Consider the following 144,179-nt stretch of genomic DNA (forward strand, 5'->3'; position numbering starts at 1 on the left):
TCCCCTATATCAATAGTCAGTTTTGTTTAGCTTAACGCTTCACTGTTATTTTACCAATATGCAGGATAGGGAGGATGGCCCTGTAGGCCCCCCTGGGGACTTTCACACAGATAATCCTGAGGGTGCTATGGCCTCTCAGGAGTTTCAGGCCATGCTAGAGGCCACTATGGCTTCTTCAATACAGAAGGCTATTGCCTCAGCCATGGGGGCTGTTTCCTCCTCATTCTCACAGTCCCTGCATTCTATGGTTTTACCTACTATGGTCCCTACTACCCCCCTAGGTGTGGGTTCCCCTTCCCCTGCTCAGACTGTGCCTGGAGCCCGTAAGGCAAGGGCTAAGTCTAAACATGTTGGCTCCCACTCTTCTATGCAGGTGCTACCTGCCATGACTGACACGCTGGAGGCGGTCACAGATAGCGCGCACCCCACGCGCAAAAGAGCCCCTGGCCGGGCTAAAAAGGCTAGGTTATGGAAACGGGCTAGAGCCCTTGATGATGGATCGGATTCCGATCGGAGTGTGGAGGACGAATCCGACATTATGGAGTACGACTCCTTTGATGATAATGACTCTGGCGAGGATTTGCCCCCTACGGGCGTAACCCCCTCGGGGTCCTCTGCCAAGGACCGGGGTCAGTTATTAGGCCCCTCTGGGGACGCCAAGGCGATCCTTGACCCACAGGGTAACCCCCTGTTTGATCCTGACGACCTGCGCCACCCCCGGTCCGCTGAATGGGTCCCCCCGGATCATATTGCCCAGTATGTGGCTAAGCGCATCCGCACGCCCCTTTCTAGAGAAGGACGCAATAAACTGCGCGCCGAATGCCCACAACCCTCCCTCCCGGGCGCTGCATGCAAGACCCCAGACATTGATCCGCAGATTGCCCAGTTTTTGAATAAGTCGGGGTGGAAACCTAAGAAGGGCCTTGACCATTCCCTAAAGGGTTGCCAGGACAAGATCCTGGATACGCTGGGACCCCTGTCGAAGCTCTATGAGCTCTTTGACTCTGCTAGAGCGGGAGACTCTGTTTTGGATGTGGACGTGGCCGTAGGTTGGGTCCAACGGGCGATATGCCTACTGGGGAACGCCAATACGGCGATGTCCGCAGAGAGGCGTAAAGCGATCCTCTTAAAGATAGACCCTAAACTAGCCACTATGACTGTGGCGGAGCCTGACCCGACCGATGAGGGTTTGCTGTTCGGCACCTCTTTTGTTAAAGACATGGGGTCTTATGTCAAGACCTACACTGCCATTGACAAGGCACAGGCGAACATGAAGCGCGTGTTTGCGCCTAAGGTTTTCGGAGGGGCCGGGCGTAGCAGGAACCGTCCACCCGGCCGTGGTTTCCGAGGCGCATTCCGCGCAACCAGAGGTTCCTTTTTTCCCTCCCGGGGATTTCAGGACCAGAGAACCCCTCCCTTCTTCCCAGCCAGAGGTCGGGCTTGGGGCTTCAGATATTCCCGCGGTGGTAACCCCAGCAGACGTCCTTATGGTAAGTACCCTTTCTTCCCCTGCCATTCAAGTAGCGGGGAGGCTGGCACTATTTTACCGAGAGTGGGAAAATATCACCTCGGATGCTTGCGTTCTGCAGTGCGTAAAGGGGTATCGCCTAGAGTTTGTTTCCATGCCTGTCCAGTTTTATTCCCCCAGAGAACTGTCTCTTCCACCAGATCAGGACGAGATGATCTCCGCGGAGGTCATGGAAATGTTGTCCAAGGGCGCTATAGAGGAACTGCCGTTCGCCGCCAAAGGCTTTACGAGCAATCTGTTCCTGGTGCCCAAGAAAGGGGGCGGAGTTCGCCCTGTGATAAATCTTCGTCCCCTCAACGCCTTCCTACGTTACCAACACTTCCAGATGGAAGGTATACACTGCCTCAGAGACCTTCTACGCCAGTCGGACTGGCTGGCCAAACTGGACCTAAAGGACGCTTACTTCACGGTCCCCATCGCTTTGGAGTTCAGAGACTATCTCCATTTCACATGGCATGGGCGTCGCTGGCGCTTCACCTGCCTGCCTTTCGGTCTCTCCTCGGCTCCCTGGTGTTTCACCAAGCTCATGAAGCCGGTAGTGGCGTTCCTTCGAACCCGCGGGGTTCGTCTCATTATCTACCTGGACGACATTCTGATTTTGTCCCAATCAAAGGAGGATCTCCTTCTTCACCTGGAGTGGACTACCAACCTGTTACAGAGGTTGGGTTTTCTGATCAACTGGGACAAGTCGGTCCTAGATCCCGCCCAGTCCATAGAATTTCTGGGCTTCAGAGTGGATTCCGTCCAGCAATTTCTGTTCCTACTGGGCCCCAAGGTGAAAGCCATCCAGAAGGAAATTCGAAGGGCTCTTCGCGTCCCAGATTTGTCCGTCAGACAACTGGCGAGAATAATTGGCCTTCTCGCGGCCTCTATTCAAGCGATCTTCCCAGGTCCACTACATTACCGGGCCCTCCAGCGGCTCAAAGGGTCACACCTTCGGTCAGGTCACTCCTACGAATCTCGGATACGTCTGGACACGGAGTCCAGGGACGAATTGGTGTGGTGGTTGGCACACATGGAGGCGTGGAACGGGAGAGCCATCTTCGGCTCCATCCCGGACGTAGTGATAGAGTCCGATGCCAGCTTACACGGCTGGGGTGCTCGTTGTGGAGACGTTTCCACAGGAGGCAGATGGTCCGACATGGAGAAGTCGTTACACATCAACTGCTTGGAACTCCTGGCAGGGGCATTCGCGATCCGCAGCCTCACCCCAGGGCGGGCGAATTGCTGCGTTCTCCTCAAGATGGATAACGTGTCGGCGGTCCGTTACATAAATCACCTGGGAGGTACGAAGTCCAAAATGTTGGCGATTCTAGCAAAAGATTTCTGGCAGTTCTGCCTCTACAACAACGTCTCGGTGACGGCGGAACACATTCCGGGTCTGGACAATTCGGGAGCGGATTGGAATTCCAGACACTTAAGAGACTCTGGCGATTGGCGTTTACACGCTTCGGTGTTCCAGAGCCTGGACATGTTGTGGGGAAAATTCCAGATGGATCTGTTCGCATCACGGCTGAACACTCAGCTGCCGAAGTTCTACAGTTGGAGGCCGGACCCGGCAGCGGTGGCGACGGATGCCTTTCTCCAAGATTGGCCGCAGGGTCACCTGTACGCTTTTCCCCCGTTCAACATGATCGCACGCACGATCTCGAAACTGGTTCGCCACGACTGTCGTGTGGCGTTGGTCACCCCTCTCTGGAGATCTCGGCCATGGTTCCCTCGCTTGATGGAGTTGTCCATAGATTTCCCTCGGTTGATCCCAGTCTTCCAGGACCTCCTTCTGGATCCGGATGGGAACTCGCACGACCTGGTGATACAACACCAGCTGCCCCTGATAGCATGGTTCCTTTCAGGGGACCTTGGGTTGTCTCAGACGTTCCACAGACAACTCTCCTGCTCCTCGATAACGCCTGGGCCCCAGGCACACGAGCAGCTTATCGAGCTTCATGGAGATCGTGGTCTGGTTGGTGCATGGAACGGGCAATGGATCCCGTATCTGCCCCTCTACATTTGATCCTGGAGTTCCTCACGTTCCTGTTTGACTCGGGTAAGGCATACCGCACGATCAACCTATCCCGCTCGGCTATTTCGGCCGGCACAAGGGTTTGGATGGTTCCCCTGTCGGCAGACATCCTTTTATATGTCGCCTTCTCAAGGGTATTCGCCTTGCCCGTCCTCCTCGGCGTCGTTTCTCTGCCTTTTGGGATGTCAACGTGATGTTGCAGTTCCTCTCATCATGGTACCCTAACCAAGAATTGACTTTAAAACGATTGTCATCCAAGCTGGTGATGTTACTCTGTTTGATCTCTTGCAAGAGGGTCTCTGATGTCAGGGCCCTGGATTGGGACGCCGTTGCATTCACCCCGGAAGGCGTTACTTTTGACATATCCAGGAGGACGAAATCTGCATCCAAGTCGTTTACATACCCTAGGTTTTCTGGTTGTCCGGCACTCTGCCCAGTGGATTGCGTCAAAGTTTATCTGGATGCTACACGTTCCCTTCGCTCCGCTGATCTACATGATTTGTTCTTATCTTTTAAGTCACCTCACCGGCCAGTTTCGACACCTACTCTGGCACGTTGGGTGCGTTGGCTACTATCTTCTGCAGGTATAGACACCTCTGTTTTTACGCCTCATTCTGTGCAAGGCGCGATGGCTTCGAAAGCATCCTCAGTCGGATGTCGTCTAGAAGACATTATGCGGGCGGCGGACTGGTCCAGAGAATCGACCTTTCGAGATTTCTATTTCAGACCAATTGAACACATCGCATCTCGAGTAGTGGCACAGCTTTGAACTTGCATAATATGAGCCTCCGTGTCTTTAATAAAATTCCCAGATTTTACTAGTAACATGACGTAAAGTCATGATTTTATTAAAGACACGGAGGCGAGTATTATTCCCGCCCACCCTCCCGGTGTGGATTTGGGAAAGGAGATGCTTCGGTGATATTCAGGTATGTTTTTTCAATTAGGTCTGTATTTATATCATGTTTTTATATAATGTATTTTTTATCATGTTTTGGATGAACGTTTTTTTATGCTAGTTTCTAATTTTTATATATTTTCTATTTCAGAATCCAGTTTTTTATGTATGGCTCCTCACAGTTATGTTTGGTAAGTCTAAAGTTTTGAGTTTGGAAATTACCGTATTTTTCTATCTTTTTTAGCTTGAAGTTTCGCATTGTTTCCCGTTTCCTGTTTGGATCAAGTGGGACATCGTTTATCTTACCTGGTCTTCGGTTTTCGCAAGAAAGAGGGGGATTGTGGGAGACACAGGACTTATATAGCTACTTCCTCTGTTATGTGATTGGCTGCCTGTTATGCCTGTACAGTTTTTTCTTTCATTTTGACAATATTTATATTCCTCTATCTTTGCTGCTGAGGAAATAAAGAAAGAGTTATGCATAATACTCGCCTCCGTGTCTTTAATAAAATCATGACTTTACGTCATGTTACTAGTAAAATCTGGGAATTCTTCAATATATTGTAATTATTGGTAAAAAAAATAATTGGTAAGTCAAAGAAATTCCTGTAATTATCTGCTGTATGTATATGTCTAATGTGTGTTACTTATGCACCATTTTAAACCAGAGTTTTGTTTTTTTTTCTTTAGAACTGCAGAAAATGTTGTAAGGATTTGTAAGTAAAGGATAATAATGTCAGTTATGGAAGGGTTCTACTTGTTTGCTTAAAAACTTGGCAAACACAGTAGGTCAACAAAAAAAAGGCATGTGACTAGTTTTTAATTTAAACTTTATTTATCAAGAAACAACATATACAGAGCCGAGCAACAGAGAGACAAGACATAAACAGAACATGAAACAAAGGAATAAAGTATATACACTAAGAGAATACACGTATACTGAGATAGTTCCAGGTGAACTTCACAACCACCTGTGGAAATATATAGCAAAAAGACAGAAGTGGAAACCACCCAGAATACGTATAATGAATAGAATACAAAGGGACAACCTGATATAGGTCAAATTTCCTTGAATGGGATCTGTGTAAAAATTGAAAACACTTTCATAGCGTAAAAAAGTAAATATAAGTAGTGTTTAAAGTGAGATATGAAATGCACTCACAAACAAACGATTATTCAGGCCTTTCACCCTCTCAGGGGTAGTGTGATGAGTAAAGATGAGTAAATCTATTAAGAAATAGATTTACAGGGTCTCATCTAATCATTTCCTCAAAGGTTCTCTTCGCTGTCGAAGTTTCTTCAATAAGACGCCATGATTTTTCTTTGTCTATATGTATGTATATATTGACCTAAATGTAAATATGTGGAATATATATTTTTTATATATTCTTTTATATATTTTTTATATATTTTCTATACCTATTTTTTATGTTTATCCCTTACTATAGTCCAATCTCCTGATTCACTTAAGGAAGCCATATAACCAATTTAATCTACACCCATAATTCCTTGCACATTAATAACATATGATGGGTATACATGACCCTTTAATTGAGCCCAATAATCTGTTTCACATATAAGAACCCTATAATTAAATTTACATCCAGTAATCTTGCACACTAGTAACTTATTATGGGGCTTCATGTCCCTCTAATTTGGTCCATATTAATTGGATTTTAAATCCATCCTTATTTATAAACTTATATTTACATATGGTTGGGTATACATATATAATTTATATTTTACTGTTAATTTTGTGCTCATGTTCGTAAATGTGTACACATATTGAGATGTAGAGATATATCTAGAATATATGCTGTAATATTATTGGTAATTCTGCCACTCTATTAGATTTTGTAGCAATATGTGCTCGGTTTTGTTCTCAGGCGTTTTTTCGCCTTTCTATGCCTTTTGTCCCCTACAGGCAACGGTCTTTTCAGTTGACGCATGCGCGGTCATTACGCGCATGCGCACTATTACCCGGAACTGTTTTGAGAAGCTCCTTGTATTCCGCGCCGGATTTCTGCGGTTCACAGTGAAACGCATGTTTGATTGCATGTGTACCGGATCAAGAAGATGATGTTGAAGGGTACAAAAACCCTCAGAAGTGGATCCACAACTATCCCTGAAGAAGTCCGACATCCAATAGGACGAAACGCGTTGGATATTATTACACTTCTTATGCACTTATATTTGTTTTTATTTACTTTTATTTTGAATGCTGTATCTTCTCCCTGACTCTGGATTGTGGATACTCGACTATCACCACCAGGAGTTCCATATGTTTATGGAGAGATGCCTTTTTTATGCTGCTAATTTGTAAGTGCAATGAATAAATGTGAATTTATATATTTCTAAACATACTTCACTATATTGCATTTTTTACATCCACATATATCGTGTCGGAGGACATCTTTACTCATCACACTACCCCTGAGAGGGTGAAAGGCCTGAATAATCGTTTGTTTGTGAGTGCATTTCATATCTCACTTTAAACACTACTTATATTTACTTTTTTACGCTATGAAAGTGTTTTCAATTTTTACACAGATCCCATTCAAGGAAATTTGACCTATATCAGGTTGTCCCTTTGTATTCTATTCATTATACGTATTCTGGGTGGTTTCCACTTCTGTCTTTTTGCTATAAACAGAACATGGCTGATAGCATGTACTAAAGTGACTGGTGTTATTCTGTATTTCTGGGATTAGCCAATAAGTGGCAGGCAAGATGTTGTAGAATTGAAGATTATGCTAGCGCTAGTGTACTTATAATCTTAATTTTAATAATGACAGGAGGCGAGTATTTTGCTTAACTCTCTTTACTAAAACTCCATAGCAGTAAAGAAAGTGAATAAACGTTTTAACCAATCAAAATGCAAATAGGGAGTATATTATTTCAGTCAACAGGCTCCTCCCCCTCTTTCGGAAGCGAACATCGGAACAGGGAAGAAAATAGTCATAAAGTCTGTAACGAACATCCGTAAAGGAATCCAACGGGAATGATGAACTTCTTGGGTTGATTAGGAAGAAAAAACAGGCACCAACCGGAGAACTTCCGATGCTTGGTCTTTATATGATGAGAAATATCGTTATGGTCATGCCGTAGATGTTCCAACTTCTTTCACACTTAAACTGAAAAGAGAATATGAGAAAGGTTAGGCACCGGTCTTGAAACTGTTTGTAGTCATGACAGTGATCCATCGGATTACATTGGAATAATTTAATTTGTATATTCAGTGTATAGACTACTAGTAGTTAAATAGGCTAATGACAACAGTGACTACCTTATGAACATAAGATTCAAGGAGTTATGAAGAAAAACAGAAGAATGAAGAAATGTAGAGAAGTATGATTAGAGTATGAATAGAGTAGTTCCCCTCCTCCCGGGTGGGAAGGGTGGGAAAATACTCGCCTCCTGTCATTATTAAGATTATAAGTACACTAGCGCTAGCATAATCTTCAATTTTATCACATGACAGGAGGCTTCATATTTTGCATTTTTAACGCTGTAGAATCAGAGACATGGCAGCACTGGAATTCGGACGGAAATAGAAGGTGCGGAATGTAGATTCCCTAGACCAATCAGCGGAGCGTAGGATATCCGTTAAGGAGGCACCCGCCATGAAGGCTGAGGATGCTGCTGCTCCGCGTACTGAGTGGGCTCCGAATGTAGTGTCCACACCGGCTAGCGATAGTAACCATCGAACCCATCTTGCTAGGGTGGTGGAAGTGATGGGGACATGTGGTCTGACGTATGATACTAGGAGTTGACCTGATGGTGTAGACCGAAGAGGTAGGGTGGTTTCCACGTACTGTTGTAGTGTGGAGACAACGCAGAGTTGCGGTTCTGTGGGGAAGAAAGGATAAAACACAGATGTGGAGTCCGTCTTAGTGCGGCGAGATATCCGGAATGTAACTCCTTCTGGAGAGATTGAGAAAGCGTCTATGTCCAGTGCTCGTATGTCTGACACTCTGCGGAAGGAGACCAGGCAGAGCAAGACTGTGAGTTTTGCTGATAATTGACGGAGGGAGAGTCTGTCGTTAGTTGGCCAGTCTTTCAGGAATCGGAGGATTACGTCGACGTCCCAGAATTGAGAGTATTTGGGCCCTGGGGGACGTTGTAATCGAATGCCTCTCAGGAGTCGGCATACAAGTGGTTCTTTGCCAACTGGAATCCCTTGTATGGGGACGTGGGCCGCTGAAATAGCTGAGCGAATTACATTAAGTGATCTGTAAGAACGTCCTAATGAGAAAAGGTGAGATAGGAAGTTCAAAATGGCTGAAACAGGGGCCGTAAATGGATCGAAGTTCCGTTCCAGACACCAAGTGGACCAGGAATTCCAGGCGGATAGATAGCATCTTCTGGTTCCGGGTGCCCATGAGTCCCATAGCAGTTCTTTAGCAGCCTGCGATAGTTCGCCGACTTGCCAGGAGTCCCTGAAAGCGTCCAAACCACCAGATGGAGATGGTTGTCTAGGATTAGTGGATGAGGGTTGCCTTTTGGATCTGTTAGAATGTATTGATGATGAGGTAGTAGAAGGGGATCGTGGCATGATAGAGCTAGGAGATCTGGGAACCATGGTTGTCCCCTCCATAGTGGAGTGATGAGTACTAGTGAGGTTTGCTGATTCTTCAGATAGTGTATGGTCCTCGCTATCATGGCGAAGGGAGGGAAGGCGTAGGCTCCTGTGATCGGCCAAGGTTGTAGGAATGCATCCACTGCTGCGCTCTCCGGGTCCGGGAGCCAGCTGAAGTATAATTTCGTTTGTCTGTTGTTGCGGGACGCAAAGAGGTCCAAGTGGAGTGGACCTAGGCGTTCCGCAATGCAGCTGAAGATTTGTGGATCTAGTTTCCAGTCGCTGGTGTCCCGCCAGTGGCGTGAGAACCAATCCGCCGTGAGGTTTGTCTCTCCTGGGAGGTATTCCGCCGTGAGGGAGATGTTGCGGGGTAGGCAAAAGTCGAAAATTTCTTTTGTAATTTCTGATAGGAGACGTGAGCGGGCTCCTCCTAGGCGGTTGATGTAACGGACTGCGGAAATGTTGTCCATCCGGAGTAGGATGCAACAGTCCGACTTGTCCTTTGCTAGGCTTCGGATCGCGAAAGACCCGGCTAGGAGTTCTAGGCAGTTTATATGTAAGTTGAGGTCTTGGGATGTCCAAGCACCTCCTGTCGATATATTTTCGCTCGTCGCTCCCCATCCCCAGAGGCTGGCGTCTGATTCTAATATCATGTCGGGAGCTTTCCCGAAGATGGCTCGGCCGTTCCATGCTTCCATGCTGTCCAGCCACCATTTGAGTTCGTCTCTGACTTCCTCTGTCATCGGGACCGGCTGATCGTATGAGGGGTTTTCCCTGAGAAAGGAAGCTTTGAGGCGTTGCATTGCCCTGTAGTGAAGTGGACCTGGAAATATAGCTTGAATGGAGGCCGAGAGAAGCCCTACGATGCGTGCGAGGGTGCGGAGTGGAATGGTGTGGGAGCGGATGGCCCTGCGTAATTCCTTGCGAATGGCTGAGATTTTTGCCGTCGGTAGCCGTAGAGTGCTGGAGGTGGAATCTATTTCGAATCCCAGAAATTGAACTGTTTGTGATGGGGAGATAGCTGATTTTTGAAAGTTCACTGTGAAGCCCAGGGATGATAGGAGATCCGTGGTGTAGCGTGTGTGTTGTATCAGTCTGAGTCTGTCTGAGCAGAACAGAAGGAGGTCGTCCAGGTATATAATGCAACGAATGCCTTGAGCTCGAAGATGTGCGACCACTGGTTTCAGCAGTTTGGTGAAACACCAAGGGGCCGAACTGAGGCCGAAGGGGAGGCACGTGAATTGCCAGGGACGGCCTTGCCAATGGAAACGAAGGTATTGTCTGCAGGATTGATGGACGGGTACTGATAGATACGCGTCCTTGAGATCCAGTCTCGTGAACCAATCCTTGTCTTGTAGGAGGTCTCTTAACAGATGTATGCCTTCCATCTTGAAATGGTTGTAAGTGACGTATTGGTTGAGTTGTCGTAGGTTTATGACTGGTCGTAGATCGCCCGTTTTCTTCTGGACTAAGAAGATGTTGCTGAAGAAACCTCGAGGTTCGGACGCGGGTTCTATCGCGCCTTTTGAGTATAGGGTTTGTAGTTCTTCGTTGATGAGAGATTTGTCTGTTCTTGAGCAGTTGATGGGACGTGGTATTTCCGTCTGTCGGGGTTGGTCTACGAAGTCTATGACGTAGCCTCGTACTGTCTGTAGGATCCATGCGTCCGTGGATATTGAAGTCCATTCCTGGAAGAAAAGAGATATGCGACCTGCTGTATGCATTGGAAGGGAAACATGAGTGAATTGGTTGCTTACCTGCGGAGAAACGTGCTCTGCCTCGAGTGCGTGGTCCGCGACCTCTGTCTGCGCCTCGTGTGTAGGAAGATGGTCGGTATCCCATCTCTGGGTAAAAGGGCTGTGGTCTTGTAGCTCTGGGGCCTGAGGGCCAGAAGCGGCTGGCAGCACGGCCCCTTTGGCGGCCAGCCCGTCCAAAAACACCCCTAGAGGGGTTTTGTCTAAAGACTCTTCTCATTGATGATTGAGCCTTGTTCAGGGATGTGTAGACGTTAACATGTCTGCTTAATTCTTTGAGAAATTGTTCTCCGAAAAGCTTGCCCTGTGCCATAGGACCTAACTCCTTGGTGCCCAACTCCACCAATTTCCCGTCAATGCGGAGAAGTGCTGCTTTGCGTCGCTCAGATGATAAGGCGACATTGGCATTACCCACAAAACAAAAGCACCTTTGTGCCCATTCCCGCACGTCATGCGCCCATTCGCGCACCATAGTAGGGTCAAATTGATCGGCTTTGGCTAGAGCGTCATCAGCCAAGTACATAATTCTGGATAGTGGTCCCACCGAGTCCAGAAGTTTATCTTGAACCCCTCTAAACCCTTTTTCCACGCCTTTTCGTGGGTCACGGCCACCTCGTGACATAAAAGTTGTCATCACTTGGTCAAATTCTGGCGTGTCCGCCACGTGGTCGGGTAGAAAAGGCCTTGGGCATTCTGACCTCAAACGGTTGCGGACCGTTTTGTCCATGGGCTTTCGTAGCCAGAGGTGCATAAACCTCGCTAGGTGGTCAGGAGGTGTCCAATCGCTTGAGCGAGGGTGTCTAATTTTTCTTGGGTCAAAAAGTTTTTGTCCCAGTGGGTCAAGGATGGTGTCTTCATCCTCTTGCGGGTTATCCGCATTATCTTGGTCTTGGGGTTCTCCCATGAATGTGTGTTGCGGAAAAAATGATTGGGATCCGGAGTCTGAACCCCAACCACCTTCATTAGAGTCTGAGTCGTCCGCTTGCCATTCATCTAAAATGGCCATGGGTTTAGTTTGGGACTGTTCTTCATCCGAAGAGTAGTCGTGTTGGGGATTCGTGATGGTGGCAGAAATGGGTTTAGCGCGTTTAGCGGGGTTTTTATTTTTATGTGAGTGGTCTTTTTCGCCTTTCCACTGGCGTTTGCCCGTGAGAGTTTCAGGGCTTTTGTGAGATTCTTGTGCATCAGAATCGGAGTCATGGCGGGATGGGTGGGCTTTAGATGGTTTCCTCTTGTCGGAGCCAGAGGCCATCATCTTGGAGAGGACTTTCTCCATTGAGGCAGAAACGGCCTCGTTCACCATATTTTGGAGATCTGTGGTTTGAGAGGTCTCCATGGTGTCTGGGTATATGATTGGCACAGGGCGTGGTAGAGGTCAGTCTGCTGTATTTTAGTCGATATAGACTGTAGTAATATCGCTATGCAATACCCCAGCAGGGTGCAATAACGTAAATTTTGTATAGTAGTACAATCGGGACCCCAGCAGGGTTATTAGAATAAATAATAATAATAATAAAACCGAGTACCCCAGCAGGGTCTAGACGGTATAGTAACTGGTCAGATGTAAGCCAGATAACCCCAGCAGGGTTGTAATAAAATGATACCCCAGCAGGGTATGAGTAGTGGTATGTTGGAGATTAAGCTCCAGCAGGATAGTAATCCGATTTATATAATCACCCCAGCAGGGTGTATAATGTCCAATGTAACCACTAGGCCCCAGCAGGGCAAATAGACCACTTGTTGGGATTTTAAATGTATTCTGGGCCTCACCCAGTATGACAGAGGTGGCCACAAAGCGACCTCCTTAGCAGCACAATATATAGGGCAGCACCCCAGTCAGGCACAGGTTAATACCTGATGTGCCTTTAAACAGCTTGAGTGACTGACCTCTTGTAGCAGACTGTAGGAAGGCTTGCAGTGTCTGTTGAACTTGCCGTTCTGAGGTTTTGCGGCAATTTGCTGCGGTCCTAAAATGGCGGCCGTAATCTCGCGAGACGCGGGATTAAAAATGGCCGCCGCGAGAAGGAAGCCGCGGCTGAAATAGGGCCGCGGAAAACGCGGCGGAAAATAGCCTCCGAGCGGCGGCAAGGTGGGGAAAAAAGAAGGATGCAGGGAAAAACCCAAGCAGAAAGGAGAGAGGTAAACTACCACTAGGGTGAAGTAACCCCGGTGGTACTAAACATAGGATAGATAGTAGGATAAAAACGGTTTAGAGACTACAGAAAATAGCAGAACTATATAGATAATGAAAAAGTTAGATAATAAAATAGTATATATGAGGAAAAAAGGTAAATAAAACATTCACATGAGGTAAAATAGGGAAGAGCCAAAAACTCTGACCTGTCTGCGATGGAGCAGTAAAGAAAGAGGGGGAGGAGCCTGTTGACTGAAATAATATACTCCCTATTTGCATTTTGATTGGTTAAAACGTTTATTCACTTTCTTTACTGCTATGGAGTTTTAGTAAAGAGAGTTAAGCAAAATATGAAGCCTCCTGTCATGTGATAAAATTTAGTTTCCCATGATCCTTTGGCTGTCTGTGCTGTAAAAACATCATTAGATTAGGGAAATTAAAGTTTCCCTCTCTGTCTGCTTCTTATGATGAAACAATATGTGCCTCCTTTAGCATAGATCTTTATCTATATCTCTTACTTCATAGTCATAGGATGACCTGACTTGCATGGTGTTAGCAGACAGGTAAATCTATTAAAGTCCACTTGGCTCCATACTGAATAGGGCAAAACCACCGTGTTCTGTATGTTGCTATTCAGACTGTAAGATATGGACATCCAGTAAAAAACAAAGAAAAAGTTACCTGCGCTCTCTCCTAAATCCCTATGTATATTTAAACAAATGTAGGTTATTTAGTTACTCCAATGGCTATTGGAGGGAATGCCCACCTGCCCCGTCAAGGCAAAGCCCGTCAGGTGGGTCCTACACTGACCTTTCACCTTGCTTCCTTGAGCTTCTGTCAAAGATATCTCTAATTAGACAGAGAGGGGTATTTTTTTTATATACACCCCTATATACTTATTAACCCTTAATAGGGTCACCTACCCTATTTGGATCAGCTTTAAGTCAAGACTTACTGGATTTCAAGTCCATCCCAGGAGAATGTGTACTATTACAATACGTAGATGATTTGTTGATAGCAGCAGTTACAAGGGAAATATGTCAGCAAGCAACACATGATTTACTGCACATTCTTTGGAAGGCAGGATACAAGGTGTCCAGGAAGAAAGCCCAGTTGTGTCAACCAACTGTCAAGTATCTGGGATTCCATATCTCTGAAGGTCAAAGGATAATGGGGCCAGAGAGAAAAGAAGCTGTATGCCAAATACCAACACCCAAGAATAGAAGACAAGTGCGGGAATTCTTGGGGGCAGCAGGCTTCTGTAGGATATGGATTCCCAGTTATGCGATATTGGCGAAACCTCTTTATGCGGCTATAAAAGGTACAGAACACGATCCCTTCCTGTGGACCTTTGAACAGCAAAAGGCATTTGAAGATGTTAAGAAGGCATTGATGAGCGCCACAGCATTAGGTCTACCTGATCATACACATCCATTCTACTTATATGTACATGAGCAAAGAAGATGGCTGTGGGAGTATTGACACAGTACTTGGGATCATGGCAACGACCTGTTGCATATATGTCCAAACAACTGGATGCAGTGGCCAGTGGTCTTCCACCTTGTCTAGGAGCCGTAGCTGCCGCGGCCCTGCTGGTAGCCGAAGCTGATAAGCTCACTCTGGGTCAGGAACTCTACGTGCGAGTCCCGCACGCAGTACAGACGTTGCTAGACTATAAAGGTAATCATTGGTTTAGTAATAGCCGCATGACTAAGTACCAAGCTATGTTATGTGAGAACCCGAGAGTGCATCTTGAGACTGTTAATACCTTGAATCCAGCTACCCTTTTGCCACAACCTACTGAGAGTCAACATGATTGTCTGGAGGTGATGGATGAAGTGTTCTCAAGTAGACCGGACCTTCGTGATTTTCCCATCCAGAACCCTGATGTTCAGTACTATACGGACGGCAGTAGTTATGTGAAAGAAGGAATTCACTATGCAGGATATGCAGTGACAACCATAGACAAGGTGATAGAAGCTCGGCCATTGTCAAAAGGAACATCGGCACAGAAGGCAGAACTAATTGCACTCACACGAGCGTTACAATTGGCTGAAGGATTAAGGGTGAACATCTATACGGACTAAAAGTATGCGTTTTTAACCACTCATGCCCATGGAGCCTTGTATAAAGAAAGGGGACTACTGAAGTCAGAGGGTAAAGAAATCAAGTACGCAGCTGAGATATTACAACTCTTGGAAGCCGCGTGGGAACCGAAAGAAGTTGGTATCATACATTGTCAAGCGCATCTGAAAGGTGATGGAGATGTAGTAAAAGGAAATCGGATGGCAGATAATGCAGCCAAGCGTGCCGCTGAATCAGGACAACAGGAGTATGTGGAACATATAGCTGCTCTTATACCGACCCCTCTGTCTCAATGGACTCCAGTTTATACAGCTCAAGAAGAAGAGTGGTTAAAGACTGAAGCTGGGAAGTATTTGGAGAACAATTGGTAAGTTATATAACAGCCCTGGTTTAGAGTTAGTACTGGTTATATCACAGCACCTGGTTTAGAGTTAGTATTAGTTATATCACAGCCTTGGTGTATACCAGGTACTAGTTATATCAGAGCCCTAGTTTAGAGTTAGTACTGGTTATATTACAGCCCTGGTTCAGAGTTAGTACTAGTTATATCAGAGCCCTAGTTTAGAGTTAGTACTGGTTATATCACAGCCCTGGTTTAGAGTTAGTACTAGTTATATCAGAGCCCTAGTTTAGAGTTAGTACTGGTTATATCAGAGCCCTAGTTTAGAGTTAGTACTGGTTATATCACAGCCATGGTTTAGAGTTAGTACTAGTTATATCAGAGCCCTAGTTTAGAGTTAGTACTGGTTATATTACAGCCCTGGTTCAGAGTTAGTACTAGTTATATCAGAGCCCTAGTTTAGAGTTAGTACTGGTTATATCACAGCCATGGTTTAGAGTTAGTACTAGTTATATCAGAGCCCTAGTTTAGAGTTAGTACTGGTTATATTACAGCCCTGGTTCAGAGTTAGTACTAGTTATATCAGAGCCCTAGTTTAGAGTTAGTACTGGTTATATCCCAGCCCTGTTGTGCAATGTGATACAGGCTGTGTAGTAGAAGTAGTAGTTCCTGTTCCTGTTGATCCCCAGAGCTGTGACGTAGTTGCTCCCTACACTGGCAGATTCTGTTCTCCAGCAGCCAAGCGGCCACGCGCTCCTTCCCTCTCCCTGCTGACAAGCGCGGAAGTCACGTGATCTTTCCCCGAACCGGCTGACGGGAGTGGGCGGAGTCTGTCAGGGAGGAGGAAGAGGAGGTGAGAGCCCTGAGCTGGTAATACCGGAGCGCTGCGGGATCCATTAACCGCACACAGCCGCAGCATTACCCCCCGGAGCGGCCTGACTGACATGCTGGAGAGTGCGAGGCCGGCGCGGTGATCCGTGTCCCCGGTTTGTGGCGGCTCGCGGTGCGGTGAGTGCGGTGCGGGAGGCCGGGTGTTGAGGCCCAGGATGGCGCAGTGCCTGCTCTCCGTGTCCGAGTTCCTGCAGGGATCGTTCATCCCTCAGGTGGCGGCTCTGTGCAGCGAGGAGGCGGACAAACTGTCCCGGAAAAACCAACTGACCTTCTGTGAGCTGGTCCGGCCATTCTGCAGACTGAGCACTGAGGGTGAGTGTACACTACCTGCACTGAGTGAGTGCGCCCTGTCCTGTCACTGAGTGAGTGCGCCCTGTCCTGTCACTGAGTGAGTGCGCCCTGTCCTGTCACTGAGTGAGTGCGCCCTGTCCTGTCACTGAGTGAGTGCGCCCTGTCCTGTCACTGAGTGAGTGCGCCCTGTCCTGTCACTGAGTGAGTGCGTCCTGTCACTGAGTGAGTGCGTCCTGTCACTGAGTGAGTGCGTCCTGTCACTGAGTGAGTGCGTCCTGTCACTGAGTGAGTGCGTCCTGTCACTGAGTGAGTGCGTCCTGTCACTGAGTGAGTGCGTCCTGTCACTGAGTGAGTGCGTCCTGTCACTGAGTGAGTGCGTCCTGCCACTGAGTGAGTGCGTCCTGCCACTGAGTGAGTGCGCCCTGTCCTGTCACTGAGTGAGTATGCCCTGCCACTGAGTGAGTATGCCCTGCCACTGAGTGAGTATGCCCTGCCACTGAGTGAGTATGCCCTGCCACTGAGTGAGTATGCCCTGCCACTGAGTGAGTATGCCCTGCCACTGAGTGAGTATGCCCTGCCACTGAGTGAGTATGCCCTGCCACTGAGTGAGTATGCCCTGTCACTGAGTGAGTGCACCCTGCCCTGTCACTGAGTGAGTGCACCCTGCCCTGTCACTGAGTGAGTGCACCCTGCCCTGTCACTGAGTGAGTGCACCCTGCCCTGTCACTGAGTGAGTGCACCCTGCCCTGCCACTGAGTGAGTGCACCCTGCCCTGCCACTGAGTGAGTGCACCCTGTCCTGCCACTGAGTGAGTGCACCCTGTCCTGCCACTGAGTGAGTGCACCCTGTCCTGCCACTGAGTGAGTGCACCCTGTCCTGCCACTGAGTGAGTGCACCCTGTCCTGCCACTGAGTGAGTGCACCCTGTCCTGCCACTGAGTGAGTGCACCCTGTCCTGCCACTGAGTGAGTGCACCCTGTCCTGCCACTGAGTGAGTGCACCCTGTCCTGCCACTGAGTGAGTGCACCCTGTCCTGCCACTGAGTGAGTGCACCCTGTCCTGCCACTGAGTGAGTGCACCCTGTCCTGCCACTGAGTGAGTGCACCCTGTCCTGCCACTGAGTGAGTGCACCCTGTCCTGCCACTGAGTGAGTGCACCCTGTCCTGTCACTGAGTGAGTGCACCCTGTCCTGTCACTGAGTGAGTGCACCCTGCCCTGTCACTGAGTGAGTGCACCCTGCCCTGTCACTGAGTGAGTGCACCCTGCCCTGTCACTGAGTGAGTGCACCCTGCCCTGTCACTGAGTGAGTGCACCCTGCCCTGTCACTGAGTGAGTGCACCCTGCCCTGTCACTGAGTGAGGGCACCCTGCCCTGTCACTGAGTGAGGGCACCCTGCCCTGTCACTGAGTGAGGGCACCCTGCCCTGCCACTGAGTGAGGGCACCCTGTCCTGCCATGCCCTGCCACTGAGTGAGTGCGCCATGCCCTGCCACTGAGTGAGTGCGCCCTGCCACTGAGTGAGTGCACCCTGCCATGCCCTGCCACTGAGTGAGTGCGCCCTGCCACTGAGTGAGTGCGCCCTGCCACGCATTGTCACTGAGTGCACCCTGCCACGCACTGTCACGCCTATGGAATATCACCGTGTTAATGCACCCCTACTTCGGGAATGTCACCGTGTGATCGCCCCCCTGCCGCTGTGAGCGCACCCCTGCCACTGGAATATGACTGAGGCTATCCTGCCACTGGCATGTCACAGTGTGAGTGCACCCCTGCCACTGTGAGCGCACCCCTGTCACTGATATATCACTAAGTGGGGATATCCTGCCACTGGCATGTCACAGTGTGAGTGCACCCCTGTTACTGGAATATCACCAAGTGGGGATATCCTGCTCCTGGCATGTCACTGTGTGAGTGCACCCCTGCCACTGTGAGTGTACCCCTGTCACTGGAATATCACTATTTGGGGATATCCTGCCACTGGCATGTCACCGTGCCACTGCACCCCCTGCTACTGGCATGTCGTCGTGTGAGTGCTTTTCCTTCATAGAATGCCCACTCAGGTGTCCAGCTTCAGCAGGTTGTCACCTTCCATTTCCAGCCTCACATTGCTACAGAATGTCTTCATTCTGCTATGCAGTATTACTTGAGTAAACGTACTGTGCATTAATAGTAGTGAGGTTGTAACTTTATGTATAATAATGACTGTGTTGTGTCACTGAGTGTGTTCACTATCAAATATCTCTTAGAGATTCTGTTACGCGTATACTTGCTGAACATTCGTGAAGAGTTGGCAGATGTGCACTGTATGGTCTGTTCTCTACTGAGAAGGTGTATGCTCATTCTGAATAATATGCCTTAAGTCCAATTTTTAAGGAGAAATTCTCAAGATTAAACTTTAAATTGAAAAAAATTGTGTTGCAAATGTAAGAAACAAAACATAGTCCTCCTACACCATTCAATCAGTTATCAGCATAGTCCTTGAGAAGGGAAACGAGTCTTACAGGTAATTCTCATGCCCTCCTGTCAAATAATCTACTGTATGTGTGTTTTCGCTGTGATTTCTTCTCTGGTAGATTTCTTCTTTTTTTTTATTTTTATTTTTTAAAGGGTGTCGTGTAAGCTACAGTAAAATAATAACATGCTTATGTTAAAAATCAATGTATTTTCCTTTATTATAGCCACCAAATGACCGACCAGGTTACTCCTTTTGCAGTTCTAATAAAAGCATGTTGACAATTTTAGAAGATTTAATTTATTTTTTAGCTGTCTGAGGGTGATTGGAATATTGCTGATCTTCTCAAATACTTTGACTCTGTTTTATGGCACTACTACATTGGCAATGCAGCCTTTGATGGTGTGTTAAAGGGACACTGCACTGCCCAAATAAAAAAACAGTTTAGTAGATACCTCGCAAATAAAAACAAGTATGCATTTAATAATGCATATTTTAATTGGGAGTCTATCTGAAAAAAAAAAAAACATCTTGCAAAAGCTGTGGTTCTTTTTCCTGCTGCATTTGCAAGCCCCTTTCTTCTCCAGACTATCTGTTGCTGTCCAATCACAGACTTCCCAATGCAGCTCAGTTGAGAAGTATTTGCAAGGTAGGTGCTCTGAGCAGTTGCTGCCTTTTGAGTTTAGCCCTACTGACCTAAACAAACCATGAAATAACAGGATCTGTTGTAACAAGGTTAATTCATAAAAGTGCCGATTTTTATTGAGAACTGCACTTTTTGTAAAATGGGAAAAAAAAAATGACACACTCTTAACAAATAAAGCATTTCAGCAAGCTGACATGCTTTAAGGGTCCAGAGTGTGTCCTTTATCTGCTTAGGGGAGTGTTTACTAAGCAAGCACTATTGAGTACGAGAATAGGGGCAGTGGCCGCACTAGAGAAGAGGTGAGTATTAACATAATTTCTTTCTGAAGGAAATAAATATTGTTTTTTGGATAAATTACATAGTCATTGCTTTAGGAGATAATCTATGTTAAGGTGAGGAGGAACCAGAAATACCTCTTCCTCATACTTACATCCCATCTTATTTTTTAAATCTTTGCTGGTATATCATTGATGTAACAGTAACAACTACAAATGCGTATACTCAGCCTGCTGTGGAAGACATCCTGTACCCCCTAGTGTGCAATTTTGCTAGCTAGGAATCATCTGATGTGCAACTTTGTAGGGGCAAATGGTTGTGCATGGTACGGTACTGTGCTCCTCCTGCAATGTGACTACTGCAAACAGTTTGTCCTGGTGAGTAACATTAACATTTAAGCATTCCTAGTAGTATAGGAACTAAAATGTTGAGCTCTGCTAATATCATTTTTTTTGTAGGACATGGCTTTCTCATAACTCATGTTTTTGATTGTAAACTTTTCATTATGAAAACTTGTTGTTTATCATAAAACACTGGCTTTGTTAGAGGTGCAGATTATAGGAATAGCGTTGTATTTTTCGTGATTTACCCAATCCTAAAATCTAAACATTCTCCCATAAATGTATTATTTGGTTTAAAATTTAGTTCATTTTTGGATTTTTGGATTTTTAGTTATGAGTTTGAGCATGGTTGTTTTTAATTTCTTTCTCTTCAGTTCACATGCGAGATCCCAGCAACCAGCCTCATGTCATAAAAAACTTGAAGATTGCAGTTAACAACATTGTTACTCAAGTTCCGCAGCAAGGAGCGATCCGAAAGATTCTGAATGATGTTGTCTCAGCTAGCCAGCCTGCAGAGGGTTTAGTACCAAATGTGATTACTGCTGGAGATTATGACCTTAACATCAGTGGTATGTATGCAATTATATCAGTAAAGCAAGGTGGCAACACAATTATGTAATGGATCATTTGAAAAGAATATTGATAACAGTTCCCAACGTATTGGCGATTCATATGCAGGAATTAAAGCAGATCTATCACTTTGTTTTTTTCCTTCCCTGCATAGTTTTGGGGAAAACCCCACAGTGTAGCTCTGCTTAGGGTATGGATGGCCAGTGGTAAGTAGACCAAAGTAAATATTTACTTACCTGAAACTGTACCTCATGGCTGTCGCCATCATCTTCCCGAGGGACCTTCTTCAGCTCCTGGTGCTCATCTGCCAGGAGTTGTATCACTGCTGTACTCTTGCGCATGCATATGAGTACAACACTGGGGTCTGTTGAGAATCCTGCAAGGCTGGGTGAGCTGCTATAGATCACGTCATGAATGTTTGAGATAATGCATGAATTTGGCAGCTTTGTAAACCTCAACACGTAATCCCTACTTTTTCTTATATCTCTGGAGTGAAATTCCAACTCGGTCATAGATTTTATCTTTAAAGGGACACTCCAGGCACCCAGACCACTTCTGCTCATTGGAGTGGTCTGGGTGCCAAGTCCCACTACTCTTAACCCTGCAACTGTAATTATTGCAGTTTTTTATGAACTGCAATAATTACATTGCAGGGTTAACTCCACCTCTAGAGGCTGTCTACTAGACAGCCACTAGAGGGCACTTCCGCATTTATAGCAAAGATTTTCTTTGCTAGAGCGTCGCTCATTTCCCCATAGGAAAGCATTGAAAATCTTTTTCAATGCTTTCCTATGGGGAGACCTAATGTGCGTGTGTGGCATTGCTGTGCATGCTTATTAGGTTTCCTCAGCCGGCGGGCGGGATCAGTCTCGCCCACCGGCTGACGCGATTACTGGGAGGAGCGACGCCGACCCGAAACCACCGCTGAGGGACATCGGCAGGGTCTCAGGTAAGTGACCTGAAGGGGTATTCACCCCTTCAGCTACCTGGAATGGGAGGTGGGAGGGAGTGGGTACCTGCAGTGCCAGGAAAACTGATTGTTTTCCTGGCACTGGAGTTTCCCTTTAATGAGGTTGTTCAGGTGACAACTATAGCTCCCTGCAGCCTTTCTCATGTAAACACTGTATTTTCTGAGAAAATACAGTGTTTACATTGAAAGCTAGGAACACCTCCGGTTGCAGTCACTCAGAGTGAACCAGAGGGACTTCTGAGTGGATGGAGGCATAATATGCCTCCATCCACTCAGATCTGCTGTGTACGAGCATCCTGTGATTCAGTATCTCCACCCTCTGCATGCAGACACTGAACGTTCCTCATAGAGATTCATTGATTCAATTCATCTCTATGAGGAGATGCTGATTTGCCAGGGCTGTGTTTGCCCCTGATCTGCCTCCTTGTCAGTCTCGGCAAAATCCTATGGGGAAGCACTGTGATTGGATCAGGCTATCACATGTCAGCAGACTTCTTGTTTTTCCTGAGTCTAACAGCATGCAGATTTACAGCTTCTGTCTTGAATACAGTTAGATTTGTACTATATTTATGGAGGCATGAGGGGCCCAGGGGGGCTAGATGGTCGTGTTAACACTATAGGTTCAGGAATACATGTAGTTGCACTGGTGACTATAGTGTCCCCTTAACTGTTGTGTTGACTGGACATGTAATTCATATCAACTTCATTTTTTCTTTAATTGAAAGGACCAGAGTCGACTTTGCTTATTTTACTTTTCATTGAAACATAAACATTCATCAATGTTTGCTGCTAGTTACATCTTTCACAGAAATCAAAGACTAATTGTAAGCAAACAGACTCGCTCACAAGAGTGCCAAAGGCTAGAAGTATGCAGAGGAGTTGAATTTGTTTAAAAAAAAAAAATCTACTTGTCCACGGGACTAAAGTATTGGCCTAATCTACTTTTTATCATAACAAGTTACTTGTCCTGACTTACAAAATAATATATTTTTAAATTATTTTAGAAAGCTTGCCTAGAGTCCTTGGCTTAGTGTCTTAAACTCTGCCCACTGTAATCTCTCACTCAGTTCTCTGCCATAGTGTGTGGTGTTGGCTGGCTGTGGGTAGTATGTGTTGTGTGATTTGGGCTGTCTGTCAGTAGTCTATTCTCAGGTCTCAAAACGTACCCTTCGCAAAAAGGACCTATACAGTTTGTGAATTAAATTGCTATGTAAAAAATCAAGATATCTATTGACAGTGTGAGTACTGAGCTATGGGTAGGTTACATTTGCTAGTGTTATATACAGATTAAATTACCCTAACACTCCCATGTCACTTTGGCATGACTGGTTTCAGTATATTGGTTGGTATTCTGCTTGTACTTTAAACATATAATAGTATGGCTGGATTGACTATGATGATTTTCAATATTGTAACCCTCTGTTTTTAAACATGTAATATGTACTGCTATGTTTATAGAACAACATCATAGATAGGAGACTGAAGTGAGTTCTCAGTCTTGACAGCTGTGTGGTTTTTGACAATGCTATTTGAATTAACCCTCTGAAACAACCTTTTGTGCAAGATGTCAAATCCTTGCCTTGATCAATTTGATCACCTTTCATGTGAAGAGCCACAGAAAATATCATCTTTTTGTGTTCTGTGCTGGATAGACAACCAATTTACTGACTGGGCCGGCTAATGTGAATTCTGTGCAATTTTTGTTTTGCAACAGTTTGCCCGTTTATCAGGGTTTCTAATGGGCCCTGAGGCTCCTGCCATGCCAGGTGACATGCTGCAGGAACCGTAAGCCTATCCAGTCGCCATTCATTGACTGAGCGCATCAGCTGCCTGTTATCAACCAATGAATGCCACATTGTGCATGACAATTTGCACATCATTGACATTAGCCACCCACAATCTCTTGTTCAGTGTTTGCTAATCACAACTCAATGATGCGGCCAGAGGTGGAGTTAAACCTCTTGCAGAAAAACGGGTTAAACTCCATATCTGTAGTGTTTCATACTGAAATGCCGCAAATACAGATTCCAGGCAACATGACCACTTCAAACCACTGAAGGAGTTATGGTGCTTGGAGTAACCATTTAAAGGGTTTGTAAAAACCTTTTTTGTGTAAAACAGAATAATGCCCATTGGCATTTCCCCTCCCCTCCCCCTCAACAAATGCTCAAAAATAAAGATTCGCTCACTTAAAAGGGATACTATAGTGCCAGGAATACAAAGCTGTATTCCTGACACTTTAGCTCCTCCTCGCCTCCTCCTCCCTCGAGGAGGGAGGGTGGGTGATTTAAAAAAAAATAATACAAAAATAAAATGGAAGAGGGTGGGATTGCTTAATCCCTCTGCGTCCTAGTTACAGAGCAAGCAGGAGAATCTGCCTTCTTATGCTGTGTGGAGACCAGCAATAGGTAAGAGGCGGTCCCGGGTGGTCCGCCAGTGGAATTGCAAGCTCGGAGCTTGCGCACGGTGGTGGAATGCACGCCCACGTGGCCTTACGTTCCACCAGAGTTCCCGAATGTGCTACCGCACATGCGCAATTCGGAACTTGAAAATTTGGCGTCAAAGTCTTAAAAATGGTGACTATTAAAGCCGTGCAAACCTTCAGGGCAAACTTGCTTGTTGTCTGGAGAAGGAATACCGTGTCACCAGCACCCCCACACGGTTCAGAGGTTTTTTAAGGTAGGATATGTTTTAACTTTTCCTTAGGCATCTGTCCGTTTTCTTCTGGATTGGTAAGTTTCTCTAAATTGTTTTATTTATTGCAGATGTCTAGCCTGTCGTCTCCTAAAGAATTAGACAAGGAGAAAATGTCGGCACCTGCACCCATGAAGGCTATGTTTTAAATGAAAACATAACACCCGCTCAGAATGCACTACTCCACTCACTGATGGGTGCAAAAAGAAAAAGTGCAATAACTGCACTTCTGAAGATTTGGAGAAATCTAAGCAGCAGTATATGCAGAAATGTCTTACCTGGTTCCAGAGTAACCTTTCCCAAACATTTGAATCTTTTAAAGAATCAGCTAAAATGCATGTTCCTTCTCAAGAGAAACATTCAAGAAAACGTAAGTGAGAAAGATCTCCCTCCCTGTCCGAATTATCATCAGGAGAATGCTTTGATACTGCATGCTCATCAAATTCTAGTGAGGCATCTAGTGTGGAAGAAGGTTTTCCTGTCGAACACCTGAAAAGGTACATTAACCCCTCAAGGACCAAACTTCTGGAATAAAAGGGAATCATGACATGTCACACATGTCATGTGTCCTTAAGGGGTTAAAGAGGTATCGGCAGTGTTCTATGAGGATGATGCTACAAAAAAGATTAAGGGTTTTCCAATAGACCTGAAGTTATTGGAATTTGTGCATTGAGAATGGAATAATACTGAGAGGGCATTAATTTCCAAACATTTTAAGGAGCTTATCAGACAAGAAGGTTTATGTTGGGAAGAGCTACCAAAGGTAGATACGCAAGTCTCGCAACTGTCCAAAATGACCACACTATCCATCAGTGAAGTATCTGGCCTTAAAAATCCAATGGACAGAAGAGCGTAAACGTCATGCAGAAGAATCTTCCAAACAGCAGGGTTTCAAAGTAAAGCTGCTATTCAGGGGTATCTGTCATGAGAGCACAGAACGTTTGGCTTCAAGAAATTGAGAGCTGCCTGATGGAAGGATCGGTAAAAGAAATTCCTCAACTTTTACATAATATAAGGTTAGCTAATGAATTTATGCAGGATTTATCCAAAGGAAGGCCTGAAATTGTCGGCACGTTCAATGGTTCTTGCTTCAGTAGCCAGAAGGGCTTTATGGCTGCGTTTGTGGTCTGCTGATACAGCATCAAAGGCTTCTTTATGTTTACTACCTCTAGAAAGTGGGAAATTGTTTGGTTCCTGACTAGAAGAAATGATTAAGCAAATGTCCGACACGAAAAAAGCTTTACCTCAGGGAAAAAAAGATATGCGCAACATTTTAAGATTCCATTACCAGCTTAGAAGATCTGTGAAGTTTGATAGGAATCAATTTTATTTTTTATTTTTTTCATAGACCAACAAGAGACTTCAAGTTTCAAGACAGAAACTCTAGCAAACAAGACAAAAAGAAGAGGTTCTGGCACCAAAGTAGGTGGACGGATACAACTTTTTTACAACGCATAGGAAGAATCAACATCAAACCCATGGATTTTGGGAGACCTAAGAGGGGGCTACAAAATCAAGTTCTCAGAAACTCCAAAACCTTGTTTTCTCCTGTCCTCTTACTCATCTCAAAAGAAAAAGCAAGCTCTTTGGTCAGAAGATATGGCACTGGTAAAAAAGGGTGTGATAGAAAGAGTGCCAAGACGTCTGGAAGAAAAAGGGGACCAGATTCTTCCTGGTCCCAAAGCCAGATCAGTCCTATTCTGGACCTAAAGAATATCAACAAGTATATTCCGTACCAGAAATTCTGGATGGACACGATTTACTCTGTCACTCACTTATTGAACAAAGGGAATTTTATGGCAATTTTAGACCTGAAGGACGCCTAACTACACGTTCCCATGGCGGTTACAATAAGGAAGTATCTAAGGTTTTCAGTTCACTCCGGTTCCATTATCAATCACTTCCAATTCAAAGCCCTTCCCTTCTGGCTCACATCGGCCCCAAATTTTTTTTCCAAAATCCTTACGCCATTAACGGCAAGATTAAGAGAAATTGGTGTTTCTTTAATCCCATACCTAGATAACTGGCTTATCATAGCCAACTCAAGAAGTCTTCTGGAAAGGGATCTTCAAACAATGATGCACATGCTCGAAAATCATTGTTGGATTATCAATTTAAAAAAAATTCCCAGCTCTTGCCAACCCAAAAAATTCAATTTCTGGGTTTCATCATCGATGCCAAGATGTTTTCTCTGCATCTCCCTCTGGGAAAAAGGCAGAAGATAGAGGAAGACGTTTTGTTTCTTCAAGAAGAATATGTTTACTCCATAAGGCAAGCAATGAGTGTTCTGGGCACTTTGACATCCACAATTCCAGCCGTTAGATGGGCCAGATTGTCAATACATCCACTTCAATAGGAAATCTTAGTTTACTGGACAAAAAGGGACTAAGATCTACATGCAAATTTCAGCCTTTCGACCGAAACCTGAGAACAGCTATTTTGGTGGAAACAAATTCCTGTCAATAGGTTTTCCTTTCCAGCTTGATGGCCTGGCTGTTGCAAGGTTAAGCAGGGCATTCCAGATAACCGGTTTCACACTATTCTAAACGCCACCAGAGCTTCTACATCTACTATTTGAGGATTTGGAACAAATTTCTCCATTGGTGCGTTCAGCATAATTGCTTTCGTTGCTGTCCCTCTGTCAAGACAATTCTTCAGTTTCTGCAAGAAGGCATTGAAAACGGTCTGTGTCTCTACTTTAAAGGTTCACATTGCGGCCTTAAGCCATTGTTTGCTACAAGAGTTTGCGACATGTCTGCTGATTAGACGTTCATTCTTCTACAAAGACCACCTCGGAAATTTAAGTTCCCTTCCTGGGATTTATCTTTGGTGCTACAGTCTTTATGTGAAGCTCCATTTGAACCACTTGATTATCAAGTGGTCATTAAGAATTTTATCTCTGAAGACTATTTTCCTGCTAGCAATTACCTCAGCTAGGAGAATTGGGGAGATCCAAGCCCTTTCCTCTTCATCGGAATTCACGATTTTCCATCAGGACCAGGTTTGCATACTAAGCCTTCTTTTTTACCGAAGTTCTTTCAAGAAAATCTCTTAATGAACTTCTGGTGCTTCCATCATTCTGTAGTTCGGGAAGTTCGGATCAAGAATGGAAGTGGCATAACCTGGATGTTCACAGAGCTCTTCTGATTTACTAATCCCGTTCAGGAGAATTTAGGTCCTCGGATTACCTGTTTATTAATTTTCAGGAAAAAAAGGAGGGTATGGGAGCATCTAACACACTTTGGCGAGCTGGTTAACAAGTTGGCTTATGAATTGCACGATGTTCAATTACCTTCCTCCATTAGAGCACACTCAACCAGAGCCATGTCCACTTCATGGGCTGAAAAAAAACGCCTCTCCTGAAGACATCTGCAAAGCGGCAACATGGTCCTCTTTTCATACACTCATCAAGCACTATCGGCTAGGCATCTTCTCGTCCTCTGAGGCTGCTTTTGGGCGCAAGGTGCTGAAAGCTGTAGTTTGCTGAGACCCACCCTTTTAATGTTCCAGGGATCTTGTTATATCCCACTGGTACAGCCATTATATGCCAGGAAAAACAGAAATTTTACTTACCGTAAATGATTTTTTTCCCTTAATATAGTGGCAGTACAATTCCCTCCCTCTTTTGATAATAAATTTATATTGAGTATGATATGGCCTATTGTGTCTTTTCTTGTCATTTACTGACGGTCTTGGGGTAAGTCTGGGATTTTAAAGGGGAAGGAGAAGGGACTATTTAAATGTTTTTATTTATTTATTGACAGTCGGCTTGTCCATCAAGGGCAGGCTTCCCCAAACTCCGGCCCTCCAGATGTTGCTGAACTACAACTCCAATGATTCTCAGCCTATATATTTCATTCGTAGAATCATGGGAGTTATAGTTCAGCAACAACTGGAGGGCCAGAGTTTGGGGAAGCCTGATCAAGAGGATACAAACCCACTGGTACTGCCACTATATTAAGGAAAAAAATAATTTACGGTAAGTAAAATTTCTATTTTTTTTTTCTCCTTTTATTTTAATCCTCTATTCCTTGATGCAGAGTCACCTGTAATGCTCTGTTTTCCTTTATACCCAGTGAGAACATCTGTTGCAATTAATTTTATGTTGACAGCCAAAATATTGAAAGTAAGAGCACACCAAAGTTTGGAGGGTAGCTTTTCTTTTGAATGGAATTTTTTCAATTGATTTTTGTAATTTATTTAAAAAGTAACCATTCCTTTTCAATTGGAATTCTTTACTTTGTATTCAAATGTTCTATGTGAACATCCTACTGTACCACATGGGTCCAACCAGCCTATACAGAGTAATGTAGACTTTATTTTGCTATCAAGGAGGACATGCATCCCTTGATAATTATTATTCTTAAACCAGCAAGCAAAGACTTCTAACCCCTTAAGGGCCAAACTTCTGGAATAAAAGGGAATCATGACATGTCACACATGTCGTGTGTCCTTAAGGGGTTAAACAAATATACATATGAAAATAATGCAAGAAAAACTTTTAAAAAGTATGTAATAAATGTTAATAAACCAATTATACAGTTAATCAGATTGCATAATTAGACCTGCATCTCCGCCAGGACAGATTGTGCAGCCTCCCCCTTTCCCTGTTACCCACGTAGCGTAGTTTCTGACCACTCCACTGAACGAAACATGGCATCATTGTGTGGCATCAGGAGATAGAAATCACTCTCCATATCCTGCTCTGCCTGATCAGACTCTCCTTTTCCATTTTGACAAAGACGCATTGTAGGTTCGAAACATTGTTTCAAATAAATGTGCCTTAGTGAGCTTTGGAGTGCGTGCGTGTGGGTGTTTGTGTGTATGTATCATCTCCTTTTTCCCCTTATCAGGATGTTGCAAGGTAAAGAGATCCTCGAACTGCACTTCCCAGGGTTAGCATACTGAATGATAAGAACAGTGTACCCTTCATGGAGCATAAAAAAAACAAAACAAAAAAAACAGGTAAATTAAAAATAAAAAAATATATATTTACCTGCTTTTTTTCTGCCTGCAGAGTGAGGCCAAAGCTTTTGACTGAGGCAGTTGTCTCAGTGATGCATGTATGTTTAACGTCAAATAAAAATGTATCATAATTATTGTTTTGTAAACAGTACACTTGACTACTAAATGTAGTCGCATATTTACATCCAATTGAACTTTAAAATAAGATTTATTCTAATTGGGAATCAGTTTTATGTGCATCATAGCTAATCACAAAAAATGCTTTACTCTAGGCAAGAGCTTTTTGTTGACAATTTGAAGTGTTTGAGAAGTTATTCCTTGCAGCGTTCTTCTTGGTCACTGTCCTGTTTACACGTTAGTAAAACGTTAGTAATTATGGTAAACTCATTTAAAATGTACACTGAATGCAAATGTTTGAAAATGCTGGAGTAATTTAGCGAAGTTAACAACTGTGTATTTTTTTGCATGCCATTTTGGAAATGGTAAGTTTGCCTAGTTTTTAATTACGTTATACTTTTTCTATTAAATTTTGGTAATTGTTCTGTGAATATATTCCTTTTCAAAATGCCGTTTTTGTTTTTAACGTCTGCATGTCAGTGATTAAGAAGTTCTGAAATTGTTGCCAACAATGTAATAAATTACATGCACCCCTTTCAGAGCTCTGCGAGGCTTGTTGTGTAAATTAAAGGAATACTCGAAAGTCCATAGCCATTACGTTCTATTGTAGTAGTTATGGAGCCAGGAATGCTCTGGCGCCCTCTTAGAGTAATCTGTCAAACCGTTTTTAGAAACCGGACCTTGCTGATGCTAGTGAGGATGGCCTTGCTTAGCTCAGTTGAGCTAACTGGATTACTCGGCGGGAACCAATTAAGTTGTCAGACTGTTTTTAATATGGTTTGTCAGATTGCTCAGGAAGGGCGATCAGGCACGGGTGCCACCATAACCACTTTAAACATTTAGAATCTCACATAACTTGTATTTACATTTTATTTTTCCCCTTGTGATGCTCTGTTTTCTTTTGATATGCATATTAAATGTTTGGCATCCCTATTTTTCCTTTTCTCTCTATGCTGACAGCTAGGTACAAAGGGCAGAATTAATGGGGAGCTAAAATGGAGGCGCTTACTTCTGTGATAGACAAAAATATTGTGAATTTTTGCATTTAGCTTTATTCATAATAAATGTATCAGATAAGTAATATCCCTGAGTGGGATATTCAATTAGTGCAACCACATTAGTGCAACATTAGTTGTTTGGTTTCTTTGTGTAACAATTTCACAAACAAAGCCTGAAAATCACATTTGTCATTGTCTGCCACTGAGTGCTTAATAATTGCTCATATTGTTGGCAGGTGTCAGTAAAAAAGAAGGTACAAAATCCACAACTCTTTAGTATTTTTATGGAGTGCAATACATTTCTATTTCAAGTCCATTTTAACATCACATTATTTTTTTTTAAAACACCAGAAATTATTTATTTCATACATATTTGATATATTGCTTATTAATTTTTATAAGTCTGCTCTGTGGTGGACATACAAAGAAGTTATTTGTAATAAATTGCTGTTGTGTTTTCACATTTGTTTTAATTGATATTTTCCTCACTGCTTTTTTAGGTGTTTATTTTCTTGGACTCTAACAGTAAAAACGCTGCTCTTGATTTCAACGACAATGACATCCTAGGCATTTATTTAATCATGGTTCCGAAAAAGATTAACATTTGATAGAGTTTTGTGTATTAGAATTTGTTTTCGGTTAGCAATAAAAACTGATGATTTAAGAATTGCTATTTTGAGATCAAATTAGGATATGTGTATATTTTAGAACCATTTCAAACAGAAGACTTACTGTTTTATTTAATCTTTTTTATTTGTTTTCATTTTTGACTATGTTGCAATTCATTCACATTTTATTTTTTAGTAGATGGCAATGTTTAATCGCCTTATAGCAATAAGGACACAGTGGAGACTACAGTTCCCATAATGTCCTTCTTATAGGCTTAAGAAGTATCAGGGAAAATGTAGTCTTCAAACACCTCCAGAGCCAATAGTAACTAATTTTCCTAAACATGGTTCATTATGAGGCATGTTTGTAAACCCATATAAACATCAGGAGTTAGCATTTTTTTTTCTTTTTATAGTTTTCATTTGTTTTTTATTTATTTTTATTTTTGTGCTCAATAATGCCATGTTTTCTCTGTCAGATCGTTCTCTTAAAGCTAGTGTTCCTTGGTACCATAATTGGAAAAACACATTGACGGAACTCAGCAAGTGCAAGTTTTATTCAGGTATTATTGTGACTGGAGCCTTTACCTAACCCTTATCCGTGTATCCAGTCTTCCTTTCTTCATCAATGTGCTATCCTCGGACTATCTAGCAACCTCCTAATCTAGTTGCTTAATTTGCCACGTGTCCAGAACTAGCAAATATTGGTGATGGTTACCTATAATCCGACAATAATTATGCCAATCTACTAATGTTTACTCTTTTGGAAATTAATTTATTTTGTTTTTTGGAATGATTTGTGACATTCGTTTTATATCATGTAAGGAACTATCAGAGCATCAGTTTGAAGTATCTCCTAAAAAAGACAAATTGTTAGCTGTCACAAAACTCATGAATATGTTTATTGCAATAGTAATATATTGTTTACCATCATGTAATTAGATTAAGCATGAATGTTTACATATTCTGTATGATCATATTTTGTAACTGTTGTATGCCAGTATCATACTAGCTTTTATTGTTAGTGGAACTCTTGAAAATTCATTTACCTAATCTCTTTATAAACTATTTTATCTGGAAGAATTCAGCAATGTTTCTTTCACTTTATTTATACATGGATATCTGTGCATTAATTTTATTCTGTTGTGTGGTTTAAGGGCCAAAGTTATTTCACAGCTGCAAAATTTTATACTATCAAACAGCATGCAGGATCCTTACAGACAGTGTTGGGTCTAATGCACACTCATCAGGGCTGTATTTCCAGTTGCCTGTTGACGTTAGTGAGTGGAAATTATGAGCCCATTAGTGAAGTGCAGAGTCTGGTGAAGCACAGTTTTATATTTTGTACAGAAGTCATGGTGCTTCTATACTTTGGTCAATTGCCATTAGCAGTCTTAAAGGAACACTGTAGGCACCCAGACCACTTCAGCTCACTAATGTGGTCTAGGTGCTGTGTCCCTTTTGCACATAGTGCTGCAATGTTAAACATTGCAGTTCCGGAGAAACGGTAATGTTTACATTGCAGCACTCAGTGGAGGGCTTCCGGAATTGTAACAGACTTTTGGTCCGTTATCTGACACTGGATGTCCTCACGCTCTGCATTGATTCAGTGCTCTCCTATAGGAAGGTCTAATGCACATGCGGAGTTTAATATATTTTAACACTTTCAATTTCGAATGGTTGGCCCCTTAACCTAAATGCAGATAGAACCCTCAAACGTAAAAAAAAAATACATTTTAAATAAATACATATATATATTCACAATCTGCTTGCACTCACTGGAGTCAAATAACCTTTGCCAGTTGCTGTAATTTGCAGTATTTTCGCATACAAAAATCCATAGATGGTCAGCACTCAATGGTCTTGCAGTTGTTAAACGTAACTTTTATTGCAGCATCAACGTTTCAGTTTAAAAATATAAACTTTCATCAGGATATTCTATTTTTAAACTGAAACATGATGCTGCAATTAAAGTTAGGTTTTAACAAATGCAATACCCTTGTGTGCTGCTGATCATCTGTGTGTGTGTGTGTGTGTGTGTATATATATATATATATATATATGTATATGTATGTATGTATGTATGTATATATATTTATATGATTGCTAGCTGCACACGGCTTGTTTTATTCTTACTTTTGAAACCAAAACAGCACTCTCTACCAATGAATTGCAACATAAGAGCTGTATTAATATTGATTGTCAATTTTTTTTTTATATATGAATGGGGAGCTACTGCCCAGTGTTCTCGAACCCAGTCCTCATGGACCACCAAGAGTCAAGGTTTTGTCAGTATCTCCACTGGAATAAAACAGGGAAATACATAAATCCTGGACTGGTGGTGGTCCATGAGGACTGGGTTGGAGAACACTGCTCTTCGCTCTGCGCTTCGTGTAACTGTTTCAGAATTCTGTCTGAGAGATCCTACACAATATTTGGCATTATGTTGTGGCTGATCAGTGTATATAGAGTACCACATTATCATTTTTTGCATTGAAGTGAATTTCAAATAAAAAGTCAAAATAGCCAAACTGGAAAAATTCTCTAAGTCAGCTATGCTTCCATTTTGACTACTATAGACTAACATTTTAAATTCACTTTAAATTCTCACTCTAGTGAATAACCCTGCATATATGTATTGCAATGTTTAGTTCCCCCATGGAGTCTTTATCAAGACCAAGAAAATATTACGCTTAAGATACAGTTTGTGTGTATCATAACCCATGTTTTGATAAAGGAAAAAGTGGTTTTAATGATGGTCAATGCAAAACTATGCCTTTGCTAATTTGTAGATTCAACATGGCATAATGGGGAACATTGTGGAATTCTTCCTGAGGCAGGCTTTTTGTAAAGTTTCCCTTGGGATGTGCACAACCATTAACTGCACAAAGCAGTTTTGATTCAATTTTGATACAAATTGTAGTGGCAGTTTTTCTTTCTAGCCTTTTCAGCATGGAGAAGAAGTATAATTGCACATTGTGGTGATGACAAAAAAAATATATAAAATAAAATTAGAAACCATAAACCTTCCATGTATCTCATAATATGGATTCAGTGTTGTAGAGGATTGTCCTTCACAGATATTCTAGCTAAAATCATCTGGTTTATAACTTCTTTCCATGCAATTTATCACTCCCTTTTGTACTCTCAATGCTATCATTTGATATATTGTTTATGTAACGTGTCCTTAAATTATCATTTTTATTTCTTTTTGTGTATGTCTGTTACAGCAACTACTGCATGGTTTGAGTCTTACCGAGAGAGTTTTTTCCAGTGTATGCCAGCATCGGACCATGAATTCCTAAACCACTATTTGGCATGTATCCTGTTCACTTTACATTTATTCTCTGCATAGCCTGGAAAGATATCCAGAGTGTATTTGGATAGAAATGGAGTTTAACAATTATGGGTTCAGTGTGGTTTTTAATTAAGTTTGGAAGTTTACTAGACTTTTTTGTTACTGCACCTGTATGGTACACTATAGGCACCCAGACCACTTAATCTAATATAGCATTGATAGTCACACATGCACACACTGACACACATTTTCTTATAAACTCACAAATTAACAATTTTATTTTAACTTCTAAAACTGAAGAATAAAAGTGTGTCAGGCGCTTCTATATTCTAGATGTTAAATGAATGAGAACTGATATAAAGGAGTGTTCCCCACCACTCTAAGTAAAATCTACAGTTCAAAACATAAAATATATACCAGTGTCAAACACCCAAGTGTCATAAAATAGAGTAAAAAAATTTATACAAACGCATGTAAAATTCGTGATTCTACAATAAAAGCAGAAAAAATAACAGTGTATACTGTAAATAATCACACACAATAACACTGGGTAGGTGTTAGAATCTGACTCACATGGTCCAGAGCCGTGCCAGGCTCTGTCTTAGAGGCTCAGAGGTGCCAAATATGGCTACTGGATCCAATTGAAGAGGTCAGGTACATGATGGTATTGAGTTCCACAAAAATAGATAATCTATTTGTACATATAGTACATTTAATTTATGTCCAGACAGCCTCCCCTTACCTTTGGGATATTTCCCTGGGGTCCAGTGGAACTTCTCTGATAGCCTTTCTGCAGTTCCTCTCTGCTCCCTCTGTGGTAATGCCGGGGCTGGAGTGGTGTCCTCTCCCGACATCACTAAACAGCGCGTTAGGGGAGCAGAGAGGAACTGCTGGAAGATTACTGTATCATCACGTGCCACCTCCCACACTACCCCGGACAGGCAGCAGCTTCCTGCGATTACATGTGAAGTCTATTCTTTCTTAAGCTTTTTTCAGGAACAAAATTTGCCTGTGTGAATTTGCCGAAATGAAATGCACCAGAATGCAATTTGCTTGAAAATTTCGAATTTTCTCCCGAATGTAATGCGCCATTGAATCTAATGCCCATTCAAATTTTGGAAACTTTATTTTCTAAAAAAAAAAAGGTGCTCATTAGATTCGAGTAAATACGGTATGCTATATTGTATATTTGCTATTTATTGTGAGTCCTATTTTAACTTCCTTGACAAGCTTCCTTAAGGTATGTTGGTAGTGTCTTCACATGAACCAGAACCTGTGGAAGAGTTTCTTAAGTTGTCACAAGAGCAACATCGAATTCAACACAGCAACGATTATTCATATCCTAAGTGGTTCACACCCAACACACTAAAGTATTATGTTCTGCTGCATGATGTCAGTGTTGGAGATGAGCAGAGGTAAGTGAAAGGCTTTATTATATAGTTCACACATATGTAGTTATATGTATTATATTCTGACGATAACTCAAGTGGAAACTGTAACACAAAATGTATGTATTCGTGACATTATTTGTACTCCTAATTAAGTAATTTTTGCAATTCACTAGAGAAACTTAACAGGTGTTCTTACTTGGGTTGTTTGTGGTATTAATATTAAAAGAAGGATGAAAGATTCAGATATTTTGCTTTAGAACAGTACACAAAATCTTCATCAATCTCCCAATGCTACAGTTCCCAACAGTCAACTTGACCATTACATGAAAGTAATTGGACAATAATGTCAATAGTTTGAGACTTGGTGACCCATTTTCTGCAGGAAACAAAGTAGCAGTACCCGTATGTACTTAACTCATAATAGAATGCAATCCTCTGTCAGTCCTCCCTCTCTTTTGGTTTTCTACTCCACTTCATTCTTATCTGCCTCATTCATTCCATACCTGTGCAATTCATCCTCCTCTCACTTTTTATTCATCTTTTCCTCCTCATAAAAATAGAGGAACCACTGTGTTCTCATTAAATTCCCCTTCCAATACTTACCTTCGAATTAAACTGCTTTGTTGCAGTCAAAATTATTATTGACAGACAGTGGAAGACCTCTAATTTATTCCAGAAATCCCACTTGATCAACCAAATTAGATTTCAATTAACAATGGAAAAAGATATGACAACAAATACGACAAAATTCCTCCAAAAAAAGTGAATGGTATTCTGATTGGCTTCAAAAATTCTCCAACATCTAATTCCATTTGTTAATTTATTTCTGGTTTGGTTGTTCCTCTCCATTCGTTTCTAAATACATAAAAATATATATAATAACAATAATTGGTTTCAATCTGGGTGATCTCAGTATTGTTATATAGTGATAAGCTCTGTTTTTTACTAGGCTTTGATACAGTATTAGGAAATCCTCTCTGCTCTTGTATAGGTGGTGGCCTATCTTTATTGTCCTGTTCTAGTTACTCTGTGTATTTCATATATTTTGTACAAAAGGGAAGACTCTATAGCAAATGATTGATATCAAAGGTTTGTCTTCATTATATTAATTGAACACATTTTGTATAAAAATTTATTATAAAAAAATTCCCCTTCCAATTAAATTCCAATTTCCAGGTGGCATTCTTCCTACTGTGGGGATATTTATGGGATAATAATAGTAAACAGTTGAGAATTACCCACTATTTTAATTCTCAGATCCCAAAGATCGTTATCGTGTAAGTGAAATGTATTCCATATCAATAAAATCACAATTTGTTATAAAAATAGATGCAATTTATTTTTATATTCAAATAATAATTAACATGCGTGACAATAATCAATAGAAATTCAGTATAACATGAGTATGCAATACAAATGGCAATACAAAAACATTTCCCAATGACTAAGACAAGATTTATGACTGTCTTCACAGAGAAAAAGAAAGTTTCACACAGAGAGAATAGAATTCCTCAGAGTGCAGCGTAAAGTCATAAAAACTTTAGCTGACAGAACAACCCTTTCAATGCTGGCTAGACCTCTTCTAGGCATTTAAGATCTATTCTTATGTAATTTTAAATAAAATAACATTTAAACTAGTTCATTAGTCACTTCCTGGGTCCATCCAATAAAAAGAAATCTACCAAATTCTACAAGCTGATTTTTGTTTTTAATTTGCCTAAACAGATATTTAATCTTATTTTAGAGCAAATCAATACAGCTGGATAAATATCACGATATGCTAACATGTGATATGTCACATTATACATACTTATCCTAATTCCATCTGCAGAATGGAATGGTTATAAATCTATATTTTCCCTTCGTATAGTGGCAGTACTTACAAGTGGGATGTTCCTTAGGATTCTGGACAAGAAGCTCCCCCTTCTTTAGAATTTAAATGCTGTGCTCCGCCTGCTGCCTCCATATAAGCTGTAACTCAGAGACACTCACCAGTTCTTCTTGTCCCGGCAACGGGACGGACAGGTTCCCCCACAGTGCAGGTGGAGATTTGGTGCGTTCAGCACAGGTTGCTGACCGGGAGGTGAGTGCCCGATAGTTTCCCGGGCGGGAACTGAGCGGCAACAGTGCTTCCGGGTTCGCGTTACGGAACGTGACCGGGTACTGTCTTTTGTGGTTTTTTTCTGACTGAGTTCCCAGGCGGTTCTCCTTCATTGCTCATTACGCATGCGCACAGCGGTGGAACGCACGCCCGGGAGGCTTTGCGTTCCACCAAACACAGAATCACGCTACTGAGCATGCGCGAAACGGTGTTTGGCGCCAAATTTAAAATTTGGATACATGGCTGTGCAGGACCTTCCTGACCCCAAGGGTGGGTGTACAGTTCTGGTTCTCCGTGTCACCTGCCCTCCTACACGGATCTTAGGTGATTTAAGGTGAGGTTTAACTATTGAACTCTCCTTTTTTTTTCACCTTTTGTTTTTATGCATGCTTCTAGAATAAGTCCTATGTCTCCAGATAAGACAGATATAGACAAGATGTCAACTTCTGTTCCAAACACCACAAGTAAATCTAAGCACTTATGTTGTCTGGAATGTGCGTTACCTCTACCTGACGGATGTCGCAAAAATACATGCAATCAGTGCGCAACGGATCGGCTAGTAAAAGCCGAGCAGACTGATATGGCATCCTTCCTGGGCTGGTTTCAGGAAAATTTGTCCCAGACATTTGAAGCTATTCGGGAGAAACTGCCCACACAGCGTAGGAGGAATAGATCTCCTTCTGTGTCTGACGTCTCTTCGCCTTCGGATATTTCCAGCCTGGCTTCAAGTGTGGAGGAGGGGTTTCCACCAGAAGAGCTGAAGAAATGTATTAAAGAAGTGACGACGGAGGTACAAGAAACTGAACCTACCAAGGGTAAGGTTAAAGGTTTCCCAATGTCTCCTTAAATCTTGGATCTCCATCATAGAGAATGAAAGAATCTTGAAAGACGTACGTTCAAGTCAAGCTACAGTCTGGAGAAAAATGGGAAGATCTTCCTAAGTGGATGTTCAGATTGACCAGCTATCAAAGAAAACCACTATACCCATTGGCGAAGTCTCAGGGCTTAAAGACCCAATGGACGAACGGGCCGAAACTTCGTGTAGTAGAATATTCCAGGCCGCAGGATATCAGTGCAGAGCTGAATTTGCAGGTTCAGCGGTCCTCAGAGCTCAGAGCGTTTGGCTACTAGCCCTGGAAGATTCCATTATGGGAAATCTGATACAGATCCTTCCCATCTCTTGTTCCTACTGAAAGATGAGTTTTCTTTGTTTATCAGCGAGGATTATGGGTTTGTCGTCAGTAGCCAGAAGAGCTCTTTGGCTACGAACATGGACAGCTGACTCTGCGTCTAAGGCATCCTTATGTGAATTACCCTTTGAAAGGAACAAAAATTTTTTTTTATTTTTTTTTTGGCACTCCTTTGGAAGACATTGTTAGACAGATGTCTGATACGAAGAAAGCCCTGCCTCTGGATTCAAGAACCCAGGGATATTAAAGTTTTCAGTACAAGGGTCAGAGGTCCTTTCGTTACCAGGGCGGTTTTGCAGGTTTCAAAAGCATGATGGCCTATGGCCATACCAGCCTGAAAATCCCTGATCTCGTCAGATCTCAGAAGCCATCCAGACTCGGGCCTGGTTAGTACTTGTATGGGAGACCAACTATGTACCTCAAATAAACAGCCAGTGGTCTTGACAGGAATCCAACAGGCATGACAAAAGAGGAAGTTTTGACGCCATAAGAATGGGAGGACGCCTTCGGTTCTTCACCCAAGACTAGGAAAGAGTGCTTCATAGGTGGATTACAAGAACCATTTCAGAAGGTTACAGAATAAAGTTTCATCGAAACCACGTCCATCCTTCCTACTGTCAAGCTATCCATCAAGAGTAAACAAATTCTCTTTTTCTTTAAGAAATGTGGTAGAGAGGTACCCAAACGTTGGGTATGTCAGGGAGTTTACTCACGCCTTTTTTTCTGGTTCAAAAACCAGATGGAAACTGGTAAACACCTGCTTACCATGACAGAAGTTCCGTATGGAACGTTTTTTGTCTTTTGACACACATTTTACAAAGGGAGATTACATGGCAGAGTTGGTTTAAATATGCTTATCTCCATGTACCGGTTTCAGAATCTTCCCGGAAGTTTCTCAGGTTTGCGGTTCTAGCAACACTGGCTTGTTGGTCTAGTGGTATGATTCTCGCTTCAGGTGCGAGAGGTCCCGGGTTCAAATCCGGAAGTGCCCAAGCATTCTTGTTTCAAGAAAGCGAAGGATTCTCCATTTACATTTAAACTCTTCCCTTTGGCCTGTCCTCAGCTCTTCGAGCTTTTACGGAAATCCTGGCATCCATAGCAGTGGTTTTACGTCTGAAAGGTATCTCGATTGTTCCATACCTGGACGTTTGGTTCCTGAAGGCCCAATAAAGACAACTGCTAAATCTTCATCTCACGATTACAATGAAGGTTTTAAGAGATCACGGTTGGATCCTGAACCTGGAAAAATCCAAGCTGACGGCGTCACGAAGTCTAGAGTTCTTGGGTCTTAGAGGAAATTCACAGTCCCTCTCTCTTTTTCTACCATTAGTGAAACAATTGAGGATTTTAAAAGCCGTATCAAAGCTGCATAAAAACCTAAGTTCAATCAGAGATGCTATGAGGTTCTAGGCCTCCTCGCTTCTGCAATCCCAGCAGTGGCTTGGGCAAAGGCAGAAGCAATACCATTGCAATGGGACATCCTTTCCCAATGGACACGAAAACAGGGAGATCTAGACTCTCCCTTCCACCTATCCAAAAGGGTGAAAGGACTCCTGAACTGGTGGAAAAACAGAAGCAAAATCCCAAAGGGCCTATCGTTTGCTCAGAAACAATGGTTTATGATATCCACATATGCCTCCCAGATGGGTTGGGGCGCCCATCTAGCTTCTCAGTTCCGTCAGGGTCTTGGAACAGAGTGGAGTCAGGCGCTTCCTGAAGTTTCAGGGATTAATGCGGTTTGGAAGGCACTGGTTTCCTTCCGTTCAGCCATCACAAATCAGGCAATGAGGATTCAGTCAGACGACGCCACTACAGTGGTTTTTTTCGCCAGGGTGGCACGAAGGTAAAAGCTCTTCAAAAGCTCTGCTACCTCATATGTCTTGGGCTCAAGCGAATCTTCTCGCTATATCAGCTACCCAGGTCAGAGGGTCTCTAAAATTAGTTCAGACGGCCTCAGCCGTAGACTTTGGTCCCAGGCAGACTGGGCACTGTCAAGCTAAATTTTTTGGCGCTGGGTTCACGCTTCGGCAGGCCGGAGATAGACCTGTTTGCCACAAGGAGATACAGGAAAGTTCAATGTTTTGCTTCTCTCCATTCAGGAGAGTACCCAGTTGTCCTAGACGGTCTATCGATACCTTGGTCCTTCGACATGGCTTATGTTTTCCCTCCTGTCGCTCTTATACCACGGATTGTTCATAAGTAAGATGAAGAAGGCAAGTAATTGGCAGTCCTGCCCTTCTGGCCGAACAGGAGTTGGTTTTCGGAAGTGGAAAACTTGACAATCTCACGTTGGCATCTCCAGTCTCTTCTCAAATATTGGAGAATGTGACTCTCCCCGTGGAAACTCTGGATATTTTTCACCTGACTGCATGGTTGCTGCAAGGGTGATCCTTCAAGGCCATGGTCTCTCTGACCTTTATGTGATGTGTTGCTGTCTTCTGTCCGCTGGTCCACTTCGTAAATCTATTTCAGAGTTTGGATGAAGTTCAGAACCTGGTGTTCACTTCGAGGTTGGATCCGGCCAAAGCCTCTATCCCGGAAAGTCTTTCTTTTTTGCAAGATGGGTTTGAAGCCGGCCTGGGAGTTTTACGCTCAGAGGCCAGATTTCAGCTCTAAATCACTTCCTGGTTCGGGGCTTTGCCTCAAACCTGCTTTTTCTAAGATTTCTTAAGTCCATAAGGCTTAAGAGGCCTCCTAAGTAGTACCTTTCCCTACTTGGGATCTGTCTGGTGCTTCGAGCCCTTTGTGAACCACCATTTGAACATTTACTGGAGGTTCCTATCAAGTTTCTTACTTTCAAGATGGTTTTCCGGGTGCCTATCGCCTCTGCTAGTTGAGTAGGTGTGATCCGAGCTCTCTCTTTCTCTCCGGAATTCACCTTTTTCATCGCGACTGGGTGGTCCTGCACACCAAGCCTTCTTTTTTGCCTAAGGTTTTTTCTGGTGCTGCGATTACCAACCTATTGTCCTACCGGGGTTTTATCATTTTCCTACGTCGGATCTGGAAAGAATGTGACATCTCCTAGATGTTAGAAGATCCCTGAAAATCTGTCTTCAGATGACTCAGGGATTAGATCCTTAGATCTATGTGTATTCTTTCATGGCGCTAACAGGGGTTGTGCTGTCTCAGGGCCCTCTTTGGCCTGATGGCTAACGTATACAATCAGGTTGGCTTATCAATCCAAAGGGATTCCCCTTAGTTTCCCTTTAAAGGCTCGTGCCTCTAGAGCTATGACGACCTCCTGGGCTGAAAGAGCAGCCGCCTCACCTGCAGACATCTGCAAAGCTGCTGCTTGGTCTTCCTTCCATACTTTTATCAAGCATTGTAGGCTGGACGTATTCTCATCATCTGAAGCTGCTTTGGGCGTAAGGTGCTACAAGCTGTGGCCTGCTGAGTTCCCACCCTTTGTTGTTTGCAGGGGTCTTGCTATATCCCACTTGTAAGTACTGCCACTATACGAAGGGAAAAACAGTAATTTTACTTACCGTAAATTCCTTTTTTCTTAGTATAGTGGCAGTACTGGCTTTCCCTCCGCTTTCAAATAGATTAAATTCTATGCATCATTCGGTCTCCGTTTTGGTTCTTTTGTATTACTGGTGAGTGTCTCTGAGTTACAGCTTATATGGAGGCAGCAGGCGGAGCACAGCATTTAAATTCTAAAGAAGGGGGAGCTTCTTGTCCAGAATCCTAAGGAACATCCCACTTGTAAGTACTGCCACTATACTAAGAAAAAAGGAATTTACGGTAAGTAAAATTACTGTTTTCTTAGTTAACTAAGATTTCTGAATATTGAAATCTGATCGTGATTTATCCAGTCATATAGCATGCTATTAGAAAAAAAATTAATTAAAATTAAGCCAGTATATTTACCAGTTAAATAGATATTCTCACCAGATGTTCTCAGGTAGCTAAGTGTCAAGGAATGTTTCTCTGTCTTTTCTTTCTTAGCCTGCTTCCGACTCTTTTGCCCCGATTGCTTTCTCTGCTCTTGATTTTCTTGATTCCCTCTCTCTTCCCCTTGTCTTAACTTTTTAAAACTTTTTACCTTGCTATCCAGCGATCACGGCCCGTAGATCAAGGAACCTGAAAGACTACTTAGTTCACAGCTTCCTGGCTCCTATTCCAACTGAGCCTAATTGGCTCACCAACACAAAGGGCACTTACAGGTGTGGCCATTGTAAAGCCTGCCCGTTCATTACCCCCTCCAAGTCAACTACGTCCACGCAATCAAAAATCATCATTAAGACCAACGCACTGGTCAATTGCAGTACCACTCGTCTAGTATATCTGATCACATGTACATGCAACATCCAGTACATTGGCAAAACCATTCAACCTTTTCGTCGAAGGATCCTCCAGCATATTAATTCTGTAAAGAACACCATCACACCTACCCCTGTGGCAAGGCATATCATAAACTTTCACCAAGGCAACACTGACAATCTGAAATTCCAGGCTATTGAAAAGCTGATCCCTAACCCTAGGAAAGGGAACTTCAATCAGCAATTACTTCAAAAAGAATCTAAATGGATATATTCCTTTAGAACCCTCGCCCCTCAGGGACTCAACGAGGAGTTCAACTATACACCCTTCATACATTAACTATATCCAATTGCTATACCTCTAGATTCATGCAAAATTTATATAACTCTCTCAGTCATCATGACTGGCACTTCATGATCATAATTAATTATCTATACATATTATATTACAAATCTCAGTATTTTACCAATTATTTTTATTGATCCTTTGAACATCATAATTTCTTCTAATTATAAGATCTTTGCAGAAATTACCAATAACCAAGAACGTCTATTAATATATAGCATATATGCCATTGATTTCCCTATATGTTTGTTGTAAAACGTATTGAACATGAGATAATGCACCTCATGTTCTCTTCATGAGACTACGGTATCGATTAGTATACCATACCTAACATCTTCCAGACCCCCTAGAAAAGAGGACAATCTTTTGGACGGGTTTGTGGCTGCATTATTATTATCATTATCCTTATGGATCCCCCACGGTATAAATGACCTCCCAGTATAAATACATGTACATTTGGATTATATAGGATACTTAAACATCACATATTATATGTTCAAACGGGATACTATTTACCACGACATATGGATGGGATCTAGTTATTTACCGATGCAATAGCCATATACATTGCAAGCATCACAATTTGCAAATAATGTATAGAATAACGGTCTGAAACAAGCCCTTTACGTCTCATGCTTTACAAAACATATCTAATTCTGTGGATGTAACACTCTATCATGTGAAGGAGCAGAATTTATCGATCGAGCATTATGAGCTCTATATATATATGTAACAGGTTTTAGGTATGTCACTTACTGTGTACATGCCTTTTGCTCCTCTACATTATGTGTCTATTCATTAGATACATATCGGCATATGGTTTTTCATTGTTTGTGAAACACAAAGCAAACAGAATTGTACGGAGTATTATGACTTCTCTGGGCCACCGTCTCCCGTCAGACCTGACTGATGACGTCGACGTTCTCGTGATTCCAATTATAGGTTTGGGCGCCCTATTTAATAGCCCACTGTTACACGATCTCGTTCCCCTTGAAAAGCCGCCTTACCGGCGAAACGCGCGTCGGGGTTTTTCTGGTCTCTCCTAGCATTATACTCTCTGCACCAGCAGCTAATACCTTAGAAAATTCTGATTACTAACGACATTACTATAGGTCGTCGGTGTATCGGGAGGGACAATAAGGTTATAACCACTGACACGGATTGTGGTTATAACGTCATACATGTGTTTAACACATGCATATTGGACATCTGATAATACTTTATAGTGTTGATATCCAAGTTATTTAGACGCAAGCCAGCTAGTGATTTATAAGGAAGGTGCCCTTGAAGGCACAGTTAGTACTTACTAATTTGACTACTCTATGATTAATTGAATTTAAATACCTCTCTCCTTCTGTACCTTTCCTTTTTTCTGCAGTTAGCTCTCCCATCTGGCAGGTGCCCTTGAAGGCACAGAGATATATATTTCCTTTTTTCTCTGTCTTTTCTCCACACCATATTTGGGGTAATTTAAATTTACTACCCGGAGTAGGGACCATTGCAGTAATCGAACGTATCACTACCATAGCTTGCAGCCTATTATAACTCCAAGACAGCACTCAGACAGCACTGATTTCCCGTTGTAATTCTAATTACAGTTGATATATATATATATATATATATTTCTTCAATTTGAAACCATATCGAGATATCATTAACCTTAACGGAAGAGATATTACTCAGACGGCTTAAGTCTCATGCACTTTGTTTATAGTTACAGAAAGTATCTTATGCAGCTGGACGAACTGCCACAAGTACTACTAATTGTAAAGGTGGAGACATTGTAACAACTGATCTGAGTATATCTGTGAGCTAGGTGCTGTTGACTGTCCTTTTAAACCTTTTTATTTCTGCATAGCATCTCTGTGTGCCCCTGTATGTATCGGTACAGACGGCTCAGGAGTAGATGTATGAAATAATCACCTTGTATCTTGTTCACCAATAAATATATTTTTTATTTTTATTTTTACTTTAAACCAATATAGCTGTATATACCAATATATACTCTATAGGCAGTGCTCTTTGCTCTTTTTGTTCACTAACTTTTTAAAGGGACAGATTCTCTGTTTGTCACTAGGTATAGACCAATAGAAAATTAGGTGTGCTTACCTTTTAGATAACATTTTAGTATTTGGTCTATAGAGGGCAGTCTCGCCCCACTAAACATACCTATCCAGGAAAGAGTTAACTTTTCCTGGTGGCTATTTTGACGTCATTTAGGCTTATCTATATGGTTTCTATAACTCACGTTTTCTGTCAGATCAAACAATTTCTTTGGGCTTTCTTCAGACTATGTGTCTCCAAATTCTGCTGTAATTTCTAATATGACAGTTATAACTCAGTATGACCTCAAAACTTACAATGGGACTTTGTACATATAGAAAGTAAAATTAAATGATTTAATCTTCTCTGTCACCTATGTCTGGGTTTAGAATTTATTCTATTCCATTAGCATTTTAGACAGCCTCTTATCACTTGGTTTGTTTATACTATACATTCCTTAGCTCTGGCAAAGTGGTCAGTTTTACAGAAGGGATTGAAATCTTGTGTTTTTTGTTAACTTGAAAATAACAAAATGGAGTCTGGTCTGTTCAGAGTGACTCAGAATATACACTTTTAATTTCTATCATAGCACAAAATGTCTGCCGATATAAATACCCTGACACTACCCAACAGCTTGTTTCTATCTCACTGGTAAGGCCATTTACAAACGGCAGCCTAAATAGCTTTGAAATACAATTCTTATATATTGAACACATACAACGTTCTATTTAAAAATATGTTGGTGCTTAAAAGATAAATAAAACTCATACCGCCTACTCCCTACAAATGGGTTTACTAGTAGTAAAAATTATGTTCAATATGCAAATTCTATATAATTAAAAAAAAAATAAAAAAAATAATGAAGATTTTTTTTCACTATTATGGTGTTATAGAGCATTTGGCTAGTCCCTCTGTCAGTCCCCAAATTCTAAAAAGTTTTTTTTATCACTCTCTATGCACAGATCAATTCTAAATATCTGCATACAGAACTATTTCTATGTACACAGAGTCCCTCTGCTGCCTACACATGAAGATAGTAAGTGCCCTACCAAAGTGCATGTCCCCATAACCTAAAAAGGATTCTGCATAACCTGAATATTTCCCTGCCTCCTTAGATTAAGGGTAGCCAGTCTCCAGCTTTCAAACTTTACCTCCAAAATGGGGAAGGAATAAACCCAAGCCCCTTACTACACTTCCATAAAATACTGATGACCACCATCCCACTTAGACATTCCAGAAAAGAGGTTAAGGAAGACCAGATTGGTTGCTTGTGTTTTAATAGCCTGTTTACCTCTCAAACTGCTTAAATGGTTATTTAGCTGGTTTATGTTACTGTCGTTTTTTTTAATAGGGCTGATTCAATTTATGAAGAAATGAAACAAAGGTATGGCTCTCAAGGTTGCTATTTGCTCAAAATGAATTCCCGAACATCCAATAAAATACCTGAAGAACAGATACCTGACCCCTGGAGTCAGTATATCCAGAAAAACAGCATCCAGAATCAGGTATTTTCTATAAAGTAAAATTGCATTTAGAATTTTCAGAATTTTATAAGGGGAATGGATGACATTACGTGAATTTCAAATTCATTTTTAGGTCGATTCGTTTTCAGGGGCACAATCTAGCTGTCCATTACTCTAACAGTTGTATGCATTTTTTTGTATCACGCACCAATTTTTTTCCTGGCACTATAGGGTCTTTGGGGCCCCCCTCCCGCCAGGCTGAAGGGGGAGGAAGGGGCTAAATTCTTACCTTTCTCCGGCGTCGGGCTCCCTCGGCGCTGGGGACTCTCCTCGCTCTTCAACATCATCCACTGAATGCGCATGCACGGCAAGAGCCACGCGCGCATTCAGTCAGTCCATTGGAAAGCATTTCTCAATGCTTTCCTATGGACGCTGGCGTCTTTTCACTGTGAAAATCACAGTGAGAAGCGCGAAAGCACCTCTAGCGACTGTCAATGAGACAGCCACTAGAGGCTGGATTAACCCTAAAGTAAACATAGCAGTTTCTCTGAAACTGCTATGTTTACAGCTGCAGGGTTAACCCTAGATGGACCTGGCACCCAGACCACTTCTTGAGATGAAGTGGTCTGGGTACCTATTGTGATCCTATAAAACTATAAATGTTTATATTTGTAAAATACTTTAACTACAATCCTCTAATGCTTCCATACATACTTACCAAAACAGTCCAGATTCTTAATTTAAGCTAGATCAGCAGCCAATCACTGTTTAAAGCTTAACCGGACACCTCAAATACAGTAGTGAAGTTAAAAAAAGAAAAAAAAAAGTAAGTGTGCACAATAAATGCATACCGGTTTCAGTGCTCTGCAGGCTTCCCCTGAAATTGAAACCTATTGCAAAGCAGACCGTTCTTGTCATTGGGCAATTGTGGGGTAAATTTAAACTGAACTATAAACAAACACTGTTGCATATATTTCCTTTAAGGAGTCTTATGAAGATGGGTCTTATCCAATTGTCTCCAATCAGAATTTGGAGCATGTAATATCTGTGGATGGGTTGGAACACTCTATGAAAGGTAAACATTATTATTATAGCTCTGTTCTGGATTTGCTTTCAGTAGCTGCAGCAAAAAAATTCTAGTTACACGTTCTTTGATACATTTTAGCCCTCTCTGTTTAATGCATTTGGCCTGTAAGTAGAGATACTATCGAGTTTTTCATAAATAGTGAATCTAATGCTTACATTTTCCTCCGCAGAATCTTTATCAAATAACTTTAAAACCCACCCACTTCAGCTTGACCAGCTAAGTGACTCCAGCTGTATTGATGGCATTGATAATAATATATCCCCTGGCTTAGTCAATGAGACAAAGAAATCAGGTGCAGGATCACCGCATGGGACTTGTTTGACTCTTACTGACCATGATCGCATTAGACAGTTCATACAAGAGTTCACAATTCGAGGGCTTTTACCGCACATTGAAAAGACGATACGACAGCTGAATGACCAGGTTAGTTAGATGATGTTGTTCTGTGTGTCTGTTTTATTTTAATAGAACAACTCATTTTTTGTGTCAAAATTTTTTCTTTTTTTTTATTATTTATTTTATAAATTACTTATTTCCTTCAGTTAATAAAGTATAATGATGTTCTGTGCCACACAATAGATATTTATATGACCAGCAGTACACGAGTAACCAACATTTGGCTGCTAGAATTGTAATTTTTATTTTTAAATATATACTTCAGCTTTTTTTAAAACTTTGTTTAAAATGTGTTTCTTTTTATTTAAAATTTTTCCATATTCTTATTAATTCAATTTTTTTTTTTTTTTTTTTTTAAGGGACATGCATGACTTATTTTTTATTTTTTATTTTATTTAAACCAGCAAGCAAACGCTTTTACTCAAGAATACAAAATAAATTAACCCCTTAAGGACACATGACATGTGTGACATGTCATGATTCCCTTTTATTCCAGAAGTTTGGTCCTTAAGGGGTTAAAGGAAGAAAAGTTTGAAAAGTATGCAATCTGCGTTTAGAAACTTACTGTTAACTATATCAGTTTGCTTTCTTTGGAAGGCGTCCGAGCTAGGGGAGCATATTTAGCCATCCCCTGCCTCACCCACACAATTATTCACTTATCTCAGTTTCACATGAACTAGCATTAGCCATGCATGACAAACTCATGTGCACTCTCATAACTTTTGCAACAAGAGAGCTGAGAGTCAGTGAAACAATGATTAGTGACTCATCCCCTGGAAAAGAAAAGGTTAAATCTCCCTAAGGGGCAGACCAGTGGGCGGAGCAATAGTCAGAGTAACGTGTTACCAAGGAAACCCGTTCATGTTACCAAGGCAACTGTTCACTTTCCCCAGTTTAATATTTGTAATAATGTATACTATGACACGTTTTTGACAAAAAAACAAAAAAAAACAACCAATAAAAGCATATCATAAGTCACATTGACCAAAAAAAAACCATAAAAAAAACTATATATTGCATATATAATATATATTCTCATTTGGTTGTCCAACCCATGAACATGTAAGGTTCACCCACATGGGAGAGGGAACAGCCTTTAAATACAAAGAACTCTTGTTTACAACTTTGTATCATTGATGAAGCTTAGCACAGGAGAAATGCGTTTAAACAAAGTTGCTATTTAAAAGGACAATCTCACTACCCTGCCTTGCTGACAAGAAAGGAATTTAAAGGATCACTTTAGTGTCAGGAAAACAAAGCGGTTTTCCTGACACTATAGTGCCCTGAGGGTGCCCCCACCCTCAGGGTCCTCCTCCCGTAGCGCTGAAGGGGTTAAAATGCCTTCAGCAGCTTACCTTAATCCAGCGCCGGGCTCCCTCGGCGCTGGTGACCTCTCCTCCCCCGCCGACGTCAGCTCCCCCGTCGCAGATGCGCCTCTAGTGGCTGTCCGGAAGACGGCCACTAGAGGCTGGATTAACCCCAAATGTAAACATAGCAGTTTCTCTGAAACTGCTATGTTTGCATCTGAAAGGTTAAAACCTGAGGAACCTGGCACCCCAGACCACTTCATTAAGCTAAAGTGGTCTGGGTGACTATAGTGTCCCTTTAAGAAAATGTGTACACTATAATTGACTTTGGCAGATGACCGGAAAGTGAAAGAACTATAAATTGTTTATTTTTTAGAATTTTTTTTCTTTTTTTCAATACTTTATCTAAATTTTCAATTACATAATTTTTTAGAAATTTTTATATCTGTAATTTAAAAAAAAAAAAAAAGATGTGTCCCACAGGGCCTTCATATACCCACACAAAGATGGCGGCGCCCAGGACCTAGGTCCGGGCACAAAATAAAGATGCAAAAATAGGTAACATATTTATTATATTTATATTTATAAATATTTTATATAAAACCAAGAGGGCTAAACATACATACATTATAGGGTGCTGCTGGGGTACATTAACGTTGTGTCAGGCTTATGCAATGTATGATCATATACAGTAACTAAAACCCCATTATTTTTTGCCTAGGTGAGGTGTTTTTAACCCCTTAAGGACCAAACTTCTGGAATAAAAGGGAATCATGACATGTCACACATGTCATGTGTCCTTAAGGGGTTAAATAAAACTATTACAACCTGTAAGACTTGCAATCCTTGTTTAGTGAATAAGCAAGTGCGCTGGATTGTGTAATCTGTATGTTATATAAACACATTTTATATGTGCCCCCTTCTCCCCCTCCCCCCAAGTATGAATCCTGGAGACGCCACTAGTTACACAAACTATTTCTGTACCCTGACCCCCATCCCACCCCCTTGACTAACATCAGAATTCCACCAAAAGATATCTCTAAAATATTAGAATAATTATAAGGTATAGCCTTTATTGAGCCGCTTACGGACAAAACAAAACAAAGTGTAATAACAGTGAAACACTCGTGAAAATACAAGTGGATTAAAAACTGGGTAGATGCAATATGGATACCCTCTGGAGGTGATGGGAGTGGCAAAGATATCCAAAATAAAGTTTAAAGTGAGAAGTACAGTATGTAGTACAGTATATAATAGATCGAATATCACACAAACCCCATTCCTCTAGACAGAGGTTCCAACAATCTGCAGGACTTAATAAATATCCCGGCTATAGAAGTGAGTCCACATCTATTCCCATGGATTTTAGTAAGGCATACAAATTAGAGTAAATAAATAGTATCCATGTGCAGTAAGTCTGCCATGCAGTATTTATCTAAATTGTTGCAAGTAAAAAGGAGTCTAGATTGGACTGAAGAAGGGTGTATATATATTTTGCCACTCTGTACTTAGATAGAGTGGTAATACATAAGAAGCTGTGTAGTCAGTATATATACACAGTATTAGCTACTTAGTAATATTAGTTACTGATATCCAAATGTCTCCATAGGGTTATGATATCTTGGAGATAAACTTGATAACAGACATAAATAGTTATTCACTTGGTGGAGACAACAGTGGAGAGAATGTCTCAATATACCAGTTAGAGCACAAATTCATAGGTATATCTGAAAAAGTGGTTTAACAGAATGCACCTGAGGGTTAGTTTGTAGGTGTCCCATAATGATAAATGAATGGGTTAGGATACGGACCCCATACATAAAAAGGCTCCCGCCAACCAAACAAATTCCTCCCAGGGACAGAGACCACTTAGATAAGTATACACCAAAAATAAAGAATACTGGCACTCACCAGGTTTAACTCCTATATATATTACACACTGCTGCTTCAAGGCAGCCTAACACTATATGTGAAAAAACAAACTGTCTAGCTGACTGAAATGAGTAGCTCAATCTATCTCCTAGTATTGCCACTAGCTGCTGCTAGAGAGACAGTCTGATACTAAAATGTCTGAGCAAATAGTAAAGTAAACTCCTTAGGTACTAAATCCCCCAGCATTAAATAGCCGTCTGCATCCCCCAGTAGTAAAACAAAAAAACGGCAAACGTTCGACGCGGTTTTCGGCGCGGTCACACGCCTTTATCAAGAGCTCCTGGCACAGCTGAGGGGAGGTAAGTATATACCGTGGAAAGTCCCGCCCATGCATCCATGCGCTCCAATCAGCTTGGTTGAGGATTGGCTGGGGGCGGGGCTACATCCCGATCGAGTCCACCTCATTCAGAAGGTTTGTTCATCAGGGTGTCACGTGTGTATGGGCTGCGTTAGCTGTCACCATGGTGACGCGACCAGCCATACTATGTGCGCACGCAGTGCAGGTTGTCCGTCTGCACAGAGACCTCAATTTAAAGGTCCATCACCTTCATTGGCTACATATATAATAGCCATATATTAGCCATGTATCGGGAGTGGGTCAGGGTAGTCATTAATAATTCTCCAATAGAGAGGATCCACCTTGTTTAAAGGGGCATCTAAACTGTAAAAAGAAAATACACATAACTAATTCTATTTAGCAGATATGGCTAAGGGTACCCTTAGGTCACACACAACATTAACAGTACGCCATATAAATTAATTAGGCTTGAGACCCAATTAATTAAGAATCCACCGTATGTATTCATTAGATATAGCTCCCAAAACGGCAGGATAGTGACAGATTATATAGTTTACCCACAAATGAACAAAGATGTATTTATCTATGTGTTCTATGGTCATAGTCTCAATGGACTAGGCCAGTGCCAGGTTAAGGCGTGAATACCAAAAAATTATAAGTAATAATCAAAAAATTATAATTGTATACAGACAATATGTGTAGGTCATCAAAAGGATTTTTTTAATATACATTTGTGTAAGGGGCAAAGTACTTGTATAAGAAGTGAGACTTCAGTAAGAAACGGGAATAGTATAAAAGAGCAAGTCGGTTGTGGTGTGCCGATACCGACGATACGGTAGGCCTGTAAATAAAGAGGGCCCACCAAGTAGTATGAGAGTAAAGAAAAGGAAGAAAAAGAAAGAAAAGGGTGTTGAAATGAGGAGTGGGTGGGAGGGGCATTCAGACGCTGACCTTGATCGGTAAGGAGTCAGGTAAGAGGTGTAGCTTATATAGGGGGTTGAGTTAACTTAAGCCCCTCCCACAAATACAGGCCAAACGGCCTTACTACTTGTGTAAGGGGCAAAGTACTTGTATAAGAAGTGAGACTTCAGTAAGAAACGGGAATAGTATAAAAGAGCAAGTCGGTTGTGGTGTGCCGATACCGACGATACGGTAGGCCTGTAAATAAAGAGGGCAAAAATGAATAACAAAAGATTTATTACAGTCAACAATATATACAATTTATCCAGATATGGCTTTAAAAGCATTTCTTAATTCTTGTGTTGGCTTGGGGATATATGTAGTATAGGCGGATGATTTCCAACGTCCCAATGCCTTGATGACGTGTACTGGTACGTTAGCGCTGGATGCGGTGGAGGCTGCTCCTATGCGAAACGAGTGACCAGAGTAGTGGGAAGGTTTGAGACCCAGCATTGTTAGCAGGGATCGTATATATCTCATGAATGCCGTGGTGGTGAGTACTGTGTGTTGTAGTTGGAATAATGGTTGTGATGGTAGTGCTGTGGTGTTAAGAAGATAGGAGTCTAAGGCTGCTACTGGACACCATTTGTTTAGGGTAGGGTAATATGTGATTTCTACTGGGTGCGCAAGTTGGCTTGTCTTTGATTGGGGTAAAGAGAGTATGTAGTGGTCGCCATGTTTTATAAGGTGTTTGTGTAGCAGGCACCTATCCTTTTGGTCAGTTGTGACGGTGGTGAACTCCCTTGGCCTGAGGAACCCGTAGAAGGCTGTATACATGGCTGTTTTAATGACTGTGTTTGCGGTAGCGTGAAAAGGTCTGGAATCTAATAGGTCGGATAATGACTGGAAAAGTTTCTTGTCAATGGGTAAGCGTTGTGGTGGTCGTGGAGGTACGGATTTCTGGATACCTCTGAGTATAATTTTTACCTGGTATGATGACATGAAGCTATGTGTGTTAGGTTTTATGGTTAGCATGTGGTGTTGTATGCCGGTAAGATATAGTTTAATTGTGTTATATGATAAGTGTAATTTGAGGTGGCAAAAGGAAGCGAAAGCTATGACGGATGTCATGACGAAAGGTTGTGATATGTTGTGATCTGCCAGAAATCTATTATAGTGTGAAGGCTCTGTTGTATGTCGCTTGAGTGTTGTGTGATAGTGCTAATGTGGCTAGATCCCTGCTATGCTCCATTATAATGTCTAGTCCATGATTAGTTGTGAGAACGGGGGTGCTACTGTGGCTGCTTGAGCTGCTGACGGGTGTGCTTGACGAAAGTCCTGAAATTTAAAACGAGACAGGCTGTCAGCTGCTACATTACTAATACCTGGCACATGAAAGCAAACCAAGTAGAAGTTGTGATATGCTGCCAACCACGTGAGTCTTCTAAGAAACCTCATGATTGTAAGGGATGATGAACGGCCTTTGTTTATTATGTGACATGTGGCTTGGTTATCTGAGTGGCAGCGAACAGACAAGCCTGACCATTGATGTCCCCATGCCACCGCAGCTGCCACGATAGGGTAGATCTCAAAGAGGGCTGAGGTTGTGAAAAACCCTTCAACGTCACGGACTTCTTCTGGCCATGCGCCCCAAAGCCATTTGGTACCGAAGATGGCTGAAAAACCCTTGTTAGATGCTGCGTCTGACCATACGGTTGGTGACGTCTCTGATAATGCGGGGAGGAACAGACTTTTACCGTTCCAGCTGGTCAAGAACCTCCTCCACATCTGTAGGTCTGCTGTGGCTTGTAGGTCCATGGACAGTCTGTGGTTCTCGTGTTGAAAGTGGGGAAAAAGACAAAGTAGTCTGGATATGAAGACCCTTCCTTGAGGGATGATGCGCATGGCGAAGTTTAATGAACCTATAAGGGACTGGAGTTCCTTGCGGTTGCATGTACCCAGAAAAATTTAGTGGTTTATGCTATTGATGATGTTGTCGATTTTGTCGGGTGGTAAGCTTGCTTGCATGGATGCCGAGTCCAGTTGTATACCCAGAAATGTTATGATGGTGTCAGGACCTTCGGTTTTCTTGAGGGATACCGGGACACCCAAGTGGTTAAATAGATTAAGGGCTTCTTTGAGGCTGCTGGGCGGAAGTGAGTTCCCTTCTATCATCAGGAAATCGTCGAGGTAATGGATGACCATGGGGCATCTTGAAATGTTCAGTAGTAACCAGCAAAGTGTTTCAGCGAAAGTGTCAAAAATCTTTGGGCTGCTTTTTGACCCAAAGGTTAAGCGGGAGAAGAAATAGTACTTGTCTGCCCATTTAATACCATGTAGGTGGCAGAGTGTAGGGTGGATTGGTAGCAGTTTGAAGGCATTCGTAATGTCTGTTTTACTTAACCAAGCTCCAACCCCAGTTTGTGTGATGGCTGTAATGGCGTGATCAATGGTGGCGTATTGAAGGGAAAATTCTTCGGAGGGAATGAGGGAGTTGAGACTTGGGGTAGGGGAGGTATGAGGGGCTGAAAGATCAATAATGAGTCTTTGCTTGAGGGAAGTTTTACCCGTGACAATCCCGATGGGGTTTGTACGCCATGATGTAAATGGTGGGGTTATGAATGGACCGAACACGAACCCTTCTGCCAATTCTTGGGCTATTAGGGTATCTACTGCTGTTGGGTTCTGGTTTGCCGACTGTAAATTGGGGCATTCTAGTTGGCCAGTGGGCATGTGTAGGATGCCTGTGTGGAACCCTTCGTTGAATCCTGTAACAAGAAAATCTACCAGGTGTCTGGATGGGTGGTTGGCTAGTAGTGCTGCTAGAACATTAATGTTAACAGACGTTAGGTAGGGTTTAGGATACATTTTATTGGGGCACATGGATTTGGCATGTGCCCTGAAACATTGAGAACAAATGTGCAACAATCTACATGCACTGAAACTACATGTGCCACCATTAAAGTTATTGCAAATTTGTGATTTGCAGAAGAAAATTATAGGACGGCCCAGCTTGTCTCTGGCGTTCCTTCCTGTTTTTCCGGCGTAGCCAGTGTTGGGAGCTTGGCTGTGGTCGTCTGCAGTGCTGGAACAAAAATTTGTGGTGTGTGTCGTAGAAGAACATGATACACAAGCCGGTGTCTTGAGCCCTTCAAAGTGTCTGCAGAAGATTTCTGTGTCTAGCCTGCTCCAATTGATACGGGTACCATACTGGGAAAACGCGCCAGCCACTTTGGTGGAAAAAGACCTGTGATAATCGTAAAAGGCTGACCCGCCGTATTTGTTACCAAGGTCCACCAGCTTGTGCATGTAACGGTCGAATTCCTCTCTTCTAGTAGGGTACACTTCACACATAACATCTCTGAAAATACCAAATGCTAATACAAATTCCGGGATGGTCAGTTTACGGTTCAACCTGGAGTCTTTAGATCTGACCACCACCGATACCTCATCATACATGTAGGTTTTGTTTTCTACCACATCCTGGGAGGCAATTAGTAAGGATGCTAAGTTGACATCTTTGCCCTCCAGGATGTCTTTCTTGATGTGGGCTGGGATAGTGTGTGCGGGATCAACGTCATGGGTATCTGAAGAGTTACCGTTTCCCGTGGCCACTGGTACGACTGGTGTCGTTTGAGCGGTGTCGGGAAGGCCTGCCTTGGTAAGGGCTGTGGTCACCGCCTCGAGGTTAGCCAGTCTGTCGTTGACCTTGCCCATGGAGCTCATGAGTGAGGTCAGCATAGCCTGGATGTCTCCCGATCTGGTGGTGCTGGGGCCTTCCCCTGCTTCCATGTTATTCGTTGTTGTGCTAAGGAGTCAAAATAATTCCGCTTTCCTTGCCGTAGCAGGGTAGGGAATTTGCCGTCTCCTTAACTCGGTGGTGATGCGTGGTATTGTCCAGGATCTGATTGACGCTGGACTGGTCATATCTCCCCTGTGAGAAGGTGTCTCGCCCATAGCTGGGGAACTAGGGAGCGATAGCCCTTCACCACTGGCATGAGACATGTTTAACTAAAATTTGAACCGGGTGTTTTAGTACTGGCTTGCTAGCTATGCCGTAAGGCGAAACGATTATTCCTCAGTTGGTGGCTGGTGAGGCCCTGCTAGTGCCAAGTGGCTTGAGAGGCTCTATCTATGCGTTGGCGCGATGGAGTTTTTTATGTGGCCACTGATCGTGGTGGCCGATTGATGGCCTCTCGGTGAATTAATTCAGAAAAAAGGGAAAGGGAGTGACTGGTGAGGCCCTCTCTATAAAACATGCGAGGCGGCTAGCTCACGTGTGGCTCGAGGGGTGTATGCCTCCGAGTATGAGGCGGGGTGTTGGCCTCGCGGGACCGCTTAACCGAAGCATAATGCCAAGAGGGAGATATAACGTTATCGGCCCCTATGACCCTATCTGCCAGTACTTTATCTATTTATGGGGGTAGTATTTGGATATCCTGTGAGCAGGTGTACGTACCTGGTGGTCTAGTTAAAGATTTCTAGACAATCCGTTTAGGTGGCAGTAGATACCTGCAACTAAATAGATGGAGACCGTATGAAAATAAATACAACGCATAAACCATTTATATTTAATGTAAACCCAATCATCAAAATTTATTAAATGGTATGACGAACAATCGTGCCATATGGCTCGTATGTGGCATGTTGAGAGATTGTTCCTGACGTATGTAAAACACTTTAGTGTCAGGATGTGTATATGAATGTCTGTGAGTAATTGTATCATCTTTATGTGAATAAATGCTGTACTGTAAAATAACCTGTAGGTGGCGCTGTGGTTATGTGCAGCATGTATTTTGTGCAGAACGATTTGTGAAGTGATAAAAAGGTGTGGTAGTGATTTAATCAGCGGTGCAATTGTAACGTGAAAAAATGGATTTAAAATGAAGTTTAATGATAACCAATATGAAGCTGTGGTATGTATACCTAACTAAATTGAGTTAAAAAAAAAAAAAAATGTAGTTGGAACAAGGGAATCACGTGATCGGCGCTATGATTGCACTGTCAGTGTGAATTTATAATTGAAAATGAAAGGGGGGATGTGATTGGGCGTCTGTATGGAGGAATTATGGGAAATGTAGTTCCGGCGTGGAATTGCTTGAGCCGCCTGGTGTTTGCTATGCTCACTCCAACAGGTATGGGAGAAATTTTAACCGTTATGTGACCTTAGTATGAGTTTGAGTGTAAGAATTATGGGGGATGTAGTTCCGGCGTGGAAGTAGTCCCGGCCGTTCGTGAGTGTATGCTGGCCTCTGATGAATCTGCTAAACGGTATGTGGGAAAGTGAAACATTAAAGTACGACTTTATTGATTTATGTGAAACCGTGAGGACTAGGTATCAGGGGTTTGTTCATCGTCCGTCGGGCAACATGGGGTTTGTATGTACGAGGGTAATTTTATAAATTGAGTAAAATACCAATCGGGCTATCTTAGTATGTGGAAAAAGCCTGTAACAGCGTTGCATGCCCGGACCGGACTGGGGTTTTTTAAATAGCAGGGTGATATGGCTAACAGGCAGATAGTTAGGAAAATAGTGAATATGTTGCTGTACCAAGGTGAACCGTTATAACCGGAAAGTTATGTAATGGTTTAAAAATTAGTTTGTTGTGCGTTTGACCGCACGGCCGTATAACTGTGTGCACTAATGTATTTTTGGTGAAATAATCGTGCTGCATGCAAGTAAAGAAACGTGTGGTACATGTGCAGAGGAGGCCGTGTACACGTTTGAAACCGGGAGATTTAAACCGAGTGAAACAGTACAGTGAGGACCTGAACCGTATTTGATGCCGTGGGCCTTGCTGCCCGGCGTAACGGTTAGGTCTACTTACTGTTTCACAGTCACTAGGACGCGATCCGCGGCGATAGTAAATACAGAAGCTGCTCCAAAGGAAATCTGCAGAGGGATTCCTGGAACCAGCTCAGCTATGGACACCTCGTGGGAAACAGAAGAATCCAAAATGGCGACTGGATGAACCGGAAGTGCATTCAGACGGTGACCTTGATCGGTAAGGAGTCAGGTAAGAGGTGTAGCTTATATAGGGAGTTGAGTTAACTTAAGCCCCTCCCACAAATACAGGCCAAACGGCCTTACTACATATATTTACAAGGCCAATATGGTCGCTGTATCCAAACGACAATTAAAGATCAAACACTATAGAGGAACCCTATAGTAATGATTAGATGTAGGGGGAGAAAGAAAAACCTTCGTTCAGGCCTTTTGGGCTAAGAGTTTTAAGTTTGTATATCCACCTACACTCTTTTTGACGTAGAAGTTTATCAAAATCACCTCGTCTCTGATCACGTTTAACCCATTCTAATCCGCAGAACCTAATCTCACTAGAGACACCCTCATGAAAGTTTTTTAGATGCCTCGAGATTGGGGTTTCCATACTTTTTTGGGGGATCTTATGTGTTCAAAAGGCCTGAACAAAGGTTTTTCTTTCTCCCTCTACATCTAATCAGTACTATAGGGTTTTTTTTACTTCTACTTAAAAAAATCTTTTACTGATCTACAAAATTGAATGAAACAAACTGCTAAATAGATTCAACATTTTGTCCTGAGTTTAAAAACACCCACTGTTTATTTGTTGCTTTTATTTGCAAGTTATAGGGCTATAAGTACAAGTAGGAAATTGCTGTTTCAAAATGTACATTTTTCAAATGTATCAATAGTGACATTGTAACACTGTTATGTCATAAATCTCCCCAAAACGCCCCACATGTATATATTTTTCTTAAACTAGATAACCCAGGGTATTCATCTAAGAATATTCTGATACTTTCTATGCAGCCATTTTACCACAAACCTTTGCCAAACCTTGCATAGGTAGTTTTTTTTTGTTTGTTTTTTAACATACATTGCAATTCAGGTATAAATTCACAGATTCTGTTAGGTGTCACTGCCAAACACCCCAATATGTGTTCAGCAACATCTCTCGAGTACAGCGATACCCCCTATGTATAGGTGTGTTGGGTTGCTTGGGGGCTAAAAGGCCACATTTGGCAGTTGCGCATATCAGTTCCCAGCTTGGAATTTTGACATGTAGTCAACCTGCATGCATGTCCTATTTGGGACATTTTTTAAGCTGGCCAATGTATTTAAGCCCCATCAAACCATATATTTTTAAAAAGTAGACACCCTAGGGTATTTCACATGGTGGTATTTTAACACTTTCCATGCACTAATTCTACCACCAGGTTTTGTCAAACATTGAGGTAGTAATTTTTTTTCCTGCTTTTTTCACACACATTGTACTTTAGGCATGAATTAACAGATTATGTTATGTGTCACTGCCAAACAACACCTCAATATGAGTTCAGCAACATCTCTCGAGTACAGGGATACCCCCCATGTATTGGTGTGTTGGGTTGTTTGGGGGCTAAAAGGCCACATTTTGCAGGTGCGCATATCCGTTTCCCAACTTGGAATTTTGACCTGTAATCAATCTGCGCCCATGTCCCATTTGAGCCAATATATTTTACCCACATCAAACCATATATTTTTGAAAAGTAGACAACCCAGGGTATTTTAAATGGTGGTATTTTAACACTTTTCATGCACTGAATTCTACCACCAGCCTTTGTCAAATTTTTGGGTAGTAATCTTTTTTTGTTTCTTTGTCACACACGTTGTACGTTAGGCATGAATTAACAGATCCTGTTATGTGTCACTGCCAAACAACACCTCAATATGTTCAGCAACATCTCCCGAGTACAGTGATAACCCCATGTATAGGGTTGCTGGGTTGTTTGGGGGCCAAAAGGCAACAATCAGAACTTGTACATGTCCGTTTTTCAACTTGATATATAGGCATGCTTGGTCTATCTTCAGTTTGACATATTTTTGCACCCTTCTGTTAATGTTACCATCATGACAGTATATATAGTATATATTTTTATAAAGTAGACCTCAAAGGTTATAGAAGATGGGGTGTTTAGACTTCTTTCCTCCAACCATTTTGCCCCCCCCCCCAAAACAGAGAAAGTGTAGTGGTAATTTTTAAATTCTGGCTTTTATGCACACGTCATCTGGTTTTGGCCAGCTGGTTATGTGTTACTGCCAGAAAACTTGTTAGACCAAATGTGCAGGTAGCAAATGTACATTTAGCAGCAATCTTTAACCCCTTAAGGACACATGACATGTGTGACATGTCATGATTCCATTTTATTCCAGAAGTTTGGTCCTTAAGGGGTTAAACTGACTCCTGCAAATAGAGTCTAACTGGAGATTTGGGGGAAGGAAACTGACTAACAGAAAATGGCTGCTTTCCAAAGAAACAAAAAATTAAATAAAAATTCAGGAACACTTCTTACAACTGTTCTGTGTGGTACAGCTTGAAACATGTTCCTACACACAGTCCTGGTTTCGAAGGACAGTGAAAAGGAGTGTCTGTCCTTTTCCCGTTTTTAAAACAGACCCGGCAACGTTTCTGTTTTTTTTTTTTTTTCTAGCAGTTGGTGGTAACTTAAAAATAAAATGCCTGGACGTTGTTGGAACTTGTCCATCTCCATAAATTGTTAAAGAAATTATTTTCAACTGAAATTGGAGAAAGGTGGTTTTCCCTGGATGATTATTTAAAAAAAAAAAAAAAAAAAAAGCAAAAATGAGTTGTGGGTTGCTATTTGCATCAGATAGACATCTTTTTATACCATGCTTTGGTTTTTCGTAAAATAAGATATGGCTGCATCAGCTGATCAGCCAAATCAACACCCCCCATGTACTTATTATAGGCCCTGATGCAAACCGGTTTGGACTCTACTTTGCCCCGGACAGAGACATTTGACATGCGTTCGTCATGGATGGTGGTTAGCATGTTGACATCCTTCCTGTCCCTAAATTTTAGTGCAAGCACTTCAGATTTGCGAAGTGCTTTACATTCGCCTTTTTTTAATTTTGCCTTTATGAGAGATCGTGGAAAGTCTTTGGAATTTTTTCTGGCAGTGCCAGAAAGTGTTTTAAACAGACGGACACTACTATAAAAATTATCCACATAAAGGTGGTAACCTTTATTAAACAAGGGGTTTAGTAGGTCCCATACAAGTTTCCCACTTGTCCCCAGGGAGTCAGGACAGCTAAGAGGGTCCAGTTGACCATCGTTCCCCTTATATACACGAAAGGAAAACGTGTATCCACTTTCGCTCTCGCACAGTTTGTACAGTTTTATGCCATACCTAGAGTGTTTTGAGGGGATGTATTGTCTGAACCCTAATCTCCCTTTGTATTTTATTAGCGATTCATCTATGGATAAATTTTATTGGGGGGTATAAATATCCGAAAATTTTGTTTTGAAAATGGTCTAGCAGTGGGCAGATTTTATAAAGCCTATCGTATTGGGGGTGATCTCTAGGGTGACAGGGTATTGTCACTGAAATTTAAAAATCTCAGCAGTAACTCGTATCTGGCTCTAGGCATGGTTTGGGAGAATATTGGACTAGGCATTATTGGGTTGGTGCTCCAGTATGAGCGAATCGATGGCTTCTTTATAATCCCCATGAGCATTGTAAGAGCCCAGAATTTTTTAAGCTCTGGGACATCTGTGGGATGCCAGTCATGCTCCCTGACTGTATAGCTACCTGGATTGTTATCAATAAATTGGGTAGCATACAAGTTAGTCTGGGAAGCAATCTCCTCCCAGATGGTATCCCCTAAAAAAAGTTCTACATACTGCATTTGGGAGAAGCCATCCACATTAACATTAATGCCTGCATTGGCACTAAAAGTGGGGATGTTGGACTCGGCTAACTGTGGAGGTACCCAGTCCTCCTCCACATTTGGCGTAGCAGAGGAAGCACAGCTTCTTTCTTCAGCCGGCTCTCACACAAATGACATGTCGTCTTGACTAGAAGTGTCAGAAAACTGACCTGGGTCAAAATCTGACGCAGTGTCAGTGGCGTCAGAGTCTGACGCCAAGAAGGCATATACCTCCTGCAAGTTATACATACGCTGCATGTTTTACACACGACTAAAAGAAATAACAAACACACTAATTTATGTTATCCTTTTTTTTTTTTTTTTTTTGACTAAAACAGACTAAACAGCAATCCCTAAACTAACTCATGTCACAAAAATCTAATGGAGATTTGGGGGAAGGAAACTGACTGACTAAGACAGACCAAGACACAGATTTTTAAAACAAATTTAACCCTTTAAGGGCACTGCTGTAACAGATCTGGCAGGGAAGGGGTTAAAAGGTTATTAAAATAAAAAATACTGATACTTTCTGATGGTCACTGAACACTCCTGCAACAAACTATCTCAATCTCTGTCTCTCTCGCCTCATAAACCGCTACAGAGGAGAGCGGGGCAGAAATCATTTTCAAAGTGAGTGTTTGTAACACCCACTTTGACAGCAGCCAATTGTGAGCGATCGCGGATCGCTCACACGCCGCAATTGGCTGTTACTATCTGCCTGGGATGTCTGGCAGATAGTTACAGGGTTATACCGGCGGGAGCGATCTTTGATCGCTTCCCGCAGTCCGTTTTACCGCTGATGGTCCTGAACCGTCAGCGGTCCTGAAGGGGTTAAGCTTAAGTTTTGTTTTGGTGACTAGTGTCCCTTTAAGAAGTTAAACAGTGTATGTACCTTTCGCATCCATTTTTTTTTAATGGGAACTTTTTGATAGGCTGAGAGCATTAGCTTAAGTCTCAAACTTTGTAGAGATTAAGATGTTATGATGTCCTGAGTGTTCCTTTATGATATTAAAATATTTGCTTCATACATCATATTACTGGCATAGTGTTATATACTACAAGTATGGTGCTTGGTGTGGAATCCAATGCATTATTGTGGCATTGTGAGATGCAAAGCTCAGTTGAGTATTATATTTTTTACATTTTCTGGTGGATTTATGAGCACAGTGTATGGATTGTTTTTTTTTTTGTGCTTATTTGAATCAAATCCTTGACTTGTGACATGTTATTCATGTTTTGTGAGAGATGTGAATAAACTGGGCAGCTATTTTAACATGGCCCACTTATTGACTCATTCTTTCTGTTCAGGTAATATCCAGAAAGGGACTGAGCCGGTCGTTGTTTTCTGCCACTAGAAAATGGTTCGGTGGTAACAAAGTGCCAGAGAAAAGCATCAATGAACTCAAGAATACCTCAGGATTATTGTAAGTATTATTGTTTAGTTAGTCTTAACTTCATATACGAAAAAATAAGCACAAACTTGTCATCCAGTCAGAAAGGGGAAGACTTTGTTGAACATGGGATTTTTTCCACATCCTCTTTGTCATGTAGCTTGTCTGTGGAATTTGACAGTTTACTATAACACTTTTGCAAAAAAAAAAAAAAAAAAAAGCTAATAATGCCCTGTTGAGTACGATAGCAATTGTCCACCCCACTTGTCTTTAGAAAAGCATTTAAATAGGTTCTCGTTGTTGGGTTCCTTGACCCGTCTGATGTCAGGTCATCCATAGTCCAGTCAAATGCTTCTCATATTGCTTATTGCTTAAAGGGCTTATTTAAAAAAAAAAAAAAAAAAAAATCTTAATCCACAAACCAGAGGGAGGTGGGGAAGGCTGGGAGGGAGTGCATGGAGGGAGGAGAGATTTACCTCTCCATTGCAGACTGCATGCATCGGGAGAAGCTGATACTTCTCGACTTGCACACGGTATGCGTTTACGACAGATATTTTTTTCCAGAAATACAGATTACTCTGCATTACAAGCATTAACCCCGAACATACAAACTTCCACCACCATGTCCATAGTGATTGGAGTAATTTGTTAAGGAAATCTTTCTGGTTACATTGGATCAAGAGGGAGCTGTCAGGCACAAGATTTCAAAGGCCTATCCCTTTTGTCCTCATTTTATGCAGGTGATTGACTGAGCGGCGGGAGCCTGAAAGCTTCCTTACATCTCCAAATATTTCAGGAGCCTGTATTACATTCACAATGAAGAATCCAGTATAAGTGGCTGTATCTAAGTTATTCAAGAAGGCTAAAAATACAATTTGGGACATTGTGTATTAAAAGGAACGCATGAAAAAAAAATGTAGATCTCTCTTTCAGAAACATAGAATGTGACAGCAGATAAGAACCATCAAGCCAATCTAGTCTGCCCAATTTTCTTAATACTTTAATTATTGCCTGGCCTTATCTCAAGTCTAGGATAGCCTTATCCCACGCATGCTTGAACTCCGTCACTGTGTTAACCTCTACCACTTCAGCTGGAAGGCTATTCCATGCGTCCACTTCCCTCTCTGTAAAGTAATACTTCCTGAAATTATTTTTAAACCTTTGTCCCTCTAATTTAAGACTATGTCCACTTGTTGTGGTAGTTTTTCTTCAAAAAGGTTTTCCAGGCAGCTTGCTATTAATAAAGACCTTGGACACAGAGACATATAGAGACACTGTCATTCAGAGACATTCAGGCTCAGGCATTCAATCATACAGACACAGTCGTGCAGAGATATTCAGTCTCAGGCATACAGTCATACAGACACTGTCATGCAGAGACATTAAGCCTCAGGCATGCAGTCCCAATTAAGAAATAGAAATGTTCCCCTATATTGTTTATGTCTCTAAGTGTCTCAGTCTTTATCACTGTGAAGGTCTGCTCTCCCTCTATAAATCCTCACCGCAGAGAGATATGGCTACTTACTCAGAAGTTAGTAGTTTATCTGTGCCCGTGGAGGAGGGGTGAATACTGCAGATGGCAGAGCTGTAAAAAGCTGATCTGCTTGTTGACATCTTTAGTGCTGAGAATGTAGGCAGGAGGGTAGCCACAGCACGCTCAGAGAGCAAAGCGGGACGACTCCTCCTTACTGTCCACTAAGTGAGTGTAAGTGAGTTCTCTCAGACAGAAATACCAGCCCCTGCATTGCCGTTATTCCTGCAATACCAGTACCCGCCATGTCGTTAAAATACAGGCCAAGTGGCACCCCTAGTCTCAGCGAGAGCACGTTCTTGAACCCAATCATTCTGGAACTCTGTGCTTGTCCTCTTTGAAGGTTTGTCTTAAAGGAAGGCTACAAAAAACAAGGAAGTAAAGGTTGACATTACAGTCTGTGAACACCTCTAGTGGCAGTCACACAGGCGGCCACTAGAGGTGCTTTCCTATGGAAAAGCATTGTATTGGCTAAAATTGACAAATTTGATCTTGGCCAAGAAGGAAGAGTGGGCCAAGGCCAGCCACGGTGAGACCGATGCGGAGCTTGAAATAAGTTAAGTAAAATCACCTTTTTAATGCAGGGCAACAGGGCCAGTACCCTAAACAGCAATTTTAGAACTATATCGTGAGGAATACATACTTGTATTCCTGACACTATAGTTTTCCTTGAAGCTCAGTCTGAGGTACTGATCGCTCTTAGCCAAGTTTTAATTAAGGGTATATCTGTGTATTTATCTACATAAGATTTCAGTAAAACCTGAAAAATACCCCCAAAGCATGATGGTACCACCACCATGCTTCACCATTGGCATGGAATTGCACAGATGAACAGCGGTGCCTGGTTTTCTCCAGACATGACCTTCTGAATGGTGTTAAACCGTTAAAGCCTTGTGGTACATGAGTCCTTCTGGTACATGTTTTGCTAATTCTTAGCAGGTCTCCAAGTATCTTGCATTGAGGAGGCTTCCGTCTGACCAGTCTACCATAAAGGGCCAGATTGGTAGTGTTGCAGTGAATGTTGTCCTTCTGCAAGCCAATCTCCACAAATGATCATTGGAGCTCACCAAGAGTTACCATTAGGTTCTTGGCTCATTTAACAACGCCTTCCTCACTTGATTGCCAAGATTGGCTGGGCAGCCAGTTCTAGAAAGTCATGGTTATTCCAAACTTCTTCTATTTAACAATTATTGTGGCCATTGTGCTGGTGGGAATCCTCATTGTAGCGAAACCTTTTTTTTTTTTTTTGCCAGATCTGTGCCATGAGTCAATCCTGTCTCTGCAGGCAATTCCTTTGGCTGCATGACTCATTTTTTTGCGCTTATATGCACTTACATAGAGCAATGTATGCCTTAAAAAAATTTGACATTATAGTGTACTAAACCTAAAGCTTTACCTCTTTCTACTAAGTGACTGCCTTGTTTAAAGTGTATGATGTCACTGATAGATATGATGGTATCCCACTGGAAATGGGAAGTGTGGCACTTCAATTCCGTCTCTAGCACTTTCCCATATTTTTAGGATTGTGCTTGTTCATTCTTGTTTGTTCATTCTTGTTTGTAAACTTTTGTGTGTCCAATGGATGAATTGCTTCCGTAGTTTTCTCTGACCCAATATTTGTACTTTTTGGTTTGATATTTTTGTCTAACCACCTGGTTTTTGAAAGGATGATTCTTCAGAGCAAAGATGTAAATGAAGATGTGATTAACACCTTGCCAAGTTTAAATAAGAACATAGTACTTTGAGTAGATATGTAATTGGTCTCTCCATGAAATTATTGCATGCTGTTCTTAAGAAGATTTTAAGTAATTCAACTTGGAAAGTGCAGATTCCAGATTTGACTTTGGAGCTTTTTGTTTGACATGTCTGTAAGGGAGAAATTTGCTTGCATCCTACTCTGCAGAATGCAATCTCTCCATTTTTGTCAGGTGACCCACTCAGACAATGAATGTCTTTTAAATATGGATGAAATTGGTATTGCTAATCCAGAAATGAAACACTTGCATTTGCACTTGTCAAGCAGGAAGCCAGACTAACTGTGTTCAGACACCCATGGTTTTGGTCATGCTTCTTAAATTTTTTTTTGGAGCCTGCAATCTCATGACCCCATAACCACTTTAATGGCAAATAGGGGTTATGATGCTTAGACAGCTCCTTTTAAATGACTTGCAATAATGTCAGATAACACATAATTGACAAGCACCCAAAGACTTTATGCATAACATAAAGGAACACACCAAACACTATTACCACTACAAACCCTGGAAAGCAATAGCGTTTTTAGAACTGGTCACAGTGATTATGGTGCTTGGAGTTTCCCTTTAGGACCAGCTTTTATAGTAGTAAGGTGTACAAACTATTGAGGTAAATTCCCATTTTACTGGCCAAGGTGAGCTTTTGTTAAGGCTTATCTGTGCAGACTGTTTGTAGTTATGAAGCAGCCTAGCCCTGGATGGTTATGGTGATCACAAAAATAGTTGGTTTGGTATAAGAAATTTTGAATCAAATCTTGCACCCTATATTTCTCTTGGAAGACTTAAAGGGACACAATAGTCACCAGAACAACTACAGCTTATTGAATTTGTTCTGGTGAGTAGAATTATTATCTTCAGGCTTTTTGCTGTAAACACTGTCTTTTCAGAGAAAATGCAGTGTTTACATTACAGCCTAGTGATAACTTCACTGGCCACTCCTCAGATGGCTGTTAGCCATGACCCAGGAAGGATCTCTGTCTAAAATGCATCCAAACATTCAGTGTCTTCACCCTCTCTATGTAGACACTGAACTTTCCTCAGAGATGCATTGATTCAATTCATCTCTATGAGAAGATGCTGATTGGCCAGGGCTGTGTTTGAATCATGCTGGCTCTGCCCCTGATCTGCCTCCTTCACAGTCTCAGCCAATCCTATGGGGAAGCATCGTGATTGGATCAGGCAATTCATGTGTTTTTTTATTTTATTTTTTTTAATCTTGATGTTGTATGCTATACTTTTTAAGGCCTTTGGGGTTTGTTGTGCACTTAAATCCCTGCATCGCCTATATTTTAAATGATAGTGTGTGATCCACATTTTACTCAAGTCTCCAATATTCCTTCTTTTTTAAATATCACTAAATCAGCTGTTATTAAAAATTAACGCTTTACGGTTTCCATTAATTGTATTTATAACATACAGTTTTTCTCTCATTCAGATATCCAGCAGAGGCTCCCGAGCTTCAGATTAGAAAAATGGCAGACTTATGCTTTTTGGTGCAACATTACGATTTAGCTTATAGCTGCTATCACACCGCAAAGAAGGATTTCTTGGGCGATCAAGCAATGCTTTATGCTGCAGGTGCATTGGTAAGGATTGGTTAATTTCTGGATATTGAGGGGTTTTCATGCAAAGTGTAAAACTTTTTTCTTTTGTACATTTTCTTTAGTGCATAATAGATAAACATTATAGCAGAATTTTTTTTTGTGACAAGGGTAGATAAAAAAAAAAAATAAATGCTATGATTTTTTGAGGAAGCAAAAGCTATATATATCTCAGATATTGCTATTATTTGTCATATTTTACATTATACAGATTTAGGAGCCAGCATATGGAAGGGGGTGGGGGGGTGGGGAATTGATGTTAAATAATAGAAAGAATGTCAAGACAGCAGTCGATAAAACAAAGTCTCTTTCTAATCCGAACATGTAATTTATATTTGATTTTCGTTATTAGGAAATGGCAGCAGTGTCAGCGTTCCTACAGTCTGGTGTAACAAGGCCGTATCCTTCTCACTATATGGACACTGCAATCCAGACATACAGGGACATATGCAAGTAAGAAATTGTATTGTATTTGGTATCATGGTAATTTACTTTCTAGCACGTATACCTGCATAATTTAAAACACATCACATCTTTTTAGAATATGCTTGAAGGACAACTGTCCCCTCTTATCTACTTTATAATATAATAATCCTGTCATCACGTTTTGAAATATATATATATATATATATATATATATATATATATATATATATATTTATTTATTTAATTTTTTGTAATGAAGCCTATGTTAAAACAAAACTCATTCCAACCTTTTGGCATATGATAGGATTTGTCAGCCATGTACAAAACACCTATTTGAAAACAGTTTGTGTATCTAGTCTTGTCTGCTTCACTCCCTGCACATAGACTGTCAGTTTAGGGCAGTTTAACCAGATCATTTGACTGTGTTTCTAATTTTGTAGTCATTAATGGTTTGGTGCTGCAGCAAAAGCAATCATTCTGTCAAGTGTTTTAGAGTTATAAAGTAACTTTTTTTTTTTTGTCCTTGTCTCTAGGAATATGATATTAGCAGAAAGGTGTGTTCTACTCAGCGCAGAGATTTTGAAAAGTCAAAGCAAATATTCTGATGCAGCTGCTCTATTGATACGCCAGACAAATGAGGTGCATTGACTATATTAAATGCATGTGTTTTGCTTTTGTTACAAACAAAATACATAATACTGTATTTTTATTTTATTTATTTATAAAATATTTTACCAGGATTGGATACATTGAGATTTGATATATATATATATATATATATATATATATAATTACATAACCGGTAATTAAATATATTCAACCATGTCATGTGCATTCTGTGCTGAGGTATATTGCCATAGATCTCTTAAAAGATTTTAGATTGAATGAAAATGTGATTGTGTCCCTGAGGTTATTCCATAATTGTGGTGCTCTGTAGGGAAAGGAGGATCGAGCCACTTTATTTTTGTATTGTGTTATGCTAAATATCAATGCTAGTACTGGATCGGAGGTTATAGGAGGTGGGAACAGCCGGGGAGAGCATTCTTCTCAGGTAGGGTGGGAGCTTCTCAGAAATGCACTTGCGCACAAGGCTGGAAAGATGAAGAGTGCGTCAGGATTCCAGCGACAGCCAGTTTAGCTCTTTTAACATGTCACAGTGGTGGGTAAAGGAATTACATTCTAGTACAAAGCGGCAGAACGAATTATATAATGTATTAAGTTTATTAAGGTGGGTTTGCGGTGCGGATGCATACACTACATCCCCATAATCAACGACCGGCATTGGCATTTGTTGCACTACCTGTTTCCTTACTGTAGGGCTTAGGCAGGATTTGTTTCTGTACATTGCACCTAGTTTTGGGTAAAGTTTTGAAGAGATTTTTTTTCAATGTGAAGGCCGAAAGATAGATTGGGGTCTAGCAAAATACCTAGATATTTAAAAGAGCAGACTGCTGTCAGTGTGTTATTTGAATTTGTTCTTATACACAATTGTTGATTTTGTAGTTTACGGAATTTAGGAACAGTTCCAAAGATCATTTTAACGGTTTTGTCAGTGTTTAGGAAGAACTTGCCATCCGCTATCCACTTTTCTACCTCTGTGAATTGGTTTTGGAGCACAGCCCCAAGCTGCGGTAGCTTGGGTTTACTAGCGTAGATTACAGTGTCGTCTTCATACATATTTACAGTGGAGGATTTGCAGACGTTAGGCAGAATATTTATAAATAATATGAATAGCAGGGGCCGAGTATGGAGCCTTGGGGAACACCACACGTGACTGGAAGAGGGAGGGAAGCACAACTTAAAACAAAACTAAAGGTGACTAAGAGTTCTATAATAAAATGATTTGCTTAAAATTGTTCTATTCTATAATGCAGATAATGGTTAATTAAGGTTAAAATTTGTATTGTCATTGGTCATTTTGCCAAATGTACAGAACTGTATATATAGTGTGTATACTATTACAGAGCTTCAGAATTTTTCTTATTTACTCTTTCACACCATTCAGTTGTAGTTTAATGCATCTTGTGCCCTGCAGGATTCCGATCTTCGAAGTGCTCTTCTTTTAGAGCAAGCCGCTCACTGCTTCATTAACATGAAGAATCCTATGGTTAGAAAGTTTGCTTTTCACATGATACTAGCTGGACATCGCTTCAGCAAAGCCGGCCAGGTAAGCTCGTTTTTTATCGTATTTCAAATAATAATTGTATGATTCCTTATGTGGTGGTCGCTATGCATGCAGTTGCATACTGAACTTGTGGGAGATAAGTTTATTGTATTATAGTTTTCCCTTCTTCTTTATATGTCTCCACCTTAGATTTATATAATATAATGCCTGATAACACAACGTTCTTGCAATCACTAAAGGCACTCTAGATTAATGAAGCTGTTTTGGTGAATTGATCATGCCTCTACAGTCTTACTCAATTTTCTGTCATTTAGTAGTTAAAATCACTTTGTTTATACAGCCTTAGTCACACTCCCCTGCATGTGACTTACACAGCCTTTCTAAACACTTATTGTAAAGTGTGATCTACTGTTTAAACGTCTTTTATTCCACAGTGTGTTTAATGTAGAATTGCTTATCTCCTGCTCTGTTATAGCCTGGTAGACCTTGCAGGAGCCTTCTGAGTAAAATTAAAGTTCAATTTACAGAGCATAAGGTAATTCCTTCTAAAGTAAGTTTTCTGACTGAAAATTAAACCATTTATTTCATGCAGGCTCTGTGAGTTATTGCCACGGGAGGTGTGGCTAGGGCTGCATAAACAGAAACAAAAGTTATCTAACGCGTAAATGGCAGTGAATTGAGCAGTGACACTTCAGAGGCATGATCTTTTTACAAAAACGGCTTCATTAAAGGGAACCTGTAGGCCCTTACGTGGGCCTACACTTCCTTGCCTTGATCACTTCAGCGACATCCGGCTCCTCCGGCGATCACTGATTTGCCCTGCTCGAGGACACTTCCTAAGCAGAGCAAACCTCCTCATTGCCGGTGTCTGAACTGAGTGTCGCCACACAGGGCCGGCCTTAGGCATTTAGACGCCCTGTGCGAAAAATCTTCACAGCGCCCCCCCCCCCCCCCCCGTCATCCATGTATGCTGTTATGTTTGTGTTGTCTGTGTATGTAATAGTACGTGTGATGACTGTGTGTGATATGTATGCTATGTGTGATATTTGTAATGGGTATATTAACAGTGTGTGATATGCGTGTATTGGTTGTATGTGACACACACACACACACACAGAGTCAGACGGCCATACACACACAGGAAGACATCCACACACACACACAAGCAGACAGTCATACACACACAGGCAGACAGTCACACACACACACACACACACAGACACACACAGGCAGACAGTCACACACACAGACACACAGAGGCAGACAGTCAGTCATACACACAGACACACACAGACAGTAATACACACAGACACACACAGAGGCAGACAGTAATACACACAGACACACACACAGTCATACACACAGAGGCAGACAGTCTCTCACACACACACACACACACACACACGCAGACAGTCATACACACAGACACACACAGGCAGACAGTCAGTCATACACACAGACACACACAGACAGTAATACACACAGACACACACACAGGCAGACAGTAATACACACAGACACACACACAGTCATACACACACACACACACGCAGACAGTCATACACACACACACGCAGACAGTCATACACACAGACACACAGAGGCAGACAGTCATACACACAGAGGCAGTCATACACAGTCACACACACAGAGGCAGACAGTAATACACACAGACAAACACACAGAGGCAGACCGTAATACACACAGACACACAGTGGCAGACAGTCATATACACACACACGCAGACAGTCATACACACACACACACAGACACACACAGGCAGATAGTCATACACACAGAGGCAGACAGTCATACACACAGACACACACACAGAGGCAGACAGTAATACACACAGACACAGTGGCAGACAGTCATACATACACACACACACACATACACAGAGGCAGACAGTCATACACACAGACACACACACAGAGGCAGACAGTAATACACACACACACACACAGTCATACACACACCACACACAGGCAGACAGTCATACACACACACACAGAGGCAGACAGTCATACACACACACACACAGAGGCAGACAGTCATACACACAGACACACAGAGGCAGACAGTCATACACACAGACACACAGAGGCAGACAGTCATACACACAGACACACAGAGGCAGACAGTCATACACACAGACACACAGAGGCAGACAGTCATACACACAGACACACAGAGGCAGACAGTCATACACACAGACACACAGAGGCAGACAGTCATACACACAGACACACAGAGGCAGACAGTCATACACACAGAGGCAGTCATACACAGTCACACACACAGAGGCAGACAGTAATACACACAGACAAACACACAGAGGCAGACAGTCATACACACAGACACACAGAGGCAGACAGTCATACACACAGACACACAGAGGCAGACAGTCATACACACAGACACACAGAGGCAGACAGTCATACACACAGACACACAGAGGCAGACAGTCATACACACAGACACACAGAGGCAGACAGTCATACACACAGAGGCAGTCATACACAGTCACACACACAGAGGCAGACAGTAATACACACAGACAAACACACAGAGGCAGACAGTCATATACACACAGACACACAGTGGCAGACAGTCATATACACACACGCACACACGCAGACAGTCATATACACACACACAGAGGCAGACAGTAATACACACACACACACAGTCATACACACACCACACACAGGCAGACAGTCATACACACACCACACACAGGCAGACAGTCATACACACACACACAGAGGCAGACAGTCATACACACACACACACACACACACAGAGGCAGACAGTCATACACACAGACACAGAGGCAGACAGTCATACACACAGACACACAGAGGCAGACAGTCATACACACAGAGGCAGTCATACACAGTCACACACACAGAGGCAGACAGTAATACACACAGACAAACACACAGAGGCAGACAGTCATATACACACAGACACACAGTGGCAGACAGTCATATACACACACACACACACACGCAGACAGTCATATACACACACACACACACAGACACACACAGGCAGATAGTCATACACACAGAGGCAGACCGTAATACACACAGACACAGTGGCAGACAGTCATATACACACACACACAGGCAGACAGTCATACATACACACACACACACACACACACACACAGAGGCAGACAGTCATACACACAGACACACACACAGAGGCAGACAGTAATACACACAGACACAGTGGCAGACAGTCATATACACACACACACACACACACAGTCATACACACACCACACACAGGCAGACAGTCATACACACACACACACAGAGGCAGACAGTCATACACACAGACACACAGAGGCAAACAGTCATACACACAGACACACAGAGGCAGACAGTCATACACACAGACACACAGAGGCAGACAGTCATACACACAGGCAGAGAGTCACACTCACCTGACAATCACACAGTTATTTTTTTTTAATCGGCTGTGTGGCCGCACGGCGCCCCCTGCTCCATGGCGCCCTGTGCGGCCGCACAGCTCGCACACCCCTAAGGCCGGCCCTGTCGCCACACCACTCTCTTATATCCCATAGCCCATGCTAGCAGCGCTGACTAGGGTGTTTCCACTTTGGTTGCTAAGTGTGGAGAGCAGAGGGACCACCTGTGGGAGGTCCCTACTGATCTCTCTGTCAATCAATTGTTGACAGTGAGTGTCTGTCACGGAATTGAGAGACAAATAGTTTTTTCTCCCAATTTAAACATTGGCTAGCAAAACCGCTAGTACAATGTATAGATTGAATTGTGTGCTCTATGGAAAAGAGCTAAAGTTGTTTTGGACACAACAGGTGTCCTTTAAGCTAGAGTTGTTTTGGTGACTAAAGTGTCCCTTTAAAGTAGATTTTATCTACTTCAAGCAGTGCCAACTCTGTATTTTATGTTGGAAAAATGTTTTTCAGCAGACATTTTTACCTACCTGCCATAGAAATCTTCTTTGTACTGTTTGTAGTGTAACTTGCTAGTTTTGGATTGTATTCGTGTCTAGATTATAATAAAGAGTTTAATCTTTTCAATGCCAACTTTTCAGTTGCACATGCGAACTCTGAAGAATATTACAGTACCACCTTCATAGGAGGTCCACATAGCCAGGATATTTTTAATACAAGGTTTGCTTTTTATGAACCAGCCATTGTTTAAAACACTCGGATCTGCACAAAGTAAAACCATGGGGGCTTGGTAAAACATTTACTCCCAAGCCTTTGGAATGTGTCACCCAGACTAGACATTCTGTTAAGAATATAAAGGTCACAAGGAGTTTGGATCAACTTATTCCTGCTATAGAATCGAGAAACAGGAATGTATTTTATTTTGTTTATCCTCTGTTAGCACAACCACAACATTTTTTTTTCTTTCTATTATTATTTTTTTAAACAAAGCAACAGTGCCTCCAAACATTTGACAACTGGCAGCTATTGCTATTTGTTTTTTCTGATCCTCTTTGTAATTCATTTTTATTTCTTTTTTTACATTAATATTGCACACCTCTCGGGGAGAAGCAAGCAGATTGGTTTCAATCTATATTATCTATCACTTTTTTCCACCACTGGTTGTTTATTATATAAATACTATTCATAATTATTTTTTCATTTACTTGGTCATCATACGATTTCTAAAATGACAGAAACACATGTGTAGAATCAATGTGTCTTTCATTCCCTGCTGATTTTCTTTTTAATCTTATAAACGTGTGTGTGTATGTGTATGTGTGTGTATATATATATATATATAATTTTTTTTTTCCCTTATATATTTTCTAAAATGTTTTCCTTATTAGCAGCAGAGTAAATTGCAGCATTAAAAAAAAAAAAAAAGAAAAGAAAAGAAAAATCTTCGGGTGATATTTGGTTTTATTTGTGCTTGCTCCACGGTGCAAATTCTATATCATTTCTGTCCTTATTCCGTTTTGATGCTGTTAGATTCTTATTTTAATACATGTCCCATGTGTTACTACATGTATTCCATCAAATTTAGTTGACTATTGTTTTCTTTGATATTTAGGTTTGAAATTGCTGAAAATCATCTTTGATTTTTTATTTGTTTTAGAAAAAACATGCATTGCGCTGTTACTGCCAGGCTATGCAGGTTTACAAAGGAAAAGGCTGGTCCCTTGCTGAAGACCACATCAACTTTACCATCGGTCGTCAGTCGTATACACTTCGTCAGCTTGAAAATGCTGTCTCTGCATTAAGGCATATTTTAATTAATGACAGCAAGCAGCCTGCATCCCAGCAAGGAGCTTTTCTTCGAGAGTATCTGTATGTCTATAAGGTAAAATGATGTGTGTTGTATGTCATGGCTTTCACTAAATACAGATTAAGGAACACCACACACACACACACACACAAATACAGTTTTACATTTTACAAGGCTATCTAAAATTGCCCATCTCCGCAAGCAAATATGGAGATTCAATTTCACCATATGGTAATATTGTGTTAAGTCTACAACTGTGCGATAGTACCACAATATCAATGGGTCCTGTACTCCTTTTAACGTGGGAGACAATTTAAATAGTGCTAGTACTGAATGAACTAAAATAATTTAATCTATTGTGAGAGTGTTGTGAATATATGTCATGCAAAATTAATGTGATAAACAATTAGTTCACATAAGTTAATTTAGCACTATTTAATTAGTCTCCCACATTAGAATTGGTGTAGGACCCACCAATTTTGGGTAGTATCGCATAGTGGTGGGCTTAACATGATATGGCCATATGGTGTAACTGAATCCCCATATTTGTTTGCTGAGATAGGGATTTTAAATAGTCTTGTCAAATTTAAAACTGTATTTTTCTTTGTGCGATGATCCTTAATCTGTTTTTTGTATACATTTTAATCTCGTCGGCACTACTGCTGAAATAAATGCATGTTCCAGGTGTGGCCCCAAAAATTCATTTGTTTCCACTAATCATTTGTAGGTAATTTTAGGATTGTTGATTAATTTTATTCTCACGTTTCTCCGATTTAATACAGTATATTTACTAAGCTTTGCCAAGATCTCGAAATATGAGATTACCCCCACTTTAAGTTTACGTTGTGCTGTATGTCGGGAATAAAATGTATTCTTGTAGAACCCCTTAAGTACAGAGGAAATTGTCCAAGCTCTGAACCAAAACAAAACCTAGAATTTGATTTCATTTCACATCAAATATTTACAAATTAAACATAATTTAATATGAATACAATCTAAAAAAGTGAGAAATTATTTATTTTTCATTTGGTTATTTTTTTAATTGTAATTGTCATAATACTGTTGGCGTTTACTGCAATTAAAACACATATTTATGTGCTATGATGTCTCCCAAGTTTTATGGGGTTTTGGCGCGTTACATGATAAAGTACAGGGCTTGCAAATTAAATTCTCTAGTATTTCTGCTGAGCTGTTCTGAATTATAGTTATTTGTACAATCTTGTCAAGCAAAGTCAAATTAGGAACGTTGATCAGAAAATGTCATGCTGAGTTAGACTTAGCTGTCCCATTTAGATCATTTCTACGGCATTCTATAAAAGGAACACTATAGCGTCAGAAACAAATGTGTATTTCTGACCCTATAGTGTTTAAAAAAACATTATTTAGGTCCCCAGTTCTCCCTTGCCACCCTTAAATAAGTAGTTTGCTTACCTTTATTCCGGCACCAAGCGGGTCCACTGGCTCTGCTCCCAATTTGCCTCCTTGGCTGAGATCATTACAATTGACAAAGACCAGTGTCTTTTCTATGTTATATAATAACCAAAATAGATGCTGTCGTATCTAAAATGACAAGCACAGTTACTACTCCATTTTTGCACGTGTAACAAGTATATGATCCATTGTTCAAAAATGTGTACAGAATTTAAAACCCATGCCTCCAGCCAATTAATGAATTAAACATATTATGTCACTCCTATAAAATCAAGCCTCCATTTTGTTATCCATACAGTATTTTCCCCATTTTCTAAGGTGTTTGAGTTCTATAAAGGCTTGGTAAAGACAGCATATAGTTTAAAATATTGCCAGTTCATCTTAGACTGGAATAAAATGTTTGTTGTTTATTGTATGTGCAATTATTGTCGCTAATTGCACATACATTTCTGCCTATAATAAATAAAATCCACTGCAAATGCATCTTAGAGGAGGCAACATAAGCAAGATTTCTCCAAATTCCAAATTTTTCTTTTTAATCTTCTGCTGTTAAAAAAAAATCTGCATTACCGCAATACTCTTACCTAGAATAACAACTTGTCCCTCCAGTGATTCACACCTGTGAGACAATTAAGTCTCAAAACTGCAAGACTTCCTTTTCGTTCCATGCCAGGGATATGGGGTTTCATAAGAAGTTGGATCTTCGGTCTCACATACACACTGGGACACTTTTTTATTTTTTTGGTTCCATTTAGGAGTTCACTGTATATGTTGCAGGATTGCTGGAAAGTTGTGATCTGTTAAATCCGTTAGGCACCAGGGACTTTTAGATTGGAGCCCTGATCTCAGGCAGCAGAACATTTCCATGAAAAGAGCAGAGTTCCAGCTTAGTGTCAGTGAATCATAAGACACTTCAAGGGACAAACAAACTACAGTAAAATGTTTCATTCAAGGCTCTAGGAAATGCTTTAAAGTTGTTTTGTTTTTTTGCATATATTTGCTGGAATTTCTTCCTTTGTTTTTGTGATTTATTAGAAAAGTTTTTCTAAAAGCTCAGTTTTGTGGTTAAGTAATTTAAGTTTACACTGCATTAGTTCTTTTAAATTGTTGTTTTTTGAACTGTCTGTAATGTGCATGTATTTTTTTTTTATTTTTTTGTCTTTTCAGAATGTATGTCAGCAATCTCCAGAGTCTCCTTTACCTCAACTCCCTCTACCATATATCAATAGTAGAGCCACCCGTGTCTTCTTTGGACATGACAGACGGCCAGCTGAAGGTTAGTTCCTAGTTTTATGTGGAGAAAAATAAATAGGTAATCTTGTTTTGTTTTTGACAGACGCCAAAGTATCCCTTTAGTGTTACATGATTTGAAATTTTGGAGAAAAGTAACCTTGGTTTTATTGTGACCTACTCTCTAAACGGTTATCTTTCCATAAACCATTAAACTTTTTTTTTTTTAGCTCAATGTATTGCAAGACTATGTTTGTATGTATGGATATAGATTTATATAATGTTTACATAATCTTCTTTGTCTCTGTTAAAACGGACAAATCGGTGTGTGGGCTATTGGATCAGACTTGCATTATAGGATGCTTATGTACTTGTGAATTGTAACATGTAGAAACAAAGAAACAATGTTTCTATTTCTTTACTTATTGGGTGTTATGTGCTTTGTACTGAACTGGATTTTGCTGTAATTTATTAAATCTTTACTATACATTTAATGAAAACTTTGCCTCATATTGAAAAGAAAAGAAAAAACATTACCATGTTATAGACAATTTCCAAATTTCCCTTTAGGCATCTTGTTTGCGGTGAGACATTCTGATTAGCAGATGAAACAACATGAGTTATTTGTACAGCTAACAGAAGCCACTCATTTAGCTTATAATTCAGTTTGTTGGGGGGGTTCTTTGTTTTTGTGTAGGTGCACTAGTGCCATAAATCTTACTTTGTACCATGGTTTGTGACATATGTGCATTTAAGCTGTGGATGGTCAACGATTGGCTAACAGATTTTAAACCAAGGGTCATTAAGAGGTAATTATGATTGGGCCAGATTGCGTATTTTCTCAATGATAAAAGGCTACAATGCAGGTATAGGTTTATTGTTTAAAAAAAATCAACATTTTATTTTATGACTATTCTGGTTAACATTGCTCCCAACTGTCCCTGCACCTTGGGACACCAGGGAACCATCCTGGGGTAGCACACTCTGCATGGTCCTGCATATTGAGTGCTGGTCAGGAGGCTGCATGTTGGCTGACCTACCCCCTTAGTGGGCAACACTCCAACTTCCCCAGCCGGCCCACCCATTATGAGTCATACTAGTGATGCAGGTATGAGTTAATATTTTCCTTTTTATAAACTAGTAATAATATAAATCAAATTTGTACTGTTTCCATAAACAATAAAATGCGGTTATTGAATTCTGTGCAATTTCTCCAGTACTCCTGCTTCTGATGTCCAGCTGAATTTTTTTAATTTTTATTTATACACAAGAAAATACATGCATATTCAAAGCAGACCTTATTATTTCAACATAAAGCATTCATTCATAGTTAGATGCATTCAAATTGAAATGCCAGATTTACACAACTATACATTTGATGCCCTCAACAACAAGTGCTGCTGTATGAGTTCACATTTCTGTGCTTTTGCAATTGTATGTCAACGTTCGTCTTATACCTTTCTTGATTATCTTTTCTATTTGTGGTAAAATGGCTTATTTGAACAATATGTGTACTTTATTGTATCTGTAATTGTCTGTACTGTGCAAGTTATCTTGAGAGCTTGGCTGAGAATATTTGCTCATAGAATCCTCATAACCATACCATAACATATATGTAATGCCTGATTGCAGCAATTGTAAGTAATGTTATGTAATACAAAATCTCCTGTGTTCAGGTTTGTTAGTATTTTAAGGCACCATGTGAAGAAAAGAGAAAAAAAAAAATTCTGGCTTACTCTTAAGTACCAAAACCACTTAATGGTAAAGTGATTTCCAATGGCTGTCCTTTAGACTGTTTTATGTCCTTTGTTGACATGAGTCCAGTGCTCCTCCATGAAATGCATTATATTCAATTCTTCTTAAGTGTTGGTTTGGCAGATTGTATTGAGAAGCATTTCATTGATTCCACAAAAGCGATAAAGTTTGATGACATCACTTAAACACGCATACATTATAAGGGTGCTTCTGGGACTGATTAATCAAACATACAGAATCCAGAGTAGGCACTCACTCACTAAACATCGGCTTCAAAGTTCCAGCATTTACTTATTTTTTATGACATTCCATAAGCCTACCACAATGGTAATGTACACTGTTTTAGATCTAAAAACAAATGTTTTTTTTGTTACGGCGGGGGCATGTTTTTTTGGCTCTTAAAATAACCAAAGAAGTTTGGATAGATTAAAATTAAATTGATGTTTATTATGTTATAGGTGAAAAACAAGCTGCGACACATGTAAGCCTTGATCAAGAATATGATGTCGAATCATCGCAACAGTGGAAGGAGTTAGAGGAGCATGTTGTTGCTGTAGTTAATAAAGGTGTCCTCCCTCCGAATTTCCAAACAACTCAGTATTGTTTAAGCAGCAACTCTGATAACTCAAAGTTTCCTCTTGCTGTTGTACAAGGTAATTTCAAAATGAATTCATTTTCCCCATATGCGACCTTTGTGGAGGGCAGTTTATTGAGAAGTACTAAGACAACTGTGTCTTACAGTATTTTTGTATGTAGGAACTGACAGGCAGGAGAGGGGCACTACCCTCCTGTCTGTGACCCGGAGATTGCACCCAGGCAGTTCTTGCGGCCAATACTGTAAGGCAGTGTTCTATTAGAACGTGCCTGCTACTTCCGTTCACTCAGTGGAGTAGAAAGTGAATCTCCCCAGCTGTTTGAAGATCGTTTCTAATTTCAAATATAAAAGTGTTAATTTCCAAATTAAATTGGCACTTTTAAAATTGGGAATTTTTAAGGGATACTCCACTGCCATCCAGCAATCCAGCAACCGTAAGTGCTCTATGGGTGTGGAGTGCTCCTTTAAAAAATGCCCCATGAATACCTGTTCAATAAAGCTTTTTGCAATCAAGAACTCCTCAGAGAAATGGCTAAACATAGTAACTGGGTTTGCAGCTCTCAAGCTTTAGTCCTCTGATTTTTTATTTATTTTTTTACATTTATTTTACTTAATTTATTTTACTTTGTTGACATTCCTGTGCACCTTGCTCCTATAGGACAGATAGAGAAAATTTATATTATAAATTTACTAAATTATATTAACTCGGCTAGAGTTGTCCTGGAGAAGTTCTAAATCGAGAATAATTTATAATTTAACATTATTTCTTGGTAGATTAATGTCTCTCTTTGTTTCAACAGAGCCAATAACTGTAGAGGTGTCTTTTAAGAATCCACTTAAGGTTCCACTTTTGTTGACTGATTTATCTATGCTGTGGAAATTCCATCCAAATGACTTCAGTGGAAAGTCAAATGGAGAAGTGAAAGAACCGATCAGCAATGAAAAGGATTTGATCCAAAAGGTGGTACAAATTATTTTGCCTGTTTCGAAAGCTACCATTTTGTATTCTTTGGCTTTCATATTTTGTTATTGTGTTAATTACATATGGATTGCAGTCTGTTCTGCATTGCAGTCTGTTATATATGCTCTAGAACACATTTTATATTTATTTATAAAATATTTTACCAGGATGGATACATTGAGATTTCTCTCGTTTTCAAGTATGTCCTGGGTCCACAAAACATTGCATTGTTACAATAGGATACAATATTACACAATATACAAACAATAGATCGATCTATATATATATATATATATATATATATAATACACACACACACACACATACGTTTAACACATAACAGGTGATAAATATATTCAACCATGACAGGTGCATTCTGTGCGGAGGTATATTGCCATAGATCTCTTAAAAAGATTTTAGATTGAATGAAGATTTGACCGTATCCCTCTGGTTATTCCATAATTGCGTTGATCAAACAAGCCACTTTATTTTTGTATTGCGGTATGCTAAATATCCTGCTAGTACTAGATAGGAGGTTATAGGAGGTGGGAACAGCTGAGGAGAGCATTCTACTCAGGTAGGGTGGGAGCTTCCCAGAAAAGCTCTTACGCACAAGGCAGGAAAGATGAAGAGTGGGTAAAGTAATTACATTCTAGTATCAAGCGGCAGAATGAATATAACTTATTGAGTTTATTAAGGTGGGTTTGCGATGCAGGTGCATACACGATATCCCCATAATCAATGACTGGCATTGACATTTGTTGCATTTGTTGCATCTGTTTCCTTACTGTAGTGCTTAGGCAGGATTTGTTTCTGTACAGGGCACCTAGTTTTGAAGACTTTTTTTCAATGTTTAAGCCAAAGGATAGATTGCGGTCTAGCAACATACCTATTTGAAAGAACAGACTGCTGTTAGTGTACTATTTGAATTTGTTCTTATATATGTGATGTGATTGCAATTTTGTGCTGTATTCAGACCAGATCAGAGTGGTGTAATATGCCTGATTTAGACAATTCTCTTTAGCAATATTTCATTGTCTTCATGTGCACATAACACCGCACAGAGATCGTTTCCATAGACATGATGCATCAAGTCAAAGCATGGGCCAGTTATGGCAAATCCAATGTTGCCAAGAGTGGACTCTTAAGGTCTTAACATTTAACATAAAGTATCCAGCAGCTGCCATCTCCAAGTGTATGTTTGGGTTGTTGCCAAAAAAGACCCAAGAAGTTTTGAATTCCATAAGTAATAGAGAGACCAGTCTACAGCTGGACACTTGTCCACGTTGAAACAATTCTGACACTCACACGGTTTCCAGTTTTTCAATCAGATGAGCTGCCTAGAAGATTTAGAACTGGTCTGTGATAATAGCTCCTTAATTCTAGCCCCTTGCAAGTACCATCCACCTGAGTTAGATCAGAAAGGTAAAAACAGACGACAGTAGAGTAAATATCACAGCATAAAGTGCTGCAGGTAAAATGTTTGAATCAATAAACTGAATCAATGTCTGATATAGTAGCAAAGTGACATTGTGTGGGGGTGTCATGTATCGTGTAATCCGTTCCAACTGTGCATTATTCTGCAATATTTTTAAACATATTTTTGTCTTTTCAGGGAAAATGCAGCAATGATGTTATTGGGACAGAAGATATAAGCGAGTTTTTAATTAACAGCGAAGAAACTAAAATTGTAAGTAGATAGTTACGTTTGTTATCTTTTTCATGATAGCTGTTGAAAATGCTATCACTTGGTTATAAAAGCTAGTCATAGGTTGTGAACTTTGCCTCACTTTTTTTTTTTTTCTCTCAAAGGATCACTATAGTGTCAGGAAAACAAACTTGTTTTCCTTACAATATATAATCCTTAGGTCCCCCCTCCCGCTGGGCTGAAGGGTCTAAAACCCCAGGGACCTGGAGATGGGTACTGGATGCCTCTTTTGGGGTTAAACCATTTTTGAACGGTTTAAACCCTTGAGGTTGGAGCATTCCCGGGGTCTCTTGGCACCATACCAACTTCATTAGATTAAGTTGTTATGGTGACCAAAGTGTCCCTTTAATCTGTATGCTCTTAGAACCAGTTTTGACTGCTTCTCCTCTATTGCAATAAAGACCTGATCCTATAAATCCACTATTCCTGGCCTCTAACTGGTTCATTGGAAACGGCTTTCCAGTATTGGCTGTTTGGTTAACGATTCTGGTAGGACCAAATCTCCTGATTTTTGGGAGCACAGGAAGACTGGTGAGGTGGAAAAAAATGGCGTCAGATCCATTGTGTCCATCCTTGTATTTGGCCTATACACCGATCATGTGTGGACTCTCTTACCTTGGGTGACTGGTTCTTCGGACCAGTGGAAAGAGGATAAGTAGGACGTCACTGACCTGTTCTCAAGACTAACAGGTAACATTAACCATCCTTAATTACATAAAGTTATGATACAAGGATTATTTGGTTTACAGTTTATAAAAAACTGCAATAATTACACTTGCAGGTTTAGGAGTAGTGGGAGTTGGCACCCAGACCACTCCAATGGGCAGAAGTGGTTTGGGTGCCTGGAGTGTCCCTTTAAAGCAGTGTTCTGGTCCTACTTGTGCGGTAATTCTTCTAGGTCTCATAGGGGCTGGGTCTAGAAAGCTAGAGTGTTGTACTCTGTTACAATGTGTTCTGGATAACTGGGGTCCTTTAACAGGTTGATTTCAAGGTTATAATTGGCAGGCATTTATTCATTTATGTGAAACAATGTGGCTGATGTTTGGTTCTGGCTTACCACCAGAAAGTAGTCTTGAGACAGGTGACATTTTGGGTTTTCGGCAGGTTCTAAGAATAAAGGAGAAATGGGAGGCTGATTTTACTTTATCCAGTATTTGGTTGAATAAGAGGGAGTTTATGAATGCCTGTAAAATGAATGCTAAACAAAGGAGCAAAATGGCTAACAATGTGCTGTTTTTGAGTAATAAATGTGCAATTGTTGCAAAAGAAATATTGGACATTGAACAGTTTGACCCCCTTTGTCAGTCCTGCAATGTTATCCTCCAACACCCTGGGCACAGGTGCTAGAGCTTTCAGCCCCAATATAGGAAGTGCCACAGTCCCTCCTTATTTAGGGTTGAGCGAGGTGGCTGCCTCGGGAACATTTGTTGAGGAAAATTTAAAAGAGGGAGAGACCGTAAGCGTGATGGTGAGAATGCAGCCATACTGTTTAAGAAATATGTAAATTTAAAATGAGAGGAGAAATACACGTTCCCAAACTTGAACTAAGCAGGAGGCGGCAACAATGATGTTTGTCCCATTTTCAACCCTTGACCTGGTAAATTGGAAGGAAGTCTAATAACTCTTCATGTGCTGAGGACCCTGTCATGATAACTGCTTTATTTTACACAATTTATAATCCTTTAAATCTACATAAGGAATTGTAAATACTTTTTTTGTACAGCTTATTAACCCCTAAAGAGAAGAGACAACTTTTAGAAACTGGGAAAATGTTAGTTGAAAAGCACCCAAAATGGGCAGCTTTCTTTCTAAAGAGCCACAATGGGATGCTAAAAGGCGGTCAGGAGTGGTTGGCAGAATATAGAGGAATCATTTTAGAAGCTTTAAGAGAGTGTGAAAAACAGCCTGTGAACTTTTCCAAAATATATGAGCTTTGTCAGACTAAATATGAGAATCTTGCTTTCTATACAACTTTACAGACACAAAGTACACAGTTGATTAGATCTCAGTGTTGAGGGAACACAAAGATTTAAAAGACTTTTAAATTCTCCAAACTCCCTTTCTGAAGCCTCTAAATATCATAATCCATGGACAGAAAGGTTAAACTTGAATTCTTACGGTCTGAAAACTGTTATGTTGCGTAACTGGGAAGGGATATGTTGTCTAAACTCCTCGCAGAAATACCCTTGGAGGCGATTGTATCAAAATCAATTTAACCACTGAAAATTAGATCAGTTATCAGATGCTGCTTACCAATGACCAGAAAACACTTAAGGAGTTAACCCTTCTGGAGGAGATTCTCTCCAATGTTCCTCCTGATGCTTGAGCATCTGGTATTTGGGCCAGAAATGCCACACCTGTGAATGTGACTCTTAAACAGTCAGCTCAACCTGTGAGGCTCAAACAGTATCCTCGAGCATGGAAGCCCAGCATGGATTAAAATATATTATCAATACATTTGTGAAGGAGGGACCCCTATTCTGCCTGTGAAAAATCCAAAACTGGGTGGTAGGAAGACTTTGTACTGGCAAGTACAGCCCATTGAGCTCTATCAACCAGATCGTGCTACCAAGATATCGTATATTTCGTAATTCCCATACAACACTATCAAATATTGGGGAGGTCAAGTGAACTGTGTAATAGAACAAATGATGTGGGAGTATGTAATTGCCTTGCAGTCTGTTGTTTTCTCAAAAGATATGCAGTGTTTAACCGGCCTATGCCACCCACTGGACCCAACCGTGAGTTAAAACCAGGAAAATGGGTCTATTTAAAAATCTGGAAAAGTGAAAAGCTTTCTCCGCTGTGGATTGGCCATTTACAAGTGCTCTTTACAACTCACAGTGCTGTAAACTAAAGAAAGCCAAAAGATGGATTAATCATACCCTTGCAAAAGCGACCCTCTTTGAAGATGACCCAATTTGTGATTCTGCAGTTGAAAGACGTTTGAGAGGGGACAAAGCCTCAAGTTGCTTTTTTTCAAAAGAACCAACAAGTAGGTGTTTTGGCGGGCATAATAATCCCTGACCTCTTGCCAGCAATGGAAAGCTGAGACTCCCAGAAGGGAGCTTATGAATTACACATTTTTCCAAATATCTAAACTGGCATCTATATGTAATTTTGCTTCTTGGATGGATTTGTCTTTTTGTACTCATTTGGGCACTTGCTTCCTATTCGTCACGCTTTCTCAAACTTAACCTCTCTAAAACTGAGCTCCTTGTCTTTCCTCCTCCTAATACTGATCCTCCTCTCTCACTATCCCTTCAAGTCAGTGATATCCACATAAGTCCATCCCTACAAGCGCGCTGTCTTGGTGTCATACTTGACTCTGGTCTCACCTTTGAGTCTCACATCCAGTTTGTTGCCAAGTCCTGTAGGTTCCAACTCAAAAACATAGCCCGCATCCGCCCCTTTCTTACGCAAGATGCTACCAAGGAGCTTGTCCATGCTCTAGTAATTTCCCGCATGGATTACTGTAACCCTCTCCTGATTGGTCTCCCCAAAAGCCGTACTGCCCCGCTACAGTCTGTAATGAATGCTGCAGCTAGACTGATTTTCCTATCCAGTCGGTCCTCTCACACCTCGCCCCTCTGCCAGTCCTTACATTGGCTCCCTGTATCCTATAGGAGTCAATTCAAAGTGCTAACCCATACATTTAAAGCACTGAACAATTCCAGCCCCTCTTATATCTCTTCACTGATCCAGAGGTATGCTCCTCCTCGTACCCTCCGCTCTGCCCGCGACCACCTCCTGACCGCTGCTCGCACCCGTACGGCCAACTCACGCTTGCAGGACCTCTCACGGGCGGCTCCTCTCCTATGGAATAACTTGCCTACTGCCATCAGACTCTCCCCTAGTCTTCAATCATTTAAGAAGGGCCTTAAAACCCATCTCTTCAAGAAAGCGTATGGCCTCCCAGAGTAATCTCTCCCTTACATACCTGTCTCTTGCTCTCCTATGGGATAGTGCTTTGCTCTCTCCTCCAGCTCTGCTTCACTCCTACTTGATATTTCCTATCCTAATGTTTCTAATACCCCACCTCCTATAGACTGTAAGCTCATTTGAGCAGGGTCCTCTTCAACCTATTATTCCTGTAAGTTTTCTTGTAATTGTCTTATTTATTGTTACATCCCCCCCTCTCAAAATATTGTAAAGCGCTACGGAATCTGTTGGCGCTATATAAATGGCAATAATAATAATAATAATAATTATGCTAGCATTTTGACAGTCAGGAACAGACGAGTCAAGTCCTAAAAGCAATGTCTTGGTCCATTTGGCAAAACAAGTGTTAAATGTAACTGACTTTTGTTTACGGGGGTGTTTCAGCTACTGACATGTTAACTACCTGTCTAGTGGGAATTCTCAATCACACTATCCAGTCATGTTATGGGGAAAAAAGTGATTGAAAACCCCTTCCACCTGCAGTCAGTGGAGACTCAATACATTGTTAAACACATATCTGCACATACCACTCAAGCCATAAAACTTGCTTTTTCCACAGAAATCTCAAATTTGCAGGGATGTTACTACTGCAAGGGATTCTGTGTGGACATGTGCACATTAGTTCAAAAAAGAATAACCTTTTTGCCTCCTTTCAGTTTAAACATGGATTCCTTGTAGTTTGATGGCTGTACACAAATATATATATAATTTATTTATTTGCTCCTAAATGTATTATTAATGTATAATGAAATGCTTTTATTGGTTATATGTTTATCAGATGGGTTCTGTCTGACATCCCAGGCAGTTCCCCCCCCCCCCCCCCCCCCCCCCCCCGATCAGATCTGGTGCGGTGGGTAAGTATACTGGCTGCAGGGTGGGCCTAATCGTTAAGGCATGCTATGCTGATATAACAGAGTTAAAGCCCTCCTTTTGTAGGACGGCATAACATGCCCTAACTTTGGTACAGGGTTAATCACTTTACAGGGGAGCCGTTGGTTCCCTAGTACTGCCATTTTTATCAATTATATCTTGATTTGTCATCAATACTGAATACTAGTGAACTGAAAACCAAATTACACAATTGGACAACAGAAGCTGATCTAGAAAAACTGTTCAACTTTGCTGTAACCGTTTAGCTATTACTTTTTCATTTCCTGTTTCCATACTCTCTTCAACCTTATTCTTTGCAAAGTGTGTTTTCGTTTTTGACCAAATAATCAAAGTCAATCGTATGTAAAGCTTTATTTATTTATCTAACAGGCAAGATTGAAGTTGTTTCCCTTTCAAAGTGGAGAGTTACATATTCTTGGAATCGTGTATAATCTCAGCACTACTCAGTTCACAGGTGCTATGGATGGGGTTGCAGGTGTCGGTGGTGTACCATCTGGTAAGGTTACATTGTCACTTCCAAGGATTTGTAATAATCTGTTGCCTTATTCCTTATATGTTACAATATGTATTTGTGTTGTTTGAAAAATAAAATTTAATTATTGAAATCAAATTCTCTTTATCTTTAATGTCTCCAGCCAAGCTCCCTGTTCGTCATTGTCAGTCCGCGTTGGGTCAGCTTCTACTGTTATCTGACCGACTGCTGCTCAACATAACTAGAATGCAGGCTCTCACAGAGCAATCACAACATTGTGTGTGTGCGCATCATAGCAACAGCAGGCAGCTGTGAATATCTGTATATCTGCCTGCTCTGGCTTTGTTTAGTGCAGGGGTCCTCAAACTCCGGCCCCCCAGATGTTGCTGAACTACAACTCCCATGATTCTCTGACTATCTATGTAATTCAAAGAATCATGGGAGTTGTAGTTCAGCAACATCTGGGGGGCCAGAGTTTGAGGACCCCTGGTTTAGTGTAAACAGCAAAATGCCTGCAAGGACTGACTATACTCACCAGAACAAATAGTTCTGGTGACTATAGTGTCCCTTAGATGTTTTAATGTGTTATTTAACCCCTTAAGGACACATGACATGTGTGACGTCATGATTCCCTTTTATTCCAGAAGTTTGGTCCTTAAGGGGTTAAACAGACCCTCTGGGCACTATTTCTGTTGTGTATTATTCATGTCTTATTCAAATTCTCATTTAAAAAGTGACTACATTTTAATATACTTGCCAATTATTTCCATATTTCTTTTACATTTTTAGCGCAAGAGATTCTTCAGAGGCAGTCCATTTTATTTAAACGGATCCTCCGGGCACAGTAACAACTTAACTAATATGAAGTTATGGTGCCAGGAGGTCCTTGATGCAGGCTTATCTTTAGGGGTAGATCTTGTACAAATGGTTTAACCACAAAGCCTACTCTCCAGCACCATTTTGCTCTGCCCTCTGCAACATTCGCTTACTGAAAAACTAAAATCTCGGGGGTGCCATTAATGTGCTTAGAGTGGTCAGCTCTCTAAGCCAATTAGCAGCTTCCAATTCATAAAAAAACTGCTTGTGAAATGTTTATTTTTCACAAGTCATTTTTTTGAATGGGAAGCTACTAATAGGCTTAGAATGTCAGCTGACCCTCTAAGCCCTTGCCCGTGGCAGTCCAAGGCTCGAGGATTTTCACAAAGTGGTTGTTGGAGGGAGCAAAGAGAAACGGCGCTGGAGAGGGCACTTTGGTGTTAAACCATTGGTGATTGGTTTGACCCCTAAAGGTAAGCCAACGCCAAAGAAATCCTGGCAGCGTAACAACTTAATTTCAATGGAGTTTTTGGTCCCCCCCCTCCCCCCAAGTGTTTCTTTAACTATTATGGTTTTTATTGCTTTATAATAGAAATCATTAAACAATAAAACAAAAAGCAATCCACCAATAAATTCAATTTATGTGAGCAGGTTTCTGCTCTGAGCATCTTTCTCATATTCTACTGTGATAGCTAATAAATATATATATATATATATATATATATATATATATATATATATATATATATATATATATATATAAATTGTGTCCAATTATTGGTGGTAGCCCTTCAACTGTACCATGATATATAGTTAGTAGCTGCTTAATCTTACACTGTGGTTTGACAAGTCCAACTTTACAGAGTGACACTTCTGTTAACTGTTGACTCTGGTGTTTGTGTTCTGGTTACATGACAGTTTTTATTTCATCTGGCTCCCACACCAATTAGTTTGACTCCTAAATTATAAAACCATTGTTAGTATGACCCAAAGTATTTTTGTGTCCGTTTTAAGAGTTATTTACAAACATGAAAATGAAATGTGAATACCAATTTTACATTCAAAATAGATGAAATGGAAAAAATCTGTAACTCAACTATGCTTCCAGTTTGGCTACATTGGCCTTACACTTGAAATTTACTTTGGATTCTCATTTTAGTGAATATCCCTGTTTGTTTTGTTATATTCTGGGTATAATTCTATGTGTGTTGACATTCTGGTTTAAAGGGACACTAGTCACCAGAACAACTACAGCTTAATGTAGTTGTGCTGGTGAGTATAATCATTATATGCAGACATTTTCATGTAAACACTGCCTTTTCAGAGAAAAGGCAGTGTTTACATTGCCCCTAGGGACACCTCCAAGTGGCCACTTCTCAGATGGCCACTGGAGGTGCTTCCTGGCTCAGTGCTGCACAGTAGGCAGCACTTCCATTCAGCGTCTCCACGCTCTGCATGGAGATGCTGAATTTTCATCAGAGAGATGCATTGATTCAATGCATCTCTATAAGGATGTGCTGGTTGGCCAAAACTGTGGCTCTGCCCCCTTGCCTATTTTAGCCCCATGGGAAAGCATTGGATTGGCCAACAATTGGCAATTCTGATGTCACCAAGGGGATGGTGTTAGCACCGTCAAACCCGCGCAGCACTGGAAATAAGTTGAGTTTTATTAAATTTTAAGGAGGAGGGGCAAGCCACCTAAATGGTGGGTTTAGCACTCTAGGGTCAGGAATATGTGTTTGTGTTCCTGACCCTATAGTTTTCCTTTAAGTTATGTTCTTTCAGTGAACATATATTTCTGCTTTCCTTTTGTTTCAGGCAAATTTATTTCCAATGGAGTGTCAGTCAGAGGTCGACAGGATTTGGAAATTCAAGGTCCTCGGCTAAATGGTACCAAAGAGGAAAAAACATCTATTAAGTATGGACCTGATCGGCGGCTTGATCCAATAATTGCTCCACAAATGCCTTTGCTCGAGGTAAATTTATTTTACTTTAAGGGAACACAAACATGTATTCCTGACCCTATAGTGTTCAAAACCCCCCCTTGTCCTTTACCTTTATTCCAGTCTGCTGCTGCTGGTGGCTCTAGCCCGATCTGCCTCCTTGGCTGACATCATCAGACGTGTTGATCTGAGCCAATTACAATGATTTCCCATAGGTAGGCATTGGATTGGCTGAGAATGTCAATGAGGCAGATCAGGGGCAAAGCTAGCATAAGCCAAACACAGCCCTGACTAATCAGCATCTCCTCAAAGAGATTAATTGAATCAATGCATCTCTACGAGGAAAGTTCAGTGTTTCCATGCAGAGGGTGCAGCACTGCCCCAGGAAGCACCTCTAGCAGCCTTCTGAGGAGTGCCTAGTGGAGGTATCCCTAGGCTGTAATGTAAACACTGAATTTTCTCTGAAAAACAGTGTTTACTGCAAAAAGCCTGCAGGGATTGATTATACTCCCCAGAGCAAATTTAATAAGTTTAGTTGTTCTGGTAACTATAGAGTCCCTTTAATTTAAAGGGTTACTCCAAACATCTAACTGTTGTGGTTATGATGTGAGAAGTACCCTTCCCCCACTCCCTGGTAACTACTACCTACGTTCATGCTGCTGAGACTCCTAGCAGGATTGGTGATGTGCATCTGGTTTCTTTGGAGCTGTTAGAAGCCAGATGCTGATCCTTTTGCCATCCATTGGCTATGAGCATCAGCAGATCGCTATGAACCAATGAATGCCCCTCTTTGCACAGAATTCACATTAGGATTCACATTAACAAGAGTTAAAGGCTGGCTAATGATGTTGCCGAGGCTGGATTTACACTGCAGCAATTGTGTTGATTTCTGTATCGGCAGCATGCATGTATGAGTAACTTTTTGTAACTGTAGGTTTGAATACAGATGTTATTTGAGCTGCACTATCTAAGACATTGTGTGCATCTTACATGGTTTACATTCTCCTCCTTATCTTGTCTCTAACCTGTATTGTCTGTAGTGTCTCCCACCCTATTGTCTGTATTCTGCCAGTAAATTTGTTGTTACATTATATTATATTATAGTATTTTAGATATTACGTAGGACAACAGGACTTGATAACAGGTCTCTTGCCTGTGATTTTCTTTTATGAGACTTTTGCATAATTGTGTTTCAGTTTTGTTTTTTGTTCACTACTTACTCTCTCTCTTTTTTTTTTTATTATTTCAATAGGTATACTTTATTAACTTTCCGACTGGATTGCTCTGTGGGGAAATCAGAAAAGCTCATGTTGAATTTGTAAATGTTAGCAAATGCCCACTCACAGGACTAAGGGTTGTTTCCAAAAGACCGGAGTTTTTTACTTTTGGCAGTAGTACTGCTGTACTGACACCCCTAAGTCCTGCAGCCTCTATGAACTGCAGTGCTTATAAGACTGTTATTACTGATTCTACCTCTGGGCGCTCAGTGTTGACTTCATCTGCTGCTCCAATGGCTTTTGGTATTGGTGGAGGAAACCAGCCAGTAGTTGTTGATATTCCACTTGTAGACTCTGTCCTTGAACCTGGAGCATCAATCCAGCTTCCTCTTTGGTTACGGGGTCCTGACGAAGAAGGTGTTCATGAAATAAATTTTTTGTTCTACTATGAAAGCACGGAAAAGCAATCAAGAATGCGGTAAGTGTCAGTTGGGTTTGCCAAGCTAAAATAAATAATTTTTAGACTTGTTATAGATACCCTAGGGTTACATTTGTTCGTTTTTTTAAAGACTTTAATGTCTCACGTAACTGAAAGATTGAAATAATTTCTTCGCCTCATCCAGAAATTGAACTGATGTAGAAGAAAATGCAATGGGGAAAACAAATGAATTAGTAAATTATTAGTACGGTGGCTCTGTTGTATAGTCAGTTTAGCCATAATTACATCTAGATCATCTTGAGGAAAGGTGTAAACAGAGCTGAGTAGAAAGTTCAAGAAGGAGATCACGCATTGTAGGCTTTACCATAGATTTAGGGGAGGAAATCTCCAGACAACCAAGCCAGTGAGTCAGTATATACTTGGTCCATGGCAACTATGTACAGATGTAAGATTTGGAATTTCTCAATTGATCAAAAGATTAGAGAAGTCTATTAATCCTTACTCCTGAGCTCGACAAATCCCCGGCGCCAAAGCAACCAGGAAATTTGTCCTGGCGCCTGGTATTTGTGAGCCTGTTCAGCCCCTGAGGTTACCGGCTGCCTGAGATTGGAGGGGGCAGTTGACTCACACAGGGCTGAAGCAGGCAAATGGTAGGGAGGGAGAGCGAGCTGAGGGAGAGAGAGACGGCTTTATGAGGGAAGCGGGCCGCGGGCGGCTGACTTATTACGGTGGCGAAGGAGGGAGCTGTAATCTCCCTGCTCTGCTCCCTCGCACGCCCTACAGTGATGCCGGAAATATGAGATAATTCTGTCCCCGCATCACTAAGCAGCACTCAAGGGAGCAGAGCAGGAAGATGACAGCAGCCCCACTGGAATAGAAAAACATTGTGAGACTATTGCACATGCGCAGCAAAAATGCCATGCTGCGCAATCAACTTCTCCTCATAGAGATACTTGGAATCAATGCATCCCTATGGGGAGCATTAATGTAGCAGCTGCACACTGTGCAGCTCTCACCCGGGAAGCACTTCTAGAGGCCGCCTGAAAGACTGTCACTAGAGGTGTTATCAGACAGCAATTTAAACCATGCCTTTAGTCTGAAATGTCAGCGTTTACATTGAAAAGCATGGAGGGACAGTGTATAGACTTCAGATCATGTAAACTAACCCCTTTCTTACCATTAAGGACCAGGGCTCTTTTTACATTTCTGCTGTGTTTGTGTTTGGCTGTAATTTTCCTCTTACTCATTTACTGTACCCACACATATTATATGCAGTTTTTATCATTATTAGAATCACCATCATAATGGTCTTTCTAAAGATACCATTATTTTCATTATATCATATAATTTACTATAAAAGAAATTATAAAATATGATGAAAAAAAGTAAAAAAATCTACTTTTTCTAACATTGACCCCCAAAATCTGTTGCTCATCTACAACCGCCAAAAAACACCCATGCTTAATAGTTTATAGATTTTGTCCTGAGTTTAGAAATACTCAATGTTAACATGTTCCTGGCTTTATTTTTTATTTTTTGCAAGTTATAGGGCTATAAGTACAAGTAGGACATTGCTGTTTCAAAATATATATTTTTAAAATTTACCAATAGTGACATTGTAACACAGTTATCTGTCATAAATCTCTGAATCACACCTCACATGTACATATTTTTTAAAGTAGACAACCCAGGGTATTCAATATTGGCTATGTCCAGTCTTTGTTAGTAGCCACTTAGTCACAAACACTGGCCAAAGTTAGCATCTATATTTGTGTGTTAAAAAAGCAAAAAACTATTTTGAACGCTAACGCTGGCCAGTGTTTGTGACTAAGTGGCTACTAAAAAAGACTGAACATACCCCATTTGCAATACCTTGGGTTGTCTTCTTTTGTGATTGGTATGCCATCATGGGAATAATTCTCATTCCTGCGCTACCATACGCTCTCAAAGGCAACATAAACAATCTGGCAAACTTCAATATGAAAAAACAGAAAAGCAAGCCTTATATTTGACACTGTAACTTTCAAAAACAATATACAACCTGTACATGGGGGGTACTGTTCTACTCTGGAGACTTCGCTGAACAGAAATATTAGTGTTTCAAAACAGTAAAACTTATCACAACAATGATATCGTAAGTGAAAGTGACGTTTGTGTGTGAAAAATGCAAAAAAACTTTACTTTCACTGACAATATCATCGCTGTGATATGTTTTACTTTTCTGAAACACTAATATTTGTGTTCAGCGAAGTCTCCTGAGTAAAACAGTACCGTCCATGTACAGGTTTTAGGATGCCATGGAAAGTTACAGGGTTAAATACAATGCTAGCAAATTACATTCTATGGACTTTCGGCCTGGGTTGTCAGGCAGGTGCCTCAAATTGAATTACTTAATTATGCAAAAACATTACATAAATATGCACATAGAATTTAAATATATAAACATATTTATATATTTGAAGTCTACGTGTATATTTATGAAATTATTTATGTAATTCTGTATATATTTATGTAATTATGTATATAAATCTATATTTCATATTATTTTTATTTATATATACATAGATATATATTTCATTCTAAGTGTATTTTGATATATATTAATATCAAAATACAGTTGGAATTAAATTACATATATAATTTTTATTTTTAATTATTTATTTTTATTATATATATATATATATATATATATATATATAATATAGTTATTATACATATACATGTGTAATTTTAATCTAAGTGTATTTTTATATTAATATATGTATATATTAAAAAACAAATGCACTTATATGCATTTAGTGCATACTATTATATACACATGCCGTATATACTCGAGTTTAAGCCCAGTTTTTCAGCACATTTTTTGTGCTGAAATACACCAACTCGGCTTATACTCGAGTCAATTGTCTGTATTATGGCAATTTACATTGCCATAATACAGACAATGGGGCTGTGTAGGAGGGGGGCTGACAGGGAGCTCTTACTTACCTCTCCTGCAGCTCCTGTCAGCTCCCTCCGCGCCGGTCCGTTCAGCACCTCTGTCAGCTCCCAGTGTAAATCTCGCAAGAGCCGCAGGGTCATAGTGCGGCCGCGAGACTGGAGCTGCAGGAGAGGTAAGTAACAGCTCTGCCAGTCCCCCTCCTACACAGCTCATCCACTGGACCACCAGGGAGTGAGAGCCCCCCTCCCTGCCATGTATCAAGCAGGGAGGGGGACGAGAAAAAATAAAATAATAATTAAATAAAATAAAAAATAATAATAAAATTGCCCACCCCCCACCAAGGCTCTGCAACACACACACTGCACTCATACACACACACACACACACACACACTGCACTCATACACACACACACTGCACTCATACACACACACACACTGCACTCATACACACACACACACTACACTCATACACACACACACTGCACTCATACACACACACACTGCACTCATACACACACACACTGCACTCATACACACACACACTGCACTCATACACACACACACTGCACTCATACACACACACACTGCACTCATACACACACACACTGCACTCATACACACACACACTGCACTCATACACACACACACTGCACTCATACACACACACACTGCACTCATACACACACACACACTGCACTCATACACACACACACACTGCACTCATACACACACACACACTGCACTCATACACACACACACTGCACTCATACACACACACACTGCACTCATACACACACACACTGCACTCATACACACACACACTGCACTCATACACACACACTGCACTCATACACACACACTGCACTCATATACACACACTGCACGCATGCACTCATATACACACACTGCACGCATGCACTCATATACACACACTGCACGCATGCACTCATATACACACACTGCACGCATGCACTCATATACACACACTGCACGCATGCACTCATATACACACACTGCACGCATGCACTCATATACACACACTGCACGCATGCACTCATATACACACACTGCACGCATGCACTCATATACACACACTGCACGCATACACTCATATACACACACACACTGCACTCATATACACACACGCTGCATTCATACACACACACACACGCTGCATTCATACACACACACTGTAAATAAATATTCAATTAATATAATTTTTTTAGGATCTAATTTTATTTAGAAATTTACCAGTAGCTGCTGCATTTCCCACCCTAGTCTTATACTCGAGTCAATACGTTTTCCTGTTTTTTGGGGTAAAATTAGGGGCCTCGGCTTATATTCGGGTCGGCTTATACTCGAGTATATACGGTACATACATATATTATTGTTTTTATTTTATTTTTTTAACCATGCATGCAGGGAGACTGCCTGTCAGTTCAGACAAGGAGTTGTGATATCCTGGTTATGTTATTGTTTGGGATAATCTGTCTGATCAAATTGCACTGTTGGAATGCTCGTTCATCTCATTGCTGAGAAATCTTCAATTAAGTATATCTTTTAGTCTGTACATTTGCTGGTGTATTTGCCAACACAATGTATAGATTCAGTTATATTAAACACAGGAAAGGGGCCTTGTCGTGCTACACATTGCTTAGTTAGAAACTATGTCTTCATATATTTATGTACTGTTTTGAGATTTGTTTGTTTCTTTAGTCACAGGGTCCTGCGACACACTGCAGTTATATGTACAAGTAAGTCGCTGAATGTACGTGCCTCGGTCTCTAGAAGCAATGCACTGGAGGAAGAGGGAAGCAAAGGTGGCAACATGCTTGTATTTGTGGATGTGGAAAATATGAATACGGTAATTATTCTATGAAACCGAATGCGTATGTTTTGCGTTGGAAACTGAAGAGGTTGAGAAGAATAAAATTTATGACCTTTTTTCCTTCTAACTACAAGAAAATGTCTTGTCCCATTGGTGGTTTAGCGTAGTCAGCCTGTAGTGTTTAAAGGGACACTATAGACTCCAAAACCATTTTAGCGTAACAAAGCAGTTTTGTTTATAGATCATGTCCCTGCAGTCTTACTTATCAATTGCTGTTTAGGAATTAAATCACTATGTTGATACAGTCCAAGTCACACATCCCTGCATTTAACTTGCACAGCCTTCCTACACACTTCCTGTAAAATTATATTTAATATTTAAACTTTCTCTGATTGAAAATGATTTTTTTTAATTTTTTTTTTCATGCAGGCTGTGTAAGTCAGTGCCAGGGGAGGTGTGGCTTAGGGGTGCATGAACAAAAACATACGTGCTTTAACTAGCAGAGAATTGAGCAGCACCACTGCAGGGGCATAATCTATACACCAATTTTGCTTAATTAAGCTAAAGTTGTTTTGGTGCCAATGGTGTCTCTTTAAATACTATAACTCTGTAAATGTACCCGTGGCTTCCATGCTTGTTTTTACATTTATTATATCCGTTTTTACTCTGTGTTTTAGAGTGAAGCAGGCGTGAAAGAATTTCATATAGTGCAAGTATCGAGCAGCAGTCAGAACTGGAAGCTACATAAATCTGTGAATCCCACAGAAAATAAAGGTATGCTACTTGAATCCATTAGCCAATGTATGGACCAGATGGCCTTCTAAAATGTTAAACACACAATAAAGAGGTTATTATAGTTTAGGAGCCTCCCATTTACCAGTTTCTACCTTAATAATGGAATAGTGTTTGTCTCCCCAATCACTTTACTAGAGGCCTAAAACTTGCTTTAACCCGTGTGTGCGTGTGTGTGTGTGTGTGTGTGTGTATATATATATATATATATATAGTGTAATAAATATGTAATTTTAATTTTATTCTAACTGTATTTTGATACTAATATATATAGTTTTATTTATATATATATATTTAAATAAAAATACACTTAGAATGAAATTATATGTATATCCCCTTAATGTCCGTGGACGTACTATATACGTCCGACAAAAAAAATGTTGTTAAGGACCGACCGTGGCAAATAGGAGCCCTGGTCTTACCTGGACTGGCGATCTGTGGCAATCGGGGTTGGGGGACACTGCCGGAGACCCCAGCAGTCACTTCGCTGAACAAAAATATGAGTGTTTAAAACAGTAAAACTTATCACGATGATGAAATCACTAGTAAAAGTGCAGTTTTTGTGTTAAAAAAAAAAATGCAAAAACAAATATGAATGCAAACTTTGGCAAGCGTTTGTGGCTAAGTGGCTGCTACAAAAAAAAACTCTACATACCCCATTTTGAATACCGTGGGTTGTCTACTTTTACAAATGGTATGCCATGATGGGGTTAATTCACATTCCTGGGCTGCTATACGGTCTCAAAGGCAACATAGGCCCAGCAAACCAATCTGGCTAATTTCAATGTGCAAACATAGAAAAGGGGAAATCCCTACATTTGACCCCTGTAAGTTTTGCAAAAACCCATAAAACCTGTACATTGGTGGCATGGTTGTACTCGGGAGATGTTGCTGAACACATATTGAGGTGCTCTTTGTCAGTAACACATAACAGCAACTGAGAATCCATGCCTAAAGTACAATGTGAGAAAAATAACACAAAAAAATGACTACTCAAAAGGTTGACAAAGACTGGTGGTCGAATTAGTGCATGGAAAGTGTTAAAATACCACCATTTGAAATACCCTAGGGTGTCTACTTTTCAAAAATATATGGTTTGATGGGGGTACACTATGGGACAGGGGAGGGGGGAGACCACTAAAAGAGAAGGGAAGTTTGTCATATTAGATTAATTAAATTCATTAAAAAGTCTAATATTAATAAAATTATAGGGATTTTTTTATTTATTTATTTTTTAAATCATTTGGGGGAAAAAGTCAGTTTCGGTTTCGACCCAGAATTTGCATTTCGGTGCATAGCTAGCAGTAACCCTTAAAGTTCTCCGTACATGTATTCTTAAATTGCTATGTGTGTCAAAAATATCACCAATAATTTTTTTTTTTCTTTCAAGTTTGGCATAGATTGGTGGTAAAATGGTTGCCTGAAAAGAGTCAAAATACCCCAAGTTTATTACCTTAGGTTGTCTTCTTTAAAAACATATATACATGTGAAGGGTTTTTCAGGGATACCTGACTGATATCAGTGTTAGATTGTAACTTGAGTTAATTTTGAAAACAAATCGTTTGGAAATAGCAAAGTGCTACTTGTACTTATAGCCCTATAACTTTCCAAAAAAAAGCTAAGAACATGTTAACAGTGGGCATTTCTAAACTCAGGACAAAATTTAGAAACTATTTAGCACGGGTGTTTTTTGGCAGTTGTAGATGCGTAACAGATTTTGGGGGTCAAAGTTAGAAAAGGTGTGTGTTTTTCACATCATATTTTATGATTATTATTTTTTTTTTTATATATATAGTAAATTATATGATATGATGAAAATAATGGTATCTTTAGAAAGACTAATGGCGAGAAAAACGGTATATGTGTGGGTACAGTAAATGAGTAAGAGTAAAATTACAGCTAAACACAAACACTACAGAAATGTAAAAAGAGCCCTGGTCCTTAACGGTAAGAAAATTGAAAAACGGTCTGGTCACTAAGGGGTTAAAAGCTTCCAATTCACATTTCTATTTAAAAAATATATATATCTATCTAGTTTTACATACCAGCTTTGCAAGTATAAAGGACCACTCTAGGCACCCAGACCACTTCAGCTTAATGAAGTGGTCTGGGTGCCAGGTACTTCTAGGGTTAACCCATTTTTTCATAAACATAGCAGTTTCAGAGAAACTGCTATGTTTGTGAATGGGTTAAGCCTTCCCCTATTTCCTCTAGTGGCTGTCTCACTGACAGCCGCTAGAGGCGCTTGCGTGATTCTCACTGTGAAAATCACAGTGAGAGCACGCAAGCGTCCATAGGAAAGCATTATGAATGCTTTCCTATGTGACCGGCTGAATGCGCGCGCAGCTCGTGCCGCGCGCGCGCATTCAGCCGACTGGGAGGAGAAGAGGAGGATCGGAGGAGGAGAGCTCCCCGTCCAGCGCTGGAAAAAGGTAAGTTTTAAACACTTTCCCCTTTCCAGAGCCCGGCGGGAGGGGGTCCCTGAGGGTGGGGGCACCCTCAGGGCACTCTAGTGCCAGGAAAACGGGTATGTTTTCCTGGCACTAGAGTGGTCCTTTAAGTCCAAAATGCTGTATTTCTGCATTTCAGCATTGCTAGAGTTTACGATTGTAATTTAGCTGACAAGAACGTAACAGTTCTTTAGTGAGCAAAATATTGTTGTACAAATAAATGTTATTTCTATTTCTATATAGCTTGAATTCTGCTTTAAGTACTGTTTTCACTTTCTGTTAGATACCAAATTGACCAGCAGAGAGAGGGTCAAGATGTGTTTCAAAGCTGTGAGATGCAAATCTTCTGCAGGTATTTTTTTCTTTTTTTCATTGCGATCACATTTTGTTGTTCATATTTAATAAGGTTTATATTTGTTTCTTTTGATGGGATTGACTTTTAAGCACCAGACTTCTTGTTATGTAAAAAGAACACTCCAATCACTATAATAACTACAGGCCTGGCAGTTTCAATGACTATTGGGCCTGTTTTAAAAAGAAGAAAAAAATACATTACCACCACAAAGAAATGCAGTGGCAATTGCAGGTTCTTTTAGGCTAAATCTATTATTAGGAGAGCCCATGACATGTCCATTTTCAAAGTTGTACAAAGCATGTGTATCTAAAAATTAAGAAAAACTTGGTGAGCATTCACAGCATACAGGTGTAATGGAGTATGGTGGACACGAGTACGAATCTGCAATTCATATCAGCTGCTAAAGAATAATCTAGTACACAATTATTTTCTTTATCTGTATGAATAACTAGTTATATATTGTTTAATTAAAAAAAAAGTATTGTGCCTGTATTAATGAGGTGTCTGTTCATTTCAGATGCTGTTTTGTCTTCAGAAAAATATATATTTGGTGATATTGTTTTGGGAGATGATCAGGTATGCAAGTCACAACTAAATATTTAAAATTTTAAGCATTGCATATTGCATGAATGAAACATCGTTTAGGGGGAATAAATCAATTTATTTTTTAGTCCGTAGGATTACATATAACCATTTAATAAATGCATTACCAGTTCCCTCTTTTGTATTTCAATCAAACTGTGAGATCTCATTTGTTACCTCCTATTTATATTTTCCTCTCTTTTATTATTAGTAACTGGTGTAGTGTCATGAAATACTATGGCTTTTGATTACTGAATAAAAGGTATATTGGCAAAGCATAGTCTGACAAACAGACACCCTATATATGTGTGGTAGGAAATATTTGTATTAATAAAATGAGACCACACAATAACCACAGACCACGTTTACTTTTCAATGGGCTTGGCTGTGGTGGTGTTCAGAGCTTAAGGGGCTTGCAACCATAATTTCATAACAATATAACATAAACTTTCACCTTTCAAAACGTTTAACTTTATGAACCACCAAATAGCCAGTCAGTCTTAGGTGACATGACTGCTTTTTCTTTAAAACTTTTAACTTTATTAACCACCGTATTGCCAGTCAGTCATAACTAACCGTACCACCTTTTATTTAAAACTATTTACCACCATATCCTTCCTCAGAACTTGACCCTGAGGATGACTTTTGCCATAATGCTTCATGCCATGACAATACAATTAAATAGGGAAGGAGAGTGGTTTCGGTCTGCGCCAATTCTGCTTTAGTACACCCTGACCAGATTAAACCTGTGCTGCTGCTCTTTATACTGTCCCTGTTTCCAGGCCATCTCCAGCCCCCAGCAACCAACTACTATAAAATGTAAAACTTCCTCACTTTCAAATCCCAGACAAGGCAGGTTAACTCCTTCATTGCCACCATGCATATAGGCCACAGTGCTTAGTGCCTGTGGCTTATTTTTATTAGGGCTATCTAGCTGTTGTAGCATTGCAACTTTAATGTTTTTTTTAGTTTAAATGTTTATATGATTCAGGTGCTCAATGTATATGCTTAAAGGGACACTATACGCACCAATATAACTTTTGTTTAAGAGAGGGGAGTTGGTATATAAATCATGTCCCTGCAGTCTAACTGCTCAATTCTCTGCCATTTAGTAGTTCATTTAATTTGTTTATGCAGTTAAAGTCACACCTCTGATGCATGTAACTCATACAGCCTCCCTACACATTTCCTGTAAAAAGAGATTTAATGTTTAACCCCTTAAGGACACATGACATGTCTGACATGTCATAATTCCCTTTTATTCCAGAAGTTTGGTCCTTAAGGGGTTAAACTTCCTTTATTGCGCAGTCTGTTTAATTTAGAATTGCTTATCTCCTGTTAATGGCCTGTTAGAGCCAGCAGAAGCCTACTGTCTGTGATTAAAGTTCAATTTAAGGAGCAAGAGATACAAACTTCTAAAGTAAACACACTCTATTGTTTAAAAATTAAACATTTTTTACATGTTGGCTGTGTGAGTGACAGGCCAGGGAAGTTACATAGTTACATAGCTGAAAATAGACTTGCATCCATCAAGTTCAGCCTTCCTCACATATGTTTTTGCTGTTGATCCAAAAGAAGGCAAAAAAACTCAATCTGAAGCGCTTCCAATTTTGCAACAAACTAGGAAATAATTCCTTCTTGACCCCAAAATGTCAGTCAGATATCTCCTTGGATCAAGCAGCTATTACCCCACTAATTAGAAATTATATCCCTGTATGTTTTTGCAAGTATTTATCCAATTGTAGTTTAAACATCTGTATGAACTCTGATAAAACCACATCTTCAGGCAGAGAATTCCATATCCTTAATACTGTAAAAAATCAACAACTTTTCTTTGCCTTAGATGAAATCTCTTTTATTCCAGCCAAAATGTGCGACCTTGTGTCCTATGTATAGCCCTGTTTATGAATAGATTTCAAGATAATGGTTCGTACTGGCCCCGAATATATTTGTATGATGTTTTTTTTTGTTTTTTGTCAATCTGTATTTTATTGATGCACAATAAGTGGGATACAGAATAGAAAGAGGGAAATGTGCATTCAAATTACAGTATAGGGTGCAATAACAATGGTAGCTATCATTTCCATAACATTTGTGTCTCCTTTTTTTTTTTTTTTTTTTTATGAATTAACGATGCTTTTCGTAAACCGTTTTAGGCAATATGCAATATAAGTCGCTTAACATAAACTTGTCATAACAGGTTAAGTGAGGAAGCTGTATGGCATGTGCGACCCTTCCAGTATATGTGATTATGTAGGGGCTCGCCGGTGAAGCATTACAGGCCAAGGCTGGTATGTGAAGGCCGAACTGAATCAACTCAAGCAGGCCTACCAGTATTATGTCTAGTGCTAGTAATGGTTTTATGGCAAAAATGCAGTAAATTCTTTACGGTTTGAGCAATCTGGCGATAAGCTTTCTGTCTCATAGTGTTACGGCTTGTATAATCTGCACTATAGTGTCTGAGGCACGGTATGTTATGTTATAAGGTCGCATTTATACAGCGCGGCGTGGGGATACGCTGTGCATTCAGATTACCAGATAAGCTTGCACAAACAAAATTATAAACCTATATCTATAAACATCAGAGATATTTCAGTATGACTAATTACACTAAGAAACATGGTACTTGCGGTGCAGAATATTAGGCATGCATAGGGTTTAGCTCAGTGTCCACTGGTTTGTCCAGTCGCTCAATGAGTCCCGCGACCTCTTTGTTATGGCATGTAGGGGCTAGCATTGGGACTGTGTCCCATTGTGGTGAGTTCACTAGGCCCCTAACAGGGTCTCCTTCACCCGACGCCCTTTTTTTTAAGCGGTGTGTGTCCGGCACTGGATTTCTGCTTCCCGCCGCTGTGCGGGTGTCCGTGGGGATGTCCCTCCAGCCCCAGGCTGGCTTAGTGGCCTGCATCTTCTTGCCACAAACTCGGCTGCCGCTAGGGTCCGGGTTTCCTCCACGTGTGGGAGTGATGGGGGAGCTGGTCTTTTCCTGTCGCTTGTGTGGCTTGTTCCCCCGCCAGTGTGGTCGATGCTTGCGGGCTCTCTGCCCTTTGGCCTGCCGCCCAGATGGGCTAGGTTGCGTGTGCCCAAGGGTATTCCCTCCACTTCCGACGTTGTGCCCAAGGGTATTCCCTCCACTTCCCGCCATCCGCGGGTCCGCTCTCACAGCATCAGTGGTGCAGGTGTCATGGTTCGGGCTGCTTGTTGCCGCTTCATGAGTGTGTCCCAGAAGCGGTTCAGTATCGCCCCTAGACTCTGTAGGTGTGCTTTCCTCGGCGTTTGTGTCTATTGCGTGTTCGCCATGTGTGTTGCGTTGCCGCCCGCCATTTTAGGTGCTCTCTGTAAGGGTCTGCAGCCTTGCAGTTCAGGGTCAGGCTTGTACTGTTTGCTATGTGAGTCGAGTGAGAACCGGGATGACCCCCACCGTTCCAAAGGGGGGGGGGGGGAGGAGGTGAGTGTGCAGAGGTGTCCACATTCGGCTTTACCATCCAGGAGAGCGGCCGCCCCTCCCTGGCTCAGTCGCATATAGGCACCATGTGCTTTGGTGGGGTTCCCAAGCAGTGTAAATCTCGCTTGTGGGTTCATTCGATGCCCCTTGAGTCCCCTGACTCGTTGTGTGCCCTCCGGCTCAGAATCGTGTCTGTTTTCGGGGTATTTATCCCCAATATTGTCGCTTTATGCAGGAGCTGATTCACAGCACGTCTGGCCTGCTTGGCAGTTAGGCTCCGCCCCCTATTTGTATGATGTTATCATATCCCCTCTCAGGCGCCGTTTTTCCAAATTGAAGACATTTACATTTTATAACCTTTCTTTGTAACTAAAATGCTCCATTCCGTTTATAGATTTTGTAGCCCGTCTCTGCACTTTTTCTAGTGTCATGATATCCTTCTTTAGAACAGGTGCCCAAAATTGCACAGCATATTCAAGGTGTGGTCTTACCAGTGATTTTTTAAAGAGGCATAATTATATATTCTTCCCGAGAATTTATGCCCCTATTTATACATGCATTAGCAACTGCAGATTGACATTGCATATTGCTGCCTAATTTGTCTATAACAATTCCCAAATCCTTCTCGTGTGTGATTGTCCCTAAATCACTACCATTTAGGGTGTAAGTTGCTTGTGCATTCTTGACCCCGAAGTGCATAACTTTGCATTTCTCTACATTAAATTTAATCTGCCATTTTAGTGCCCAGTCCCCCAATCTATCCAAATTCCTCTGCAGCAAAGCAATATCCTGCTCACATTTTATTACTTTACAAAGTTTTGTATCATCTGCAAACACTGAAACATTGCTTTCAATGCCATTTTAAAGATCATTTATAAATATGTTAAATAGAACCCTGAGGGACACCACTTACCACTTTTGTCCAGCCTGAAAATTTACCATTAATAACAACTCGCTGTACTCTATCCTTAAGCCAATGTTCTACCCAAGAACAAGAATATTCATCTAGACCAATTTCTTTTAGTTTGAAGACTTAACCTATTGTGAGGAACCATATCAAATGCCTTGGCAAAATCCAAGTAGATCACATCCACTGCAACACCCTGATCTATACTTCCACTTCTTCGTAGAATTCAATTAGGTTAGTTTGACATGACCTATGTTTCGTTAAACCATGCTGATTATTGCTAATTACACAGTTCTTCCCAATGAATTCCTGAATAGCATCCCTTAATAGCCCTTCAAATATTTTCCCAGTTACAGAAGTTAAGCTCACACGTTTGTAAGTATTTTTATAAGTGTGGATAGGGCTACATAAACAAAAGAGAGTTCACGCCTAAATGGCAGTGAGAATTGAGCAATGAGACTGTTTGTTTGTTTGTTTGTTTGTTTGTTTTGGTGAGTGTGTATGTAATCTCAAATTTGCAGTGATGTTACTACTGCAAGGGATTCTGGGTGGTATATGCAAATCAGTTCAGCAAAGAATCACATTTTTGCCTCATTCTATTTTACACATGGATTCCTTGCCGTATGCAGCAGCTTTGAAACACAACTCAAAAGAGTGTTTGATTCTTTGTTGAACTAATTTGCATATGCCCATCCAGAATCTCTTGCAGTAGTAACATCACTGCAAATTTCAGATTTATGTGGGAAAAGCAGGTCTTATGGCTTGATTGGTGTGCAGATCTGTGTTTAACACAAGGTAGAAGGGGTTTTCAATTACTATTTTTTCCCCACCATAACTTTCTTGGTTTCTGACCAAGTAAAAAAACAAAATTTTCACCCAACTTGCACCTTTCATTTTCAGGCACATCTTCTGCTATTTATGACACCCCACACACACCCCACCCTCCCCTTCTCTAACATCAGTTGATTTAAGTGTTAAACTCTACCAGATTGATCAGTATTGCTTTAGAACCTGAAGAAGAGAAGGAAATTCTTTAAAGCTTGTCTTTGAAATATTATGTTAGTCCAATAAATTAAGTAATGAGAGAGAGAGAGAGAGAGAGAATCAAAATAGTACTTTCTGTTTCATGATTGTGTCTCTTCAAGCAGATAGATTGAAATATTTTGGAATTGGAAATTTCCTATCCCTGCTTATCAAAATTATTCTGTCACCATGAAAAAAGAACTTAACTCTAGTTGTTCTTTTCTTTTTTTCTTTTCAGATCATAAGCTCAACAACTCCATGTGCAGATTTCTTTTTCCGAAGTTCCTTATCCTCCCAGACTAAGAGAGTCTTGTCATCAAATACAGCTGGTGCTGGGAAGACCATGCTTGATGAAGCAGTCAGGTTAATACAGAAATGCAATGAAGTGAATCTAAACATAATTGTGCTCTGGAAGGTAAATGCATTACTTTCTTTGCAGATATTTAAAAAGCATCCACTCTATATTATTGTAAATACTTTACTGAGAAAGATATTACTTTCTAATGCCATTGCTCATTATATGGCCTCACTTTCTGTACTTTGTGGCAAAACTCAGTTTACACTAAAGATGATATATACACACTCTCTCTTCATCTCACATGTATGCGTATTTAAATGTAAAATTTGCATGTGAACAATGTGTACATTAGAGTAACGGTTATAGCAGTTTGTACAGTTCCAATCTGGAGAGATATGTTATCTTATACCTTTCACAGTGTTAAATAAATTGTTAACACATATATACCTTTTTAGGCATATGTCGTTGAAGATAACAAGCAACTTATTTTGGAAGGCCAGCATCATGTGACTCTTAACATAGTTGGAGCAGAAACGTTATCTTCACCTCATAAGCAGGTAAATGGGCTTACTTTTAGGGACTGTTAATGTTATAACATAATATAAAAGAAATATCTACAAGCAAACAGAAGGCGCTATATATTTAGTGGTAGTGAACACAAATATTATCTATTACAAGTGAAGCAGTATAAAAGCTGCACCTTAAAGTGTAAAATAGCTCAAAAACACCACTATACATACATTACAGAAAAATAAGGTGCGCTATGACTTTAAATAACTTAATAGTGTCCAATAAAATTGTAATTCTTAATATTATATTTAAAGTGCATGTGCAATGTGCAACACGTGAAAAAAACCAAATGGGGAAACAAATCCACACTTACAATTTTAACGCCACTGGCGTGGATCACCCCTCAGGGTTATGTAAATATGCAAAACAAAGATCATAGGATAATATGTCTTTAAAACTATAAGTATATGTAAGGGGAAAGATTCACACTTACAAAGGTAGAGCAGTAAGAGTCTGCTCTAACTATGATGGCAGAAGTCCTCTTATCTCAGGACTCAGAGACCTTTAGTACTCAGGACAGCAGCAAGATCCTTCTGAAGCACTTTATTAAATGAAGAATTTAAAAGTAATTCACACAGTGAATACAATAGTAAAATAGCTTCTAAGTCACCCGTCCAAACGATTCTCCTCATCCAGCGGTCACGATATGTGATGTTTGTATCCGCCGGCTGATAAGTATTACTACCGCAAGTAGATATTTCCGGGTTTCGGAGAGATCACGTGGTGAAGTCGTGCGTGATGACGCGTTTCGCCAGATCGGCTTCCTCAGATCACGTGATGGATCCTGCTGTCCTGTTAGTTTTTATGACGGTCTTTCTAGGCGTGAACTTTGTGAAAAGAAAGTCTATTGGTCCTGAGTCACCTGATGACTCCATAATTAAAACATCCAGTCTCTATTGTTTAGGCATATCGCCTAAACGGCACAAATATATTGAAGTAAAAAAATTTATAGAAGCTAATAATACTAATAGTACTAACATTACCATACATATCTGTATAGGAAATTTAAAACATTTAGACATATAACCATATTATAAATACAAGCCAAACATAAATACATATAAAATAGGTACACATATATGTTTTATGATACAATTAAATAGATAACATCATACCAGATGTGATAGCAGCTATATTGGAATATCTCACATCCTACTAATAGAGTAAAAAGGACATTGTAAACAGAACAAGTACAAATGATAAGAAAGTTAAAAGCATTACAAAAAAATAAAAAGGTCAAATTCAATGTTAAGGCCCATTGGTTCTAGGGTTCCCAGTTTATGGACCCATTTCATTTCCTCTCTACCTATGAGCTGTATATGGTCACCTCCTCGCCAGGATTTTTTTACTTCTTGTATCCCTACAAAGGTTAGTCCGCTCGGATCTTTGTTGTGGTATTTTTTGAAATGAGCAGACACACTATGTAACTCAAACCCCTTGCGTATATTGTTAACGTGTTCATAAATTCTTCTATGTAGCGGACGGATCGTTCTCCCTACATACTGCAATCCACAAGGACAAATAAGTAAATATATAATATTCTTACTAAAACAAGTAATAAAATCCCTAATATTAAACTCGTACTTTGAATGCTTACTTTTAAATGTATTAATTCCTTTTAAGGTCCTATTTACACTACACTTACAACCTACACATGTCCCGCATGAATAAAAGCCTTTTTTATTATTACTTAAAAATGTTTCTGGCACTTCTCTTTTGGGGTGGTTAAACGTGAGTATTTGTTTTAAATTAGTAGCCCCTCTAAAAGTAATAAACGTTTTTTGTGGAATAATATTATTTAATTCTTTATCTTTCTTTAGTAGATGCCAGTGTTTATTTACAATGGATTTGAGTTTCTGTGAATCTTTGTTAAAATCTAAAACCAGAGGTTGAAGAGTGTTATCTCCACTCATTTTATTACTATTTTTATAAATTAAAAAAATCTTGGTCTAATTTATTTACTTCCTCATAGGCTTTGAGTAATAATTCATTAGGGTATTCTTTTTGGGGAAATTTATTCATTACAGTTTTCGCTTGTTCTTCAAAAATGTCTTTTTCTGTACAATGTTATAACATGACTAACTCACAAGTGTTCAGCAGTCATTTATACCACACACATATATGTAAATTCTTGATTCATATTTTTTTTTAATTTTTTTTAAATAGCCCAACCAATATCTTTTAGTTGGCTTTTAGATTGTGCTAACATTGTAACAGTTCCTCTTTATATATTGTCTGTCAAAAAAGCAAATATTTAGGGAAGTGAGTACTTTTTCCTTTTTTGAAATTGTTTTAATTATGTCACAACCCTATAGGCAATTAGGCAGTGTAAACTTTTCCTTGAATTGTGGTATTTAAAAAATAAAATAATTGAGAAAAAAAATGCTATGGAAATCGTGATCGGAATGCCTGAGATACAAAATCACTCGTAGTTGTGGCGAGTGTACTTGGAATTAATACAGAGGTATGTGCCTTACACTTTACCTTTATATTGCTTATTGCAGTAAATTAATTTGTAGCATTCACAAAGATGACGTGTCAATGTTGACAGTTACTCTTTCTTTAGCGATCAGAGATATGTGAGAATCTTAAACACTTAATGGAACTGTTAAGCCTAATTGCTAATTGGACATTTAAAGCCATGTCTTTGACTTTGAAATTATGTGAAATGTAAATGGATAACTGCCAATTCTTATTTATAGGAACAACCAGAGATGGTGCTTTTAAAGTTTAGTAAACCAGAAAATGCAACTGTAACCACAAAGCCGTCCGCAGAACAACTCTCAAATCTAATTAAGACAAGCCTTCAGTATCCTGAATCTTTTAATCATCCGTTCCATCAAAAGAGGTGAGCTGCTTCTTAATTTAAATGGAATATTGGGAAGGAATAAAATTGGTGTTGTGTTTCTTAATGATTTTTATGCAGCGTGTGAGTAAGGTATTTTTTGTGCCTAGAATACACAAGGGACATGTTCATTATGTTTAGGGCTTTATTTAGAGTTAATAGAAACTCACCATTCTTATAATCCAAAATGTTTGGAGCTGTAGTTTCACCCCAGGTTTGTGTTGCTATTTAGGTGCACAAATCCTCTTGTATACTAACTGAAGCTATGCTATGAATGTTGCACATGTACATAATTGCTTATGTATGATTAATGGGCATAAAATAGGGGTATAGCGCTGTGTATGCTAGCAGTAATGTAAAAGATGATTTTGAATGGCATTATTTAAAATATAAATATAGAAAGATGTATTTGTATTGGAATGATGCTATAAATGGGATAGGCGTTCTACACCCAGGCAATTTGTTAATTTGTATAGCAGCATAATGTGCCATTGATGCGATTAGGAACTATTAATCAGGATTATGGGGGGGGGGGAAACCCTATGGTTTCAAGCTGAAAAATCTGAAATATGAGAAATCAATTAAGTGGCAGAGTGTGTTCTACTTCATTCCATAAACACTTGCCCTATTAGGCGTTAGGAGCAGGTTTACAATCTTAATTCCTATTAAAATTTACTTGGTAGTGTTGGTAGATAAAATAGAACTTCTCTGTGTAGTTTGGCTTCATTAACTCTTCACTAATATAACCCTCTGAGTGCCACTGGAGAGAACAGACCTTTGTGATTACTATACTCTCCTGTAGTGTTGTAAGGAATTGTTCCTAATCAGCTAACATTACTTAAAGGGACACGGTAGGCACCCAGACCACTTCAATGAGCTTAAGTGGTCTGGGTGCAGTGTCCCTTTTGCACTTAGTGCTGGCATGTTAAACATTGCAGGTCCAGAGAAACTGCAATGTTTACATTGCAGCTCTAAGTCAGCCACTAGAGGGCTTCCTGAATCGACACGGACCTTTGGTCCCGTATCTTACATTGGATGTCTTCACGCTCTGCATGAAGACCTCCAGCACCAGATTTTCCCCATAGGAAAGCATTGATTTAATGCTTTCCTATTGGGAGGTCTAATGCGCATTAGAGCCCGCTCATTACTAGACGTTGAAGAGGGCAGCGCATTGGTCCAGCGCTGAGGGCCATTGGCGTTGGGATAAGGTGAGTAAATAAAGGATTTTTAACACTTTATTTACCCGTGAGGAGGGGTTATGAGGGAGGTGACCTGCGGGGGGAGTGATAGAGCTTTGTATTCCTGGCACTGTAGTATCTCTTTAATCAGTAAGGAGACTTGATATATATTTGTATTTTTTCTTATTAGAAAGCAGAGCTGTTATTCTTTTTTTTTTTTTTTTTTTTTAAAGAAATAAGCAGGTGCCTTTATGGCTTTTTGCAGTTACAAGGATATTGAAGTATTGTTACAAGGTAACACTGTAACAGGAGATAAACAGAAAATGATGACAGAAACTAACAGAAGTTTTTAAAGTAACTAACTATCTATTCGGTCTTTGCTATGCACATAGTTTCTGTATATGACCGGTTTAGGATGTACATTGTGGTGATCATTCCATATATACGTTTTTAGGTTGTATTAAGGGTATGTAGAGGACCATTACATATGATGGGGTAGAATAGAAGTGATGAGCAATAAATTCTCCACAAGTTTTTTGAGGGCACTGGTACATGTAGTGTGAGGATGAGGGCTGTTATTTTTATTGTGTTATTGTTAACTAAAGTGTGTGTGTGTTTGTGTTCAGACTAAAACACAACCTAGAGACAGAAATTGTTTACATATTTTACTGGACTTGAAGTTCATTTTGCTAGCCTGCACCAAAACATGCAAAGCAAGTTTCATTTCTCTAACGCTAGTGTTTCTCTTCAAACACACTTAAAACTGTATGCAGCAATGGTTTAGAAGTACTTCCCATCTTGTGTGGATCTGTAATTCCTATGATTTTGTTATTTATTTATTGCGGTTTGCTTTTCTATTGAATTTGCCTTCAGGCTAGTAAAGTAGCATGGGAGGTGTAATGCCAACACAGCTGGAGGGCTACTTCTGCCTGTATTGATTTACAATTACCAGAATACTACTTTGGACTGTCTTCAACACTTTGTTTTATGTGCATTTTAATTGCTTTGTCCACATAATAATTAGCTGTCATGTGCTTGTGCAGCCTTTGTTTGGTTCCTGTTACTCTCGTGCTGTCCAATAGCTCTCAGGCAGAAGTTGATGTAATAGTTGATCTCAGGCATAAGACAACAAGGTAAGTGTGCAGTTGTACTAATTTACGCTCTAAATTTGTGTTTTGGGGCTGTTAGTGGGATGTTAAACTTCTGTTTCTTTGATGGTATCCCAGGTAATACTGCTGTGGCATTGTTTCTCTTCATGTAATTACGGTTTATGCAGGCTTGTAGCTGTTTATATGAAATCAGTAAATGTGCCATTTGCCAACTATATATGAGACAGTCTCTCACTGAATGTAGCACAAAATGATGGTGGCTAGGTGTGGATGCCTGCATGCATTACACTGAAGCTTACAAATGTGTTCTCATAAAGTGGAATGCACTCTAAATGCCTTCAGTGTTTTACAGGGACACTCCAATTCTGTGGATTAGGGAATTTGAGTGCTTCTCAAAGGGCACCATTGGTTTCAGTGCTTGCTTTGTGAGGACCATTGCTGGCAGTTGATTGCAGTTACCATACATGTGCCATCTGTCCAGTTCTTCTCAATGAGAAGCATCTTATTATACACAAGTCATCAATATATTATGATGACTTCACAAGAAGGTGAATCGAAGAGCTGAAGCAAATGGTGCCCAGTAAATCAACAGTTTAATTGAGAGAAGTAAAAGAAAAAAAGGCTAATGGCGAGCTCGAGTTTTGTTTATGCTAGAGAGAGCTAGCACTCCAGGGTCTTTGATCAGGACCACTAGCCTTTTTATTATTATTATTATTATTAATTAGGGTCCCTTTAAAGGGACACTGTAGACACCAGGACCATGTCAGCTCATTGAAGTGGTTTGGGTGCTGTGTCCCTTTTTCACTTAGAGCTGCAATGTAAAACAATGTAGTGCTTGAGAACTCCAATGTTTACATTGCAGCACTAAGTCTGCCCAGACTGCCCAGTCTGTCAGACAGCCACTGAGGGGCGCTTCCGGAATCGAAACGGACCTTTGGTCTGTTATCGGACGCTGAACGTCCTCATGTGCTGCATGATGACCTCCAGTGTCAGATTATCCCCATAGTAAAGCATTGAATAATGCTTCCCTACAGGGAGGTCTAATGCACACGGATCAGCGTGGGGAGCCTGACCCAGCACAGAGGGACATTGGCGCTAAATGGATTTTAACCCCTTCAGCCCCACGGGAGTGGGGCGCGAGGGAAGGGGCACCTTTTAAACATACAGTGCCAGGAAAATGGGTTTGTTTTCCTGGCACTATAGGATCCCTTTAAACTTTATTCCTATGAAACAATCCAATATTTAAAGAATGTTTAGTGTCCAACCTTTTTAGAGCCATGGCAAATGGTGCACAATTTAACTACATCACTATTGCACAAAGCTCCCTGTTTTGCAAAACAATGGGGCCCTGCAATTTGATGAATAATATTCCACTTTTTTTTTTTTTTTTATAAAATAACCCTGCAATAAATAGTTTTTGTTTTTTTATGTTTTTTTTTATCTTGTATTTAACCAGACAGTTTAAATATGTTCTTTATCATGTATCCGCTGAAGCCACAAATATGTTTTACTCCTTTTTTCCTACAGCCCTGAAGCTCTAGAAGTCCATGGTTCTTTTACATGGCTTGGACAAACTCAGTACAAGCTGCAGCTGAAAAGCCATGAAGTCTTTAGCCTGAAACTCAATGCATGTTTTGTGCACACAGGAATCTATAACCTCGGGACTCCTAGGGTGTTTGCCAAACTGGCGAACCAACTCACACTTTTCGAAACTAATCAGCAGAGCTCAATGCCAGCACTGATTGTTATTAATAATGCTTGAAAAATGCTTTTCTCTCAAACTGCAACATAAAGGAATGGATCAAATTCATTGTCTCAATAATCTATTTATTATGTTTTGAAATAACATAGGAGGATACATGCATTTCGCCTTGCTGACCAATCTACAAGAAATTCAGTACGGGCTAGTAGTATATATTATGACTATTTTGACCGTTCATACTTCCTCATCAGAGATATGTGGGACTGACCGTAAATCCACATTCTTTCTCATCTCTATTAAAATAAAAAAGCTATATTTTGCCCAGGAAATTTAACATTTTCCTTTGTACTAAATAGAAATATTAAACCTTCCAGTCAACACATTCGTTCTGAATGTTTAGAAAGTGGTTTAGAATTGCCTATTGTTTAACCCTGAAGTCACTTCTTTTAAAGGTGTTACTGTGATATGCACTTTTGAATTTCACAATTGTTTCAAATCTAGCTACACTTTTTTTTTTTTAGGGTGTTGTTTGAAGCACTCTGTGTCTCTGCTTAGGGTAATCTTCAAGTAGCCCTCCAGCTGTTGTACTGCTGCAACTTTTGTGTTAAGTTGCCAAACATTATGGGAGCTGTAATTCAACAGCTGAAAGGATTTGTTTGCTCCCACTGATTAGCTGAAATCCAATTATTTTTGCATCCCATTGGATAACATTTTGATTCATCTCCGTACTAAATGCACTATTTCACAACCTTGACATTTGTCATCAAGACTGAGTTATTCACTTTATTATGTTACTTTAACAATTCAGTTGATCTCAGTATATTTAAAAGTATGCTTTTCAATAAATGATGTATTATATTTATAACAAATGTATTGTAAATAGAATAAAACATACACCGTACCTGCTGTTTAAAGACTTTTCTTGCATATAATCGGCTGTATCCAATGCCCATAATATATATACCACTTGTTGCTAAATTATGTTAACAATATAAAATAATGTACATAAAACATTAAAAGTTTTAACAAGTCTGTGAGTAAACAAATGTAATATTTCTTTTACTATAATTGTCTTACCTCGTTTCTTACACTCTTTCTGTATGAATGTTTAGAAAGTGCCTGACTTTGATGGCTGTGGACGTCCTGTTGGGCTCTTTTTGAATATTATATATATATTTTTAGAAATAAACATGTATAAAATTAACAGATATCTTTCTAGATATAGTTAGGTGTATGTATATCTCTATATATTTGTAGAATACATTAATGCATAACAGTGAACTATGTATTCTGGAAAAGAATAATGCTATTTCGGGGTTCTGTAAATATAATAAACATCAAAACTTCAGGTGGAGTAGTCTATATATGTCTCCAGAACCATGTGATGAGAATATGTTCCCATGATGCACAGTTTGCTGCTATGTATTTCTATTGGTGCGTGATATTTATAGGTTAGGATTAGTATTACAGTAGTGATGGGGTTAATGTTTAGTGCTAGTGTAGCATAGGGGATAATGCTTAGTATGTTAGGGTAGTGTAGGGGTTAAGGGGAGGACTTTACTGTAAGGGCAGCAATGGGACATTGAAGTCCTTCTACCGCCTGAGGTTAAAGGGAGTTATGGTGCCAGCCTTCAGATATTTCAGCTGCTGTCATTGTCACCGCAGTGTGACTCCCATTAACCTTGGGCAGAAAGCGATATGTATGTTGGTGTTCTGCTCAGAATTTGGGACCCTAGACTGCAGAGTTTATAAATGCATTTTTCCTTGTTTATTTCTGAAAATATATGTATGGATAATGTCACCATTCATTCCATGTAAGATTCTAAAACATGATCTGCCTGTTATTTTATGTGTTGCATATTACTGAAATGTAAAAACACAGACTTCCTGTGCCTGTCTGAATGTTATACTCAAAGGAATGAGGCGTTACTACATCAGAGGTGTTCATGGAGACCACTGCCATTTCTAAATGCAACCATGGAATGGATGCATGGTCCTCTCTGTAATGTTGTGAACACATTTAAAACAGTGTTACAGTATTATATTATTTTCAAGATCCAACATATCTCACAATATAGTTTAAGGGGAAAAATGTATCCTTAAAATTTTTTTTTTTTAAATCAAATGTGTATATATCGATGCAAAATGAAATGTGCATTTTATTGAGAAGAGGAAGATGGATTTTCAAGTGTTAACAGAAAGCACACATTGTCGGTCAAACATTTTAGAACATTTTTTTTTAAAAATACACTATTTCAAGTATAAATGTACTTTGTTATATATTTATTATTAAAGCATATAACAAACAATGGAATATAAAAAAAATTGTATAATCATTGTTTAACAAAATGCAATCTACATTTTTGACTTATCAAACTAGTCCCCATTTGCAGATAAAACATGAGTGTCAATCTTTCTACATTAGAAATTTAGATATTGTTTGAAAAGTTCTATTTGCAGATGTTCCCCCAAATGTGTTGCTCTTGTAGGTTGTTTTACTCTTCTATCCAGTTCATCCCAAATCAGCTTGATTGAGTATACATCTGGAGATTGTACTGGCAATCCCATAGTTTTAAAGCTTTGTTTTTCTAAGAGCTGATGTAGCCTGGAAGTAGGTTTCTTTTTTAGTTGTAGGAAGAATCGCTGACCTGCTAGATATGTACAAGAGGATGTCGGATGGCCCTGCAAAATTCAAAGAGCACTCTTTTTGCAGTGCACCACTCTGCTCTAGTTACAGACTCTGGATCGAGGAGTCCCAGAACATCAGCTTTTGTTTTCTATATCCTAGCATGTTTTCTTATGACAACTTAAGTGTGTGATATAGCCTAGTGTGACAAAATTAGTGATGTCCCGAACGGTTCGCTGGCGAATAGTTCCCGGCGAACATAGCTTGTTCGCCACGGACGGCGAACATATGCGATGTTCAGTCCGCCCCCTATTCGACATCATTGAGTAAACTTTGACCCTGTACCTCACAGTCAGCAGACACATTCCAGCCAATCAGCAGCAGACCCTCCCTCCCAGATCCTCCCACCTCCTAGACAGCATACAATTAAGATTAATTCTGAAGCTGCATTTTTTTTTTTTTGTATTAGACAGAAGTGTGTTATATTTGAGCATGCTAGGCTGAACGTGCGTATATCATGGCTAGTTGCACTGAGGGTATGAGTATATAGCAGTACATTGTTGTGAAAGATGGCTGTCATGTTTAGGGTGTAGCTTGCATGTTATCAACTGTGTATTTATATCAGCAGCTCCACCACTAGTTATAAATCAAGTGTGAGTCGCCCCATGAGATGAGACTAGTGAATAACATAATACATGAACGGTTAAGGTAAAGGCAAGGTAAGGTAAAGGAACTACGACAATAAACTCTTTAGGAGGTGAAATAATGACATGTTTAAACTCTTGCTACTTTACGATTAGTTAATGTGCAGAGAGCAGTTCATGTGATCAAAGGCATGGTGTGGAGGATCGGCTATAGTGGGACATGCTTGGCAGGCTGCTGTTTACTGCTTGTGCTCATCCGATCCCTTCTGGGCACCAGTTGCAGACCCTGGGAGTCCCTGATACCTGGAACAACAAAGGCAAGTCTCTGGCTGAGTGCCGGGTTTGCGGCTTGAGGTGGTGGAAGTTTGTTTTGTCGGGTGGTCGGATCTGTCCCAGTGGTGCTTCACGTCCGGTGCGGGATTGTGGTGGCTTAAGGTGGAGGCGAGTGCTTGACGTGGGGCAGGCTCTGCATTTCTGTTTGTGCCTCCGGTCCCGTCTTCGACGCCTTTTGCGTTGGTGGATTTTAATGGGGACTGCTTCGCTTAGCTGTGGTGGAGCTTGTTGGGGCTTCCTGCTTGTTATTTGCTTCCAACATTGATTAAAGAGTCTGTCCAGCTTAGACTCAATATCCTGCCATGCTTTGCTGGTACCAGGAGGACACCCGGCTGCCGCCATATTGGGAGAGTCGCAGATGAGTATGTCAGCATGGGCGGCTGTGCTCTGTGCGTCCATTAGCTCCAGACAGCCTCTCAGGGGTGGACCGGGATAACCCCCACCGGTCCGAGGGGGGGTTAACGGAGCTCCTGCCGGGAAGTAGCTGCTCCTGGGCATCCCAGGATCGGGAGATCGGCTGCCTCTCCCGCCCGGTGAGCACCAGGCCACACTTGCCACGTGGAGGTAAGTAAGACTCTTGTCGAGTTGCTGACCGCTGACCCTTAAGGACCAAACTTCTGGAATAAAAGGGAATCATGACATGTCTCACATGTCATGTGTCCTTAAGGGGTTAAGCATGTCGGGTCGGTCAGGTAGGAGCAAAATTGCTGGGTCATCCCCTTCTGGGGTGAGATTCGCTTGTTGATAGCTGCTTAAAGTGAGATATTGAGGGAGCTCACACGAAGTGCGTCTTTCCTCCATGACAGCTAGGCCCCGCCCCCCGGAAGCTGCATTCTTAGTGAGAGGAGGGACAGTGTAGCTGCTGCTGATTTAATAGGGAAATCGATAGCTAGGCTAGTGTATTCAGTGTCCACTCCAGTCCTGAAGGACTCATCTGATCTCTGCTGTAAGGACAGCACCCCAAAAAGCCCTTTTTAGGGCTAGAACATCAGTCTGCTTTTTTTTCTGTGTAATGTAATCTAATTGCAGTTGCCTGCCTGCCAGCGTGTGTTTCAGGCTCACAGCGTATACTGTGCCCACTTGCCCAGTGCCACCACTCATATCTGGTGTCACAATAGCTTGCAATTAAAAAAAAAAAATTTTTTTGACTATAATATAATAGCAGTCAGTTTCCTTCACACGTGTGCGTTTCAGGGCCTGGCAGGGCACAGTGTCACACCAGTGCAACTCATATCTGGTGTAACAGTAGTGTACATTTAAAAAAAAAAATACAGGGGGCTTGTTGTCACCTTTCGGGGGCCCTTGGTGTTGTACGTGACTGGGTGGAGGAAGAGACCTTCAATGACATCAGTGAGGACAAGGAACGGGACATGGCTAGCTTGGTATCCAACCTTGTGCAAATGGGGAGTTTGTGGTTGTTTGCGGTGCGTTAAACGGGGAGTTTGGTCTGTCACTGTGAAGCGGGCGTAACCCTTACACTACCTGATCGATACAACATCATACCTGATGTTTTAAAGCAGGTTATTCCAAACAATTTAGGAATGTTAGGTGATTTATGCCCTTTATGGATTAAAACCGGACTCTGCATCAACTATGTAATTTTCCTGGGAGTTTTGCCATGGATCCCACTCCGGCATGCCACAGGTGTTAGTCCCCTTGAAACAACTTTTCCATCACTATTGTGGCCAGAAAGAGTCCCTGTGGGTTTTAAAATTCGGCTGCCTATTGAAGTCTATGGCGGTTCGCCCCTTCGCAAACATTTGTGGAAGTTCACGGAAAATTTTATGTTCGCGACATCACTAGACACAATCTCATTAAGTAAATCCAAGGCTTTTGGACAACTGTATGATGTTGCTGGTTCATTAAAGATAATGTATTCCTAAACCATATTAATGCTGTTACTGAATAGCAAAGAAAGAAATAATTCTCAAGAGGCTTGTTTACATCAGAATAGATTCATATTGTACACTTAGATTGACCTTGTGAATCATTGCCTTCAGTCAAGCTTTTCAGGAATTAATAATTTGCAAGCTGTTTCAGTTTGTTAGTGACTCACCGAAGCATCACTCAGACACATGAAGTCATTTTTCTTTTCGTCTACACTATTGCGTTTTACTTGTCCATCAAACTGAATATTTTTTAGAGATGAAAAGAGAAATGGATGTGAAAGGCACCCATTATTGCAGGCTACTGTGGAAATAATATTATGATAAGTTGACAAGTGAATTTCTTATATTTGAAGCAAACATTTTACATTTGTTAGTTGCTTACAAAATTATGTGCACAGCAACACACTTAAACATTTAAAAAGCAGTAATCGTTTATATCATAACCTTAAATGAAATAATTTTGTTTATCTTCTTTATCAGTTGTTTTAGTGTGGTAAGAATTCAAAGAAATGCAAATTGGTACCATCTGATATAGAAATGCATGTACATATAAAACAATATTTTGAACAAAAAGGGCAGTAGAAATCCACTGAGATTTATGCAGAGGAGAAGATTTTTATAATAAAAAAAGGACATAAAGATGAAGATTTACTGGGTTTTCCCTAAACCAAGAATTGCAGAATGTAGGTCATAAAAGCCAAACTAGGAAAATTCTCCAGTTCAGCTCTAGCCTAGAGCCTAGAATGTACAATTTTCTTTTTTGGTCTCCAAAATTTCTGGTTTAGTGAATATCCCTGTATAAAGCGAAATAACACTCAAAATACAAAGGAAATGCATGCACTCCAAATAATATCAAGATCCAAAGCAAATAGATGATAATAACTTGATAAAGATAAAATTCAAATGGGTAATGTGAGCGGTGTCAAAATCTAATAGACTTACAAAGTCAATGGATATTGGTTAAAGGATCTCTTTAAGGTCAGGAATACAAACATGTATTCCTGACCCTATAGTGCTAAACCCACCATTTAGGTGGCCCCCCCTCCCATTCATCCCCCCCAATAAAAGTTTACCTTATTTCCTGTACCGGCGCTGGCTCCGCCCCCTTTGTGACATCATAAAAAGCAGATTTTTAGCCAAAGCATTGGATTGGCTAAAACCGGCACTGGGGCGGGCCAAATGCGTTTTTGCCTCCTCATAGAGATGCATTGAATCAGTGCATCTCTGAGGAAAATTCAGTGTCTCCATGCAGAGTGTGGGGACGCTGAACGGCAGGGCTGCTTACTGTGCAGCCCTGAGTCAGGAGGCCCCTTGAAAAGGCAGTGTTTACATGAAAATGCCTGAAGGGAGCTGTTATACTCACCAGAACAACTTCAGTACGCTGTAGTTGTTCTGGTGACTATAGTGTCCCTTTTAAATGTATCAAGAATAACAAAAACACAATCCATAACAGTAGGAAGGTGGTAGTATAATGATACAGTTTAACAAAACAAAAAACAGACTGGCTGCAAACGTATCAAACCAATAGAAACCACAGAAAGCAGCACTGTCTCAGTAGAAACAACATAGGGGCATCCCTACTAAATAATAAAATAGGTGAGGAAAAAAGAAAACTGATCCTAATACCAAAATGAACAAACACGCAAAATAATATGTACGGTAACACAGCAACCTATACAGTCTTAAAATAAACATATTGCCAATCTGGCATAAATATAATGTGAATCAAAAGACCTCCATGGCTACAAGAGTGCTGAAAGTTATTTCACAGACTATGAGGCAAAATGCGAGGTGCTGTAGTCCGATGTGTATACTCCCTATTCTCTGCAGCCCTACTCGTAGGAGTCGGAAAACTTTGTTCATTTTTGTATTAGGATTCGGTTTCCTTTTTCCTCACCTATTTTATAATTTAGTAGGGAGGCCACTATATTGTTTCTACTAGCCACAGAGACTGCAAACGTATCAAACCAATAGAAACAGCAGAAAGCAGCAGCCAGTCTGTCTTTTTTTTTTTTTTTCTTTCAGAAGCTGGATGCCACCTGGATGGAGTTGAGATCGGCACTGGAGGCAACTTTAAAGTTAAACAGTTCTAGAATGGTATAACCCCTTGAGATAAAAGTTCACCCAGGGGCCTGTTGGCACAATAAAAAAAAATAATTAGATGAATTTGCTATGGTGCCTAAACTGTCCCTTTAAACTTTTTCTTTTCATAGATGCAAGATTTGTGAATTTTAAACTTTGTGTCATGGAGCATATATTCCGACTATGCTTAAAAAAAAAAAAAAAAACACTTTACTACCAGTACAATGGCAGTCAGAATATGTTAAATACCTTAGAGTCCTGCTTTCCAGAGACATTACTTGTATTTATTCTTTAAATGTATCCAAAATTATTTTGAAAGTTGAAACCTTATTAAAACATCAAACACATCTATCAGTCTGTTTATTGGAATGGACTCATTTAAATAAACATATAATTCTCCTGAAGCTCATGTACCCTTTACAGATACTGCCCATCATAATATCTACATTAGATCAGCGGTTCCTAAACTGTGTGCCGCGGCGCCTCAGGCACACGGGCGCCGCAAGATATTTTCCCGGTGCTATAATCATAGCACCGAGAACCGTGCCTCCCTGTCTCCTGCCGACTCTACAGGACCAGAGGAGAGATCAGAGATCTCCCTTACCAGCCCGCTAGCACTGTAATGCTGGCAGCCAGGGAGGGAGAGAGGACCCGGGGGAGTTCTAACCTGCAGCTCCGCTGGGTTCTCCTCTCACGAGCTCGGAGCCACAGCAACGCTCCAAATCTTGCGCAAGTAAACCCTAGCCAGAGCTGCAGACTAGAGTTCACTCTCTCCACTAAGTCCGCCAGGGATTAGTACTGTCCCCCCTCCCAGGCAAAGGTAAGCAGGGAGGGGGGATATGAAAATAATTGTTTTTAATTTAAATAAATTATATTAATTAATTTGCCCTCCTACCCCCACAGAGACACCATAACCCCTCCCTATACACTTACTGTAACCCTCATACAACCTGCCCCCCCTAAACACACTGTATCCCTCACGCACAAACTGCCCCACATACAGACTCACACATACTACATCCTTCTCAAACACAATGCACCCCAGTACATTCACTGAAACCCCTCCCCCACACACCCCTAAACCCCTACCACAGCCCCTATCCCGGCAGATCCTAGGTAAGTTGTCAAACTTTTCTTAAACCGTTTGACTACTTGCTCTTGGAGGGCACTAAGGCACTTCTGGCACCATAACCACTACAAAGTGGTGTAGTGGTTATTGTCCTGTCTGGATTGTTTCTTTAAATAATCTACCAGTGCCCCTCCCAAGATTAGGTTCTGGATCTGCGCTTGAACGGCAAATATTTCTGCTGACCAGTGGCCCAGTACATGCCGCAGCACTGTACATATAGAAACATTTTTGACTTGGGACACCTTGGATAAATTATTGAAATATTAAGGGCGCCTTGAACCTAAGAAGTTTGGGAACCACTGCATTAGATGAATAAACTTATTTTCCCAGGAAGCTTTTTAAAAAAAAAAAAAAACAGAATCTCAACAAACTGTCTCCAACAACCAAGATTTAACATGGGTCAAAACATTTCTAATATTGCTTAAAACAACCTGGTAGCCAGATATTGTCACGGGCAAAGACCTATATAACACGAAGCTCTGGATCAAACCCCATACCAGGGGTAGGCAACCTTCGGCACTCCAGATGTTGCGGAGTACATCTCCCCGATGCTTTGCCAGTATTATGGCTGTTAGAGCATTATAGGAGATGTAGTTCAAATGTTGCCTATAACTACCCTATACCCTGACATTGCTCTCAACAGTATGTAGAAAGTTACTGTAATGTTTAGCAGTTTCAAATTTTTTTGTATCATAAGCTCACAGCAAAAAGTTTTTCTTATTAACTTATTTACTTATTTAACGTGCTGTTAAATAATCAGATTGTTTGCACTGTATGTGGGTGTCCTCTTATGTGAAATTTTATTTGCCTCCACTGTTTTTGAAATCTTTTTTATATGATGTTATTGTTTTTAGGTGACAAACCGGAATTTCATTATATGGAATTAGATTTACCTTGCTATATTTATTGTGGGTGGCCACCCCTATTATAAGATATTACATTTCCCTGTCAGTAGCTCCTGAGTTTTGCTAAATGTAAGATTTATTGTGTTGTGTTGAGCAGTTTATGCAATGTCTTTATTCCCATTTTTGATCTATGTAATAATTTGTTTCCAGCTGTGCTAGAGACAAGGTTAAAGTGTCACAGCAGGGGTCAAGTGCATGGGACATTTTAAAAACACAAATGGTATTACAAGGAATAATCTTTTGTTCTATAGATAAAATATATTTAGAGAATATTTAAGTTGCACAAATCCACTTCTGTGTAGGAGACCATGAAGAGCTTAAAAGACTCTATCGGTGCCCTCAACACTTCAATGCCCCTGTGCTCCTGTCATTGTAAAATACTGCCCTTTAGTAGTGATGGTTTTTTTTTTTTGTTTTTTTTTTTAAATGCAGGGCTAAACTCATCTCTAAAGAAAAGAAAATGTTACTTGCGCTTTTTCCTTAATCCCTATGTATATTTAGACAAATGGAGGTCATTTAGTTGCTCCAATGGCCATTGGAGGGATGCCCGCCTGCCAACGTCAAGGCAGACCCCCCCTAAGCGGGTCCTAACACTGACCCTTCAGCCTGCTTCCTTGAGCTTCTGGCAAAGATATCTCTAATGAGACAGAAAGGGGTATTTTTTATATACACCCCTTTACTTATTAACCCTTAATAGGGAACACATGGGATGGGTAGCAGCATTGTAACCAGGCTGTGTGATACAAAGTAAATACAAATACAAAAAGAGAAGTCCTGCGCTAAAGCAGCAAGGACTACAACACACATCAGCCCCAATATATAGTAAAAACCAAAGAAAAGAAAATGTTACTTGCGCTTTTTCCTTAATCCCTATGTATATTTAGACAAATGGAGGTCATTTAGTTGCTCCAATGGCCATTGGAGGGATGCCCGCCTGCCAACGTCAAGGCAGACCCCCCCTAAGCGGGTCCTAACACTGACCCTTCAGCCTGCTTCCTTGAGCTTCTGGCAAAGATATCTCTAATGAGACAGAAAGGGGTATTTTTTATATACACCCCTTTACTTATTAACCCTTAATAGGGAACACATGGGATGGGTAGCAGCATTGTAACCAGGCTGTGTGATACAAAGTAAATACAAATACAAAAAGAGAAGTCCTGCGCTAAAGCAGCAAGGACTACAACACACATCAGCCCCAATATATAGTAAAAACCAAAGAAAAGAAAATGTTACTTGCGCTTTTTCCTTAATCCCTATGTATATTTAGACAAATGGAGGTCATTTAGTTGCTCCAATGGCCATTGGAGGGATGCCCGCCTGCCAACGTCAAGGCAGACCCCCCCTAAGCGGGTCCTAACACTGACCCTTCAGCCTGCTTCCTTGAGCTTCTGGCAAAGATATCTCTAATGAGACAGAAAGGGGTATTTTTTATATACACCCCTTTACTTATTAACCCTTAATAGGGAACACATGGGATGGGTAGCAGCATTGTAACCAGGCTGTGTGATACAAAGTAAATACAAATACAAAAAGAGAAGTCCTGCGCTAAAGCAGCAAGGACTACAACACACATCAGCCCCAATATATAGTAAAAACCAAAGAAAAGAAAATGTTACTTGCGCTTTTTCCTTAATCCCTATGTATATTTAGACAAATGGAGGTCATTTAGTTGCTCCAATGGCCATTGGAGGGATGCCCGCCTGCCAACGTCAAGGCAGACCCCCCCTAAGCGGGTCCTAACACTGACCCTTCAGCCTGCTTCCTTGAGCTTCTGGCAAAGATATCTCTAATGAGACAGAAAGGGGTATTTTTTATATACACCCCTTTACTTATTAACCCTTAATAGGGAACACATGGGATGGGTAGCAGCATTGTAACCAGGCTGTGTGATACAAAGTAAATACAAATACAAAAAGAGAAGTCCTGCGCTAAAGCAGCAAGGACTACAACACACATCAGCCCCAATATATAGTAAAAACCAAAGAAAAGAAAATGTTACTTGCGCTTTTTCCTTAATCCCTATGTATATTTAGACAAATGGAGGTCATTTAGTTGCTCCAATGGCCATTGGAGGGATGCCCGCCTGCCAACGTCAAGGCAGACCCCCCCTAAGCGGGTCCTAACACTGACCCTTCAGCCTGCTTCCTTGAGCTTCTGGCAAAGATATCTCTAATGAGACAGAAAGGGGTATTTTTTATATACACCCCTTTACTTATTAACCCTTAATAGGGAACACATGGGATGGGTAGCAGCATTGTAACCAGGCTGTGTGATACAAAGTAAATACAAATACAAAAAGAGAAGTCCTGCGCTAAAGCAGCAAGGACTACAACACACATCAGCCCCAATATATAGTAAAAACCAAAGAAAAGAAAATGTTACTTGCGCTTTTTCCTTAATCCCTATGTATATTTAGACAAATGGAGGTCATTTAGTTGCTCCAATGGCCATTGGAGGGATGCCCGCCTGCCAACGTCAAGGCAGACCCCCCCTAAGCGGGTCCTAACACTGACCCTTCAGCCTGCTTCCTTGAGCTTCTGGCAAAGATATCTCTAATGAGACAGAAAGGGGTATTTTTTATATACACCCCTTTACTTATTAACCCTTAATAGGGAACACATGGGATGGGTAGCAGCATTGTAACCAGGCTGTGTGATACAAAGTAAATACAAATACAAAAAGAGAAGTCCTGCGCTAAAGCAGCAAGGACTACAACACACATCAGCCCCAATATATAGTAAAAACCAAAGAAAAGAAAATGTTACTTGCGCTTTTTCCTTAATCCCTATGTATATTTAGACAAATGGAGGTCATTTAGTTGCTCCAATGGCCATTGGAGGGATGCCCGCCTGCCAACGTCAAGGCAGACCCTCCAATGGCCATTGGAGCAACTAAATGACCTCCATTTGTCTAAATATACATAGGGATTAAGGAAAAAGCGCAAGTAACATTTTCTTTTCTTTGGTTTTTACTATATATTGGGGCTGATGTGTGTTGTAGTCCTTGCTGCTTTAGCGCAGGACTTCTCTTTTTGTATTTGTATTTACTTTGTATCACACAGCCTGGTTACAATGCTGCTACCCATCCCATGTGTTCCCTATTAAGGGTTAATAAGTAAAGGGGTGTATATAAAAAAATACCCCTTTCTGTCTCATTAGAGATATCTTTGCCAGAAGCTCAAGGAAGCAGGCTGAAGGGTCAGTGTTAGGACCCGCTTAGGGGGGGTCTGCCTTGACGTTGGCAGGCGGGCATCCCTCCAATGGCCATTGGAGCAACTAAATGACCTCCATTTGTCTAAATATACATAGGGATTAAGGAAAAAGCGCAAGTAACATTTTCTTTTCTTTGGTTTTTACTATATATTGGGGCTGATGTGTGTTGTAGTCCTTGCTGCTTTAGCGCAGGACTTCTCTTTTTGTATTTGTATTTACTTTGTATCACACAGCCTGGTTACAATGCTGCTACCCATCCCATGTGTTCCCTATTAAGGGTTAATAAGTAAAGGGGTGTATATAAAAAATACCCCTTTCTGTCTCATTAGAGATATCTTTGCCAGAAGCTCAAGGAAGCAGGCTGAAGGGTCAGTGTTAGGACCCGCTTAGGGGGGGTCTGCCTTGACGTTGGCAGGCGGGCATCCCTCCAATGGCCATTGGAGCAACTAAATGACCTCCATTTGTCTAAATATACATAGGGATTAAGGAAAAAGCGCAAGTAACATTTTCTTTTCTTTGGTTTTTACTATATATTGGGGCTGATGTGTGTTGTAGTCCTTGCTGCTTTAGCGCAGGACTTCTCTTTTTGTATTTGTATTTACTTTGTATCACACAGCCTGGTTACAATGCTGCTACCCATCCCATGTGTTCCCTATTAAGGGTTAATAAGTAAAGGGGTGTATATAAAAAATACCCCTTTCTGTCTCATTAGAGATATCTTTGCCAGAAGCTCAAGGAAGCAGGCTGAAGGGTCAGTGTTAGGACCCGCTTAGGGGGGGTCTGCCTTGACGTTGGCAGGCGGGCATCCCTCCAATGGCCATTGGAGCAACTAAATGACCTCCATTTGTCTAAATATACATAGGGATTAAGGAAAAAGCGCAAGTAACATTTTCTTTTCTTTGGTTTTTACTATATATTGGGGCTGATGTGTGTTGTAGTCCTTGCTGCTTTAGCGCAGGACTTCTCTTTTTGTATTTGTATTTACTTTGTATCACACAGCCTGGTTACAATGCTGCTACCCATCCCATGTGTTCCCTATTAAGGGTTAATAAGTAAAGGGGTGTATATAAAAAATACCCCTTTCTGTCTCATTAGAGATATCTTTGCCAGAAGCTCAAGGAAGCAGGCTGAAGGGTCAGTGTTAGGACCCGCTTAGGGGGGGTCTGCCTTGACGTTGGCAGGCGGGCATCCCTCCAATGGCCATTGGAGCAACTAAATGACCTCCATTTGTCTAAATATACATAGGGATTAAGGAAAAAGCGCAAGTAACATTTTCTTTTCTTTGGTTTTTACTATATATTGGGGCTGATGTGTGTTGTAGTCCTTGCTGCTTTAGCGCAGGACTTCTCTTTTTGTATTTGTATTTACTTTGTATCACACAGCCTGGTTACAATGCTGCTACCCATCCCATGTGTTCCCTATTAAGGGTTAATAAGTAAAGGGGTGTATATAAAAAATACCCCTTTCTGTCTCATTAGAGATATCTTTGCCAGAAGCTCAAGGAAGCAGGCTGAAGGGTCAGTGTTAGGACCCGCTTAGGGGGGGTCTGCCTTGACATAAACTCATCTCTAGTTGCTGTCTAGTTGCAGTGTGAGAACTGTCAGACTCATTTACACTTAATTCTCACACATCACCTCATCTGAATGTTTCTTTATGAGAAGCATTGGATTGGACGAGAAGATGAAGAAACTGCTTGCGAAACGACATTGCAGGAAAGGATTTTTCTTTTCTCAAATTTAATTTAGGGGGCGCTCCTAAATCAAAACAAGGAGGATAATAGTAAGCATTAGGAATACATATTTGTTTTCCTAACGCTATAGTATTCCTTTAATAATATAAAGGTGAATCTGTCATCTGTTTCCTTTTGTTATCTCGTGAAACAGAACAGGTTTTCTGTAAGGCAAATCGTAGCATTTTTTTTATTAATTAGAATGCTATGAAATCTGATGGAAACAATCTGTACTTAAAAGATGATGTAGATGTAAAAGGAATACACATGGAGTAGAATTAAGTCAATTTGTTGACTTGCAAATACCCTATAGCTCCATGTCATTTTTTCAAATACAAACTATATCATTTTCATATTCCAAAAGGCTGTCATATTGTGACTCTTTGATTGTAAGACAAGCTGACACATGTCAGCTCGGGTCAGTTCTTTGTGGGTTAGTTTACATGTATAGAGATCAATTCTATGGCCAAGTTCTGAAAGTAATGCAATCAGCTTGGCCTGTCCACTGGTTTCCATTGAAGATGTTCTGTTTTTTTTTTTTTTCTCAACATTTTCCCAGGATTACTCTCTATATAAAACGCTTTAGTATTCTAAAACTTGTTTAATGAAATAAAAAAAATACTATGTTTGGTAAAATGAATCACTGACTGGATATAGATAAGCTAAATGAAATTGAAATAGAACAGGAGAAATTACCTTAAAAGTAGTTGTAATAGTTGTAGTTGCTCCCAGATTGTCATTAAAAACCATATAAATTACGTACCTTTTCTATTAATGGTAATTACCTGCTCTTCTCCTTGTTGCTGGGTTTGATCTTTCCATGGGAAAACATATTTAGTAGGCTGTTAATACGGTTTCTGTCTGACCATCACATCTGTCCATCACCGTGTACTATGTCTTTACTAGAATAATAGTGTGTGACAAAAAGGGACTTTAATGTGTCACATGGCACGAGAGGCAGAGCCTCGACCCTCCAGCTGGGGCCAAAAACAGTTTGCAATACATCTGTTATGCTAAGATATCTGCCTGGTCAATCTAGATGTGCTTTTGTTGTAAGGGTGGACTTGTAGATGGGGTAAGGGAAGTGTAGAAATAATTGTGCAGTTTTTATATCCTGTTGGCAGTAAAAAAAATAAAAATAAAGTTTAGTTGCTATTGTTTGCACCAAGAAGATACTATTTTTTTTGTCTCTTCCTTGAGGTCTCACAGGTATATTGCTATTCCTTGTCCTCTATAGAGTAGTTACTCACAAAGTATTGCCAAAGGAATGGATAGGATATCATATAGTAACTGTCGATATCAAGGTAGTATATCCTGCATTACTCGTGGATACAGCACATGGCACTTCGCAGGTACCGATGGATGGTATTAGTCCTGCATTGTTGCGCATGCATATCACATTATCACATATAGTAAGAAAACTTTTGAATTTAATAATTGCTACATATTATTGTGTAGGTGTTAACTCAAGGCCAGATATATCTCATGTAGAGGGTTCTTGGGTTTATAACATACATTGGCCTTAAAGCAGTTTATTCAAAGTTGTTATTGATACATTAACATATCACTGAATCGACCTTCAGAATTGCAGAGGGAAATTAAACTGCAATACCAGCAACTTAGATTGCTCTGTTTTCTGGCCTTGAAGCTTAAATGATAGAATGAAGTTGTACTGCTTATACTCTTAACAATATATGAAAACATTACAGAAAGGCGCAGATAAATTATCATTCAATGCAGACATACAATATCTGTTCATTTAATTTTAATAGATAGGAAGTATTACCACCATGGATACATGTTAAATATAATATTAATTAAAACCTGTCACAGGTATAAAGTGATGTACAGTTGTGCTCAAAAGTTTGCATACCCTGGCAGAAATTTTGGCATTGATTTTGAAAATATAACTGGTCATGAAAAAAAAAATAATTATTAAAGGGTAGTGATCATATGAAACCATATATTATCACAGTTGTTTGGCTCCTTTTTTTACATCGTAATGATAACATAAATCACTCAAATGGCCTTGTCTAAAAGTTTACATACCCTTGCATGTTTAGCCTTGTTAAGGACACACAACGTGACACACACAGGTTAAAATGTCAATTAAATGTTAATTTCCCACACCTATGGCTTTTTAAATTGCAATTAGTGTTTGTGTATTAATAGTCAATAAGTTTGTTAGTGCTCACATGGATGCACTGAGCAGGCTAGATACTGAGCCATGGGGAGCAGAAAAGAATTGTCAAAAGACCTGCATAACAAGGTAATGAAACTTTATAAAGATGCAAAAGGATATAAAAAGATATCCAAAGCCTTAAAAATGCCAGTCAGTACTGTTAAATCACTTATTAAGAAGTGGAAAATTTGGGGATCTCTTGATTTCAGCTACAATGGCCAGAAGAATTGTTCAAGATATAAAGAGAAACCCACGGGTAACCTCAGGAGAAATACAGGCTGCTCTGGAAAAAGACAGTGTGGTTGTTTCAAGGAGCACAATACGACAATACTTGAACAACAACAACAACAAAAAAGAGCTGCATGGTCCAGTATCCAGTATCCAGAAAGAAGCCTTTACTGCACCAATGCCACAAAAAAAAGCCAGTTACAATATGTCAGACAATACCTTGACATGCCTCACAGCTTCTGGCATACTGTAATTAAGAATGACGAGACTGAAGGGGGATCCTCTGGGGTTGGGGTCCACACTCCAGTGGCTAGCGGACCTAGTCAAGGACCTCAATTGGCGGCAGCTCCAGGCATTGTAGGAAGCGTGGAACCTCCCCCGGCCAGCGGGCTGCAACACACTTGTTGCGGTATTTCACTTGAATGCTGAATGGGAAACCCCATTTGTAGTGGATATTCCTCTCTCGTAAGGCGGCTATCATCGGTCTGAATGGCCGTTGTGCCTCTAATGTAACAGGCGTGAGATCATTGTAGATAGCAACGTCTGCTCCCTGGAATCTATTAACCTTTAGTTAATAGGAGTGGAGGCAGCATATTAGGTTGCGGGGTCTCCCTCCCGGACCCTAGACCTCAAGGCTGGGCTGTCTAAAATCCGCGGTACCATCGTCACCAAGGATCAGGCAGGAAATCCTGGTCAGCACCTTCTCCACATTCTACTCTCCATCCCACTCAGGTACCCTGATTTTGGAGTGGCGACTGCTATTGTCGAGGTCCTCTACCTGGCGACGCACGGCAAATAACATGCCACCTTCTCTTACAATGGCTTTGTCAGAGGAGGCAGCCTGGTGCTGTGTGGCCTGTGCGTGGGCGCATCCATGTCAGACTGTAATGCTGCCACTGTCTGCGTGAAGGATTCTGTCAGTGTTGCAGAGAGCGTTTGCGGGTCCTCTTTTGTGACCATTGATGTCGCCATCCGTCTGATCTCCGCTTTGATATCTGCCAGCGTGGGCTGCTCCGGTTCAGAGATAATCAAGGAGGGTGACACGGCGCCATTTTGGAGCCTTGCGTCTCGCGGGTAAGCCCGGAGGAAGTCATCCATGGGTCCCATCTGACGAGGGGGCAACCCTGAGAGTCTGCAGGAGCAGACTTTAAATCGGACATATCAGAGGCATCCTATAAAAGATATAAGGAAGCCAATAATGAATGCAAAAAGACGATTAGACCTGGTAAACTACAAAATAAGGAAGTGATAGCCAAAGAGAGCAAAACTAACCCCAAAGCATTTTTTACATAAGTACATAAATGCTAAGAAAACAAAAACATGAAAGTGTAGGCACAATAAAAACTGGGATGGAGGAGTTAGTTAATTTTAAATAACTATTTCTCTTTAGTATATATATTAAGGAAGATCATATGGCAATAGATATGCAAAATGCTGCAAAAAAAACTTGCAGAAAAATTGTAATTGGATGACTCAAAACAAGGTGCTACAGCAACTAAAGAAAGTAAATATATACAAAGCTCCAGGGCCTGACGGTATTCATTCACGAGTACTTAAGGAACCAAGTGTGAATATTTCAAGATTCTTTTCTTCAAGGAAGTGTACTGGTGGATTGGAGGAAGGCAGATGTGGTTCCTATATTCAAAAAGGGTTCAAAATCCTTGCCTGGAAATTATATACCTGTGAGCTTAACTATTGTAGCTGGGAAAGTATTTGAAAGGCTATTAAGGGATAACATTCAATAATGCCTTGAGAAGAACATGGTTATCAGCAAAAATCAGCATGGTTTTATGAAGCACAGGTCATGTCAAACTAACTTGATTGCATTCTATGAAGTATAGATCAAGGTGTTGCAGTGGAGTTGATCTATTTGGATTTTGCCAAGGCGTTTGATACAGTTACACGATAGATTAGTGTTCAAACTTAAAGGGACACTCCAGGCACCCAGACCACTACCCTTAACCCTGCAACTGTAAATATTGCAGTTTTCATGAACTGCAATATTTACATTGCAGGGTTAACTCCTCCTCTAGTGGCTGTCTACTAGATTTGGATTTGGGAATGGTTATAAACAACAAACTACGCAACAATGTGGAATGTCAATCAGCAGTGGCTAAGGCCACTAAGTTACTGTCATGCATGAAAAAGGGCATTAATTCTCGGGATGAGAGTATCATTTTGCCTCTTTGTAAATCATTGGTAAGACCACATCTTGCATATGCTGTGCAATTTTGGGCACCTGTTCTGAAGAATATTATGGCACTAGAAAAAGTGAAAAATTAATGAATGGAACATTTTAGCTATGAAGAAAGGTTAACAAATTAAAACCTCTTTACTTTAGGGGGCAGAACCAAGACCTTTAGCTGAGCGGATGCCTACCACACGAGCTCCCGATGAGTTTGGCAATAATCTGGGGATACCCCCAAAGAGAGCACAGATCCTGGAACCACTGCACCCTACTTTATTTGGGGATGTGGTTCTGACTCCACAGACCCATCACTCATGCTCTCAGGCCATAGGGAGACTGTAGAGGTGCGTCGCGGGCCTGCAGGCGACCGGGCTGGGGGAAGGCGGCTGATTTCCCTGCTCTGCTGTTGCTGCGCAGATCAGCTTTATTTCTACTTCTCATCCCACCCTCTCCGGACTGGCAGGGGTTATCCCGGTCCCCACTGGACTATCTTAATCAACTCCCTTGTTCTAACGGACGGCAAGCAATACCTACCTGAACCCAACAGCAGGTCTCAAAATGGAGGATAGGCCTACTCCGGCGGAGCCGACTCTACCGCAAAAATACGGGATTCTCCAGGCTCCAAAAGCAAACCTTGTGATAAGACTGGAAGCACTTCTCACCAGCTTCTGGGCTAAACTGGAGGAGTGAAGAGCTGCTTCATCTATACCACACAAGCACGTGGGCTGGCGAAACAAAGCACAGAGGTCGGGTGAGCTCCCTCTTAGTTTGCAGACGCTACCAGCCATCCAAACTCTTGTACAGCTCCCACAGCAACCCCAGGGCCCCCCACGGCTGAAGCAGGGAAGACAAAGGGTCCCTCAGCTGAAACAACCACGCAGAACGCCTTCCCTGCACCTCGACACCATACTTCTATTTGGCGCACCAAAAGGAGCCATACCAATCAGCGCAACCAACATCATCGGAGGGTTCCCGCTCAACAAGGGCTAAGGCGTGCATTGAGGCAATTGTGGAGCACTTCCCCTGAAGCAGGACGAGGCATGATTCATGGAGATGTGAAGCGAGAGCTCCATAACCCATGGAACGGGTGGAGTGCTCTGCTGTGCTTTGATAAACTCCTGCTCCTATGGGATACAGGCCTTCCATTCACGGGCATCGGATGAGGGGGCTTGAGATAACAAAGCAGTCACCACAGAGCCATGTGTACTCTCCCAGTTTAATTTCTGTTTTGTCTTATATTGATTGTGTACTAGGCTGTGTCTCTTATTTACACACGTTTTTCTAATATGTAAGTACTTCACTCTAGCCTAGGGTATAGTTAACCCTACCTGTTCAGTGGAATCTTTCTCATGTTACCTAATACAGTTCTATGAAATAGCACTTCTCATACTCTTTCTGTTCAACCTCTTGTTCCTTATGATGGACCACGCAAACTCTGGTGAAAAAATTTACTGCACATGTTATGCTTACCTGTTTCCTCTTGTTATATATTTTTTTTAAATGTGCAGCTCCTACAATTGCCATACTAATGTTTCTAACTATATGTTGGTATCATGCTTGCCCATGCTGTTGTGGCAATACAAGCCTGTTTGTAATCACTTGCACAACAAAAGTAAAGAATTGTAAAAAATAAAATGAAAAAATAAAACCTATTCAGTTTAGAAAAACGTCTACTCAGAGGGGATATGATAATATTATACAAATATATCCAGGGCCAATACAAGCCATTGTGTGAAAAATCTATTCACAAACAGGACTATACATAGGACACAAGGTCATGCGTTTAGACTGGAAGAAAGAAGATTTCGTCTAAGGCAAAGCAAAGGTTGTTTTTTTAACCATAATAACAATGATGTGGAATTCTCTGCTGAAGTAGTTTTATCGGAATCCATACAGATGTTTTTTTTTTTTGTCAATCTTTGTTTTTATTGAGGCATAAGATGGTTCAGTACAGAAAATAAAACAAGGGGTTAATGCATGAAATACATATGGATTGCATAACTGATTGTACAATTGTTGCCTGTAATCCCAGATAGAACGGCCTCATTTTATAGATGTTACAACAGAAGTACTATGCAAGCTAGACAGGTTATTTGCTTTTTAAAGTTTTGTCATTGACTTAGAATGTGAGGGTACAGGTTATGGCTCATATGATCCGAGTGAGAACTTGTTAGCTTATTTCCACAGCAAAAAGTAGGTGCATAGTTATAGGCAAATAAGGTTAAAGTAGTACAGGTGGACGTAGCGTATCCGGGGTGGTAAGGCATGTTAGGCTAACAGACTCGTGTTAATAGACATATGTGCCCGTTCAGATGCGGTAAGGCGATCTGTCTTGTTAGAAGGCATATCAATGGGCAGGCTTGATATAGTCGCTTAAGTTACGTTGAATGTCACAACAGTGTATTTCTATACTGGTTAAACCGGTAGATGCAGGTGTAGTCACATTAGTGGGTACAGTCAAGCCTTAAAAATCTGCATGGAAACAGCCTGTAGCCCAGGCGATTAACGGGGCACAGCACTTAGTGGGGTAACCTTACAGGGGGTTAGCTTTCTGCAGAGGTGTTGGTAGGATTGCTCCAACACAGGCTAGACCAGCGGTTTCAGGCTAGGTTACAGTAGATGAACAATATAGTATTATATAGGCTGTGGTTGTACCTGCGTTTTCAAGATCTTATAGAACATGGCTTGTTAGAGTGATTAAGCAGGGAGAAAACAACAACATGAATTCTCCTATGCGGGACTGTTACATGTTATATAATATAGAAAGTCGCTTTATCCAAGTAGCTATGTAAAGCCAGTTATTAGGCATGGAACATGTAGGCTATGCCCAGCGCTGAACCCATGTAGTTTAACATGCGTGAAGGTCACAGGAAAGGCTCGGTATTAAGATTAGCGGTACATACTAGATATAACATTATATACACAGGCTTGACTTTGGGTAAAACATTTGTCAGGAAAAGCATACAAACAGATATGAAAATCGGCTCAGCATACTGACATTAAGATTAAATAAAGGTACATGTCTGAATATCAAAAGCAAGTGTAGTCGCCCTGGGGCTTGTTGTTGAAGCATAATACATGTGAAACACGCATTTCACCATCCACTCCATCCCCTCATTGACACCTCTCCCAGACCGCACCGAGCAGGCCTTAGTCAGGCAGTCACTTTTTCCGATCTTGTTGATGCAGTCGCTGAAAGCCGTCTTGATGTCCGGAATCGAGAGGCAGCTCAAATCCCTGGTACACGTGAGTGTCGCTGATGAGGGAGAGCCGGCTTAAGGGCTGTGCCATCAAGGTTGTTGCTCAGGTTGCGCCGTCCGTCCGTGTCTACACCTCGGCGGTATCGCCCGAGGGACACACATCCGGGGTTGCTCCCTGTATCATTCTCTAGTAAGTCGGCATGATTGTTTAAAAATGTGTCCGCACGTTATTGACAGGCGGTTATGCTCTGGGGCAGGTTGTCATGATGGGCGGCCAATGTTAGGTGGTCTCTCCTGTGTGCAGCTTGTTCGTGCTCGCTGGTCGCGCACATGGTTGACGTGTGGCGGCCATCTTGGGGTCCCCCGCTCTGCAAGCCCTCTTTGGTGGGGCGGTTGGTTAGGCCCCGTTAGGATATCTGTAGCGGCTCACGGAGACCGGGATAACCCCTCCGGTCCAGAGGGGGGGGGGAGGCGAGACGCCGGCCGGAGACCCGGGAGAGCGGCCGTCTCTGCCTGGCTCAAGCTCCAGCTAGCTTCGGGCCTCGTTGGGTTACTTTGGTCGCCAGGCAGGGTCGTGAGAGGTATCCCCGTGTGCCCCATCAGTTGGGGGTCCCGGTGGGCACCAGTATGGACATGTGGTTGCCTTTGGCTCCTAGTTGGCTCCGATTCTTCAGGCCCTGAAGCGGGAGCTCAGACAGAGCACGTCTGATCCCGCTGGCGGTCAGGCCCCGCCCCCCCATACAGATGTTTAAACACCAACTAGATGCATACTTGCAAAAACTTAATATTCAATGATATTGTTCAACTGTAGGGTAATAGCTTCTTGATCCAAGGATAAATCTGTCTGCCATTCTGGGGTCAAGAGGAATTTTTTTTCCTAGTTTGTTGCAAAATTGGAAAACAAATGTGAGGAAGGCTGAACTTGATGGACGCGTATCTCTTTTCAGCCTATGTAACTATATGTGCTTTTACAGCAATAAACTAAAGCATCAGGGGCAGTGGCGTAGCTAAAACTTTTGCTGCCCGGGGCTGTCCCTGAGTTTGCCGACCCTATCCCAAAATGCTAAATCTTTTCCATCACAAACTGAATCATTGAATAAGTTGCAATACAATTGTCAGTTTCACCAATAAAGTGGCTATGTATAATTATTGGTGAAACTGACAATTGTATTCGCACTTATTGAATTAAAAAAATCTTTTGTTTGGGAAAAGATTTTCTATTTGCACTTTGGTGCAAGGAGTGAAGAGATTTGTGAGTGCGGGGTAAGAGGGCGTCTATACAGGAAGGGGTCTGTGAAGGGGGAGAGAGGGGGTCTGTGAAGAGGGAGTGCAGGGATCTGAGCAGGGAGGGAGGGGGAGTGCAGGGATCTGAGCAGAGAAGGAGGGGGACTGTGAAGGGGGAGTGAGGGGATCTGAGCAGGGAGGGAGGGGACCTGAGCAGAGAGGGGGTCTGTGAAGGGGGAGACAGGGGTTCTGATCAGGGAGGAGGGGGCTGTGCAGGAAAAAACATACCTGGTGACTCTACCAGCACTCCGCAGGAAAGGAGGAGAGCACAGGAAGGGACCTCACTTACCATCCTCCCGCCCCGCCTCTTCCCCTCTCTCTATGCACTGCACAGAGGAAACCTGGCAAGCAGAGCAGGATCACTGCCAGGTCTCACTCAGAAGGTGGGAGGGGGGTCAGTATGGGAGGGAGTAGGGACATTTTCGACCCCCCAAAAGTGCCGTCCGGGATGGACCCTCCCCCACTTGCTACGCCACTGATCAGGGGAGATGTAGTCCACAATATCTGGAGTGGCGAACATGGCCTATAGTGTGATATGCACAGCAGTATGCTTTCTTAACAATCTATCTACCCCATGGAGTGAGGCTGTAACACTTCAATAAAACTGGTATCATCTGAAAACAAGCTTCATGGCAGTAGTATGAGCCATATTTTGAAACCAATGCAACTACTAAACATTTGCAGAGTTCAAATATAGAAATTGCAGCAATTATTATTTTTATCCCCATATATCTAAAGAAATATGGCTAGATGCCCGTATAACGAGTACAGATGATATAGAAGATTCCGTTGCTTATAAATGTGTGTGCATTTGTCTATATAGAATATTCTATTTATTGATATACCTAATAATATTAAGTAAGGCACAGAATTACATCACAATTTTATTAAACAGCTGCCAGATTGAAGATGATTTGCCCTAAAGTAGATGTAGCTTTGCCAGTTTAGCTTTTATTCTCAAAGGTGCTATTTGGTCTGGAGTTATCTCTGCCTAATGATGGTAAAATGTATGGTCAATATTAGATCAAGAAAGATTGAGCAGTTATATGGACTTGCCATTAAGTTTGAACATTTAAACCTTGTGTTGTATGGGATAGTTAGTCAGCTTGCCAAAGAGAAACATACTGAAAATCTCTTCAATTTTATAGTTTAGCAATACTGATATAAAAGACAAAAACACAATATTATATGTAATAAAAGTTTGAAGGAACACTCGGAGCTCCTTCTAACCTGGTGTCTAATGGTTGCTACTCGCTGTCACCACTACAGCCTAGCTCTGCACTGTGTGGCTTAGTTTAGGAGAGCTAACATAAGTACCTAAGCAGGGAGCCTTGATTTTATATTTTTGGATAAACTTTTTAAAAGATTTATCTACAAAAAGTTCCATAGACTTTATTGGTGACTTCTGTATATACATTATTTGGAAAAATGTATCCAAAAATATTAAATCATTTGAAAAGCTTATCCAACAAAATATTAGATCAAGCCCACAGTTTGACTTCTCACAATGGGGGAAGGGGAGTGCACCATAACCACAACAGTGTATTGTGGTGGTTATAATGTTTGGAGTGTTTATTTAACCCCTTAAGGACACATGACGTGTGACATGTCACAATTCCCTTTTATTCAAGAAGTTTGGTCCTTAAGGGGTTAAAGGACCACTCTAGGCACCCAGACCACTTCAGCTTAATGAAGTGGTCTGGGTGCCAGGTCCAGCTAGGGTTAACCCATTTTTTTTATAAACATAGCAGTTTCAGAGAAACTGCTATGTTTATGAATGGGTTAAGCCTTCCCCCTAATCCTCTAGTGGCTGTCTCATTGACAGCCGCTAGAGGCGCTTGCGTGATTCTCACTGTGAAAATCACAGTGAGAGCACGCAAGCGTCCATAGGAAAGCATTGTAAATGCTTTCCTATGCGACCGGCTGAATGCACGCGCAGCTCTTGCCGCGCATGCGCATTCAGCCGATAGGGAGGATCGGACGCGGAGAGGAGGAGGAGAGCTCCCCGCCCAGCGCTGGAAAAAGGTAAGTTTTACCCCTTTTCCCCTTTCCAGAGCCGGGCGGGAGGGGGTCCCTGAGGGTGGGGGCACTCTAGTGCCAGGAAAACAAGTATGTTACACTAACATCAGTACAAAAATAAAAACAAATATTCAAGAAAATGCTTTAAAAGTTAACAGTTAATTACTCATGAGTTGACTTTTGGTGTATTTTTAGGACATGTCAGTCCAGAGCCTGGATCCCATGTTACACACAAAATAACTGTGCAAATGCCTGAAGGTCAGTGGTATTTTAAAAAGAAACTCCAAAAGTAAACAGTTTTCACAGACAATTTACGCAAAAATATTATCTTTAACTTTTTGTCTTAGTCACTGAAAACAATCATATGGCATAGCAGAAGGAGGCGCAAAAATGTAAAACTGGTAAAGATGGTATTTTTTTCTGTTACCAATGTGCCAAAGATTAATAAATAAATTAATAAAAGAGTAATTACTGCAGAGAAGAAAATTTTATATAGGGATATGGTAAACAGAGGAGAGATCGTAAAATGGTTACCCTGAAGGCAGCAAAGTAGACAAGTCTATTTCTACATCTGCCAATAGTACAGAAATCAACATTAAGAACAGTTTCTCACAACATTTCAACCCTCTGAGGCTTTTACTAGATAAAAAGTGAAGAGATATGCGTCTCTTCATTAAACCGAGAGAAGAATGATATCATTAGAGACCAGATAGAAATAGATGGAGATTCTGAGGGGAAATGCTAAAATGAGAGGATGGATGACAGCAATGAGAAGGGGAAAGTTGAATCGTATGAACATTAAAGGATTACGATGTCAGGTAGAAGCAGAAATAAGGGTGAGACGGAGTGTGAAAGAAAGTGAAGCTGTCATATTGTACGGCTGCCTTCCAGTCAGAATTACATACATTATATATAGCTTTCATGAACAATATATATAACATACATTGTGGATCTGTAAAAGGAACAAAGGAAAACAATCGGGAAAGCAATTCATTTGTTACGTATTATTACAGGTGTTAATTTTACAGTTATAAAGCCTTTGGTAGTCCAGCTCCTCTGGAGTCCTATTGGCTGAGCTTAGTGGGAGCTGGAGAATTTAAACGTTACTGGAGTAAGTTAAATGCAGAGAAGGATTAAAGGGACACTCTAGGCACCCAGACCACTTCTGCTCATTGGAGTGGTCTGGGTGCCAACTCCCACTACCCTTAACCCTGCAAGTGAAATTATTGCAGTTTTTATTAAACTGTGTGAGGACCTCCAGCGTCGCTCTATTCCCCATAGGGAAGCATTGAAATTCATTTTCAATGCTTTCCTATGGGGTGCGCTAATGCGCATGCGCGGCATTGCCGCGCATGCGCACTAGGTCTCCTCGGCCGGCGGGCGAGATCAGTCTCGCCCACCGGCCGACGTAAGCAGAAGGAGGAGCGGAGGGGGAGGAGGAAGCAGCGACGTGGGACCTGTCGCTGCCTCTGGTAAGTCACTGAAGGGGTTTTCACCCCTTCAGCAACTGGGGATTGGGGGGTGGGAGGGAGAGGGACCCTCCAGTGCCAGGAAAACGGATCGTTTTCCTGGCACTAGAGTTTCCCTTTAAGGTTATCCATTTGTGTGTCCCCCCTCTTATTTTTCACATTAGGATGGTCAATAAGCAAAGCAAATTCATGGTTCCAGGACCCCCATCTAACCCATAGGCTCTGAGCAGCTACCTAGGATCGCTTTATGGTTAATCTGTTCTGGTTGAATGTAAATCACAAACATAAGATGATTATGTACAACATTAGCAAGTTAAAGGTGGATTCATGAAGAAAGGTATGTTTAGCTGATTATATTTATATGCACAGGCATGAGGTATGTAGCAATTAATGTATTGGCACAACCTACTGGAGCTGGATGGATGGATGGGTGGATAGATGATAGAAATAGAGACCGACATAAATGTACTATATAATATTTACATATTAACTGTACTGATAAACAACACAGCTTTGTCTCAGCACAACAAAATACTTTAAAGAACATAGTATAGATATATCAGGTACATTGTAAGAAATCAAGATGTTTAATGTATTTAATTATTAATGAATGCACACTTTGGTTGTTTATTGGGAACATGGACAATAAAGGTGTTTGGGCAAGAACATGATGATGGGAGCCATGAAC

General features: G+C 40.8%; 1 protein-coding gene across 3 annotated transcripts; it reads left to right on the plus strand.

Annotated features, from left to right (window-relative positions):
• The first annotated feature begins 16,070 nt into the window (after positions 1 to 16,070).
• Positions 16,071 to 117,272, plus strand: TRAPPC8 (trafficking protein particle complex subunit 8). 3 transcript variants are annotated; one of them, XM_063451439.1, is made up of 30 exons: positions 16,077 to 16,544; positions 20,611 to 20,805; positions 31,638 to 31,721; positions 34,389 to 34,478; positions 35,697 to 35,871; positions 47,141 to 47,294; positions 48,237 to 48,327; positions 48,509 to 48,762; positions 64,172 to 64,287; positions 68,975 to 69,125; positions 69,493 to 69,593; positions 70,100 to 70,205; positions 71,602 to 71,733; positions 76,797 to 77,021; positions 79,545 to 79,653; positions 81,821 to 82,015; positions 82,758 to 82,918; positions 84,534 to 84,608; positions 89,829 to 89,955; positions 92,566 to 92,723; positions 93,943 to 94,385; positions 99,005 to 99,152; positions 99,794 to 99,890; positions 102,642 to 102,710; positions 103,231 to 103,289; positions 108,909 to 109,085; positions 109,424 to 109,525; positions 112,241 to 112,386; positions 114,605 to 114,694; positions 116,198 to 117,272. In XM_063451439.1, exons 1-30 carry the CDS (start codon positions 16,388 to 16,390, stop codon positions 116,430 to 116,432), a joined length of 4,422 nt encoding a protein of 1,473 aa, XP_063307509.1. In that variant the 5' UTR covers positions 16,077 to 16,387; the 3' UTR covers positions 116,433 to 117,272. The 3 variants fall into 3 exon arrangements, with proteins under 3 accessions (XP_063307512.1, XP_063307509.1, XP_063307510.1); XM_063451440.1 differs by lacking the exon at positions 31,638 to 31,721 and having other exon boundaries at positions 16,078 to 16,544; XM_063451442.1 differs by lacking the exons at positions 102,642 to 102,710; positions 103,231 to 103,289; positions 108,909 to 109,085; ... (2 more) ...; positions 114,605 to 114,694; positions 116,198 to 117,272 and having other exon boundaries at positions 16,071 to 16,544; positions 99,794 to 100,062.
• Positions 117,273 to 144,179: the final 26,907 nt, after the last annotated feature.

The sequence above is a fragment of the Pelobates fuscus genome, chromosome 4 (assembly GCF_036172605.1).
Source record: "Pelobates fuscus isolate aPelFus1 chromosome 4, aPelFus1.pri, whole genome shotgun sequence".
Lineage (NCBI taxonomy): Eukaryota > Metazoa > Chordata > Amphibia > Anura > Pelobatidae > Pelobates > Pelobates fuscus.

Excerpts from the sequence above, each read along its gene's own strand:
- TRAPPC8 (XM_063451439.1), top strand. The coding sequence starts at position 16,388 with ATGGCGCAGTGCCTGCTCTCCGTGTCCGAGTTCCTGCAGGGATCGTTC. Across the intron at positions 79,654-81,820 it reads TGACAGACGGCCAGCTGAAG|GTGAAAAACAAGCTGCGACA; the intron begins GTTAGTTCCTAG and ends ATTATGTTATAG. Across the intron at positions 92,724-93,942 it reads CACAAATGCCTTTGCTCGAG|GTATACTTTATTAACTTTCC; the intron begins GTAAATTTATTT and ends TTATTTCAATAG.